Here is a 144179-nt window from a genome sequence, read left to right as displayed (position 1 = left end):
AATACGAAAACACACGTAATTAATATTTTATAGCTCATAAAACTATCCGTTATGAAATGTCAAACAACGCAGCGATAGAAACGAGAGAGCAATCATTTAACTTTTATATAGCAATAAAATAAATTGTGCTGAATATTATAGTTTTGGGTTAATAACTCTTCACTGTGTTCTGCATTATTATGGAACTATTTATATGATATGTGTGCCAAGAACAACTTTAACATTAAAGTAGAAATTGTATCATTGTTTTAAGCTTTTGAATACGAGTAGTTAACTCTTATTATGTATTTTATTATGATTTCGATCGACACATTTGATGGAATTTTATTAATTAAAAAAAAATATTTAAAAAAATTGCCTAAAAGAAACTAAACTTTTTGATATATGACGACCAAATTACCATCGGTTCATAAAAATATCGTAAAACATTGAAACTCAACGCTAGACATGAATGACGTTTACAACTGTCCGTACGGACTTAACTCGTAAACTTAACATAATACAGCACCCAAATTATGCACGTGATTTAATTGGGATCAAACCCGATTACAGAGGATTACATACAGGAAGCTACTGTTAAATAATCTATTTCAGAACAAAAGTATTTATAATTTAAGTAAATTTTCGTTATGGTATTATTTGAACCTGTTAACGTTTGACACAGAAACATTACTAATTTTTTTTTAATAATATAACTACTCGGTATCTCGAAACGAATGGATTATTAACGGCATTTATATAAATAAATTTTATTGGTTTAAAAAAAGATCACTACTCATTAATTGTCATTTAACGATTATTACAACTGAACAGATTTTACTCTTAAAGGAATAATCATACGCCAGAACTGGCAGAAATGCCTATCTTTTCTTAAAAATAGTCTATACTCTTATACCTCTGGAACGCCTTTAACCGAACATAGGTAGGAACCACCTTAGGGAAACTGGCTTTGGAATTAAATAAAAGCAAAAATAGTTCGTTTTAGAGCTATGATGTCACAGACAAATACACGTACAGACATCGACGTCAAACTTACAATAACCCTCTTTTTGCATCGGAGGTTAAAAATACGATACAGCATTTAAAACTGTTAGTAAAACAGAAAACCAAAGATTAAAAGAAATAAACTCATGAAGACACGCAGAGTCAGGGATATATAATAGCGATGTATTCTTCATGTTTCTATAAACACGTCAATTAACCTTAATGTTTGACAATCACACAGAGTATTCCGAACATGTCCGACATTAAAAGGCCGGGTCGATGATACCCGGGGATCCACCGGACGTCGTCTACAACTCTACGGTCATTGAGAGTGGCTCCATGAATAGGAACGGTCGGATTAGTGGTGGCGTTGTAATCATACGAAACTTTTATCACTACAAGAACAAGAGATAACCTCCGATATTTGAACCGTGTTACGTAACGACTCGTTTGTTTATTCTGTATCTGCATATATATAACTACAAAATATGGACCGAAGAACAGAATGCAGCTTCACCCTTAAGGGACGGTTAGGAACCTCTAAAAGAAGGTTAAATCATTAACAAACAATATTTGTTTAATCGACTACGTCCTTATAAATCGTCAACGACAAACATCTCCAAGGCGACCTGAATAACAATATGTTTAGACCACCGACGGTGAGCGCCTTCCAGAATTTAAACTATAATTGTTTTTTGCATCACCCACAGACGCTGGCGTCCTTATAAAGCACCTCGAAAATTTATTATAGCAGGTTTCGGTTCATGACTTGAATTTACATTTTAAAGAGACAACTATTAGAGATGAGTAGTTTTGTATATAATTTTATCATTTGTTTCAATAATTACAAAATTCTTATATTCGTTGAATAGTATTTATTATTATAAACCATAAATTAAAATAATAGAGCTCGATAAAGAAATGATATGTTATTATTAATATATCGTTAAAGGATCGCTTAAACCCCATGTCACATACCTAATCATTCACTATCACGTAAATACTTCGAAGTCGAGCGACGCCACCTAACACACACCATTTCCGGCGACTTGTGCGGTCACCGCATACTACCAACATTATAATATAATTAGGTACATTAAGACGTCGAACAATGTGCACAAAAAGGATAACATTGAATGACATACTAAAACATATATTATACGTAACTTAAATTGTTTTTAAACAACACATAAGGAAACAACCATTTTAATATAAATGCTATACAAAGAACTATCGTTGTCAATTCAGGAACTATTGAGTTTAAATAATTTCAGAAGAGTAAATAGGATTACTATAAAATAAAAAGAGACGCTAATGGTCCATGAAACGAAATCCAATAGCATTAGCTGATCCACACGACGCTTTTCTAACAATAAGACTATATGTATTATTATAAAAAATCTCAAATAAATGCAATAAACAACAAAAATAAAATTACTTCCAAAATTTCGTAAGCCATAATTATAATTCATAAATAATGATATCATACATAGCCAAAAGTATCTAATCAATATATAATTGAAGAACACTTAACCGTATGCTGTCAAACTTTTTGCTCCCCCCAGTCAATACCAAACGAGGCCTTCTTTGTTCGGTACCGTTTATAAAACTGCGCCAAATAACAGGTTATTGATACAAATTACCAGTCTCGATCCCGCGGATCACGAACTAGGACTTTATGAGCCTTAAAAGATCCAGATTGCAGCAGCAATATTACAGGGCTCTGATCCAAGGCTGTTCAAGACAATTGCATTTAGAAAGCTTTATCAAAATGGAGATAGGATCTCGAATATGGATTCAAAAACTATCGAGTCGAAGTATCTAAGGGACAAATACACACATTTTATAATTTGTTGGTATTCTGGTAAGTAGTAGGTAAGATTTGGTACTAACTCAATAATGACTTATCTATCTATAATCTAGTGTATTTTGTCAAAAGGATGAAGATGATTTTGTCATGCAAATCAAAAGGGTCACTGATCAAAACTATAGTTGTCAGATATTGGTTTTAATTAACTGTTTTCACTTTCACCGAGACGACTTCCATTAGACAACGCATAAGTCATGACGAGTCCTGAGAAAGTTAACAAAAACAGAACAAGATAAGCCATCGAGCGTTCTAATTCACTCATTTTAACCACTTAGTCGCTTGACACAGCATCAAACGCACCGCGCCGCTCCCCAGACGTCAATTTACATGACGTATAGATTGGGAACTATAAAGTCAATGAGCTAAGTCCGTTTGCAGTTTTCAGAACCACTTGAGCTGGTATAAGATAATGCGAAGCGGTTTATGTTCTATAGATTTCATTATATATTAACTATACACACAAACATATATTTCGATATAGCTATAGTAATTGTATTGAGTAGCAATCAGAGGTTCCAGGGAAACTACGACACTTACATATATGTATATTATAATAAGAATTACATATAGGTCAGAGTCAGCAACGTCTCCCGTTATATGATATTTTATCCATACATTTATATTTCCCTGGCGATGTTCATTTATTTTTTAATATGTTGCGCGTACGTAACATAGACTATTAACAGTTATATATTCCACTAAATGATCCCGGCTCTATTAAAAATTATCTACCGACTACAAGCGATGTAATTCTTGATACACATCTTGAATCTAAATCTGTTACGAAATCATATAATTATAACAGTGGCAATCCTCAATGTAAAACTTACATGCATACTGTCAAAAGCATCTACAGTCTGTAGATGTATACAAAATTGGGTTTGGTTGTGTAATAAATAAAAAGTTTACAACGAATACTCTCATTAATTCGAAAGACGATAGAGACAAATCCCGGTTCATAACACAACTAAAATGTCGCAATTATTAGTAAACATGCGTTATAAATCATAACTATAAATGTCATCGTAAATTTGTCAGTACATGCTTGTGATGATTGTTTTTATCTCGGTCAATATTTCTTTAGTAATGCCCGCCTACTTTAAGATAAGGAATTAGCAGATAACCCCCATTACTTGGTTCCACTTATCAATTGACACTTTGAATGTAACAAGATTTTTCACCCCATAAATAATGTTTATTTTTCAAGAACAAGTATTATTATCTTGAACAATTATGATAGGTTGATATTAGTATACAGAATACTTAAAATTGTCACATGTAAATAGAACTTATGTACTAATCAACTTCAGATAATTTGAAGTAAATATAGTGTGAAAAGTTATTGTGGTCCTATGTAAATAACAAATAAATTATTATTAAATATTATCGTACGATATTTTTGATTTACAAATAACAAAACCTATTAATGAATATAATTTGTGGGCACTTAACTCGTAAACGTCTTTTAGAGTAGTAAAATTATAATATTTTGCGCACAACTGTTATATATAATTGCTATGTTATGGCGCCTAGCTTTCTCGTAAATACATTTTTATTATACACGTGCAGGTTCAACAATGGCGTGTAACGTATAGCTAAGATTTTCTCAGAACTAGATATTATTGCACTTGACGGATTGACGCACCAGATTTCTCTTTCTATTTTGTTCATCGACGTCTCACAGTTTGCCGTAAACTTACGGGTTCTTATCAAAAAATATGGAATGCTGTAAAAATTTGCAAAAGTGTTTTTCTGCAGCTGACAACAAATGTACAAAGAAAGACTTCTTTCTTCTTTCGAAGATAAGTATGGTTAGATAATCGGATAGATTTGTGAAATCGACAATATCGATTGTATCGTTTTGTAATATGTTTATAACAAAGAATTTAATAAATTGGCAAAAGATTTCTCGATATATAATTATCAACTAACAATAAATTAAAATAACAATAACATTATTAAACAAAGATTTTTCGAATAATTTTTCGTACAAAAAATATTACTTGATTTTAATCCACAGTGTCCTTTAAATTACTTCCCTTGGTTTCAGGCAGCAGAAAACAAAAGGCGGCTGCTAGAAATGATAGTGATGCAAATATTGATGACGGAATCCAAGATGGTGAAATTCGAGCTATAAAAGGGGACGCCATTGCACCCACTTTATTTGTACCCGACGTTATTCCATAAGCCATACTTCTTAGGCAAGTGGGATATAATTCTCCATGATAAACGTATATTACACCAAAGGCGATATAACATGCAGAAAATCCTATGACCCCTAAGGTACTAGTAACCCAATGGTTTTTAGGAGTAAAAATGAGAATAAGCATTGGAACTCCACATGCTACCAGAACACCAATCAGGGTTGCTTTTCTACTGAAGTGTTTTGTCAATAATACCTCAAACACACAGAGTGGAAACTGAAATAAAACAGTATTTAATTATTATTTATAGACGCATATGCATGTATATAAGAAAAAAGCAAAAAAAATATTTTACCTGAAGCAATGCTAACATTACCACGGTCGTGTGAACAGTAGTTCCCAAAAATGTCATGTATTGATATAAACCGAAATAATTAGTACCAACAACGGCCCAAATAAATATTGTGCACCAGGTAACTGTTCCTAGACGTTTCTTAAATAAATCGAAATATGATGCGGATACATCAGTGTTAATTTTTTGAACTATGGCTCCAACACTCTTATTTACTGTGTCTCTGACATGATCTGTTTCTAGTTTATTCCTGCAAAAAAAGACATTACGATATTGTAATTTGTAACATCATTAATACAAAAATTTTATTATTTTCAAAAAATACATTACCATTCAGCAGCCTTCATAATGGTAGAAATTGCTTCTTCTGTTCTCCCGTTACAAACCAGCCATCTTGGAGATTCTGGCAGAGTGAGAACTAGCAACAGAATTATCACGGACACAGAACTGAATCCGAGTGTAAGAGATTTCCATGTAGGAAAATAATAAGCAAATAAGGCTAAAGATAATTCTGACAGACCGTCGGGTAAAGTTATGAGAGCTCCAGCTATTTCTCTATATTTTTTACTGCAAATTTCTATTACGTATGGCACACATACTATAATAGATCCACCAGACGCAATTCCCATAATCAACCTTAGCCCGTTATAGATCCAATAATCTGGAGAAAATGCCGAGGACACCATAGAAATTATGTTGAGAATTGTGGATGACAAAAGAGCGACGCGTCGTCCGAACCTTAAAATGTTAGATGTCTTCGTTACAATGAAATAATATGTTAACGTCAATTAGTACATATTTTTAAAATTAAATACTTTTTTTACCTGTCAGATATCCAACCAAAAAGTGATACTCCGATAACAAGCCCAAACATTATAACAGATTGAGCAAAACTCGCCATCCATTCTCTTTCACAGATCAAATCGAATTCGGTTACAATAGTTTGGTCCATGGAGACGGATTTATACTCATATTTCACACAATTATTATAGCAGACCATTTTTTCAGCTGTTATATTTGTATTTTCTTCGAATTCAATGCAAATAAAATCTGTTATTGGTGTTAGAAACACTATTATTGACATGTTTCCCATACCTATAAATCTAGTTGACGCTGCTACAACGCAAACGTATATTTGCCAGATACCCATTACACCGATAGAATCTTCCAAGTAATCACTTTCATTGTCGTTTTTTCCATTTTCCTTGTTATTATGATTATTACTGTCACGGTTCTTTTTACCCATGTTTTTAATCAAATCATTTAACGAGCTGCTATTTCTTTTATGACTCTCACTCTCAAAGCTAACTAGGTTCTGAGGTTTTAAAACGGAATCAAACAACCTATTAGTGAATATATTATTTTTAATACTACAAAAGAAATTAACATAAAAGAATAATAGTGTTAGCAACGTGTTTGTTATCCAAAAAACCTTGGATATAAATGAATGTAACAAACAAGCAAATTCCTCTGTATTTATTATTAAAAGAAAAACATCATTTTCTTTCACTGTTTCAATGTTACATTATACTACAATCATAAAAAATAATTTTATTACACGATTCTGAATAAGTTTATAATATATATGCACCCGAAATACAAAAACCTCGAGAGTGCTGCACTTTGTTAATGATAGATTGTCGGTTCGTCCTACTACTTGCCCGTTTCCGGTTTAACGTCAGACTCATTTGTAATTTCGTCTCATTTTGAATAATTTTTCTTTATCTTCTTAAAACTGACCATTGCTTACTTAAACAAAAGTGCCATAATATTTTAGTCGTTTAACTAAACCACTGGCAAAAGCATAAGTCAGTTAAATTTGCAGGATGCTATTTAAATTGAATAATTCTATAACATATTTTCGTCGGTATTTGAAACGACTAAGCATTCAGTAAACTGATTCGGTCCCTATATCGTGATGTATGAAGTGCATTCAAAGTCAATCGTCCGCAGCCCGAGCTCGTTACGTAAGGCACGACAGGCAACATGTAATCACACGTCAAAGCCCAACCTGTAATTTGCAGCACTTTTAACCCTCTCAATCAAGTAAACGCCTGCCGGCGATTCGTTTTTGTTTTAACTTAATGTGACTTCATCGCCGACATTTTGCTCCGTCTTCGTGATATCGGATTTTAAATAATGTGCTAAAGAGTTTGATTTAAGAGTGCTGGTTTTACTTTGAAAAAAGAAACGCACGTGGTTTTTACTATACCTTCTTGGTATATTTATGTGTATACACTTTGGTGTGGTACAATTTGTATTTACAAACTGTTTAGATACGGTAGTAACTAAAGCTAAAACAGGTACAAGCAGTGTTAGTAAAGAGCACATAAGTTTCTGTAACCTTGCGATATTATCTATAGGCCCACATTTGTCTTCACAACGTTTTGCCCGGCGGGCAAACCAAGGTAAGGCATTGCCCAGTCATCATTTCCAAGGAGGGAGAAACTAATAACCAGAATTACGCTGCTCGCTGCACTTATCTCTGGATTTATGAGCCCCGCGGGCCTCCTTCGACTGCCTATTATGATCATTTCGTTCTTGTTCGTCATAATTTGTCCAGGAAAATTGAGGTTATCTGATCCCCATGGACCTTGTAACTCTTGTAATAATTATGTTTAATCTGAAGCCTTCCGAAATTTGATAAAATTTTGTGGAATCCTCTTTTTTGACTTTTTATTATGAAAATGCACACTCCAATATCATATAAGAACATTTAAATTCTAAAAAACATTACATGATTCTCATTATGAGATCTAAGACTTTCGCGAGTTTTATTCATTTAAATGTAACTAATATTTTCTTATATATTTTACTAATATTTTATAAATGAAAAATATTAGTTTCATTTCAATTACATGTTTCTATTTCACATCTCCTATTATAAACATGTCGTAACCAGAAGATAACAAATTGTTTCGTTGACAAAATTCAATATTAAAAGCCCAGTATATTTAAACATCAATGACACGAGACTCAATAAAACATACCCACGACATTATAAAAGAGCCAATTTAATTTCCCCATACATCAACAAAACACTTATCATCCCGAACCAATCAGTTGGTTTTTAAAAATTTATTAATTTTTACGACGAAGTATGCGGGATGCGGCTGACGTCTTAGTCGACGATCGTAAATTTTTCAGAAGAGTTTTTAATCAGTCGTGAAACGATTTATAAATTAAACAGGGCCACTGTTATGAAGAAATACTGTGAGATGTGCTTGTTAGTTTCCATTGTATGTTTTTTTATTCGCGGGTTTGATTTCCATTGAATTTTTCTCAAAAAAATGACAAATATTCTCCGACTTGCAAACTTGTCCAGCGTGTTAATTACGCACTAATTTTTAACATGCCATTCACAATAGATTCTTAACTTTAATATATCTCGTAACGTCAAACGGTCTATCATCAGAGTTGATACAATTAAATGTAATAATATACTAAAACGTAATCCAATAACGTTATTAACATAAAAATTCAACAACGGAAACGTGCATCTTAACAAGAAATATAGCAGGAAAGGATCGCTCCGCAAAAAGCTCGCAAATTTCATCATCAATTATCATTATTAGGGAGCGCGGCGACTGCGAGTAATTGAGTTTTATAAATGGCATTTCATAAATACGCGGTGACGTGACGAACGTCGACTCTGGAAATTCATCAATTATAACATATAACGATGTTACGCACATAATATGTGTACATAAATATATATAAGTTCATATCTAATGTCAAAGAAACTCGGAGTATTTTGGATCTTTGATACACTTTACAATATGGCCTCAAGAGATCATTAACACCAATAAAAATAATGTTTGTCGTTGACAAATTTATTTATGATGTAATAAATTTCAATGTATCAGTCGATGTATTAAAAATATATGCATGTCACCAAACACTATTCATTATATACGTTATAAACGAGTGATTCGATAGTCTAGTAACACGAATCAAGCTGTTTTTTTTTTTTGTAATTCAGTGCTCTTATTGCTTTTTTTTTTAATATTTTTTTCACTGTTAAAAACAATACAAAAAAATCTTTATAAAACAGGGTCGTGCTGCTGACGTACTGGCTGTATTACAATCTCGACATCATATTAGATATCGAATTATGGTTTTAAACTACTTGGGCTAAATTATCAAAGAAATTATGAATTCGCAGTAAAAGCAAAACCATAATCTAACGGACAACACAGGATACATTATTTTTGTAACTCTGATCTCTTATAATTAACAACTAACGTCACTAAATGTACGTGCAGCACAGAACAGCAAGACAAACAAAATCCTAAATAAATACGAAAAAATACCGCAATCAATAGAATTAATCAAAAGAAAGTAAACAAAGCAGTGAGATGTCGGCACATACTTCGTAACTATTTAATAATTCTGGATCAGTTCTCCTGCAGTTTTTTTTAAAAACAATAGTGTCGTCTCAATAAAAATGGAACACATCGCTGTATTCTCTATTCGGTTGCAGTACAGAATACACAACTAATATATCAAGAGCCTAAACAATTTACCGCATCCACATCATACGTATCTCCAAGTTTTTATAGTCACTTATCAGTGGTTCCATGTCGAACAATAATCGTTAATATTAATGTCGGTGACAATAACACTTGAATTTACAGCGTTGTAACAGTTAAATGGAAGGACAAGGTGTCTCCGAGGCAGTAAATCGACACACGATAAGCCAGCTGTCATAATTGACAAGTTTATTTGGCGCCGATCATTTCTAATTTTAAATAAGAACAAGGAACATTCGATATAAATAATGAAATATAGTTTTAGTTTATTATTAATAATGTTATATGAATATTTGTTTGTAACGAATTTTAATTTAATCATAACAGTAGCGAGGAACTTATTAACACTTATAAAAGAAATAACGTTATGACAATGAAAAACGGTTTCAAAGGGCGTATTCTTTCAAATTAATTTTTAAGAGGCAACAATTTGTCTTCCCTGTTACAAGATTAAGAGGGCTCTTGAAAAAACCGACAAGAAATATTCGCTTAATAGCTTAACTTTTCATCTGCTAACGAATTAACAAGCTCCGACGAAAATAAGCACTGATTAATAGCTGACATTAATATCAAGGAAAGGTTTATACGCGCCCGTTTTATATTAATGAGGATAGTTCGTTTTAGAATTAGATATACATATGTTTATATATAAATAGAGGTTTGATTATAAGTATCATTAAATATAAATAACAGTTAATTAGAAGACTAACACGAATACGTCGTACAGGGAGCATACTTCATAGTCCAAGTTTGTTAGTCGCGATACGAAGCGTTCCCCGTCCCTCATTCGCCTCCGTTGATACTGTGGTGTATGAATATTTATGAATGAAAACTGTTAACGCTCCGTGTAGTGTGAGGTCGAAAACTCAGACTAAGTGTACATAAGATTCGAGATATGAGAAGTGCCACAAACATTGTATCTCCACGGCCAACCGTTATCCGACAACACCGCCTCTTACTAAACACTGTTTTAATTACGCGCCACAAATTAAATGTGAACGTTCTAATAAATATTGATAGTAACAAGTAATTTATTTGAGGGACGAGGCTCTTTGATAACAGCTTGTTTAATATTTACTTAATGTGCCCAACACGAATATGACGTTTTAGAAAACGATTAAGATATTCTAGTATATGATGAATTTAAACTACTCATTGAGTTGTTTTGACAATTTTATCACAAAAAATTTCATGAGGATATTCAAGAAACGACAGCAAAATGATGTTGAGGTAAGTTGCGTTGACTGGATAGAGATACAAAAGAGCGAAAAGTATGAAGACTAAAAAAAAAATATAACTAACGACGTTAAGTTACATTCAAATAAGTTTAAGGCTCGTTATTATGAAAATAAATTATAATTTAAATAATATACGTCTATTAATCTTAGATAAGTATTTATGACAGTGGTTTCGAAGTATGAGAAAATTTGAGATAAAAGATAACTTCGCCACAGTAATATCTACGAAATGTGGCTATAAATTAGGAATATCGCCTGAGAGAGCGGCCCATTAAACGTGAGTAATGGATCACGACACTGTAAAAAGGCCGTACAGAGGCATCTCATTGCAAACATACCGAATCGTTTTATTTTTTGGTAGGAAACTATAACGTGTACATATAAATGGTTATTATAAATCGACTTTCACTAATATTATGGTTTTATAAGAAAAAATATTTAAAAATTATACGAAATATCAATAAAACAATTAGTGAATACGTCTTAGAAAATGCATTTTATCTTAGTACATATTTTTATATGATAAATGTCTCAATTCTTTCAATAGTCACATTTGCAACGATTCCATCCAGAATAGATAATAAGGTCGCCACTGAACAACAATAAACTGTTTCAAATCCCGTTTGAATATTTCGTTAGAAGTGTAACAGATATAAAAGTTTTTGAATTTAAAAGGCGAATAAATACGTTGTAATTTCCAAACAAATCATGTACTTACTCCGGCCGTTCTGTGTTTCACGCAAAGCCTTAACTTTTATGAAAACTGTCTCCCGCCACAGTATTTCACGTTAAATGGCCTAGCTTTTTGTCGTTAAATTTGTAACTTATCGCTTGTGAAATAAAGTGACAACGGTATCAAAATATTTATGGAAAATATGATTGAAATTAAAATGAAATAAATAGTTTCAAAAATTATTAAAATTATAGGTTTTCGTTCAGAGTGAGCACTCTAACATTACAATCAATCCAATTGCTTACATTTTTGTAATGAGTAAAGTATTGACAGTAAGTAAGTAATACGTCATAAAATACTTATTTGGGTTGAATTTTAATTTTGTTTTCATAAGTAATGTACACATCCCCTAAGCCTTGCCCGTATAGTCTGTGTTCCACAGACACCCTACAGTATAAGGTGGCTTGTATTTTTCCCGAGAAAAATATAATTTATGTCAGCGTTGTATCGTAAAGGGTTAGTTACGACCCTTTTGTGTTCGTTATTACTTTTCTATTAACTCCAGATAAAGGATCACTTTATGTTTTTGATTGCAAATATATTTAAAAATATGGAAAATTATGCATTAAAGACTACTTGTTGTTGTTCAGTGGAGATCTCTTATACTAATGATGAAGATTTAAAATTATGACAATTTCTTTAAACTTAAAATATTTGACAGATATAGTTTTAAATTAGTTATATATTTAGTTATTTTCAAGTAATTTGTTAGTGATGCCTTCTGTCATGATAACTAAAAAAAACATATTTTTTTATAAACCCAGACAATATATATGTAAGAAGATTCTAATTATAAAGTCATAATATAAATCGTAATATTTAGCTTTATGTAGGATTATATAACGAAAAATTTTGCTCAAAACGAGTCAAGTAAAACCCAACAAACCCTTGGATGCGCCACGCTCATTATTCTTATTAAAATATAGATTCTTATGTCATAAATGTCACAACAATTAAGTAGGCGACAAGTTTTCCCTAACTTTATTTGTCGTCATTGTTGTGACAATATTTTATGCATATTATCATTCACAACGACTACACGGACAGAACTCATACAACTTCTCCACAACACATTAGACACACCTCGCCTAGACGACTCATTTACATTTAAATATCACGTATTTGTGCTTCAAAAATAACTTGATATATTCATATTTTCATTGTTGTTGACTCAAATTAATAAAGAAAATGTCATTTTTATTCCCTGGATAAAGTCAGTTCTGGTCTAGATTCATAAGAATTCTTTGTTAGCAAGTCGTGAATATGTAAGAGGGATTTGGATATGCGAGTCAAGAATACATTGCGAGCAGAACTAGCCAGGAATCGGCGGTTAACAATTAGCAACAGAAATAACATTTATGTATATTGTTAATTAAAACGCAAATTGGTCACCACCTCCCTAGACCGCGGTGCAGGGATGGGAACGATATCGATAAAAAATATCGATGATGTTTTGATTGATACACCGTAGTGATAAATTTACCTATTCCGGATTGGTTCAGAACATTTTAAAAATGTAAGTTGAAACCTTAAAAATGACTCAAGCGTTCTCAACTTCGTGGTGCTCAGGTTGTTATGTAAAATACGTTTTATTTCAAAGCATTGCGAATTTGTTTATTACATTAAATTTGAAACTTCATTGCTTCTGCGTTTCCTGCGTATCACCGTTTGAAACAAAAATTATCCAACGCAGAAAACCCTGATCAGAGCGAAAAGAAATGTGAAATCTTACTATCTATTATAAAATAATTTTCAAGAGCTTCTTATTTATATAAACTGTAAATGAATCTCTCTGCTAGCTGTCTGTGTGTCTCTTGTGCGAATGGATTTATTTTTGGGGGGACAGAAGTTTTGAGGGGCAAAAACATGCTTCCAAACTGTCTATCACCACGTCCTTAAGAGAAGAGAAAAATGGGAACAAAGTTGCATGGAAAACTAGTAAATAATTATGAAATATAAACAGAGTTTATACTTTAATGCAGTCATCGATAGTTCTCGGCCCTACAATGTGTACATGCCGACCGCGTATTAACATAACCGCCCGCTAACCTATTTGAATTGCAAAAAATCGCCCTCGAAGCAGTCATCGTGTCTCGCAATTAGTTTCGATTGCCTGTTTCATTTTAGGGTGCTGTTTGAATAATTTCGATGTGTGTCAAATTCTTTTCTATATATAAAATAACGCGATGTTTAAAGCGGTTTAATGTTATAAGTGACACTAGAGAAAGGAGCGTATTCGTTGGAAAAATTCCAAATATGAATCTCATTTCGGAAAGCGTAGTTCATTTGCATGTTAAAGTACTGCACTCTAAAATATCGTTAATTGAAACAACTGCGGAACCACTTAGCACGCCGCCCCTCGCACGCACTCGACCCGTTTTTTTAAATAAACATACACGTTAGCGTTCAAATTAAATTTCATTTAATCAAAATATACAGCACCTTTCATATTTAATAAATCCGACACATGAATAATTAACATTCAATTTAGCTTTACCTATTTCAGAATTATTTTAAATAAAGCGTATTTCTGTTTCATTTTTATTTATTTCAGTGTTGTGGTTATAAAAATCCATTAACATTTTGGGAGTGCCTTGATCGAAGACGTCACAAGATATTAAACCTGATGGAAAGAAGACAAGCTCTATAATCATCTCAAATTGCTACCCACATTTTAAATGTACATTAGAGCTCATTTAATTGAGACTAAATAACATGGCCGGCGTGTAATCGCGTAGTTAATTTGTAACCAGAAATCGCGTGATATGAATTGTTTCTTGTTTGTATTTGGATTATTAAACTCACTTTTTAGGTTACGGTTTAAATGTACATAATATATTACGTAATACGTAATATAAAGTTGGGACGACATTCAATGTAGCGTCAAATATCTCTTTGTGAAACATAGTTGTCGAGCTTAAAGAGATTCAATAGTTGAAGATTAAATTACAGATTGTGTCAAATTTCTTGTACAAAATGTGCAAGACGGACACTCCCACAAACATCGATTGTAAAGATTAGTGACACAATCGATAACAGCCGAAATCGGTCTCATCGTAAAGAAACCAGCTGGCGAAAAATCAGTGTACATACAATATGGATGTTATATACATATCAAAATAAACTAGCCAGTAAGTAACGTAACAGATAAAGAGTAATATTTTCTCTATAACGAAAATAGTGGGGTAATTTAATTAATAAAATCAGAATCGAAAAGCTTAGTTTATGTTGAAATAAGCCAACAAAATATGTTATGATACACATCCACGGACTACACTTGTTATAAAAAGCACGATATTATTAGTCGGGTAAAATTCTAACATCAACAATGTCGTTCTAACAACACTAATCCCTAAAGTACCCTATTCTAAAAGCACCCTATTCAATAGCATTATGTCATTCGACTCCCGTGTTATTCCTCCACGGTTTACCGAACATGACAACACAACTTACATTGTGTTTTTGTTGCGAATATAAGCCATATTTCATTGAACAAATGCTATGAATGTGAAAACAGGATAATCGTAATAAGTATTGACGGTCACTCTACTCCTCGTGGGGTGGATCGAGACAATGCTCTCCTATTGTACAATACATTTCAAATTTTATATCAAATGTATTTCATTTGAAATTTAAAATGTAATTTGAAAATTTCTGATTCAAAGGAACAATTCTGCTATGACGTAACGTACGTTTAAACGACCGTTTAATTTAAATGAAACGATCGTTTAAACAATAAACTAATTTAATAACTCTGTTTATGAAAATAATAAATAAACAATCAAGTACGAAACAATTCCAACGACATACCACGTTAATTTTTAAACGACCGCAGCCGTGGCATGCGAACTCGCTATATTTCTCCAAACAAACTATAAAAAATAAATCAGGCTTATGAAATACTACGATAAAAATCATGGCCCTGAGATTGGAATCGATAAGGAAACAAGCCTATTTATTTAATTGCAACCCTATTCCATACCTCGAATGTACAAGCCGTGTGAAAGTGAACCTTATCCGGTGGAGTTAGGGTTGTATTAGTTTTGTTGTAACGTAAGCTAGCTGTATACTATAATCTCGGATCCGTCCGATGCCGTCAAAAGGCATCTATTCACGCGCGTAATTAGCACTCGACGAGCGACAATACAATTTCTTTGACAATAGAGCGTGTACAGAATGGGAGCCCTTAATCCGTCTTTTATGAAGTCGAGTGTTAAAATACAGAAATGGGTGAGAGATTGTGTTCATAATTATTTTTGCCTGTTTTATAGCTGACGTGCTTATTTTTTTAACATCTGCCGATTATACTGTAGGTATGCCCTTTGTTCTATTTAACTTTAAATAAAATATTTTAACCAGAGTCCCATTAATAATGCCATTTTATCACCAAATTTCTTTTAAGTTCACAAACTCATTTAATTTTCAAATATTTTCTCTTTTAATGCGTACGTATATACAAATAAATTAAAAAAAAACTATAAGTTTGCAGTATAGAATATTTGAGAAGCATTTATCGCTAATAATATCTACAATTTATTAAAATTTCAACAACAGCATAAATTAATTATACAAATATTAATTAATTCTTCATATGCAAATTCATAAAAATTTTGACGCCCAATGTCCTTAAACTCAACGTTAATATATCATACCTATGAAATAGATTACAACTAAATTAGTTCTTGAATGACGTATTCGACATTGTTTCCGCATCACATACCTATCATTGTCCTCCCGAGTCCTGGGGAACAAAGAATAAGAATAACAAAGGAAATCTAATAGTCGTATTATTTATTGATGTGTCTTTTATTGAAAATTATTTTGCAAAATCATAATATCTAATGCTGTTTGCACTTAAAACGTTATCGACAATAATAACGATCCTTGGATTTCTTTCTGAATCACTTTTTTCTACATAAGATACAAACGTATCAAACTCTCAATACCCATAAGGGTCAGAGGTCCATAAATCACGAGGGCCTGTTACTTTCATCCACCTCTTACGCCTTATTTACATTCATACATCACAAACTGCATCTCCTCGGGGGGTGTCGCGTCTTTTTCAGCTCATTAATCTGGTCCTGATCAAATCCCCTGAACCCTTCAGTAATATATCCATTTAAAATCACTCAATTAACCTAGTATAATTTAAAAAAGTTTTCACTTAATCTCGGTGTAGCCAAATATAGTTAATATTATTATAACGTTATTAACATTTCATAACTATTCTACCAAAGATGATGTGTAGGCTTCTTCTGGATCTGTATTTTCGCATATTTGATACTCAAATCATTTAGTCGCAAATAATATCTCCACTTTGCTAGTAACAATGTCTTCTCAGTACACAAACTTACCCGAATTCGTATGGATAATAAGCAGCTCTAGTAATTTTAGTTTTAAGTTGAATTCAAAAGATACTTTTAAACGCGTTTTTTACAATACATTTTACTCAATCCGATCTCCAAACCAAATCTGGTCCGTCACTCATCGCCCTCTCCACGGGCCTGGCTGGTTCATTTACACCTAATCTTCTTCATTCTTCGTGAGATATCAGTTACATAGCAAGATGTAGTACTTTGATGAGGACAAACTCAGATTTCGGTATCCAGAATTCGTCTCCGTGTAGATCCATCTTTCTAACGTACCGCTTGGAATTATCCCACATAGCACTTAATTTTACCTCTCATTCAAGCTTCTCACAAATAGCGTCTATAATATGTTGTAGGTGATGATAAATATTTCTAGTGATATTCTGTCAATGAAAGTCGAAGAAACTGCCAAGCTTATTCCATAAAAAAACTTAGAACCACCGTAGACTACAAGCAATTAAAAGTAATTTTGAAAGCTAAGGAACATGTTGTTTTCTTGTCTAATTACCACATGTATTATTGATCCATAATAACCTTAGTGACGGAGTATATACCACTTATACTCAATTAACAGTACACTTATATTGAATAACATAAGTTGAGAATTTAGAAGTACTTAATACGTGTAGCGCTTTTAATGGTACCTAGTGTTCACGATATACTTACAAAACCGAGGAACAGACATCCAAGTAGAAAATTGCGTCAGACAGGTAATTACACGTATGTAATATGTTATTGTGACAAAGTAATCGATAATGTATAATGAGACAGTAGAAAGCTGGCCCTCGCTCGTCAAGCGAGACATATAATTTTAACATTTCAAAATGAGACGTTTCATTTTGCTCCTGCAATAATAATGTCTTAATTTACTGACGTGGACTTTATACAGTGGTCGCGTCATGAAGTATGCTGTTTGTTAGTTCTGTTATTACCACGGATCTTGTGACGCCCCCTAATGACCTTAAAAAAATACAATAGAATCTAAAGCTACCTTTTTATTTTATATTGACGTGTCCTTTTTCCTTTGGTAGCAACCTTTAGATATGCATGAATTATATTATTAAATTTTAAATAGCAATTTCTTTTTTTTACAAAATTGTGTTATGATTTTATCAGGCGCATGACTTGCTTTATATACAGTACAGGCGTTTAATACGTAAATTTATTTAAATTAGAGAGCTTTATTATACAAGTATGACTTCCTCAAAAGATTTAATGGATGTATGAATCCGATTAAAATATTTTCATCAGGTAATAAAAACATCGGGGTTCAGTGAAATATGAGGTGAGGTCTGAGTCGGGTCGGCCGTTCATCACGCGGGATTTCTGCTTCGACTTGGCCTGTTAATGTGACTTAATGCTGATGCGGATTTTAATTTGAAGGCCGTGAACTGTGCTGTCAGTTATTATTTACCTGGTGATTTTATTTATTTCTTAAAGAAAGACATTATGATTTTTAACAAAAATTAGATATTTCTTCACAATATTCTCACTTGAGATTTCTATATCACAGTTTATTTACATTTATACAAATAATTTAATTCCAATTATTATACTTCTTTTTCACAATAACATTTTTATCATTTAATATCCTTATCAAAATATAAAAAGGTTATGTGCAATAACAGTTCAAAATGTCCCACTTGTATCAAAGAGATAGCAAATATCAATGACGTCAGCGAAGAAAATAAAAACAAATTTCGTCGAAATAAAAAGCTACAAAGCGCCGACCGACTGCATTTAACAGCTCCCCTGAATATTCATAAAGATAAAGTGAATTTATGCGCTCGTAAACTGAGAATGATAAAGAAACTCGTATCATACTGTGGTGACGTTTACTTTTATATTTATATTTTGACAATCAATATCAACTACTGTTGGAACTTAAACACCTTTTGTCCCAAGCTTTAAAAAAAACACCTTTGTATTTGTTTTTTTTTTATGCTACGCCTTCATTTGCACTGAAAATCCTTTGTGTTTAATACCGCGTAGAAATCCTGTTGACAGAATCGACTTTGACGTTCACTGTGTCGGATTAACTGACATTAATGACATATTTCAGGGTTTCGACTTTTGAGGTTGGTAAAATATATTAAAATTTAAGTAGAATTCATTAAAATAAATTCCCATATTGTATGACAATGTATTTTTTTCACATAATCTATCGATATGTGTGAATACTTTCTATATTATTTATAAAATGTTCCCATTAATCCTAGACTGTGTAAATTTAATATGATCGTTTCGATTTTGTCGAAGTATTCATCGATCGGTTAACATAAATCAGCTAGAAGTCGATAGCCAACATAAAGTATGTAAGAGATTAGTACTGTGGAGACGGGAGAGGTGTCAAGTGGGGAATGAATTTGTCAGCCTGTGATTCTTCGCTGGCAATACATCACCCGGCTTTATAACCCGGTGCAATAAATGCGGCGGTCAAATGTTTTCAATACAATTTTAATATTTACCTTAGTAACATATATTTTCACTATTTTATATAATATTAACTTTTTAAGGAAGTTTTGTAATTATATTTACCTATATTGATTAATAATTGTTCTATTCATTAAAAAGTGATAAATAATTTCAAATTTCACAATAATTCCGGTTGCAAGAACTAAGACTATATGAAAAAACTTATCGTCTGTATCACAGAGTTATATGTATTATAATAATTGGTACAAATATATCGCAAGGTTTAAAAAAAAATGTGATAATGGACATGGGCATGGAATATAAATATAGTACCTGCTATACTCATTATCCACTATGTTAGATTACCTCTTTAATATCAATGTGTTTCTTTCAAATTAAAAACGTATACATCAATAAATACTTTCTATATCTATTAAGACAATTAGTTTTGCTGTCTGTTTGAGCCTTATATAAATTAAGGTTCAATTTATAATCTCATGTAATGATTCCATAATAAAATAAGTAACCCGATATCCCCAGACTGTGAACCGAGTCGCACAGTAGCTGGTGCCACGAGATTTATCGCGTGATGTACAACTTCCTTCATAAAATACGCCCGCGGTGCTCGCTACAATGGCTTCTCGGGACAGCTTTATTTTATTTTGGTCGTGCTTACATTTCGCCGCACTTTGAATTACTTTTAAAACATCCTGACTTACCGCAACGATGATTTATTGCTTGTATTTTGACGCATAAATGTTGTTGATGTTTTATTTAGAATGCTATTAATACGTGTCGAGTCTAAAGCAGAAGCTCGAGGTTTCTTTACTGACGATGGACGGACTGTTGAATCACTTCAGCCGTCATAAATTCTGAAGTCGTCGCTTACGTCATTTCCGGGAAATAAAATATATAGGTCGAGGAAATCTCTGAGGAGTCCACATTTTTTCCCGGGAAGTCGTAAATCGAGGAGATAGGATGAAAGGTCGGGCGCCATCCGTCAAGAGGGAAGTAACGTTTGAATGTCGTGTCCCAAAAGACCATTCGATTCGGAAGTGAACTTTGTCCACGGAACCTCTTCAAGAAGACATTGTTTCTTATATCATTTAGGAGATAGTTTTTTTTGTTTGAGTGCTTTTATTGTTTTATCCAAGACACGAACAATGTATGTATTCTTCAAAGTATATCTAGTTGATACGTTGAAGCGTTGGCTGTTTATTGTTTATAGTAACTTTTTTAGGAAAACCCTTTATTGCTGGAATCCATCACTGTATATCACGTGCGACCACGGTCTAATCTCCTGTCCCGCTCGCCGGCAATATATCAGAGGGAGAGGACATTTTTACGAGCTCTTAATCAAGAAATATAGGATGGTACAGCGATTAAGAGAGCCCGATTTACTGCGGTGCTAATGCAGTTCTTTTGATGATTCGGCTATCTTAAGTTGCCTCGGGAACGCTGTTCCACGTACGATACAGAACCATTTCAAATTTACGATCACTCCATCTTCATAAGTTTTACCAATAATAAAGAAAATTAAAGGTTCTGTTAAGATTTACAATAACCCTAAAGTGTAAAGTTCCTTTCTTATCTAAAATTTAACAGGGGAGCATCACAAACAACACTTTTATAACGAAAGGAACTCTTTTCAGATGTCAAAGAACCAAAATCGTTGTTATAACTTGTGACAGTTCGATGTCGTGCCGTCAGTTAGTCTTTATTAAAATTGAAAAGAAAATAAATTTATTTATTAAAAAATTTATAATGATTAGATGGAAGAATGTTATACATTGTTTTAAACTTCAGACATTAAACAGAACGACAAGAATTAAAATGAACAATATTTCCATATCCCAGGCTTGTTCTCAAAATTGCATTTGTATAAAAGGCCAAAGGCTTTTCTTTTGTTACAGGCGCACACGGGTATCGCAATATTCTTAGGTGAGCGTCGGCTTTTATATTTTCAGCTAGTAAATAGTAAACATGTGACAAGTACAGAACACAGACCCTTTATTCTTACTTTGCAATATTTATTTTTAATGGACAACATATTAGTTTAAAAAAGTATTTTAAAGTACGTGCAAATGAATAAAAGTTTCGGTATGTGTACCTATTTTATTTATAATTACTTTCCTTTCGTTCAGGAACACAATATTAGGTATATTATATTCATTTTATAAATTTTCCCAATTACAGTATTTAATATTAAGGAATGATTTTAAAAGATTAAAGATATCAAAAATGCAATTTTGCATTGCAAAGTGGTTATTTTTTCGTTTAAATTGCATAAATGCTAAATTTTCTGTAGAAGTCACAGCGATGTAACACGTAACTGAACATTAGTTTTAGAACTGCTAAATGAATTGTTTAGTATTGTTTTTTTTTTATAAAGCCAATAAGGAATATTAAGCCAATGTCAATTAATTATATTTTGATATAAATCTTAAAACATATTGCGGAAAAAAAAAGTTTTACATTTGACACGAGGCGTAATCAAAAATAATGTTAGTTAATTACATTGAATATAAACAATTCTGTATATTAATTGACTTTATTTCGACAAAAATAATGAAAACTATATGAATGTTAATTTATAGTGAACATATTATAATGTATGTGAGTTTTGATGTGGTGATAATTCATGGGATGGAGTCTATGCCGCTATCAGCCAAAATGTGCCGTTTCGACGCGGTAAGTGCTACAATTTATACAGACTTGAAGAACGATCTAAGTCACCAGATGTTACTGTTCTGAATTTCATCTGTGACGATTTGTGTAACCAAATTTATTCGCTTTAAAGAAAAATTTAAACATAGAATCTTTATTAAAATATACAACAGTGAAAATGTTCGAATGAAATTTTCAAAATTTTTATAAAATATAAAAGTTTGAGGTTTGTATTAGGTTAAAAATTAGTGTTTTTTTACAGAATCTATTATTCTATTCTTGTTTATTAAATTTTGCAGTGCCGAACAAACGAAGAAGGAGTAGTCTTGTGGAAGTTTACTCCATGTTTTGGTTATGTATAGCCATGGACTAATGATCTCCTTTGCAGTCAACGATTATCTCACACACGTGGGTGGTCTCGATATGTTCATGGTAATTAATGAATCTAATCAAGCGCCTGATATCTAATGAAATATACGTCTATGGATGTTCTAACAATTGTGTTTCAATAGGTATAAGCTGTTACGGCTTCAAAATACCTAGTCCGGGGGGCTTAATTTCCTGTATCTAATGTCAATCGTATCGTTAGTTCCTATCATTGCTTTATTGATTTTGCCTTAGAGGTATCACTGGGTGACAGGAGCTATTTATTATATTATAACACACAAGGAAAAGGGCTTTATGAGCGTTAGCTTACCGATCGATACAGAAACGATTTACAGTCCACCTCTCTCAATCGCCTAAATTTTGTAACTTAAACCGCATTATTAGTCACAATATTTCACACGGGCAGACATTTTTATAGGTATTTAGCGAAAGCGTCGCCTCTACGGGCCAATTTGAAAGTTGTTTGCGCGGCCAATTTACGGCTGAAGTTAATTTGAAACGACATGTCCCCGCTTTGTTTATCACCATTATACTTTGCATAATTATATTACTTTAAACACATTATCTCGTTAAATACTTTGTTCAATATTTTTTTAAGAACTAATGACAATGGCCTTTTGGTACTTTTAGCAGGCAAACGAACAACGAGTGCACAGAACGCTATTTGGTACATTTAATCAAAAGAAAAATTATATTTCTTTCAAACAATATCTTAAAAGATAATTAACAAAAAAGAATCCATTATCCGATGAGCTTCAAACGAAATGCATGCCCCCAATTTCCTGATCCAAAATTAAATTAAATTGCTCTCCAGCCGTTTTCATAAGCTCGCGATGCTATTCTAGCTATTCCCAGCGCTCCCCTTCACTCGTATTTTTTGGCGATATCGTATTATGTCCCGAGACATCTGCAACTTAACACCTAACGTCGGAGTAAATTCACAACCAAATAGAGTTCTGCCAAAAAATATTTTTTTTTATATTGTATGCAAAATAAATGCCCGGATGGACTTAGACAGTTAATTCATTTTGATTTCTATTGAAAAATGTTGTACTATTTTCCTTAAATTAATATAACTATACTAAACTAAACTTTTCTGAAACGTAACATCGTAGCAAAAATGTACAAAAATAGTAGATACATTTTTGTACATATTTCTGTAAACTAATATGAATATTTACGTAAAAGTTAATAAGGAATTCCTGTCGTATCTAGCAAGTTTACCAGAGGATCTTTTCTTTCCATCCCAAGGGCGTATCACGTCATTCAGTCTATAATTCTTTTTAAACTCGTGAGTTTCCATTAAAGTGTCAATTTTCTTAAAACATTTCCTATCATTATAGTGTCTTAAGTGAATACCTCTTGACTGGAGTGTAATTGAACTTTATGCGTTATTGAAATAATTAATAATTAATTTAATATTATGTGACAGTAGAAGAAAATTATATCTTAAAGTACAAAAAAAGTCCATCTCCTTTTATGTTTACGAAGCAATGTCCTTAATAGCGTTTGAGGTGACGATAAAAGATAAGAAAACGACACCGGTGACATCGGAGCACGGAAGGCTTTACTACTTCCGGTGACAAGATGGCGCCCATTCAATAAACAAACCAGCTAGGTATAGTCTCGATATACAAATATAAAATTTAACCTCATTATGTTTTATCTGTGTAATTCAGCTTATAATGGGGACACTTACTGGTATAGAAAAGGATGAAATATAAAATATCTTTTAATTTTAAAATTACTGATATAAATTTAAGAGAGCGTTCTCACGATACCTAACTTGTTTTATAATATACATACATAGGATAATAGCTTCTATTTGTATTGGATTTCAAAAAGCTTGTAGCAAAAACGTTTAAAAAAAATAATAAGCTCACGGCCTTCTGGATTTTTCGTTTAATGTTTCCTTCGTCGGCATTCATACCGTTACAAACAAAATGTCCAGTGCGTACTACTTCAGGAAATGGAAAAACGTCATCAAGAATTTGGATACAATAATAAATCTCGATTTGGAATATCAGGTTATGCTTCTATTAATACTTATTTCCGTTCGGAGCTAAATCCCCACTAACCCATACATCATCCCGAACTAATAACCTAGGATACCAAAGCTCACGATCAGCAGTGGTGTGATGCCGTCGAGCGTCTGTCGGGAATGCTCGGCACTTATATCGCTTCTTATAATGACGCTGTCGAATGTTTGCACCAAAATTTACAAATCCAGAAAACTTTGTATATGTCTAATATCGTTGATGCCATCGTTGCTCGGTAAATATTGATTGCTCTAATGATTTTCAGTTTAAAATACGTTTAGACTTTACTCTCAGAGTAACTTTGCAATTACAAAATTTATTGCAACATTTGTCATAAGGGTTGAATTACCCGCCGTGTGTCATCAATGAGAGCAAGTGCCCAATGCATTTAATTAATTTGTTTGAGCAACTGGGACATATTTTCCTGACTTATAAATATACAACCCACAAAAATTACATAGAAGTGTAAACAATACATATATTCAAGTCATCTTGCAATGCTACTACACTTACAAAGCCCTAATTTATGAGCAAATTAATCGCAGGATTCTGGAACTTAAAGAACAATTAAGAAAATTAGAAGGTTCTTGTTACCAGTTCTTAGGTAACAGTTTATTTGACCATAAATTAACGTCCTATGATGTAGAATTTTCGCAATTGTCAAATCAATACAAAAGATCAGAAGACATAGAAACGGCTGTGACTGAAGCGTTACAAAAAGCTAAGAATAAGTCTGAAGAAACAATAGTTAATATAGGTAATACTTTATTGAGCTACTATGACAAATAAATATTTTTATTATAAGAATTGCTTGGATATGTGAGAAATAAATAAGTTGTTGATTATACAGTAGTCGACGAAGGTCACAACGGTTTCACAAAATTTTAATTATATAACGCCTCAATTGAATACATTAATTTCTATGGCCATATCAGACATGTAAATTTTATGTAAAAAATAGATGAACTGGAAAATATTAATTCATGTACGATTATAGACAAAGAAAGACCGAGCGAAAATTTAACAGAAAAGCTGAAATGGTGGGACGCCGGTGAAACGTTGCCTGAGGAAGACCATCAAGGTATAAATATCACGAAAATTTATGAAGTGGCAGAGAAAATATCGGAGGAAAGTTTGGAGAGGAAGAAAATGATTGCTGTAATACAAGCCCATGAAAAGACCAGGTACAAATAGGTAGTCTGTTTAAAATATGTAGTTAATTTATACGTTTAACTACCTAATTAATTGTATATACTCCTTTTGTAGACAAGTAACAAAACTATTTACACAACGGAAGCAAAGACGAGAACTATGGGAGAAAGAATTAAAAGGGATTTTGAACCCTCCTGCAAAAAGAGTTCTGAGAGAAAGAAGTGCGAAGATCATACAAATTGTGATGAGGTGAATTTATCAATAATGAGGTAAACATTTCAATTATGACAGAAGTATTACTTGTTACAGATCATACTTCAAGATTAAGAGAGAAAGACTGAAGCTTTACAAACGAGAAGAACTTTTACAAATGAGATTCTGTGAAAGGCCTAAGAAAGAGTATATTCAAAGAGATAAAGAGGTAAGTCAAAATACACTTTATGATTAAAAGTGCGATGATTTATTTAATATAAACAATTTAAAAAAACTATGCAACGTGTATTGTTTTAAATAAGGCCATGCTTTATAAAATAAACAGATAAAACTAAGAAACTTTGAAACTTATCAAAGATACAAGGAAGAATGGGAAAGGGACTGTGAGGAATATATGAAAGATTTCAAGAAACGACGAGGCGATGAAATTGGTGAAGAATTTAGGGATTGTATCAGAAACTGGTTTGAAAAGTGGTATGATGTATTCATTTTTCTTCTACGACTCATTACGAATCCTAGGAATGAAGTAAAATATAACATTCTAGGTATTACGAAGCAAAGTTTTTCTATGATATTCCGAAGGAGAACCAAGGAGGTACTCTATTAATAATTAAGGAAGAAATCCCAACTCCTTCCGAGTGGTTACAGAAGTATGAAGCTTATTTAGAAGAAAAGAAAGCTAACAAGAATAAAACAGCTCTCCAGGTTCACTGATTATAATAAACAATTTAGACTATGAAAAACAGTTTTTTAGGTGTAATGAATAGTGGTAATGTGTTTTGTCAGCTTAAATATGAAAAGCTAGCAGCCAAAGAAGAGGAAATGATGTTAAAAAGGGAAGAATTAAAGAAAAAGAAATTAGAGGCCGAGTTACTTAAGAAAATTATGAAAAATCCTACCCTACATCCAGGTTACAACTATCCTTTATCGAAAAAGATTAAACATTTATGCGAGGTAAGTTTTAATTAAAGAAATTATTTAATGTTGTACCGGTGTCTTCACTCGTGTGTTGAAATTTCTTAACGAACTGCACTATAATCATAACTATTATTTAGATTTCATGTCGAACTAAGTGCAACATTTTAATTATATTAGGCCGATAGCATTTGCATATTGGAGATACAAATACATAATCAAAGAAACTTTTTTATGCTTCGGAATTAGGAATTGTGTCATTAGTTTTTTACTATTAGGATTTAAAAATTGAACATTTAATCAGAGTCTTGAGAAGTACAACAAAGATTGGTCTGATTTGGATTCTGAAGAAAATATAGATGTAAAAGAAAAATATGTTAAAATTATCAACGAAGATTATTTGTGTATGGTCGCTAAAACAGAAATATGCACTGAATCAGGATCTTACATGAGGTAAGTGAATGCCGATAAAAATGACACTAAGTAACAAATAAATAGATACGAGCAATAATTATAGGGATGAAATAAAAACATTGAAGAAGGCTTTGACCGAAGAATATAAGAACAACGAGGAGATAATGCCAAGTAAAATCCCTGAAAAGAAACATCGCACAAAGAAAACTCGTCAAATAAAAAAACAAACAGCAGATATTAGTGACAAACTTCTTGTAAGCATCAATTTTCGTTCTTTATTTTCGATTAGTTTCTTTTATCCCATGACATCTATTTCAGGATTTAGCTGAAAATAATGTCCTTAAAGAATATCCAAAAACTATTTTCGCCGACTTTTTAGGTGACTTCAATTACGCTGGAGACGATATGAGATGTTCCTTAAGGTAGTATAGGAAAAATTGTGACCTTCATAACACTTATACGGTTTTGAACAACTTCAAGGAAAATTTTTAGATCTCCGCTACCGTTTGGTGGAGAAACTAGAACAATTTGGTGGGAAAGATGCAGAGAAGTTATGCACGGGTTTAGGAAGGTTCTATTAGTGGGACCAAGAGATAGTGGAAAAACAACTTTGGTTCACATTATGGCAACCGAATGCGGTTAGATATACATATTTACTTAAAAACCTACTTTATATAAATTATATGAGACGAAACCTCTTAGCTCCTCCTAGGGCTGCCTTCAAAATACGTTCCAAGAATGAATCGATATTAGTTCTGGACAGGCCCAGGTCTTTTAGTAGGCTGTAAAGAGATTTTGCCATTATACCTCTCGCTCCCATTTCTACTGCGCACAAATCCACGACGAACCTATTTCGATTTCGTCGTTTGTGAGCTCGTTATATTTATTAACCTTGACGGCATGGTCTTTGGTGATGTTTGTTGCCCAAGGAACCGTAAGCTGTACTATCACAACGCGCTTTAAAATTCGCGAATACATAAATATGTCTGGTCTGGAAGCCGACGCACAAATATCCTCTTAGATTTTGTATTGTTTCTCATACGTATTCATAATTATAATCCAATCCGAAGCCGCTTTAAGGATAGAGTAAGGCTTGACGTTTGATTTTAGAGCCCTAGTGCCTTCTCTTACAAAACCTACTTATCGCTAGTTTGTGGTTAATTTCCTTTGCGCTCTGGCTACCGAAAGACTAACCGCTTCACGTATGATTTCCAGAACCCTTTCGTGACGATGCGAGTATTGACCGCTATCCAGGAGTACCTTACATAAAACCAGCAAATGCTTAGCAGTTCCAACTGCCTTTCTACAGATAAAACACATTTTTTCGGTACCTTTACCCCATCTTACTAAATTACTCTGATCTGGGAGAGTCATTTGGAATGCATTGAGATAATTTTTTTGCAATGCTGGCGGCTTAAGTTTGCTGGCTGGCGAATTAAGGTGCACCATGCTAACGGGATGCAAAAGTCTCCTATGTCTAACCAGTCGTTCTACATCTCTTAACTCATTGCATGGATCTTATATTTATCATTCTTGTCTTACCGAATAAAAGATTTCAATATATCCGTATCTTGGGCCTTCTTACTTGATCCTAACCCTACTCTGTTACTTTATGCTTCTGTCATAAACTGCTAAACACCCATCTTCCATCCGATATCAGCTACAATTAACGTCTTTCGTCTGTAGATTTTAAAGGACTGTAAAAGATGCTATTCACGAATACACAATATTCGGTGAACATGAGTATTTTTTTTAAATTTCCTTATTTTAATGACATGTTCTAAATATTACTTTTAAACGAGAAATCAGAACATTTATAACCCCACTAGTCTTGCTGTAGCGGAAAGCCTAAGGCACCGACTTTATTTAATTATTAGATTATTGGAAAGTAAATAAAAAACGTGTTTCTTCATCAACATTAAGTGTTTGGTCGATTTTTGTGCAGATATTTAGAAATTAGAATTTATTATTGGATAGATTAAGTTAGGAAATAATATTTAAGTGCAAACATAGTGTTTGCTTTTTAGTTCCTGTGTTACTATATTCTTTTTTTGTAGTCGGTTCCTTTTTTATTAAATAGATACAATTTTATTGCTTGCTTTACAGTGTAATTATAAAATAAATACCTACATAGGATAGAGTAGCTATTTCAAGTTGGGGAGACCTTCCTTACGTGTATCACGTATGGGAAAAGTCGAGCTCAGGAGCCTGAAATTGACAAAAATGAGCGTCTAGATAAAAGAATATTTATTTAAATCGGTCTAGGAGATTTCCAGAAATCAGGGAACATGTATAAAAAAGATTCAAACAAATTGAGAACCTCATCTTCGTTTGAAGTCAGTTAAGAACCAGATTACGAAATCAGTTTTCCGACAGTGAACGTCAAACCTCCATCTTCGATAATGCCATTACGTAATGAGTATTATTATCCATGCCTCCATATTTTAAGGATTTTCCACTATTTTACTATCGACTCCATAGTCAGGTCTTATTGGAATTATCATGGGACCATCAGGGAAGAAGTAAATAGAAATCGGTTGCCATTGAAGTGACTCGTTCATTTGTCGCACACATACTTATAGCAAATTTTTTGACTTATATAGTTTTCTCATGGTTGCCATTGTCAAAACTGGCCCAATTTAAAATGGACCAATCAGGAAGCATCAGTTTTCAAATTAAAAAAAAAGCATTAAAATAGCTTTACCCTGTCGAAAGTTATTATGTAACAAACATATAAAAAACAAACAAGTTGATAACCTCCTCCTTTTTTGAAGTGGGTTGAAAACATAATAGAAATAAGAATTAATTACAATATAATTTTAATTAGCGACAAATATTAAGTCTAATTAATATCTTTACCTATTTTAAGATGCTGTTTTATACGAGTTGGATCCATTGCAAATCGCCGTAGAGAATCAAACCTCAGAACATTTAAAACAACTTGTTAATGACACAGCAGCCTGCGCTAAAGTTACTCAACCGTCTGTCATACACATGAAAAACATTAACTTGTTATTCTCTTCAAAGGTAACAAAGGTTACTCTTTTCCCATTCAATAACATACTCTAACATTCAAATGTGTGCAATGCAAGCTCCGACTGTCGCGCGACGGTATCGACTTGCCCTTAACACACTTGTATAAAGAGTCACTGAAGCGACATTTGTTTGAATTGAATCATCTGTATTTATTTTAAACATCAAGGTTCCACCGGAATATTCTTACATGAAAATGGATCTTATAAAGCGATATTTTATCCGACAATTGTTCAAGAAAATCCATAAACACGATAATATCACGATAGTTGGTGGGTATTCACAATTTCCTTCCACATATTCTTTATAATAGCGCAAATGAGCTTTTATTGCTCATTTTATAAATATTTTTCTAGGAAGTTGTGTAAATCCCTGGATGACGAGAAGCAAACAAATGTTGAAGAAGTTTAAATCCGTAGTACTACTCCCAGACACGAACTATTCAACCGTACAACTTATCTTGAGAAACTGGGTCTTAAAGTATATCCGTACAAAATATTATTCTGTTACAAATCGTTCTTATATCTGTTTTAATTTCTTTAAATGTTATAATGAGGTACTTGTCGTGTTATCACGTGTTTGTAAATTCATGTATGATATGACATATCGTCTGCTATTTGTTGCTCACTTATTAGATTAAGATCTAAAGAGCCATTAAAATACTATGTGCTGATTAATTACAATACGGTTTTTGATGCGTATTTTTTTAATATTTATAAGAAACCACGTATAAGTATAAGAAACCACATATTAATCTGTAACGTTTCTTGATATTTTTAACTATTTTAATAAATTCCTTATATAATGAATAAGCTCCTGTTTAATGTTAACAATGTCCCTAATTCCAGTAATCGCATCATTCCGTTGAATCTGGATACACACAGTTTAGCCTACGTTCTAAGAGGATATCCCTTTGGTATGCTAATTACAGCTTTAGAAGAATTTCTGACAGCTGAACGAATTATGAAGTAAGAAGGTTATTTATTTTTTATAAAGTTGCCATTTTTAAAGATACCTACATATTGAATAAGGAATATTATCTACATCAATTGAAATGTTTAATTCATTTTGTTCAAAGGATCGCCTGCTTTGGACTGAAATCGACCGAAGTCTACAATTACATCGTTGAAAACTACAGTAACGTTGAATCTGTAATACAATTTAATAATTGTATGGTACATAAACCTAGTAAGCTTTTACTATAGTTATTTCTATCTGGGCATTTTCAGGATTACGATAAGTATAAGAATTGGTACATAAACAATACTTACTGGGGTATTATGGAGAGTAAACATTTGGAGGAACGTTTACAATTTAAAGCTCGGCTCGATGAGTGGAACGAGAAGACGAAGAAAAAAAAGCAACGAAATAAGGCGAAGTAGAATTCTTTATATGTTTAATATTCTCGCAAGGAATTGTCACAATAAAGAAGTTGGATTCACTTGGAAAATTTTAAATTAATGTTTAAAATATATTCTTATATGAGTCTTTATTAAAAGTGTTATAAGTATTTTAGATAAAATATTCCTAGAGTAAACACATGAAACATATATTATTGTATTTTAGATGTCAATCGTGATGGTACCTTGATATATATAGCCGTGCATCGTGTTCGATAAAATATTTTAATGAAAAACGAAGAGTCAAATCTCGATTAAATAGATAAAAACACGTAACAACAAACAGATACGTATTGATAAATATGTATAGCATATTTTACTTCGGGCCATTTGGAAGACCTGTTAAATTAATATTTTTATTTAATTATACTCACACGCATTGAGTTAATAACCTAATTTTTCGAAGTCAGCTTAAAATATATTTAAATAAAGTCCATTAAAACAAAAGCCAAACAAAAAGCGTATATTTGAACAAACAACAAACATTGTCGTCAGCAGATAAGCACGGAACAAAGAAGGGTTTGGAGCTAATCGTGGGTAGGGACGTTTTTGTAATAATTGCATCGCGATGTACCGGCATTGATGACCTCCGCGATAAAATATTATTTGATGGTAGCAGTAATCGCTCATTAGAGATTTTTTTTGCTAATGCGTGTGTTTAGTAAATTAATGTAGATAAGAAGATTTTCCCAGGCAAAATCAACATAAGGTGATTTTACCTCGTATTATGTATCATATATCCAGATGTTCTATGAGAACACAAGATAACTATTACCCGTTCCTATTACCGAAATAGTTTACAATGGTCTAGAGTCCTGTATCAGTGTAATTGACCATGTTTCATCATCATAGATTCTTAGGGAAAAATTCTTCTTCCATACTGAACTGTAATCCTATCTATTCCAGTGAAGGAGACTTTAATGCTAACAACAAAAAAGTCTCCTATCCTGGAGTTGACCCCATTTTGCCAGCGTACCGATATCAAGTCAGAAATATTCACATATGTATGTACATACATAGATGCTTACATGAAACTAAGTTATTCGGATACTCGCGTTTTTATTATTTTATATGTACATGATAGGTATCAGCATTTCGGTTCCTGAACAGCAACAGTCATTACGAGCATAAATTTAAGAATAAATAAATAAATTTCATTTAAAATTTTAGAAATCATTTATATGCTGTTTGAAAGATATCATTTCACTATTTCTGAGTTTTATTTTATACAGACGGACACACATCTGACCGGCGCGGCGTTGGAACAGCCACGATTCATATTTAATGTAATTTTGATCATAAGCTCAAAATTTATTCTAATATATGAGCGTTATTTGAAATGGGTTTCTTTGTTATTATTAGTTTCATAATTTTAACTAATAAAGAGATTTATAAGGTTAAAAGATATCGTAACGGCATAGGTTGCGGAGGTTGCAACATGGAAGCCCATGAATCGGTAAAACAATCTACTCATTGTAGTTATTTCATATAACTTTATCCGTAATTTTAAAAGAAAAATAACAATAGTATAATTGTTTTATTTACTAAGTTTTTTTTTTTAATTCTTCAATGATTGCTGTAGACATTATTGAGCAGTACTCAGTCGGTGAGTTGGTATACTTTAAGCCAAAAATACTGTTATAATAACGCGGTTTGATTGGGATTTTTCTGTTTAATCACCAAGTAATGTTCAATACTTAAACAACGGGGAATGTCATTAAAAGATGGTGTTGCTGACGCTAAAACAAATTAAAGCCCGTGCCTCTAAGTTTTCCGTTCCAGGGAAGGTTGATGGCTTTGGTTTGAAGAAGGCATTAAACAGGAAATATATGATGTTTAATAAAATTTTATTAATTATTTGTGCAGCTTCCGATAGCTCTGCGGTGCTGCTGGTTACTATCTGACGTAGTTAGCGGGGGCGGACGTGATTGAATCTCCAGCGACTTGACGCACACGAGATAATTAAGGAATGATAAATCTTCGGATGACCATCTAAAAATCTGTCTTAATTAACGAAATATGTTAAATATAATACATATTTAAATAGATTTTACCAAAAAAATTAAATTGAAAAAAAGTTCTAAATATCTGCACAAAATCTACTAAACACCTAACGTAGATAAATGAAAAACTATTTTTAATGAATTTCCTCAGGATTCCATAATCAAGTTTTATTGTAATCATCCCGGGAGCATTGTGAAGTCTACCCTTATATATAAATAAATCCGCATCGCTTGTCGTCGGAGTTGCCCCTTCATTTGTCTCACTCATACTTAATGCTAATTTTTGACTTATAGTTTTCTCATGGTTGCCATTGTCAGAACTTACCAAATTGAAATGGAACGAATCGGGACCACCAACTTTCAAATAAGAATTAAAATCGCTCCGCCCAGTCGAAGGTTATTAGATAACAAACAAAAAATAACAGACTAATTAATCTCCTTTTTTGAAGTCGGTTAAAAATAAATATCATTTTTGTCGTAAGTATATATGAAGCCGTGTGAAAAACGATCTGAACTGTTGCATTGAGATTTGAGGCGAATTAGAGACCAAGAAATGCATTGTACTAGTTACTTGGTATTGTATGGAATGAGAAGCATCCATAGACTACAAAGAGCCCAGAGAGTAAAGAGTACTGTCTGATAACTTATCAATGAGTTGTACTCAGTTGTTGTTGATATATCTATTGGGTTCAATTAAAAAATAGTACGATATGGTACATGTAAAGAATTAAATATGAAAAAAAAGATTGTAATTTTTTTGTTCTCTACTAACTTCTCTGTGTAAATCTGGTCTGGATTTCGTTTCCCTTCATTGCACTTAGTGTCGTCTCAAAGATATAAAGCTGTACTTTGTAATACGTCACTAATATTATTTAGTACAGGAACACTGACAATAGATGGCGTGTTCATATAATTATGTTTCTTTAAAAAACCGATAGGTAACATATTTTTTTGTTCTCTAATATGTTGCCTGTTATTTTCCATATAACGAGTAAACGAACATACATTCACATTGATAAACTTCTCGTCACACTAATACATTAGAGCATAAACATTTACTGTATTTAATTCATTATTTAAAAAAATAATTTAGAGCGCCATAAATCCCTTAACATAGTTTTAAGACGTATTTTGCCCTGTCCTATGTATAAATGTAAACAGTAAGAGCAATGAGACGCGTACAGACCTCACAACCAGAATACCATTTTATGTTAATGCTTACTGCCTTTACAAAGTTAAAAATATCGACTATTAGTGTGACGAGAGAAAGTTATGTTATTTAATACAATAACTTACTCAACATAGAATACTGAAAAAAACAGATACAAGAATTAAGAACAGATAACTGGTTTATAAGGAAACAATTATAAGCACGCCATCTATGATCGGTGGAGCTGTACTAGAACAACATTGATATTAGAGGTGACTGTAAGGGCGAGGTAACTAGAGAGGAAATATATAAATAAAAAATATAGAATTGTATTGAAACTATCATTAAAAATATAGAAAAACATGTTCAGGTACTTTGAGTTAAATAAATATTTATTTTGAATTTAAATTTGATACAAAAATATATACTGTACCGTCAACATTAAATTTTAATTTGTTATAGAAAAATAATTTAGGCAACACATTAATTCATCAAACAACGATTTTTCTCACAAATCATACCGAAACGCTAAAATTCTATACTAAAGGTATTGAGAACAAACATTATATTACAAAAAGTATGAATTTGGCAAACACATGACCACATACAGACACAAAGATACACTCAATAGTATGAATCATCGAGTTAACGTCATTTTAAAATCGAGTCAATTATAATAAACCAGTCTTTATTCCAAATTCCATAAACTGGAAATCCTCACTTCTTTTCCTCCAACGTCCCAAACCCGCCCCTCCTCCCGCCTCTACTCCCCCCCTCCAGCTTTAATCAGTACTCCCTCAGCACCCTACACTGTGCGTTACACTTGGACCTCCTCGCATCAGGGCCAGACTGTTGAGTTCCGTCCAGCACCCCGGGTCTGACATACCCGACCACGTTCGCCGCGTGACTTGCAAGGATCTTCTGCTTCTCCTGAGATACTTCTTCACGCCTAGACGGGACGAATTTAATGGGTTACTATAAACAACAGAACTACAAATTATTATTAACAGATGAAAAATATATACAATAACCAGTCAGCGCCATCTGGCGCGGGTCGCGTGTATCTGTCGTATAATCGTTGTAGCTTCTATTTTACCTATGAGCTACATTAATGTATTGCATCAAGCACATTTAGGGATTTTTACATCAATAGATAGACATACAGACATTAATCCATCCATTAAGACTTTCCCGTGCTATATCATAAATTAATTAATTTTTGTCATTAAACTGTTATATAACTAGTTTTGGTACGCGACTTCTCTCCTCGAACTTAGGAATTAAGGTCAGAGAGAAATGTGCAAGTGTATTCAAACAATATATATGTAACCAACCGTCAGCGCCATCTATGATCTTTGTTACGGGACTTCATTCACCACACAACTTATGTCGTTATGTTCGGTGGAATACTAAATGTATGATACCATGAAAATGTTTCCTGTACTGTAACAAGTGAACTGGACAAATTTTTAGCTCTATTGTAATGTTCTAAGTAGTTTTTACGTCGAAACCAACAAACAAGCATATCTCCACATACAATAGAGCTTATTTATAATATAACTAGGATACAACTCAAATCGTACAAACATACCACGCCTTATCACAGTCAAACACTTTCTTAACTCTACTTTCTTCCAACTGTCTCTCCTTCTCTCTCCTTAACTCATTTTCTTTTATTTGTTGTTTTAGTTCCCTTTGATATCTTTCTCTCTTCTCTTTCTCCTTCCGTTCCTTTTCCGCTGCCTTTGCGTCCTCGGCTGCCATTTTCTTTTCAATCTAAAATTTTAATTTTATATGACGACATATTTTTAAGGGTGGGTATGTAATGGTATAGGGTATACAGATAGCATGTATGGATGTTTTTTGTTCTCACACAGGAAATATATTTTTAATAAAACCTTCCAATAAAGTAATTTGATTGTCAGAATGGCATATAGGCTATGATTAATTTCTGAACAATTATAGTGTAGCTTTCAAACGCGATATATATATATGTCGCTGACGATTGTATTCAGCTAGCATTCCTCTCTGTGAATGATGCTAACAAAGAAACGAAATCACTGGCAAAACTAACCAGTATATGTGTTCAAGTGTTCCATGGTACTACAGACGCTATCTACTCACACTCAGTCTAAAATCTCTCTCTCTATCTCTAATCATCTTCTGTTCTCTTTTCTTCTCCGCCATCTGCGTCATCAGCGCCGTCTTCGTCTCCTTCTTCACTCTCTCCAACTTCTCCTTCTCTTCTTTATCATCTTGTACATTCTTCTCCAAATACTCTTGTTCTTGGAGCAGTTTGATTAAATCCTCTCTCTCGAGTCGCGCTGCCTGTTTTGGTTGAAAATTAATTCAATATTTATATCTGTTTATATAAATTATTTTTATAGTTTTCTGTTAAAACCATGTCATAAATGTGTTTTTAAGAAAAACGGTTAAAAACTAGCTGACATGTGAGTATATGGCAATATTTCTTATTGCTTCCTGGTGATGTAGACCTCTTAGAGGATCCAAGACCAAACAATTTTAATCAGCCTTTTAATTTTAAATCCTGTTCTAAATGAATAGGAAAACAGGCAGAGAAAACAAATGTCTCTAACTTAATATATTAAATATTTTAACCTAACAATTCTAAGTTATATATTATCAAAGTATACTAAAATGTAACTTAAATATTAATAATATTTACCTCATCTGCTAGAATTTTATCAGATATTTTCTTATTTAATTCCTCTTTTTCCCTTACTTTTTGTTCTCTTTTTGCTATTCTGAAAATTATATTAAATAATAGAAGCAATAGAGTATAAATATATATATATATATATCTTTAGGACTAAAGGGGGCAAACGAGCAGACGGCCTTCCTGATGGAGGCAGTACCGTCGCCCATGAACATCCGCAAAATAATTTTGCGGATGCGTTGCTACCCTTATTTGGGGAAGATGGAGAAGAAAGGCTGGGAAACAGGAAAGGGAAACCGGCTCTCTCACTCATAGGTCGAAATAAAGCCATTAAAGACTGCTTCACGCTGATCTTCTGTGAGAGGGTGGTACTTCCCCGGTCTAGCCAGCCCATGTTCGAGGTGTAGTAATTTGACCACAGCTAGGCTCTACCACTGTCAGATATATATATAGATATATATATAGATAGATATATATATAGATAGATATATATATATATATATATATAATATTTGTAGTAATTATTACAAAAGTCTACCAACAAAGGAGTTTATTACGTAAGATCCATTGTATAATATATAAATGTCTTACAGGTCAGCACTCCTGTCAGAGGCAGCTCTCCGTTGATTCTCTATCTCTCTTTCTTCTAACACAACCATCTTCTTCTGCTTGTCTTTCCAGGCGTCCCTCGCCTGTTTGAATGTCACCATTTCGTTGCGCATCTTCAACATTTGCTCGTGCTTTTGTTTTAATTCCCTGAAATACAACAGAATTTCATGTTTGATTAAAAAACTACTTGTGGGTGTTATATAATTTAAGAGTTATTTTGTGCAATAAACTAGTTATTGGAATCGCATTTCAATCAAACAAATAAAATAGCCAGCCGTTTCAAGCTACCTTCGACCTATAGTAGTACCCTTTTAACTCTTTCCTAAAATGTTAATAGTTCACTTACATACAAACAGATGATGATAGCATTTATTACAAGTTAAAAATTTATTGTCTGTTTTATACCAAAATATATTTTTTTAAATTCAGTATTATACTTTATTAAATGGGGCATTAGGCAGGTAGCTTGGTAGGCGGGTGGTAGGTAAGATGGTGGTGGAAGTGGTAGATGGTAGAAAGCTGATTGTAGTGATTACATACAAGCACAATGAATAAATAAATTATACTAAATATAAGCACCACACTATGTACTGACCATTTACATAAAACTACAATTTTTTTCGGATGTACTACGAGAATTTTTATTATTTTAAAAACTACGTAACCCCGACGTTTCGGTTACTTTTCAGCAACCGTGATTTTAAAAATAATAAAAAATTCGCGTAGCAAATCCGAAAAAATAGTTTTAATTAAATGACTCACCAAAGTCTTAGATCTTATTAACTGACCATTTATTTAGCAATTTATATAACACATGTTCTTGTCCACAACTCTGTCTCTTTTGTTTTAGATATTATATATAAATAAGTGAATAATGTGTTTAGTACACTAGATATGTGAATCAACTGTCGGCAATACACGCTCTGTTAGATGTGCTCTCATACTGCTTTTAACTTGTATCTCAGCACACATGTCTACACTCCTGATATAATACAATGAAGGAATACAATACAACAATGAAGGAACAAATTATAGAATAGAAGGAACAAATATACATCTTATTCTGATGTTTAACCTGAATAATTGGGAAGTTTTATCTAAATCCCTTCAGTATATTTTATGTAACCAGAAACATGTGTACATTTCCTAATAATACAAGTAATATAGCCATATCTTAATATTTCCCGTCCCATACAGACCTCTGGTCTTCGTCGGCGAGGGTCCTCATGATGTCTTCCAGCATCTTCTTCTCTATCAACATCTCTTCATATTCACACTGCCTCTGACTCTGCCTGTTCACTAACTGTTGTTGCAGTTCCAGACAGTATTTCCTATTCTTTTCCATTTTTGCTCTTTCCTCTAACTCCTTAGCTTCTTTGTCGTTATGTAAAGAATTGTATAAGAATTGATTAGCTTGGTTCTCCTCCGCCTGTACCAAATAAGTGAATATAAGCTACACACTATAGTTCTTTAAAATCTAATGCAACCTCTTTTTGGTGCGAGGAGTAATTAAAAAACCTTAAATTTTATTGATGTGTTAAAAATACTAATATAATATTAAAGAAATTCTTACCTTTTCCTGTAACTTTTTATACTGGTTGTGCAAAATCTGTTGTTGTAAATCTCTACAAACATAGCCAGCTTGTAAATTCTTGATAAGGTTCCTCAAGCTTGGATCCCGTTCCCTAAGATATTGTCTTCTAAGAAGTTTACAAGCTTCTTCTCTTTGAACTTTAGCTATTTCTATGCCTAGCGCAATTTCCTTTTCAGCCCTAGCATTAACAATTGCTGCATGATCTGTTCTCTGTTAAAAATAATATCTTCACAAATATTTAAACAAAGTGATATTTAATTTAATGCAACAACAACTGAAAGGTCAGGATCGTGAAATAGAAGTTATTAATTTTTAACTGCCATGAACAGACTAGTAATATCATGATTTCAAAGATGCAATGGTACAGATAATATCCTCTAAACGAGTCATCACAAATATTAGAACTACTTCAGAAAGTAGAACTTACTTCTTGGAAATCTTTTTCCATTTCCGCTTCTTTTTTAACGAGCGCGATACAACGGCCCATCCTGCCGTCCTCCATACGACTGTTGAGCCATTGTATGTCCAGTGCCCTTTGATACATCTCCAATTCTTTACGACGTGCTTCCACAATCGCATTACGCTGAAGTTCATTTTTTGGTTCCTGTGTATAAAAAAAATTACGATGAATATTGAGAAATGTGGAAACATTTATTTATTTAATAATTTACAAATCTAAGTATTATTACCATGGTTTATAAATTCTATAAAGTATAGAAGGTCTAAAAGAATACTGTTATTACAAGTTATGAAATTAAAAATATTTCAAAAAAAGAACCGGCGCCATTTGGCAACTGTCAAATGTCACATTGCTGTGAATTGTTTTTAAGAAAACTTTTATTTATTTTTATTATCATACCTATTTAAGATTAGATATAAATAATTGAAACAATTTTTTTCTAAATCAAGGTAATTCACAGTTACTTCGTCGTATGCAAAATAAATTTTGAGCTCCATCTAGTGTCGGTATTTCAAACTATATTGTTTAATCTTGTCACTCGCTAAAGCCGAGTCTGCCCGCTAGAGAGACAGTTCAACGTCACGTCTCATGCCAGTATAATTTCGTAGCACTTGGATTTTGACGTGTGACAGTAAATTGCAACCGCACAGTTGCAGTTAGATAGTGTTTCGAAAATAAAGACAGTTGGTAATGAAAAAGTTATAAAATGGCAGAAAGTAAAGGTGCGTTAATAGCGAAATCAGTGCAAAAACATGCCGGACGGGCGAAGGAGAAGGTATTTATGGAATTTACGTATTATAAAATCTTTCGCTGTTCAGATATTTGCGTTCAAAATCTAGGCACAAGTGCTGTGAAAGTGGACTTTATGAAGTGTGCTGGTTTGATATCTATTTACGCTATGTCTGTTTGTGGTCACGACCTGATAACACCTGTTGCTGTTAACCTGTAGCATCTAGACTACTGTACTCCTTGTTTACTCACTCAGCTGTGTAACTATAACGTCCTTTACGTAAATATCTCGTTGCCTAACCGCCGACCTCACCCTGGAGAGATACTCCTAGAGACTATTAATAGGCCTCTCAAGTAATTTTGGATTGAACACTGGCCGGTTAAAACGAAACAATTTTCAAGAATCGTAATAATTAGCTGGCCACATTGAGTGTTACAGTATGAGCATATCTAGGGAAGTGTGCCCAATGTTATAAATAACCCTTTGGTAGCAACAAGCACCAGTCGGAGACAGATAGTGTGCGGTTATTTCTGTTCTCATTTTTATGCAATGTCTTCACGACTGATTCATGAATTTTAAATGAAAACTTAAAATCTTAGAGATGTTTTCACAATCTTAGTCCCAATAAATTGACAAATTTCTCATAATTTATTTTAGTCTGTGAGAATTTCAAATCTGGGTTGGTAGAACATTTTCACCGGGATATTGACCTGTTTTGGCAAAGATCCCATCACACACCACAAAATAATATTATTCATAAAATTTGAAGAACATATTTCTTTGGGCTTAGGATAAATTTGAGATTTAACTGTTATCTTAAATTCTGAAGCTACAAGATTTCTAATTACTATTTAATTCCCAATGAAAATGGTATATAAATCTTATGTTAATTACAAATATATTTTATATAGTTATTTATTTGTACATTTAATAGTCAATGATTACAATTTCAAACACCAGAGAATATCTTCTTTTTAAGCCCCAAGATTTTGTTTGATAAATCCAATACTCATATTAATATATGAAGACTGTAAAATCTGTGTAACACAAAAAATATAATTATTATGTTAGCTTTCTGATTTATTAAAAACTGTTTTTTTTATAGAAAATTTACTTAAAAATTTGCATAAGACATAAAGCCTTATAATTAAATCCTTTTTTAAAAAAAATATTTTAATGTTTTATATGGAATCGCTGTTTCGCCTGAGTCATTTATAGTCTGTTAAAAGCAACATACACCCAAACAATTAAATAAGATAACACGTAACTTAACGTCACTATTACATATTTTTTTTCTATATAAATTTTTCAACAACAATAGCGAACGAATACGGTATACGCGACCGCCGTTATGTCGGATAAAAAACTACATGAAAACCGGGCCAGCATCAGATAGGTTCTTTTGTAGCGCCGACTGTTACAACCTGTACTCTTTGTTATTCATTAGAAGATTATATTGTAATCATATTATATAAATATTCTTACTTTTAGTAAATAAACAAAGCAATGTTTACGACAAACTAAGTAGTCATGACATCATTTTTGATCGTCACAACCTTTTAAGTACTGCAGTCTAATATAGTACGTAGGTAGGTAGCTGTTTATATTTTCAATGTAATATTTCATCATATATTTCTTATTTATGATGAAGAATTCTTGTAAATCTGTTCAAAGACTGAAAAGTCTGAAGTGGTTTTAAAGATTACTATATATATCTACTTACATCACATATCTACGGAGGACATATTACACTTGCTTATATCGAAATACGAGTGTTAATTTGTTGTTTTTTATTGATCCCTAAAAATAATAAAACATAGCTGTACGGAACCTTAACAAACAGTAAGATAATTTAAACCTTAATTCGACAACTGTTATATTAGAAAAATATCGAATCGTATATATATATGAATTGGAAGGAAATAGGTATTTGAAAATTTTAATATTTTTTTCTTGCGGGAATCCGACCCTAAGAATGTCGTCAAAAAATAGATTACATGTTTGTATACGCGAACTAAACATTAGTAAGGAGCTGTTCTAATTAATACACCTCCCTTTTATATTATTTGTACATGTTAATTGTCAATAGTTTTCAGTTAAGGATATTTCTTATTAGGCTGTTGATATAGTAATATATTTATTATCAGAAACTAAATATTTGTATTCAACCATACTTAGCGACATTGTCGGCATATACCGATCAGGTCTTCTAATTATCAAAGTCTTGAAGAGAGTTACGTTTGTATGTTATACGTATTAAAATTATAGTACACTCGTAACTTGGACGGTTGTTTTATAGCACGAAGCATCGTTTGTTTTTCCGAAGTCCTGTCTAATTTTTCAGTAAATTTCATGAAAATCGTGATAATTTTTAACGCTCGACTTTCACAAATAAAGTTAATATATGTATTTTTTATGTCCTCTTCGTTATCTCCATTATTATTTGTATGTAACACACGTCATGAATTTGCGGATATTAATTTTAAAAAATACAAATGGCCTCTAGATCTAATCTATTATAATTTCCTCGTATTTTTTATTATAATGTAAACATTAAATGTAATGGCAACACTGACTACTAGAAAATTACCTAATATAATTAGGTATATTCTGGCAATTGCTAGAATAAACTTTGTACGTGAATGAATTTAAAGTAATTTAGTAGAACTAAACGAAATATGAGTTTATTATAGATTTTTTGTTTAAATTACAATTTTTACGTTTTTCGTAAGTCTTTGCCCGAATTGAAAAAGTAATTCCTTTAATGTCACCATGACATGTGACAAAAAACCCGGCCAAAGCTTATCATGTGTACAATTGAAGGAATGCTTTTCTTGAAAGAGAAATCGTGAGATTAAATATAAAATATTAAATTCCTTATAAAATGTATTTACTATTTACATATCTCTATATATAAAAAAGAAAGTTGTGTTAGTTAAACTCTTTATACCTTAAGAACGGTTGTAGGGATATGGTTGAAAATTGGTGAGGAGATAGTTTAGAACCAGGAGACGGACATAGAATATTTAATTCTGTTCGATCGAGAAAGAAGAAACATTCCAATATTATAGATATTGATGGCTTCTAGGGCGGAATAGAGTTCGCCCGGTCAGCTATACATAAATTACTAATTCCGAAATTAACGCGGACGAAGTCGCGGGCAAAAACTAGTTACATATGTCTAATAACTTTTTTATCGCATATATCTTACTTCACTCACATCCTTGTAATGTAAACCGCGTCGATAAACGTTGGTATGTTTGTATGGTCATTTTTAGCTTTGTTTAGATGACTTTCTATGTCCCCGATGTCTGCGAGACACGACTCACAATGAGCCGAAGTTCCACTAAGGCAATACAAGATAGAGAAATAGACAGACCCATAACAACGTTACACTTGTTAACCTCACATGTTTATGTTAATACACTCAAGGCAATGAGGAACTGGAGCGCAGAATTATATAAAGAAATATATTCATTAGGTACATTCAATTAAGGAATATTTGTATTAGAAAAAAATGTCAAAGATTTCCAACACATCGCTAACAATCTCTTACGTGTGTAAACAGTAAAGAATTCGGAAGTTGTTTGAAAAACATTAATGTGCGATTGATCTAAATCAAGTGTCTTATATGCAACGAGAAATTTGTTTCCGTAATCAATATTGCGAGTTATATTAAGAATTACATAGTATTTCTGCGATAGTAATCCTGCGAATCAAATTATATATATGTATATATATATAATGAAATATGTTACTAATAATGATGATGTTTTGTACACCAGTTTGACCGATTGCATCCTACCAAGCATCTGTTCATTATTCTCATTTGTATTTACTATACATTCTGCATTTCCTTCATAAAAATAATGTATTGCAATATGTTTTCTTATTAGTTGTATGTATGTGTGTAACATGTGTTCCTCAAACAGCGGTCCGCTGTGTGGGTCTTGCCCTTGTGCCCACGTATTGTCCCACGCCGCACCCACTGAGGAACTTTCGTTTAAGCATATCTCTTAATTTTAGAGAGAACTTAAATGTTTTCACACTTCTCGATTAAATTCTTGACTTTATTATACAATTTAAAGACAACACGAAGTGAGTAATGCGTAAAATTGATTAAAGGGCGCGATAGTTGCAATGTTTGCAATGTGTAATATACAGAGACTATCCGTCTCTAGTAACGGGATTACACTGACTTGAAATTCACTAACCATTCTTATTATAATTTAAATATTTTGTTCGCAATTCAATAACTTTTTTCATAAATAAGATAAAGTTTAAATATCTTACAGATTTTATCTGTTCTAATGTTATTTTAAAAATTAATTTACCAAAGCAATATACTGATTTCCTTGAAATATTTTTTTCTCTCTTTTGAAAATTAAACATGTACAAATGGTTAGAAACATAATTAAACTTTTATTATCTATATAGTTGAGATGTATTCTGGCACCGGTCATTTTATGAGTTCAAATTCACTTTAATGGCGTCTGCCATTCGGCCATTGTGACGAACAACGCCAACGCCGAATACGTCAAGAAAACGGGTAAAAATACGTTACATAGGATTAACTGGCAAACTATATATCACAGGCTATTGATATATAAGTAGGTCGGTCTATTATTAAATGTCGAGTCGAGAACTGAATATACGAGTATATTGGACGTCATCTTTTACTCATGAATACTATTTTTTGCTGAATTACTCAATTTTTTTTTAATAAACGAAAGAGTTGAAGGTTATATGTTTACGTCTTTCATATGTTTCCTTAAGAAGGTTTTATATGTCATTATTTTTTAACGATTCTAAACTACTTCATTGTTCAACCGTTGTCTAATCGTGTATGACAATATGTTTTACAACAGAATATGAATCCAAGTCAACTTTGTTATTTTTTATTAAATTATAAGCATCTCGTTATTGGCGAGGCATCTCCAATTATTTTTAATCACCGATCGATCAGACAATACGAAAATATTATAAAAACTTGAAGTATTTCATTTAATTGTCTATGGTGTTTTTTTTTTTCGTTATAATTATTTAATTATAATCACCTATTGTATTAAATATAATAGTTATCTTAATAAAATTATTGCTTTTTTAATTAACTTTTGTCGAATATATTCAGTAAAAACAAACAACGAAAAATAATTTGTATTTCGAGATATTTATTTATACTCATTAGTAAAATTGGATTGTCTGTTTCTAATATTAAATTAGTAGCTTTTCACTATTCACATCAAAAGTTGTTTTTGTAAATTTACTGTCTGTCCATTCTTTTGCCTAACCTATGGAACGGATTTACTAATTTTGATCGGACTTTCACTCGCAGGTAGGTAATGTGATAAGAAGTAAGTTAAAAACGAGGTAAATTCTCCATTAAACCATGTCTTTTAGGCTATTACGTCTTCAACAATAGGAATATTTTCAGATTTTTTTATAATAGAAAGGGCCTTGTTATGGCAGTCCTATCGTTATCGTTATCGTCCAAGTGAAGGGATCTCCGAGAAAACGTAAAAACATCATAAGGATGATAACTCATATCTCAAAGGTTTTTAACTTGCGGGCAAACCCACCATCAACAGCTAGTCTTACTATATAAAATTATTTCTTTAATAATGACCAATTACGTAATTGTGTACAAATATTTTAAACCGTGTAAGTCAAGATGTGAATTAATACTAATAACATGATGCAAAGAAACGCAAAGTAAACTTTATTTTTCCTAACAGATTTTGACATTTACATAAAATATACCTGTTTTATTATGAAAGTGTCCAGAAACATGAATCTCGATGCTAACAAATTTGATATACGCGGTAATAAACATCGTCTGGTTCCGAAGTGGGTCTTTCATGATGGTTTACGCACTTTCATCTCCAGCGATAGTACTTTCTCGTCTGGCCTCTACCTACACCTGTTGAACTGCTGAGAACTGAATACACAGCGCTCTGAATACCTCTACACTCGTCCGAAATGAAGGGTCCCTATTATATACGTAGTAAGAACGTAAAATTATATAAAACAGTTTTAATATATTGAGTGTTTTTTGAACATTGTTCCTAACGTTGAACGTATCTTTAATATCTATATATATTTTGAGTTTGTTTGATTTTTCACTTTACTTTACATCCGTGGATCTTAACCTTGTAACTATTTATCAGATAAGATGAGCGTGACATCTCAATGATGGATCTCCGGTACACCATTCCCAGCAAGTTACGATCGCACATTTGTTCCTACGTCATAGAACATATCGTCGTGGTGAAATTACCTATTCCGCTCTCCGTACAAGGTCGTGCCACAACAATCTTGACTGCAAGCAATTATTGGAGCGACCTGTTATATAACATAGAGTTTAATATCGAATAACGGAATAATGAAAATTCCTGAATCATAATGATTGCGCCCGTTCGATGATAACCTTGTCAGGACTCATTGTAATATATCATTGTAGCAAACGAATTCTTTACAGTTTATAAATTTTTCGTATAAAGCAACGTTTCTCAGAGTTATTTCAGTATATTTGGTCTACGTTACAGTATGTTATGTAATGTTGATGTGGGTCAACGTGTTACATCAAACTACACCACCTCACCGCCTCGTCCAGACGAGCCGATACGTAAATAAAGAAACACACGGGAAGAATAAAACTAACATTGTAACCAGATGGTCATAGTTATTATAACAAGTCACATGTCAATAAACATACAAGAAATTACTTATAAATATAAAACTCGTTATATAAATATGTATTTGATCCCGCAGCGTCTATTGTTATGTATAAAATATAAAAATGTTGGAATGCACTATAGTTATGGACTCAAAGAAAAATGTATAAAGTGTAAATTCATGTGGCTACATCCTTCAGCGACGTCTATAGTTTGCATCACGTGCCAATACAACATACAACTGTTCAAAAACTCTGGATAAATTATACGTCACATGTGATTCTGTCCGAACTGAATTACTGGAGAGTTTTTTCAAAATCGTCTCAGTATTTTCCGTAATGGAATAATTAACATCGACACATGAAAACATTATGACGATGAGTCAATGGGTCTGTAAATCAATCAGGTCAAATTCCTTTTCACTGATAACACTATCGGGCTGTACTCCTGATTTTGTACCATCATTTACATTTCCATCGTTACAATTATATTATATTTATTAGTATTTAAGTTAATTTAAACTAAACTATTATTATCAAATTTATTTGGGAACGAATTCGTTTAATTCCATTCAAAATGGGCAAAAGAAATATTTTATCTATATCTCGTGATAAGAATATTTTAGACAAGTGTTTGTAAATTATCAATACCTTTTGAAAGAGTCTCGTACAAATATTTGTTTGAAATGGTAATTTTTAACTGCAGGTTCTATTGAGGCCTCTTCATTACAAACCGGTATCGAACAACCTCTATGTTTGGAAAAGATCCAAAAGCATCAAGATTTGTCAGGCCTTCGGGTCAATGGCCGGACCCACGCGAATACTTAAAGTAACATACCTTTATATATGCGGATATAGATTTTGATATAATTTTTAATTTGGATAATAATTATATATGAGAAATAAAATTTCAAAAAAAACTTGGGTTAAAATTGTTCGACACAAATAGAGTTTACAAAAGACACGCGAAGAAACGTCTCGTGTATGACGTCTGTTTAAGATGGATTTATTCTTATAGCAAACAACAAATGTTATATTTACCCTAAAAGATACGTAAATAAACGTGATTTATATATTAACAATACTTAAAAAAGACTTTTCAATTGTTAAGTACATAAGTAGAGGCTCCGATTAGTAATAAAAGTTATTAGGAAACAAACATTGTAGTAATTTTTTAAAGAAAAAGCTAATGAAGTCTAATTGTGCTGTATATTAGCGTTTAAATTAATGGTACCGTGAAAATAAAAGTGAAAGTAATCCGACATTGTATCCCACGGCTAATTGGATGACTTACGCCGAGATAGGTGTGTTTAAACTATAGCAATCTGACATCAATTTATGATTGAAATTTTTCAAAATCCGGAAGTTTTATGACGTGTTGTGATCATGGTTAAATAGAACTACGGAAGGGTCGCCGCAGACGCCGCTCACACACAACCGTGGCTGTACATTCAGTTTGGAAGCAAGTCGCAATGTCGACCTAAATACCACGGGATAAGATTGAGAATCGTCGGAAGAATTAATGGAGTTATGTCGTTTGGTAACGTTTTACAATATGGACGGCAGCCAGGCCAGGGATGTGACTATTCCCGTCTGGGAAGCTGGACACTGTATCCGATGTCGAGACAGATTAGAATCGCGACTTTTATATATGATAGAAAATATACACACACCCTGTATATATAAATCTACACACATAAAAATACGCATACATGGACGATCACATGATAAATTATCGATGATTCGTGGCACGTCTAATTCGCGGCTGTATTTAGTTGTGTCAGGAACGTCAGCGTATTAAATTTATTATTGTATTTATGTTAATTCGTTCTGGCTTTGTATTGAATACGCACACACATCGTGGAGTACGTACAAATATTTTTGGAAGACTCAAAAATACTTCCCAACAGGTCTATCGTTATTTCCAAAGTCAAATACAACGGTAATTCGATCTAACCAAACGAGTTTCGTCAGCTGTGTGTGTGTTTGTGCTGCGTTTTGAAATGCATTCTACCTGATTGAGTTTATGGAATCTGGCACATTTCTAGATGAATATCATTACTTTATATATTCACTTTGTGTTCTGAATTTAATTTTTTTTTGTCTAAACTCAGTCCTTTGCTGCTTCTATAACCTAAACGTTCGTACAGTTCTTTAACGTGTGTGATTGTAACGTCATATACTCGTATTGTCACGAGACTGATCGTTACGTAATGTCATCCACTAAACATATTTTTACTTTAAATCCACACATTTCAATGTCATCATATTTAGATTATTTAAATTTTCCACTACGGTTTCAACATTTAATTTGATGGCATTGATCGCATCGTCTCGGTTATAATGCTTAATTGAGTTTTTCAGTTCGTCAAGAGTTCAGCAGAAATCTGTTCATTTCTCATCAAATAAGTTTTTATAAAGCAATTTCATCTTCAATGATCGTTGTTATGCTATTATAGTTAGTTGGCTTTTGTTTTTAAGAGTTTCGATAACAGAAACGTTCAATGTTCCGAAAATAAAATACAATATTTTTAATAGTCATTATGTCACTAACCGTCTCCCAATGAGCGAAACGACCAGCAGTGCTTGAACGAAAACGAAAACAAGGTCGCAATGCCGAATGAATATTCGGGTTATCAGTACTACAGTTATTTAATCCTCTCTTAATATCAATGATCGTCTAGTACCCGTTTGAAATCTCATGAAATAGCCTAACTATTTCATTCTCCTAACATAGACTCACTTACACAAAACATTATTAAGTTACTTGTAGTTTGATGTGTATTATAATTTTATTAGTTAAATTAGTTGAAATTGAATAAAATAATTTGAATCTCGAGTTTTGCGAATAGAAAGAATTGAGGTCAAGAAGCGAGAAGTATGTTTGTAATTATATTTAGATCCGAGCTCGGCTTATCACTAATGAGATTTTTGATGTTTTGTAGTAAATATTATAACAATAGCAGTGTCAAGTGTTTCGTAACAGATTTATCGGATTGAGGAATGCGGTGAGTGAACGTACGGTGAAGTCAAAGGCGTCTCTGACGACAACACGAGCCTCGGCTCACGGGAAATGTCAGTGAAGAACATTTTGAACCACCGCTTGTAATGAATGATTACCATTTAATATGATTAAAGTAATCAAACATCTTCGAGGCTTATTTCTTTTAAGAATAACTCTCGAAACTACTACCTCGTAAAAGTGAGCGAACGGTTCTTATAAAAACTATTACCGTACTAGTGTATTGGTATCAATAACTAGTTTCTCATTGAGGGTACGTCTCTCTATTTCTAAGAAATCGGCGCCTCCTATACAGGTTTCCGGACTGGGTATGCCCATAGCCCGTCCCTTTCCTTTCCTCTCTAGTCTGTTTCCGGCTACTGCTCCTCCTCCTCCTTTTCTCCCCTTCCCCTCTCTTCTCGTCCCCCCTCCCCTCTCCTCCGCCCCTCCCCGCATCAACCTGCTCGTGCGACACACATCTCGTCTTCCGTATGCTTTCTATTTTCGCCGATCTTGGTTCATTTCTCACGTTCTTTTCACATAAATTCGACCTTCAAACTAAAGTCGCATTGTTGTTTTATCTTATTTAATTAATTATTTGTCTGTCTTTTATCATGTTTGTTATTAATTTTAAATATCTTGTTTTAAATAATCAAAGATTTTTTTATCAACATCTATCAAAAACATGCTGCAATGCTAATATTTTATTTTTAGTATTCTGGTTATTTCATATTAGATACATGTTAATGTATAATTATAAACGATGACGATGATTCTTCGTTTATTTAAGAAACAATGTTCGTACGGAAAATCTTCTTTGACCTAGAATAACGCTGACAGACTCGGATACATTAAAATTCATTATACATATGTACTTATATGTAAATCTATTGAGTCAAGTTTAAGGTCAAACAATGACTGACGCGATGTTTTCTAAAAACAAAAAATAACGGTTTTAAAGTAGAGACTTCTCAACACTTTCACTAACAGTTGCATAGTTAAAATTATTTTACTTTTTATTTGATAAATATATTGTAATATGTAATACTATTCATTGCGTGTCCAACTTTCTTTCGTCATTTATGGTAACAATTTACCAAATTTCATGAATGTTAAATTTTTAACGTGTTACGGTCGTTTGGGAGAGTGATATCGGTAACATGAATTGCTTCTGTTGCATTGGTTGCGTGTAATTGTTATCGATTAAAGATATGAGCAAATGATGAAGCAACGTTGCATCACCGTGATGATGATGTAGTAGATAAGTGGAGAAACCAGCGCGATATATTGCATATGATCTTACAAAAGTTTATAATAATTTAAATACAAGGACCGTATTGAAGGAAACAAAAACAGACTGAGGATCTTCGCATTAATGTTATTAGTGTGAAGTATGATATGTATACATATATATATCCAATAAAACATCCCATTTAATATGCATAACGTTATAGTGAATTTATAGTTTTATTTATAGTTATGTAATTTTTTACTTTGATTCCACTCTCGACGTATTTCAATAACATTTTTTTTTTCTTAATTACCAGTTATTAAAACTAAAAGAAATCAATGTTGTGTTATAATTTTTTTATTTTAACGTACTCTGTGTCACTCTCGCGGCTGTGATGAATCTATTGACACCACTCTTATGAAAATACGACCAGCCGTTCAGGCTCTAGGGGTTGCCAAATAAATGTAAATTACATATGTACACTAGAAAAATATTACCCCTTTTTATTTAGCAGTCATAGATAGATATATTTTATCCATTACCATGTTTACTGGCAGATACCATCAAATTTTTTGTTAAAATATTGATCTGTTTTAAAATAATTGAGTTAGAGAAGATTCACTCCATTAAAATAAAGTCATTGAGAAACTCATCACAGATATTGTGTTTGCTGAACAAAGCTTTGGTCCAGCTTTAAATAGAGCCTAAATTTACCCCCTAAATTCTAAATCACAACGCACAGGTTAACTAGAAACTAAAATCTAACGTATGTCATATTTGTAGCAGCAATCTAGCGCCAATATTTGTTAAAACTTTCTGTCACAAAGATAACAATATTAAAATTAAATTAATTGTGTTACTAGTCCATTAAATTGTGGACAAATTCATGTCCAAAAAAAAATACGTAAAATTTATGTATAAAACATATAATATTTGTGCTAAGGCTTATGAGGAATTCTTAACTCTAAGCAAAGTAATTTTCTTTGTCGTACTACACTATTCACTGTAGCGTGTGTGTCGTAACTATTAAGTGCAGGTAAATCGCATTTGTAAGGGTGCAGCGACCTACGTTGGAAACTCGAGGGTTTAAATATCTACATGGAGTCAGGTACTTTGAGTACGTCAGTGTCAATGCCCTCATTCAATAGGTTTTATACATCGAAATCGCTTGTTTTAGGTGTGTCCCGTGACTCTGTTACTTTGACCTCGAATTATGTATTTATTGAATTTGTTATTGTCGTTCACAAACTAAACAGTTAATTATCTCGACAATAGTCCATACATACTTTGTTGTATAGCTCGTCTGTTATCTCGTAGAACATTCAAATATTTATAACAGTTAACACTAAATGGGTCATGGTGATATTCTTAGTTTGCGTGTGACGTTTCAATAGTTTCTCGTGTCGACCTAAATGTTGAATTCTTAAACGATTTTCATATTTTTCAATAATGAGACATTTGGAGCTGTTAATATTTAAAAAAAATTCGTGTCTACTATCACCGTAATCATGACAAGACAATTCAAGAATCGCTTTTGTTTTAATATAAAAAAAATGGTTATGTCTTTTGAGACATTTGTAGGGACTTTATCGTCACACAAGCAACCAAATATTCTTTAAGAAAAATGAAAACTCATGCGAGTGATTATCGTTGTGGAATATGAAAGGTACAGCTTATTCAATAAGTGTTATAAGAGTAATGGATAAATAAAATGGATTAATGACCCGCAAAAAAATATATCAAAATTTTCAGTCATTATTCAAATGTCTGTATCTTTAAAGTTTGGCTTAAATCGTCGTATCGGATCATAAGAAGAGGAATTCGAAGCTTGCTAGTTTCCAATTTCCAAGTAATACGTACTGCTCAACCTTAATGAATATCACAAAAGATTTTTTCCCATCTTATTTCAGTAAAGAGACTAGAGAAAAAAGCTATTTTTATTTATTTTTTTTTGTCTCGAAAAGGCCGTTTCCCGCTGAGCTAACGGACTTTGAATGAAAATGGATATTTCTTTTGTGTCTATCAACGTCTCAAGAACCAATGGAAATCTCATCTGACAGGAAACGTTTATAAGTTGTCTATAAGATTTTTTCGAAACATATTTTTTCCAATTAGGTTTTTATTCGTTGTCAAGTCATACATAACTCAACTTTACTATTTAAGCAGAAAACGTAACTGTACTACTATTTTGTAGACGATATTGGGTTTACATTGACATTATACGAGCATAACATGCGTCGCGCTAAGCTGACTACAATTTAAGCAAAACTAATTAGCGTCGATTGAGCTAAACAAACTTAAAATTCAGTTGTAACATTATACACAAACACAACAGATGCGAATCCAGAAATAAGTAACAAATTGCTCTTCAGAAATTAAATTTCAGTGTTGTAGTTCTCGTAGTACGTCCAACGTCCATCCATTCAAACAAGTCTATTGTGTTATTAATAAAAACTCCTGCATTGTTATCACGTTACACTTGTACACGTCACGTATGCTCCGTTCACGTAATATTTACCTTCATAACTGCTATCTGTTTACAGAACACAATACCGGTTAAACATAATTAGTTGCCGTAACACAAGGTCGAGTCTAGTTAATTTAATGTATAAAATTTTCGTTGTAGACTCTCCCATCTCGAACGACATGTCTCGATAATGCCATTTTTTTTTATTAATATATTTTTTATTATTTATGTCTTCACGACGCCTGGAAAGCTTCAGTTTCAAGTTTGAACATCCACAGCGTCGTATTATTGAGGAAATACTGACATCGGACGTAGTTAAATATTTACTACAAGAAAAATAATGTTTAAACTCTACAGTCTCATGATGACGTAATGAAAATGGTAATAAATTATAATTTTATTCAAATAAAACATACAATATTTTTACGTCGATGACGTCAACCCTCAGATTATACCGACTTCATCTCGCTATAACACATCTTGAATATTTTATTTATAATTTAATTTCATCGTTTCTCAAAACAATTATAATTATTATGTATTTTAACAGAATATATTTATCATTTTGATCGTCATCAGCCGTAAATTAATGTAATTGTGATATATTAATAACTGTACTCGTAAAAAGTGGCGGAATGCCAGGAGATATTCCTTAACAATGCCAATTGAGCAATACTATACTATACAAATATACAGAGCATCAAATAATAATTAACGTTTAATGTAAACCAATCGCTTGACAACACGGGAATAGAATCAAATCAAAGATTTGTTCGACTTGGACAGCTGCCAGTACTGTAAACGACTCGCGAAACTCGCCTATAGCTTCAGATCTGTGAATATTATTGGATTATATTTAATTTTTTTTGCATAACGCTAGTTGACCTTGGCGCATATTTATTCGTTATTTCTCACTAGATTTTCTTTATTATCCATAGCTATAGAAGAGAAATTCCAAAAAACTTCGTAAAAATTCCATAGGACGATTTTCAATAGGAAAATCGTGAATAGAAAAATATCACGTGTTCCGATCATGAAATACAGATGTGGTTAGCGTTTAAATAGATTTGAATACATAAGGACTGGACTGACTATCATTGAGACTGATGGATGTATGTATTGTCAGCTCCACAATGGGACCTGTTGTGTGGAACGAGCTCCGCGCAGAATGTGTTACGTGCTACATGTTCAGTATTCACCAGAAATGAGGCTTACATGAATAAACTCTTAGGTGACTTTTGTACATTCCCAGCAGACTTTCTTATTTTGTGAAGGATTTCGTTTCATTTTAAATTACTAATAGTCATGCGTATATTTCCGCAGCTCTATTTTATCGAAGGTGATCTTACTGAGCGTATCGTTTGTCCGTTGCGTCGTATGCGGTCAGCGTTGCTATATCCTAACAGAAATATCATTGTTATGAAATGAGACTGTACATTGGTCACGTATCGCTACACATTCACAGGCTGCGTGATGTTTGTGTAACTGAAAATAATGCAACCGGTCCCCGTTAAGTTCCACATTAATAGCTACATACTAAACGCTTCACTTATCATCAATTAACACTTTGATGAGCATTATGCAATTTCTGTCGGATAGGTTTTTGTCGGATTACAAATGAACTGTAACAAAGTGGAAAATTAATCGTAATTTTCTTTATGCGTTATTAAATTTTATATAAAATATATTTCAAACAGTTTTACAATTACTTGTACACGAACTTGTCCCTCGATTGTAGTGCATTCATTAAGTTAATTCTATGTTATATCAACATGACTTCTACACGATGTAATATTAGCAGTTACGAGAACAACATAAAAAACATGGCTCAATTCCAGTTCCGTCTAAATCTTCGAAGTTTTCGTCACTGACACAGTACAATAATTCGCTACAAATTATCGTAAATAAAATGCTTGTCTTATAAATGTAATCAGCTTCAGAAGACTTGCTACCGATTATTTTATTAGCATAGAATAATAGAGAATTAATATGCATTTTTATGGGATTTTAATTGTTTCCCGACGATGCTTTTAATATTTCTGTCTATTATACCAGCTGTATCTTAGATTAATGTATCTCTATAATTCAATGAAAACCCATTCAAATTCAGGCATTCTGAAATAATTATCGGCCAACAGTAAGACAGATTTTATACAAATGTAGATATTTTACGTAAATTGATGACCGTAATACATAAGATAATTATTGGCAGGTCACCATTTTTATTATTCATGCACTAAACAGTACGTCTGTAGACCTAGTTGTCTTCTCAAAGCGAAATTGCAATTGCGTGAAGCCTGTATGACTTGAGATTTAATATTTAGAATTAATGATTACCCCGAGCTCTAATCTTATTTAAAATGGCAACTTAGAACAGACTTATCATAAAACAACTTTAATCACTTTACAAAGCTGGGTGCGTTTAAACTATTAGTTACTAATATTTACGTGCCTGATAGCTGTTTGACTCCCATCTTGATAAGGTACTTATGAACAAGAACCTCCAAGAAGTCTTATTTAAACTTAGAATTCAACATCATTCTCTGAACACTATGTATAATGAATTGCAAACATTTAATTAGTTGATCGACCGTTACTAAATCGGTAAGAGTGTTGTGACAATTTGTTCCAGTCGTGTCTCCAAGTTAAGTTTCTATTCAATGGAAAACTACGTCCGGTTTTCTTAAGTGCATGAAGATTTACATGGTTTTTCTAAATTTCTAAAGATCAGACTAATTATATATTCATTATATTGCACGCTACAACTATGAATGTGTGGATTATGTCGTAATAAATTTAATACCTAAATCAATTGAAAAATTAACTTTCATGTTTATAACTAGGCGATAGTCTAAGTGAAATTGTATATAATTCCTACAAAATGCACATTCAATAATTATGTTCAAAAAGTTATTACATATATACAAAATAAAGAAAATTTAACTGTGTGAATGTGTTGTGACAAATTGGTGAGATTCATGAATGTGTCTGTAAACTGACCGCGACAATGTTATTTGTTCCATTTTCACAAGAATAGTAAACGATTTATTTAAGATAACTTTGTATAAGCCTACACCCGGGTCGCAAGTCCCAGGCACTGTTGAAGCTCCTCGCCCTGCAACGCGATGGATCCCCCACCCGCACGGTGAATCTACGGAATGTTGAGAAGTTTCGTCTCGCGATGTTTTTAGGAAATCGGCAGACAGCTTAATTTAATAATCACGCTGTATAATCCTTGTATAACTTATGTTTGTTTCCATATACATACTCTGTTTTCTACCGAATATCCTGTTTTGTGTCGATAATAATATATTTCCTCATATCTTTCGAAACTTTCCGTTTTCAATTTAATTTAAACTTATAATTAATGATAGAGGACGCATTAATTCTTAACTCTTCAATAATTATTTATAATTTGATGCGATTATATTGATCTAAAGTCTATCCTTGTATCATATATGATGTTTGTCAGTTTCTTACGCCATTCAAGTCTATATTCACAGCAAAACGTTCTTAAATTTCAATAGAGTTATTCAAAGTGGAAAGTGAAGTCACGGGAAAAAAATATAACTGTGTTTAATAGTTCGGACGTAACCACTGAAACAATAGCTGCAGTACGAGGCCTCGGTCAAAGACTAATGAAAACGAAAGGAAGCGACGGCGGATGTGACGTCATCGAGGAGATACTCGCCAATATCATGTTACTATACATATATACAGAAATGTTTATTCTTTAAAAGTTAAAATTATTAAAGTGAGTTATGTTGTTTTTCTATTTCTAACGTCCGTCTTTTGTTTCGATATTTTTAGTTTAGAATCTGTTTTTATTCTTACGAAATTGCACTTGTTATTATATATATATATATATATGTGTGTATTATAAAAGTATTAATAGTTGTATAGCACGTGTTGGCTAAGTTACAGGACGGAATATCTGGTCGTTGACACAGCGCCACTAGACTCATGTATTTATCGGATCATGAGCTTACACATGAGACGTTCTGTTTACAATAGCTGTACTTAGCAATAATTATACACGTCGTTACATAATACATTTAATAAATACACTTCCAAGAATATTCTCGTCACCTATGTGTTTATAATAGCGTACTGTATCAGAATAAAAACCTGTATTCGTGTCTTCAAAACACTGATACTGTATATGAAGTAGAGGAGACTCGTTTGCTTTAGTTTTTCCTTACATCACTTCAAATAATACTTCTGTTTCTATTTCGAGCGTTACAACCCAAACTCGAGATGACTTCAAGGTTGTTTTAATGAGGGAAGTTGTTCCAAAGTATGCGACCAATCAAAATTCATTGAAATTACCGCAAACCGAACTACTTTACATTATTGTTATTACAGTATTGTTGTACTCACATGATTATTCTCACTGGAGTTGTCTTCGATAGAATGAAACATAAAAGCAATGCTTCATCGCGAGGTATCAATTGATAAAAATAAGCACGAATAAATGACTGTTTATTTAATTTTTTTATATAATGGAAGATTTTTCAAAAACCCGTACATATTACCACAAGTTTTCAGTCATTAACGTAGATAGGTGGATACAGTTTGTCGTTATTAAGTGGTAGCAACTGTATTGAAATCTCACCACCGGCATCCAAAGAAACTTTCCTTATTTAGAGACGACCATAGGCCCTGATGTGACGATGATCACTATTGTTTTCCGATGATATAAAACTCAATATCTTTCTTTGGATAATTCAGTATCCTAAACCAGTGTCGTTACCCTTTGCGGATGGTTTGTTCAGTTCAAACCGATATGAGTTGTATGTTATATGAATATTAACGAATCGTATAATATGTGACGTCATTATAACTATTGTTGCTTGATTTTGAGGCATTCTCCTTATTCTAAGTACGTTCTTGTCTTGTCTTAAAATAAATTGTAAAGATACATACAACCTTTTTTGTGAATGCTTGATATATTAAATGTTTGCGTGTTCGTAACCTAGATTACAAAACGCGAAGGAACCAGTGGGCAGGGCCGCTAGATATAATGTCAGTACCAAATACAGACGACTTGTTTCTATCTAATGCAAATGAAGATATCACATATTTGCATTACAGAAAGCGTTCTGCCCGCAAGCGACAACTGTGTCAGATTTCAACGTAGCTCACATTTCGTAACTCATAGTTATAATTACATCATTAAGGCTATAATTCTATTCAACTACAGTTGTGACTCGTGATGATTAGCTATAAATATAATAACAGGACGGTACTTTTTGTGTCGTTGTAAACTAAGGTAATATATTAGATTAGAGGATTTATAAAAATTATAGTCAAAGAAAAGTCATAGATATTTTTCACAAGGAGTAATATCGTCTACGATGTTATTAAATCACAAAATAAATATAAAAATCTTAAATTTTATATAAAGTTGATATATAAAAATGGAGTATCTCAGATACATTTATTTCATGAGGCGTCGTTGTAAGATTCTTGTATAAACAAAACCCACTACTTCAAAGGGAACAAAATTATTCTATTGAATAATATTCTAATATATTTTTTGTCTACCAGCTGCTCCAAAATTTGGGCAAAGTGGATCGGACCCTCGACGACATCTTCGAAGAGCATCTCCAGAACTTCAACCGTCAACATCAACAGGCCACGAGGCTGCAGAAGGAATTCAATAATTACATACGATGCATACGAGGTCCGTGTTCACACATAAACAACACACCACCCATACCATATTACACGCCGATCGCCTTACATTGATAACATCTGTCACACCACACGACACACCCTGTATACGGGCACGTCAACATTCAATTTGTATTATGTATCTGTAATAACCTTTTCAATCGATCCGATTATCTTTAATTCTGTACCCAGACATTCTTTTTGGAAGAGACTTGGTATGTCATTGGTATCAATATTGTGTCTGTTTCACCAGCTGTGCAAACTGCATCGAAGTCTCTGATGGAGGCGATCACGGAGGTGTACGAGAGCAGCTGGTCGGGTCACGACCTGCTGTACGTACAGGCACAGAATATGGAGATGCTGTGGCAGGACTTCTCACACAAACTGGGCGACCAGGTCCTCATACCGCTCAACACTTATACCAACCAGTTCCCTGAAGTCAGGGTAAGGAGACGTTATTGACGCGGTGTTTGTGAAAACGCCATAATATAATAATTTCATTGGAATCTTTATTTCATGTAAAAAACATCAATTCGTGTTAATTCCAGAAAAAGATCGAGAAACGTGGCAGGAAGCTGGTGGACTACGACAGTCAGAGACACAGTTTCCAAAATTTGCAAGCGAATGCCGCCAAAAGACGCGACGACGTCAAGGTACAGTGCATAGCAACAGTAATGAAATAACGAACGTTTCTCTTTAAGCGTATTAAGATACCTTAACGCGCTCAGGATATTTCCGATGTCAGCTTGTAGGCAATCATTACTTCAACGTACTTTTATGACTTGAACAATAGACCATTGTGAGTGATGCCCTACTGTGGTCAGATATGTATTTTCATAATAACTGAAGAATTTTTATGGAACCTTTGTATTGAAACTCATTTTCTAGAGATTATTGTTTCCATATAACTTTCACAAAAAAATTATCTTATCACAAAGATATTTATTAATAGTCAGCGTTGTGTTCCTTAATATATATTATTATCGTATTTTATTGTGATGAAGAATCTTTATACGTTGTATTTTCTTAGTTTTTCCTTAACGTGTTTAAGATAACTTTAGCTCTCCTTGCAGTTGGTTTTTTGGTATCATCATTCACTGTATCGAATTTTTTGCATATCAAACGAAATATAAAAGTTGAATATCCTGAACAAGCTAGAAATATTTTTTATGACAAAATAAGCCATTTGTCAAGTAATACGCTTAACTACTTTCACTTACACTTTAACTACTTTCTGTCTAATAAACAGTCATTTGTAAATGAAAATTTATGTCAGTCAATGGATGTAAGGACTTTTTCCAATGAACTTCAAATAAGTCTGCGGAAACCACGAATCTTCAAATAGTTCAAAGGAAATCATTATTAAGTAAATGTCCCTACATGTTCAGATCACTCGTGGCCGCGAACAGCTAGAGGAGGCCAAGCGTACGTACGAGGTGCTGAACTCTGAGCTGCACGACGAGCTGCCCGCGTTGCACGACTCGCGGGTTCTGTTCTACGTCCACAATCTACAGACGCTCTTCAGCGCTGAACAACTCTTCCACGCCGAGTCGTCCAAGGTCAGCAAACCCTCGCACACAGAGCCTTACATACAAATCATTACACTATACGAAAATCAATTAGCATATTGTTCGACAACTTTTCACTCTTTGTTTAAACACCGCTACAAAACGATTTTACACATATAGGTTTATGTATCTGTACTTTTCTTTTTGAGTTTTAAATATTAAGTAATGTTAATGTTGGGAGTCCAAAGGCTCCAACAGAATCTTAATAACGGTCTGTAAGAAAAGAGTTTGAGAATTTCTTGCATAAAGACACGTATCGTACCGATATCTTCATTATGGTACAATTTCGTGGTATTTTTAAATGACGATTCAGTTTGGACCGTGTAAAAAATCAAACAGATGACTGCAAACCAGTTCGTAAACTATAAAGATGTAAAATCATTAGTTTAAAGATATATAAATTGTTTCTTTTCTCATTTGCTCCTTGCAAAAAAAATTTGCAAAACAGACTAACAGCGTGATGTAATAATATATCTGCAGGTGTTCGCCGAGTTGGAGGCGATCACGGATAAGTTGGCGACGGAGAGTCAGAGAGGATCGTACAGGAGCCGACCCGCAGCTAACGGAGCACACGTCGTACAGAGTGAGTACAGGGAGAGGGGTTGGGGGGTGGACTGGTTGGGAGAGGATATCAAGATATCGATTAACTGTTAGTTTCAATATCTTAAATCAAATTAGTGTCAACCACTCCTCCCCACCAGTCTACTTCCCGGAGAATGTATCTTTATCCATTATTTTTTGTCGTAATCTCTTTAAACCTAACCCTAACGCCGAGGTTGTGTTTAGTTGTTTTGTTTGTTTGATGTTATCTCACTAATATATACAATATACATCGATATAGAATCTTATACGACGGACCGAGATCTTTCATTAAACATATTAATATAACGTTTGTCTAAAAAAATACTTTTCGTATTCGAAACTGCGACTCTAACAAGCATGTGTGTGTAGCGCCCTCCCCAGCGTTGAACGGAGACTCGCCACCCGACTCCCCCGAAACCCCCAACACCCCCAAGACCTCCAACACCCCCAGCACTCCAAAGACCTCCAACACCCCCACGCCGGACGCGCCCGCCCGCCGCGAGCACTCGTCGCCCCCGGACTCACCGGCCAAAGCAGTCAACTCGGTCAATTCCGTAAACCCCGTTAACTCTGTTAACTCCGTTAACGCCAACGTTAACGCGAACGAGGACAAGAAGGTCGAAGAACTATATGACATACCCGTCGGTGAGTACAGCCTCTCAGTTGACACACAGCTAAAACCCGTAGGCTTGAGCTATGAAAGTAACTTAGACGTTATATCTGTAATAATGTATCGTAGAATAACTTAAAATGTATAATGAACCGACTCCCCCATGATGTGTGATGCGAGTGACGGAGTGTGACGTAGTCAGTAGGCACCAATAGAATAACATTCTCTCAGGGGCCGAGAACGAGAGCGTCAATAATAACGACGAGGAAAAGAGACAGATAGACAAAGACGAAGAAAAGATTACGGAGAAGAAAGAGACGGATATAGTTAAGACGGACGAAGTGTACGATATCCCTGTCGGTGAGTTGGATTGACGGTTATAGATAAAATACAAGCTAAAGGAATATAGTACACAGTGGGACTGGCGCAGCTCGCGGCGCCCGGCCCGGCACCGGCAGCTCGGGGCTCAGTCTGTCGCATTATATTCCTTTACATGAATGGTGATATGTGTTGCGTTACACGCCTGTACATGTTCGGAAAGCATTATTTTAATCTACCTTGTAACGATTTGGACTAACCCTCCCCGCGAGCGCAGCACATATGGCTATTTACCGTGTGTACGACGGAGCGCCTCTCGCGTATTGCGGGTATTATATATGTGTATGTATTCTGTATCTGTCCCCAGGCCGCCGACCGCGTGTACATGTGTTTGGAATGGCTTGTAACACTAATAGCGGTGCCGCTTGGCTTAGGAATGTTTAACGTTGGTTTGATTAATGGCTTGGAAATATATTTGATTGATCGTACAAGTTATATTCATATTTAAATCTGGTCTTAGAGTTCAGTATTGTATAGTCTCGTCCAAAAGAAGACTTGTCTGATCCAGGGGCGAGCACAGTTTTTTTGGGTGGGGAGAGCAGAATGTATGATGATGTAAATCTTACTTGAATAGTAAGGACTAAGGACTTGACACGAGCACACATAGGACTCCTCTTAAATAATAGGACATATGAAGCATTTTGTTTGGAACTGAGTGTCGGGGAGATGATGATGAGAGGTGACATACAATAAGATAATGAGGTAAAAATAAATATGGTATTAATGGATGGACAGGTAGATGAGAGTCAGCTCGGGTCATAGGATGGTTGTAGTTAAAAAGGTCGGTCTAGTATGATGAGTGGGAGAGATGTATGGGAGTGTCAGATCTAGCGCCGACCCCAGTTAGTTTGGACAAAAGCAAGAGAAAAAATACATCAACAGAGATAATAATTTCTCCATTATTCGTTAGGAAAATCACTTTATAGATTATTACAATTTATTTGCTTGTTTTGAGAAAAGTGATCAAAACAAAATGGCGGAAGTGTTCAATGGACATGCCAGCCAAAACAAAGAGGTCTTTTACATACAACTAACGATACTTTTTTGATGACTTCTTGAACGAATCGGGTCGCAAGCAGCGTTTCCAGGTTTTTAAACACTTATAAATATAGTAATATATATTACCTAACATTTAACATGACGTATTTGGATAGAAAATAAGCATCTAGTAGTTCTGCTTGCGGCCACATTTACTGGAAGGAGGCGCTAGTAGCGACCGATAGAAATAATTTATATTTCTTTTCGATAGATGGGACTTAAATTAAATTATACCTGTCTGTGAAGACTCGTGCTGAGTGAGGTGTTGAGAAAAATATATAAGAAAATAACAAAGTAGATCTAGCTGTTTTGTGGGCAGGATATGAAGTGCTCATTTGCATGTATGTTGTGCACGCCACTGATGCGACCGGGAAAATTCGTTTTTATTTCTAAACTACAAGCTACTGGATCGATGGCAATATCTTCTTCTAGACTTGACTTTAACAATTACAATCCCAAATACAAGCCATATATACAGTATCGGGGGCTCTGAATACAAGTGAGCGAGCCTGTATTGAAGGCCCCCAATGACCTTCCCCCCTCAGGAGCCACGCTGGCGCCGGGCGCGCTGTACCGCGTGAGGGCTACCTACAGGTACACCAGGGAGGACAGCGACGAACTGTCCTTCGACGTCGGAGACATCATACGAGTCGTGGAGTACGACGACCCTGACGAACAGGTGACGGACACACAAAAACACACACAAACACAGGCACACACATACACACACACAGATACACATACACGCGCACATACATAGACACTCAAGAGAACTGACAGAGCGTCTACTAACCGTTTCAGGAGGAGGGCTGGCTGATGGGCATCAAGGAGTCCACCAACGAGAAGGGCATGTTCCCCGCTAACTTCACCAGGCCGATATGAATGTAATGACCACATACTGGCCTCCGACCGTCGTTAATACACATGTCTCTCTCTTTCACAAAGAAAAAGAAAGAGACAACGTCATCATTAACGCGGTCTCGGGTACTGTATACATATGAGCCCGACTCGATAGGGCCGCGCGCAAAGTGTTGCGATCGCGCATAATCGTAACGTCAAACGGAATACTGAACGCGATGTTATCCTCGACTCGTAACACTTTGCGCTCTGTTTATATTAGCGTTAGTTGTTGAGAGTTACTAGATATATATTATTTATTATCTGTATTACAACGAATTTTATTTTTAATATTCTCATATCGCAATACACAAACGTCAAGCAGACGTCAATCCAACGTTTTGATTTTACATATCCGATTAATGAGTTTTCGACTTTTTAATTGTTAATGTTTTTTCGAGAATTTTTATTGTAAAAATAATCATAGTGTAAATTTTGCTCAGTAATGTTTTAAATGAAAGTGACCTTATTACCTTACATTATCTGTGGACGATGTGTAACAGATTACACGTTACTTCCGGTTAGGGATTATACTTAGAGATTAATTATCGTATTTATACAAAATAATAACGCTATATAACACTTATCGATGTTTTTACTGTCATCTCTATAAGCATATGTAATTGTTGCATTTTCTTCTTCAATATGAACATGGTGTGCATTTGATGTGTTTGACTGTTTTATATAATTTATAATACTTTAATGAAATATATAATATTAATTGATACATCACGATTCGTTTTAAATCATTTCTCTAAACCATTGCCGTTCACCGTTCGGATAGTCTTAGTGTATATATAATTATTGAACATAGATTCGTTGACCCCTAATATTGTTAAAGAGTATTATTTAACGTAGCCATAAACGAAGGTATTTAATGATCTTGCTTTGTAGACATCTTTCTACACGTCTTTAACCCGAGCGTGAACCGGTCATAACTTCGTTTTCTATTCGACGTCTCGAATGTGTCAAAAATGGTGCTTTGGATTTATAAATATAATCTGTTCACGTTTAGTAATAAGAGAAATAAAAACTTAACAAATTTTACATCATCCGTAAATTTTTATTATTTACATTGTAACTGATCTAAAGAAATTCAAAGCGATGGAGTCAAAAGCCATTGTTTGATGGATTCAAGTCGGCCAACACTAGGTTTCTATTAAATATATGACGATTCTAACTTGGCTTTTGTCCTCAACAGTGCCATGAAAAGGTCCATAATAGGTGATAATTTATAAGTTTGTTAAGATTTGTACAGTTTTTACAACTGCAAATAAAATGTTTCTCCCTACCATTGTGTTTTATTTCTTATAATCCGATTCTAATTTTGCACTAATTTATACGAAAATATCTATTATAAATTAGTAATATAAAAAGTGAATATATAATTTTTGAATATATATTTTTTTAATTAGTCGTCTGTTATAACATTGAGAATATGACGTTTTAACTAAAATATAGAGGTTAACATTTCTTTGACATCTGTAGCGCGGTTCAATGTCAAAGTCAGTTGAGTACAGGTTGAATGTCAAGAGCGAAAAGTTTGTTTCGTGTTATTAAATTCTCTTTCCGATGATAACGTCTGACAAGTGGGAAGAAGCACAAAAAATGTTTTAGAGTGTACATTTAACGCTTAACGTATAACCCCGCGCAGCGTCCACTTGCACAGGTGAGATCGATTGTCTACAGGTTCGTTGCCCTTTTCAGTCAGTGTTATTGATGTCCTAGATGTGAATTGTTATCGAAAAATAAACAAACTGATTAATAGTGTTCGTTAATATTAAATCGTGTTTGCGAATGGAAGCAAATAACAGAAATATATCACAACTTGTTGAGTGTAAACATACTCTAGTGTAATGAAAACATTATATGTACTTTTAACTCGATCTCAGAATCGACTGTGTGAATTATTTTTGACGTAAGAACTAAATAACGAAGATAATTATAAATTGTTATATACCTTGTTATATTTCAGATTCAAATTCACGACGAGTTTAATCAATAAATATGTAAGTAAATAATATTAATGTTTTTCACAATTCTCCGACTACGACGAGGTGTCTAAAAGTATTGATAATAATTTTTTTTTTTCTAAATACTCTCCCTACATGTCCATCAATATATTTGTTGAAGCTTTTTTTTTCAAAACTAAAACTTTCCTTAGAAAAATCTTTGTCTTTTGATTCACCTTATCTACGGCGTAATCAACGGCGTAATGTGAAAAAAAAATATCCCCGAAAGTTTTTTTTTAAATAATATCTGTGCAGTTAGAGCCTTATTAATGTTTTTTTTTTCATCTAAAGAGGCGTCATAATTCCTAATAATTTTCCCTATGAACTTATACCCCACATTCTGCCAATTCCACAGTAGAGAAGCCTGCTTGGCAGAGAAGGTTTACTTCCATGTACTTGTTTATGTGATGTGGATCACGATATATATGTAGATATATGTATTGGAGATTGGTTACGTCGGAAAAGACGAAAAACGTCACATATTTTCATGACGCTCTCGGACTTTTTAAAACATTACTCTGAAACTGCGACCTTTTCGTATTCTTCTAATAATGATCTTCTTGATCATTCTTCTTCTTCTTGTTCCCTTCACAAGAACTCTTTGAATACTACCATATGATAAATTTGCGCCCTCACTTATACATGGTGTTCAAAACACTTCCGTTTCCTAGTTCTTGCTTCGTGTTCAAGTACAAGACAAAGACTCAGGGCTCTGTTTATCACCAGGAGAGCTGCCTCTGCAACGGTCCCATGTTGTTACATTAAAAATGAATGTATCCTAAGCAAACTGATGAACTTTATTGTTTTCCACTCATCTTGTATAAACATCAAAATCCATTTATATTATGACGAGTACTATAAGTACCTAATTATCATAACTTTTGGATCACCTCTCGTTACGGTTACTAATTTTTCTTCTAAATTAATTAATGCCCGCTTATTAGTCCAGTCATTTAAGCTTAAATTAGGTAAGAATCTCGGAATTCGAGATACCCAGCTGTAAGTCTGTAAATACTTGTATATTGACACCCTAAAAGTTGTCTCAAAACCTACATATGGTAGGGTGTAAGCAACTATTGAATTTCAAGGTCAAAGGTCACAAAAATCGCCTTTTTACGCTTTTTTTTGGAAATATCTCATTTCCTATGGGTTTTTTGCTATTTGTATTTATTATCAATATTATAGAATACAAAATTCTCTACAAATTTTGTTTAAATTTTTTTTTTATACGGTGAACCGTTTTCGAGATAAAGGGCGGAGAGCGCGCGGTCACAGCATCGCTTCAGGTCAACCGGTGCCTTCGGTCGAAAACGCGCCATATATAGTTAATGAACTATCAATAAATCAATGATTATAAATATTTGTAAATTTTTATTAACTATTATATTATATTTTATCATTTTTTTCCTAACTTATTATTTTTATCCAGTATTAATTTATTTAACAACACTTACCTGCCCATGTAATTGCAGAATTGTTAATGAAAATATAGGAATTATATTTGAATTTTAATCTAATTAATATTTATAACTTCTTAGACGATGAAAAAAAAAACAAATAATTTAAATGAAACTAGTATTATTCGGATATATTACGCGGTTTTTATTATTTAAAAACTACATAATCCTAGTTTCATTTAAATGAATAAAACTCGCGAAAATCTTAGATCTCAAAAAAAATATATATTATGAATTAATCTTTTTATTAAAGAATATCATTGAATACATTTATTTTTATTGAAAGTAAAGAAATAGAATAAAGGGTACAAAAACTACAATTTATAATTTTAATCATCTTCTTCCTCTTCATCGTCGTCTTCTGGCTGCTGGTAAATTTCAAACTGGTCTTCATTATCGTCTTCATCGACATTTGTCTCAAGCTCTTCCATGATTTCGGGGTGAAAGGTTCCATCTTCGTTAATGTCGCTCTGATATGGTAGAGCATTGAGACCAGCTTGCCCATTACATTGGCCACAAGATAAAGAGCATTGCAAGCCCACTTTCCTGCATCCGCATCGCGAACCACAGCCACTCTTGCAGTTGCAGAAAATTGTATTTAACAAATCATCTGGAGCAGGTGGTAAAATTGTCATAATAGGCTCCAGAAAATCGTTTCGCATTGCCCAACCCCATACCTGGGGTTCCAAATCATGTCCTAACCAAGTTTGAACTTGATAATATGCACGGTTGAAATGTTGAGGAGCAGCTGCACTTGTTGGTGGAATATTTGAAAGCTGCACAGGTTCATTAAGTTCTGTAGACTTGACGTAATGCATATAACGAAGATGATCGAGACTTTTCACAGATTTCGGAGCATTACAGACTGCCAATAAGGTTTGGGTTCCACTCTCTAATAATCTCTGGGCCGAACAATTTTCTCCCTCAAATGCTGCAGCTAGTTCATCCAAATTTGTCAGTTTCTCAAAAACTTTTAAAAATGATTTTTTTCCCTTTTTAAAAAGCGCAGAAGTTGTGTCACAGCCACTTAATGCGTGCAGAAATAAAATTTAGTAAACGGTTATCAGTATTATTGAAAAGATATAGATTTAATTCATGAAGAAAATGATAAAATATAGTATAATAGTTAATAAAAATTGACAAATATTTATAACCATTGATTTATCGATAGTTCATTAACTATATATGGCGCGTTTTCGACCGGAGGCACCGGTTGACCTGAAGTGATGCTGTGACCGCGGGCTCTCCGCCCTCTATCTCGAAAACGGTTCACCGTATGAAAAAATTTTTTAAACAAAATTTGTAGAGAATTTTGTATTCTACAATATTGATAATAAATACAAATAGCAAAAAACCCATAGGAAATGAGATATTTCCAAAAAAAGCGCAAAAAACCGATTTTAGTGACCTTTGACCTTGAAATTTAATAGTTGCTTACACCCTACCATATGTAGGTTTTGAGACAACGTTTAGGGTGTCAATATACAAGTATTTACAGACTTACAGCTGGGTATCTCGAATTAAGAGGTGAACATACTATAATGACTGGACTATATTAACTTGTTTACTGTCAAGAGATGATTGTAAATTATTTTTTAATTTACGTACTTGAATACCATAATTTCCACTCCGATATTCATCTTACCATATCACGTCTATTTCTATAATATTTTTAAATCGTTTTTATTTATTTCAAACAGGGTATCGTCAATGCATCATCGTCTTCATTTTTGTTCTGTAAGTTTATTTTTTTAATTTTATTTTTTGTTTTATAAGTTCATCGTATACCAAACCAAACACTTAATTTACTAAACTTATGTAATTACTTCATTTTTTTCAATCTGTCTTGTGGTACATCGCTTTATAAAATTATCAACAGATCAAAAATGATATATTACATAAAGAGACTATTGCTGACCTAATTGATTTCAGCGCGTCGTATAAAGGGAGGTCGTTTACTGAAATACGGACGTAATTACGTTAAACGCACAGTAAATTTAATTTAACTTGATTACGGTCGAACGAAATGTAGCAAGGAATAGATACAATTAAAAAATTTAGGAGAAATTAAATTGGAAATGATATTTTTATTCATATTTACCCATAACCCATATACGTATTTAAAAACTCAATTAAAAAATATCCGTGAATTATTTTCTATATTTTCTTTACATTTAAAATTTTAATAACTGCTGTGTATTGTATACAACTAAGTGGGATTAAACCCGTCTATCCTAAGCCGGCTTAAAGCCTGATAGATTTTTAGGCGCTCTGTAAAATATACTGCATTTGGTACAGACGTTTTAGTTTGCCTAATTTTCTGATGGCCGCTCTATTAAAAAACAATTAACGTTTTATTATAATAATTGATTTTATTATATATTAATAGGTACGTTATTCAAATTCATAATATTTTAAATTTGATCACTTTATTCAAGATAAAAAATCTCTGTACCTACTGAATACAGTATGTAGGTACTTTCATTCAATAGTAAAAATATTCTAAGTTTAATTTATTTCAGAATCTTATCATCTAATTATAATAAATATCATTTAAATTAATGTTCTAATTTTATTTTGGCTTTTTTGTCTCACACCTAGTAAATATGGTCACATATTTTTGAATACTTTTCTTATGTGCCAGGAAATGGAATTGTTATATGTATTTTTTATGTTTAAAATATATTTTCGTGATTGCGACCTCGTACTGTGCAAACGCTTGTCCATCACATAATGCTAGCTGGAGCAGTATGAGGTGCGACACGAACGCGTCAACACTCGGTTATATACAAGTTATGTGAACAGTAACGACTGCGACAATTTCATTATTACAAGTAAGTATTGTACCAAAATAATATCTTTGTTATACAGCGATGTCATATTATTTATTTCATACATACCATATTTGTATTAAATAATGCTAGCGGCTTTCATACTAAATCAGGAACAATAGTCTGTCGGTAGAAACATACATATTATATATAATTATCAATAGAAATTATAAGAAATGTTCTGTGAATACTTAAATTATTTTTATATGAAAACGTTCCTCTGTATTATGTTGTTTTAACGTTTTAAAATCTGTGTTGCGAGTTTTTTAAAAGTGGGTGTTAAACGCGGGAAGTTGTCCGTTACTGAACGGGATATAGCAATAATCTGCTACATATATAAAAAGATTCATAACATGTAATTTTCGATAGAAATACTTTAAGAAAACATCCACAACGTAATAAATAATACTGATTTCTACAGACTTGTAAGATGATACGAACTAAAACCAAATATTAATTCGCGTATTCTAAAGAGGGAAAAAATTACTTTAATCCTTAGCTGTTACAAACACTACGAGTAGAATCTAATTCCAGAGAGAAAAAAACTAACACAGCATGCGTTTGTTAATAATTAAATGTAGTAAAGATGACATGCACAGGAATAAACATGAATAAATACATTTATAAAGATACATCTAGAAATAACGCGTTTGTTATTGTGAAAATCTTAGTTACTTTTTGGCAAGATCATATCTACATCTATGTAGCGGACATTGTTATGTTTGTTTTGTTGCTCAGTGTTCAGGATACATACCAAAACTTAAACCTCAACATTAAAAATCTCACGTCAAATGTTAGCGTCATCTAGCCTAGCAAATACCCTAGAAAAGAAACAACACAAACAAAAGACCCAGAGCTCTCACTAAGACTTGTGTAACCAGTAAAGGCTGATCTTTTCTCTCCAACCCGACCACACGACAAAGATCGAAGGCCTCTCGCGAGATAGTGCAAGACCTTTCACCTATTATCGCTGCATGTCACACTAGAGTTGACGAAGATTTAAAAACTGCAAGTTATCAACAGTTTGTCTTGGTTGCAAGCTAACATACAAATTAAATGTTGGCCTCTATCTCTTGAAACGTCAAACTCAGTACATAACTAGAGGAAAGCGGATAAGCAGTCTTATCCCTTAAACCATAAAAAGAGCAAGTTTTAATTAAACACGTAGACGGAACGAGTATTATCTGTAGACACTATTCAGCAGTCATCTAGTACTGGAGCTGTGTAAGGCTTCAGCACGAGAAAAAACATCAAATACTTGGCACGGTAATGCGATTTATGAAAACACGCTTAAAGTAATATTTTCGTTACATTCACACTGGACATTTTAATGTTGAAGGACAATGAATATATATTTTTTTATATAGAGATGCTCATCATCTCGTTCACGAGGAATCCTGTGATAATGTTTGCAAACAGAAGGACAACACTCACTACATACGAATACGTCGCGAACTGTTACGAGTTGAGACTTGATGTTTATTGAATTCATTGTCACAGCTGTGTTAAAATGATAAACTAATAGTGTAATATTTATCTAAAGTATAAAACCGTTTAAGAACATTCGATTGGGTAGTTTCCTGTTCACAATATATTAAAAAGAAACGAAGAAAATTTAGTTTATGTCAGATTCTTAAGGTTCTGTAAACGGTTGTTCCGCTCAATTGAATAAAACGAACACTAGTATGTCAGCCTCAAATTTGTTTGAATTTAGTAATAATTTGACTTAACCGAAATTAACAGAACGGTTTTATATCTTGCGGTAAATAAGTAAATAAAAATATATAGCACAAATATTCACAATATAATGAAAAATAGTGTATTCAAACACATTCCTTCCTTAAGAACCTCAAAGAACGTCGAAGTTTGAACTTTTACCTACATTTTATCGTAATAATTAAAAATCCTTTCATTTACAAAATTTTTGTTCATATTTATATAAATGTATATTTTTAGGGACAACCAAAAATCAGCAGCGACATGTTTATGCAAGTTATGTCTCCCACGAGTAACTATTACCTTAAGAGTAACATTAGCCTTTATTGTATCGCGTTTTGTTTCGTTTTAATGCTAAATCTAGACATATAAATATCAAAGTCCGGCTCTTGATCACATATCCTTAAAAACATGTATTTAAATTTTCTGTCACATATACTTAATTGATTATAAAAAAGAATACAATTATGATAATGAGATCGAAGATTTTCGCGAGTATTCATTTGAATGAAACTAATATTTTTCAAATTTTACGGTTACTTTGCAGCAACCGCGGTCACGGGCAGACGAGATAGTTGCTGAAACGTCAGGAGTATGGAGTTTTTAAAATAATTAAATACGCGTAGTAATGCGAAAAATATTAGTTTCATTTACATTTTTCATGTGAAAAAATCACGTTCGTTTTAATATTATCTAAGCTATACTATTATCAATTTTTTATTTTCATCTTAATTTTTTGAATAGGCTTGTTTGTGATGGTATTTCAAAGAGGCGATCAGTTTGCATCCAAGGCGACACAATATAGGGTAATATTAGTATTTAACATCTCGCACACGTCTGGCTGCAGGTGACCTCAACATCCCACACTCAACCTAATAGAGTGAGCACAGACGATCACGATACTATTATTTTATCTCATACCAAACATTTAACTAATAAAAAAAACTATTATTGTTTTGTATTTAATGTTTTCTTGATTAAACCGATTCGATTTTTATTAAACAAACATGAGATATCAAAAATAGTTGGAGGATTTAGTGATTTAAATAAATATCTTTGGAGGATTTTTACCTTCTCTATAGCAAGAGCAGAATAACTCATTCTGATACACCGACCGAGGTTTGAGGAAGTATGAAATAAATTGAAGCAACGCAAACCGTGTAGTGTACACAGGAACATTGGCGATATTTGCACAGAGAGCTTTGAACATGTAACGCTGACATCATTGTTTGCTGCGACGCGAACACACGCACTTGATAATAGTTTTAATATTACGAGTAAATTGTATATGTTGTTATTGTTACTTAGTTTATTATTGAGTTTAGCATTTAATAATTTTAAAAGGAAAGAAAACAAACGCTCATTCCGTCAAAGTGTCATTTAGATTGTTGGACGTGACAGCAATTACATTAAGTAGCTACCTTAATGAACGTAGCTCTCCGATTATTGAAATGTACAGTAACTATATAGTGATATACATGCACGAAATTAGAATTAATGTTTGTTTACATTTTTTATCTCGTTTCGTTGAACTTAGGGCAACTACACTTATTTGAATGTATTTGAGATAAATTACTATTTTCTATAGGTATCTACTTTGAAGCCACTTTTATGGTCAAGTTTGGTAAAAAAAACTCTTTAAATCCCTATATAATATACTTTAAACATCCAGCTTTATCTGACATCTTCCATTAACCGATAGCTTTACGATTGATTCATTACAAACAATTCAGTACAATTTTAACACAAGCTTTTGACATAGTTTATATATGTACATGTATTACAAATAGGAGTAGGTCAGAATAGATTCTTAAAGAACTCATATGATTTCAGATATCGATAAAAGTCTTCTGATTCCTTCGATTTAAGTATATTGCTATTAAATTATTCACAACCCTTAATACCACGAGTGATTTGATACATATTTTTATTAAGGATAAGGTCAAAGATTTTTTAATGACAGAACACTCGTATTTGCGTTTGCGTTTGCTATTTTGAGAAGCCACACCTGTATCATTCTTATAATTGAATATGGAATTCTATTTTATACTATATTTTTGAGGCTAAAACATGTTTCGGTTTTTTGGTTCAGTACATATTAATGTGGAAGAAGAAATAGTAGACATAGGTTGCAATAATCTGCTGTCTAATAATTGTGATATTATTTTTGTATCTGGATTAATAGCTGTCGTTTTCGCCCTCAGAATGGAGGTAGGAGTTTGGATAGTTGGCGTGTTATTAAGGGTCCTGTGCTTCATCACGGCTCCGTTTTTCTGGCTGCGAACCCGCAAGGAGCAGAGAGTGCCTCCGATCAAGGACCCACTGCTTATGAAAAGCGCGACAAAGTTGGCCGCTGAAATACGTAACGGGGAGGTGAGTTGATAAATAGTCTTAATATTGAGATGCGTTGGTTTAAAAGCTCTAAACGTCAGAAGAGGAGTTAGAAAAATTTTATGACTTTTGTTAGAACCAACAACATCCGAGCCGATGTTCTCACTGAGCTGCGTACCGTGTCACACGAGAGGCCGTTTTTTAATATACGTTTACATTTAATAAAGTTACAAATGCTATACAAGGCTAAATAGAAAAAACAAATTAATGACATTCCGTTGAGTGTGTTATAAGGGCTAGACATCTTAAGCAATAACAAAATTTGGCAAGTCGATCGAAAATGTACTTGGGTAGCTTCTTGTCGTTTATCGTGTACATGTGACGAATAGAGTGCAATGTTATTTAGATAAATAGCAGCTAAATTAACTTCAGCTCTGTGACTTCTTTTTCTTAATGGCCTCCCACAACCCTCCTATATAATCTGCGAGTTTAAATGTCTTTTAAAGGCATTTTTCCTAGAGGTAATTGGTACGACTTGTTTTTTTTTTTCTTTCTGTCATGTTGCTTATTGACGCAGATATTTTAATGAATGCCTCCAATAATCTTGGCTAGAAATCCTTAAACATATCTTGCAACGTACGTCGATAGACTCATAAGTATTTTGAGCGACTGGAGATTTAAAATAAACAGTCGTGCTAACTAGTTACACAGTGATACACAAGGAAACTTAGAATTGAAAGTGTTTATTCAGTGAACATCTCCGCAATACACTTATTTGTGTAGTTTCTCAAAGTTTAACTGAATACGTAATTAACCCCTCCTTTAAAGTGTTTACCAGTTAGGTTGCACTTTTTGTTGGACAGATCTTAATATTTTTAATTGTAAAAAAAATTCTTATCACAATCTTCTCATTGACAGTTGACTAGTGAAAATCTAGTGTCGAGATACGTATTGAGGATACAAGAAGTCAATCCGTACATCAATGCCGTGGTCGAAGATCGTTTCCAAGCCGCTATGGAGGAGGCGAGGGATGTTGATAGGAAGATATCCGAGGCTCGAGGAAGAGGGGACCTGGACAAGTTGGTAGCTGACAAACCATTGCTCGGTGTACCTTTCACTGTTAAGGAAAGTTGCTCACTCGCCGGTAAGTTTTATATTAATTGCTTAATGTTTAATAAAAAAAATTTTTGCTCTCTTCAATGATTCATAACAGCCATTTCTACCCTGGTTTCCTCTGGGCATGTCTACTTTAAACCACATATACTACAGGTATGTCCAACTCCGTGGGTTGCTTGGAGTTTTTGGGTCGTCGGGCGTTAACAGACGGCGGGGGTGTGAGTCGCGTGCGGGCCGCGGGTGGAATCCCCCTGCTGGTGTCAGCGACCCCTGAACTGTGTCTGGGCTGGGAGACGACCAGCTTACTGCGAGGGCACACCAACAACCCCTACGGCCTCGCGAGGACGCCGGGAGGATCTTCAGGAGGGGAGGTGGGAAAGATGATTATTGTCTTTCAAGTTTGTGAGGATGTATGGATGTTTGTTGCGCTTTTAGACAAAATTTGAGATAAAGCTAATATTGATTTGAAGAAACTAATTTACAAACGTTCAGAATAACATTATAATGTCTTACAAACTGTAAAAAGGTTGAGTTATACTTATGATGCGAAGTAGGGGGTAAAGAATATAATCATTTGGGTTGAAAGTCTAGTGTCTTGTTCTAAGTAAAAAAAAAAACGAATGCGAAAATTAATATTCATCAAACAGTAAATTATATGTCTGATTCTTTAGCAGCGCTAACAGATCTTGCCTTTGTAGCAAATACTTTTATTGTCCATCGACTCTTGATGATTGGAATAAGCCAGGAACAATGTGTAGGTCCGCGTGTCACTGTGACTACTCTTCGTCGATCGATTTCTAAATCGATCGGTGTTTGTGTTTGTGTATCAGCCTGTATATAACACACGTTATTCACACATGTTGTATATTCATGACATTTAGAGCTATAAATTAAATACTTTGTCTTTCCTTTAAACAAGTACTCAAAACATCTGGTCCTTTCGGGACTTTCATATCTCAATTAAAGCTAGTCTGGACATGTCACGTGACGTCATATCATATGATATAACATATCCCCGCTCCTCACGAGCTCTCCTTTCTCCAGGCGGCGTTAGTATCGTCGGGAGCGTCTGTCATATCAGTGTCGTCGGACATCGCCGGCTCCATCAGGATACCCGCAGCTTTCTGCGGTCTCTATGGACACAAACCCACGCCAGGTATCACGAGGAAAGCGCACGCACGCACACACGCACGCACGCACGCACACACGCACACACGCACACAGACAGCAATACACCATAATAATAATCAGATCTAACTCTTTCGCGAGTATTCATTCAAATGTAACTAATATTTTCGGATTACTACGCGTTATTTTATTAGTTTATAAATTCCATAGCCCCGAAGTATCGGTCGCGGGGATCGGATACGGATATAAAAATAATAAAATTCCGCGTAATAATCCGAAAATATTAGTTACATTTGAATACACCATAATAATATGTTAACTTTACATATAACAACGAAATATACAATAACTAAAATATAACGTATGATATAAAGTATTAAGTGTTAATACATACATACAGTCTATTGATATAAACCATATTCGCAACAAAACATGTTGTTGACTTCCACACTATGGCGGTGATATAATGCCTCATAATAAGAACTTTTTGAGACCCGCCAGTAAGTGTTACGTAAAAACAAACTATTTGAAGCCACTGTGTATTTTATTCAGAATTTTCCTTGAGATATTTGCAAAAAAACGATCGGCTTATTTGATTAAATGACTCAAGTTAACAAACACTGCTTCATAAATGTTCACAACAATAGTATCGTTTATAGAAAATGACTGTTTATGACGTAATATCCTCTACGTTTTCTTTGTATTTTCCAACTTTATTATTTCCAGGTATAATTCCAATCTCCGGTCACATTCCGACTCTCCAGGACGAGCAATACGCTCGTTTCTTGACCGTGGGTCCCATCACTCGTTACTCCGAGGACCTGCCGCTGATGATGAAGGTGTTGGCGGGGGACAGGGCGCACGAATTGGATCTCGACACGCCAGTCGCCTTACACGAGTTAAAGGTGACCCAGACTCAGTAGACCCAGGGCTACAGGTTTCATCTCAGCTTCGACCACGTTTGCTCTTTCACACACTTTTTATTTAATCTCCTCGTGATTATAAACCGTACCTTAGTCTCATATGTTTGCTGGAGCGCTCGCATCGACCCACATCGAACCACGGAATCACGGGTCTAACTTATTTTGACAGATTTTTTTCATCAACATCCGCGTTACCTCGCTTATAATCAATGACAGTCGATGTATGCAGGGAATCTTCTGTCATTCTTGCTCCGTCGGGACAGTACCTCCATGTATGTCTTCAGGTGTACTTCATGACGGAGGCGTCTCGCTCCGTGGCGTTCTCGCCGGTGGAGCTGAGCATCCAGCGAGCGATCTTGGCGGCCGTGCAGCACCTGCAGAGCCGCGGCGCCACCGTCTGTGAGGTTCGCGTCGGCCGGACTCCTTTGTTCCTATGACACCCGCATCACTTCTTTTATGATAACTCCGCATATCGTTCCGTTACAAAGTAACATCGCTTCTGTATTAAATTTCTTTGACAAAGAAAATGAAGGCAATGAATGTAATGATTTAATTAATATTATATTTTTATCTATTTGTGTTCCGCCTTGAACACAACCCGACCTCCTGCCGCGAGCCGACCCTCAGGGTTGAAGCTCTGTACCTTTTCTCTCCGTTTACTTTCAGGACAAGTTCAACGACTTCGAGGACGCGGTCGAGATGTCGGCGTCGGTGTTCTTCTCGATGAAAGACATTCCCAACATGTTGCAGGACCCGGCCAACCCTAAGGTACGTTTTAAAGGACCTCTGTTGTGGGATGGGTGTCACATAACGTGATGTTGCAGCGCGAGAAGAACCTGATACTTGAAACTTTGAAGACGTTACTCGGCTCGGGGTCGAGGACTTTGCAGGCGCTCGGCTTCGAGGTTCTGAAGAGGAAGAGGCTGTTCGTACCCAAAGAGAAGGTCCCCCACTACATAGAGAGGACTGACAGACTGAGAGAAACGATGGAGGTGAGAGCTCGACTTATACTGGACGCGATAGCTTTACAAACACACCGAACTGAGAATGATTTGAAATTAAAATGAAACACTAACTTATCTGATCGCACGTCCTTGTCCGTGGGCAGCGCGCCCTGGGCTGTTCCGGCGTGTTCCTGTTCCCGAGTCACTCGTGTTCGTGTCACGCCCACGGCGGCGTGTTCGTAAAGGCGGCGGGCGTTGTGTACACGATGCCGTTCAACGCGCTGGGTCTCCCGGCTACGTCGGTCCCGATCCCGGGCCCCGGGCCTCGGCCCGTCGCCGTGCAGGTGGTGGCGGGCCCGGGACAGGATCGGCTCTGCCTGGCGGTCGCCCGGGAGTTGGAGAACAAGTTCGGTGGCTGGACTCCCCCTTAACTAAGCATGTCCCGCGACCTGGCCTCCCCGCTGTACAGACGTCTCTCCCTGTGATCGTATCTGTGTACATCGTATGTGTCTCTACAGTCTCGTCACTTCCCTAGCCACATTCTCTGCTGTGAGTGAGGGTGTCTGCCGTGTATCCTCGTCTCAGTCGCTGTACGTTTATGTAAATACTCGGTTAGCTAATATTTTTGTAAGGTGTTTTACACGGATGTTATACTACTATTCTCCGACGCGCTCTCCGCCCGGACGAGCCGCTGTCACTGAACTGTCTTTTGGAATGTGTTTGTAACATACAATGTTCTTAATAAATAAATGTACTGATGAATATTTGTTTGATCTGCTGACGATTGACCGCTACGAGATATGTGATCAACAGTTAGCATAAGCAAAACTATTTCCAACAGTCTATAACAGATTAAAAAAAATTTGAAGGACAAACAAAAAAGAAAATTCCCTTCGTACGAAGCCGTAACGAGGAAGACTGTGAATGAGTCATAAATAAAACAACACAAAAATAATAAAATATTAAACATCGTTCATATCATTTATTTCCTTCACTTACAGCTATGTATTTATAAAAGACATTTATAACAAAATGATACGCCACACCCACACACCCTCACACCCACACACCCACACATCCACACATCCACACACCCATACACCCACAGACGCTGACGGCGACCGACACACTGTGGACGTTTGTATTCAGATATACAAGAATAAGGATATGAAAAAATATTCACCTACCGCTCTAACTCGCTTAACGTAACGATCACATTTCCCATGAGCACGGAGCGCGCTCACCACGACACGATTTGTACATAATACTACATTAAATGCGTAACTTAAATATAACTAACTTAACTAGTAGGCAGCTAGAGATAGATGTTACTGTCAGTAGGTACGAGGCTTAGAGAAGATCGCGACGAGGGATGAGAATGATGAGGAAAACATTACAACACGCGGAACAGAAAACATTCATACTATAAGTATATCTCATATTAACACGCTATAAGAGTAAGTTACAATCGCATTGGCACCGTTACCGCTAAAGAAAACACGGACAGATCCTTAACACTAAAGAGTATTGTGTGGCCGACACCGACGTGACGGCCGTTGATGTTGATGTGGAGATACGGAGTTCAGTTATTAAGGTGGGGTCGCAAGGGCAATGACCCTTCCACCCAGAAATTGGGCTGCTGCAACATGGTCTGCCACAGAGCGACTTCCTTGCCCGCGCTATCCATCCAGCTAACGCTCTCTCCTCTGTGAACGCCCGTCCCGAGCGACAGCCTCACGGCTCCGAGGAACTCGTTGGACGCGAGCCGGTCCCGGTCCCACAGCGTGAGTTCCAGCGCTCGCTCGCTGAGCGTGGCGGATGTGACGTCATTGTAAGTCAGCTGCGTCCGCCAGACGGGCGCGAGCGTGCGGCGGCAGACGGGCGTCTTCCGCTTGTGCAGTCTTCCTCTCTCGGGCAGGAGGTAGGCCTTGCAGAACACGTCCGCCAGCGACCCGGCCCTGGACGGAACCAGCCCGCGCGCCTCCTTCACCAGCACGTGCAGGGCGCGAGCTTCCGGCTCCAGCTTGAGACCCACGATGAGGTCCCCGCGAGTACCGGCCGCCTCCTCCGGCAGCTCCGACTGGACACAAAGACATTACATCGTTATAGACATCTCGTCGTAGAACCAAAGCTCCTGAGATACAGCACGGACAAGAACTAGTGACGAACCAACGTGAGGAGATATTTTGATAGACGATTGTATATCCTAAGAATCTTTATTGGTAGATCAGTGATAGTGACCTAAAATGTTCTTTAAATAAAAAACAAATCTTCTTCGTATTTTGAAAAATATAACCTTTTAAAATTCTTTAGTAGTTCCTAATGTGAACCTAATTGATGTAGTGACGCAGATCTTTGTAGAACTATATCAACATTATTGACATTAGAACATACTTTTCTCCTGTTACAACATTTTACTGACCAAAATGTGTCCCTCAGAAGATACCGTGATTTGACAGAAATGAGAATCGTGTTCAAACAGTTCGTATATAAGTAAGCAATTCATCTGCTTTGGGGCAAAAATTAATAAATATATTTGTAAAAATTAATTCAGACAGTTCCGCCTAAATTAACCTTAAATTGATTTTAATGTTTTTTTTTTTACGTTTTTGAAGTAATCCTTTTATAACAGAAAAAGGTTCGTCCGAGAGAAATTCACTTGACATATTGTGAGCATCACTCACGCAGCAGCCGTGGCCGAGCGGTTAAGGCGTCTGACTCGAAATCAGATTCCCTCTGGGAGCGTAGGTTCGAATCCTACCGGCTGCGGATTTTTTGGGTGCAAGTCATTTATAGAGAATAGGTTTTGGAGCTAAATGTTATTGCAATCACGATAAAGTTTTACCGTTTAGAACAATGCTAGGTTTTTAAATTTAGGTCTACCAAAAATGTGCAAATAAAGTCTACATCAAGTGTGTCCGTACTCCAGTCCTTATATACGAACTAGTTTTGGGCCGCGACTTCGTCCGCATGAACTTCTGAATTGGGCTTAGAGACACGTGAATAGTTTGTTGAAGCATTAATGTCAGCCGGCCGGCGACACCGTCTGCAGCGAGTGTCGCGTGTTATAAATACGTCTGTAAGGCCTTACTCCCGCGGAAAATACACGAAATCCTGGCATAAATTGAAGCCTATATATTTTTTGGTGCTTAAGCTGCATTGCTGTAATATTTTAACAAAATCAGATAAGTATTTTTTTTTTTGTTATGGATCAAGAAACGTCTATTCATCTTCACAAATTTCGTGCCTATCTGTATGTATGTATGTATGTATGTGTAGTAACTCACCCTCTCGGTGAGCGGGTACCACGCGGGCGAGGGATCGTCGAACAGTCTGCCAGCGAGCGGCAGGGTCACCTCCCCGAGGAAGTCGTTTCTTCCGAACATGTCAGCGTGCCAAGCGCTCAGCCAAAGCGCGCGGCTCGCGAGGGACTCCAGCGGAGCCGTGAACGACAGGGTCTCCTCGAACACGGGGTTCAGTGTGTTCTTCTTTACCTTCGTCTTCCTTTTGCCAGTCTTGGACTTGTCGGGCAACAAGTACACCTGCAAATTAACAGTTATTTGGAATAAATACATCGTTATTGCAAATTAAAAAACCTCAGCAAATCATTTTTAGAGTCTCCAAATAACACTTGCTACAAGAACTGTCTTATTTGAATAAATAATTTAATCCAAATTGTATTTTTGTAATTCTGTTTTTGTAATTTCCGTTATAATAAGAACTTCCAATCCATACCTTAACATAAGGATCCGATCTGTTTTTCTTCTGGTCGATGGGCGCGAGGTCCCTGCATCTCTTGACTCCCACCTCCAGAGCGCCCAGCCGGTAGTTGTACACCAGCGAGAACTGAACTTCCCCTCGCACCGGCACACCGCCGCGTCCTGCCTCTCCCGCACCGGAGTATACTGATGCCATAGACTCAGACCGAGTCTGAAACGAGAGTTTAACATAGAGAACTATGAAGCTGAGACCGATTTTACTTGTAATATTACGGGTTAGGCCAATATGTGCCAAGAAGCATCGTCATCAATAGAAGTCGTGGCTGTAAGGTCTAAGCCGTCATAAAAGTTCCATAAATACACATGTATGGATTGAGTGGGTGATCATCGCCCACCTCAATTGCAACGTAACATTATTTGTCATATAATTTTACATTATACATTTAAATTAACTCACCCTCAGAGGGCGCCAAGCGAAAACAATTCTAAGCCGCCTTCAACACAAACCTAAAGCAGTCGTATTTACAACGTAATGACGTGTAAAAATAATAAATCTATTGACTAATTGCGATCAATCCAGGTCCAGACAATGCGTTAGTTTCGCAAGCGTGATCTCATGTCGGAGCGAAACTGAACTAATGTTATTGTTTACTTCGTTATCTCCTCTCAGCTCGCTACAATGACAACACAACATGCATCACATTCCCACGTAAATATTCACTAACGTGTTGTTTGTAAACGTATCAATTTTACATACACGAGTCGTGTATGTCCATGTCAAAGGAATTAAACAGCGAATGTTTGTCAGAGGCGTATTATTCATTATGTTGGACGTTATTTAGAACCTGTACGAGTATTTCAGTTCATGTCATAACGACACCTCCGAACTGGTTTCGTGGGACTCTCGTGGTCGCCAGTCGTTAGGTGACATTTTTTTTTGTCACAATCAATATCTTTAAATAAATATACCATTACTAATTTGCATACGCGATGCGATAAATTTCTGCCACGACTTTGAAATCGTCCTTGTTACGTTCTATTTCTGCTTGATAATATTGCACCTTGTGTTTTTTTAGCAATTTCCGGAAACATTGAACACTTTTTTTTAAATTCTAAATTCAAAATATTATATAAACTTGTAACCGTACTCGTATATCTAATATAGTCATAATAGTCTTTCCATTTCACTTGTCGTCTTGATCGTGAGACATTATAAGACATCACGTAGAATGAATTACAATATCTACGTCGCAGAGTTGTGACCAAAAGTCATATATTTCCTTACTCGTTTCCGATACATAGAGATTTCTCTCAAGTAAGAGGCGCGACTATATGAGAAACAGGTCACTCAACCACATATGGCATTGAGAGAAACACGCGTACAATATACTGGGGTTAGAATGTCTTATTTGTGTATATTTTTGTATGAGAATGTCCTCTCGATCACAGCATTTCGTTATTTAACAAGTATGTAATAAAATGAACCTTGGATTTGTTTACAGCGAATCCTACTTGTATGCTATTTAATACATATTTAATTTTATTATTTCAATAAAACATTCTGATAGGAAGAAAAATAATAAAAACGAATATATGTGGTATGTTCCGTGTAGCGTTAATAAAAGGTAAGCAAGGTAGATTTTTACGTATCAGTAATTTTCCGCAGTACTAGCATTGATGTTAAATGATTCAAGTAAACGTTTTGCAAAACCCAGTTGTTCAGAGGCATGTCGCAACGCTCCGACAATACCTCCGTCCGCCACAACACCGCGGGCTGGCGGCCTCTCAAACAATACTCCCTCTAACTTTACAGTTATACAAACACACTCCGAGCGAACGATCCGACTTATCAATTCTATAATCTCCAAGCGAAAGGCGTCATTTTGTAAACGGCCTCAGTAGGAATGTCTCATTATTCATAAACAAAGTCGGCCGACCTTTTAAAATATTGAGTTCGTTCAGGTATGAAATGTCGGAGCTAAAAATAAACTCAATTAATTTATCTTTATATTATCTCAGATCTCTGTCGCTATGTTCATTTGATACAGATAGTCGTTTCTTAGAAACGTCGGGCTTTCGAATAAAGATTAGTCTATTAAATTAAATCAGGTTCCATTCAATCAGAGATAAGGATTTGTGAGAAATCGCATATTTCGAATTTAAGGAATAAATATAAACTTCATATTAATAATGTAAGAACTAATTATGGTAAAACAATTCTGTTTGAGGGAGTACAGCTGTCCAACAAACTACCAGACGAAATAAAACTATGTGATAGTATAGGGTTGTTTAAAGTCAAACTAAAAAATCATTTAATATCCTCGCTATAATAAGTTAAGGAAGCCTTTTATATCCAATGGCCCAGATGTTAAAACTATTTTGTTTGCAAATGTATAGAAATGTTCATTGTATCTCATTGTAAGTGAATGTAAAATCTTATGAGAAATAAAGTTCTTTATACCTTAAATGGAGGATCTGTTACAATTAATATTAAATAAAAATATCCCACACATTAACATCGGTCCACATTAAATGTTAAAGAAATAATATTGTACTGTAATTGAAACTACCTAAATGTGTGCAAACATAAGATAGCACTTGTGGATTAATTCACATATAGGACCTAAATTTTCTAGGAACCGAGTGAACGGGTCGGGTTAATACGAAAAAACAGTCAAACGAAGAGAATCTGAGTATCAGACTAGGCTATATCATTTAAATTTATTGTTAACGAATATAAAGAGCGAACATTCCTTAAACGATAAGATCCATTCAAATAAGGTTTAAGGGTTTTAATTCTCTGACAAAGGTCACGAAATTGAAGGTGCGCGGCCTCATTAGCAGTCGACTTAATTTCGAACTGTTAAACAACTTCAATTTTATTTTAATCGTTCTTCGACAAAAAAGGATCTTGAGAGACAGACGGAAGGTCATACGAATAAAATAACAGCAAAGTGATCCTAAAAGGTTTCCCCTTTTTTACTTATCGAAGCACGGAGTCCAATAAAAAATTGCTTAAGTATTTATATTGACCACAAAAAGTGTGAGAGGAAAACTGCTATAAAATATTTGCTATTGAATTTACATTTGAATGGTACACAGTCCTACACTATATGGACAGCTCTCCATGAATACATACCTGGAGACCACTCCTGTTGAGAGGAAACCGTTCCCGGTCCACGTCTCGTTCATGCGGCACAGGCGAATTAGACCGACGGGGTAAAGTAGCATGTCCGGACACACCTTCAGATATGTACATGTCATCTGAAAATATAGTTATATTTTGGGTAAAGAAGTTAAACTAACCATTCTTAACGCTAACTTATAAATAATTTAAATATTAATTAAAGAGGTAGATTAGTGAAATCTCGTGAAACATATTTCGTATTAGACCCAGAAGAAGCAGAAAGTGATGTTTAGAGCCTGATAAAAGTGCAGTCAAAATTTAACGTCATCGATGTTATTTCAAATTAGTCAAGTGTTAAATAGTTAATGCGTGCTCCAATAAGCCAACAACATTTCTGGGTACCATCATTTTCTACTTCGAGCCAATTGTCACGTTTTACGTAGCGATATTTTTTGTTCCGAGTAAGTGAATTATCACACCACTCCAGCGACCGTAGAAACGTGTCCCGACACGTCAAAATGTCGCGAATGAATGACGTTTTCTCACCAGCTCTCAGGGTGCTGCTTCTACTATTTTTTCCAGAGTCACAAAACGTTTCATGGCGGCCACGTTTTATCGTTGAACTGATGATAGAATCACTGTCGTCTCTCTCGTGTTTAAGTAGAAGCTGGGTTGATTTCACAGAATCGTTGTCGATTATCTTTGTGACAGTTACAGTGGGAACAGGTTGCTTTTGGCACGCATCTGTATTTAACGTATAACTACAGCCGAGATGTTCCACCAAAGATGCATTAAGATCATCAGATGGCGAGTCCGGTAATTCTTGAGTGTTTTTTCCGCCACAACAATGACAACACACACCGAACAAACGAGACATAAAGTTGCTTTCCTTACAATCTTCAACAACTTCTGATTTTATAGAATAAACATTAACGGGTTCATATTGGGCAACAGAATGGGATTCACTAACGGCACTGACACTTTCATTATTTTGGAATGAATTGTAACCGGGCGGCGATCTCATTAACGCACTCATTATAACCGAAACAATGCCCTGCTAAAATCACACTAAATTATTTGCTTCGCTATATTTAAATAAATCCCATTTTATCGCATCCTGCGCGGCACCAATGTTTCCTGTTGTGTTTTATATCTCGATTCATTACTCGACCGTGGCTACAGCAAATCTAAATGAACTAATGATGTCCGAACTAGCTTGCTAATTAAAATTAACATTAATAGAACTGATTGTGTGTGCACATGACCATAGCGACCACCATATATTTTGTATTCGTTTATTTTATACGCGTAAATTATAATAATAATATTACTTATCGATTTAAAATATGTTTACGCTATATGTTTTATTATTTTTATGGACATCGACGATAGTAAATATATATATTTTTTTGTCTAATTAGTAGAAAAAACACTTCCTTAGCAAATTTGAGATTAAAAGTAGCGGTCGCTGAACAAGGACGAAAAATGTTGTACTAAAATATTTTCTTTTTACCTTCATAGCGCATTGATCGAGGATCCATAGATAAAGTACTTCTACGTTTTCCTCGAGGACACAAAATTTTCCCCAGAGCATCTGTTGATATAGAGCGGGATTGTGAAAATTTCTTGTGTGAATCATTCGATAAATCAAAATTAACTTCCTTCTTAGGAGACTTTTTGCTCTCCACATTAGCACACAACGCTGCCTCTGATTTACTAATGTTCTTAGAATCATCATTATTTATCTCAGTTGATGACTCTGACAGACTGTACAAGGAAGGGGAGGTCTTCAGTGACAATTTATCCAATCTGTCAGATACTATAGATATTTCGTCGTCAATTTCTTTGCTTTTGGGTGTTGAAGTAATTGGTTGAATTTCTTTTGTCTTCCCACTTTCATCATTGCGTTCAGGTTCTAAGGTTTTTTCGATAGTCTCCTTTTTATCCTTTACATCAGTTTCTTTATTAATATGTACATTACCATCCATTTCATCTCTGTTTGTATTATTTTTACCAGAACTTTGTTTTAATTTGTTTAATGGCGAGTATTTGCTGTTCATGTTTTGTTTCAGGACGGGTAGCTTGGTGCCGACATCGATTTTGGAGTATTTGCGATTTGTTTCTAGTGATACATACAAATCGTCTGTACCTTCCGAACCGTAATTGCTGTCTGTTGAAATATTAGATCCCGTACCTATTGAAAGATCTGAAGATTTACGTTTTAAAATGGACTTCTTTTCAGTGTTAATTTTCAAGGTCGGACTATTAGTCGGTGTTACCGATTTCTTTTCTATACTTCTTTTAAGAACCGGTGTTGTTACATTAGACATAGTTTTCGGAGAAGTTGTTTTGGATGTTTTAGTCAATTCCGTCTTTTTAATTTTAGAAGTAGGTGTTACATCAAGGCCACGATAAGGTCTGGTAACAAGCGAACTTGAATTATCTGTTATTTTCTTTGATAATTGTTTTGTTGAAGGTGTTGAATTACTTGAAATAGTATTTTCTTTAACACTCGCGACATCTTTTTTTGTATTTACAACTTCAACTCTCTTCACGCTAGTTGAAGTCGTTGGTGTTTCTTTTACCGATATTTCTTTGCTGTCAATGACGTCATGATCACAAGTGGTACTGTCTTTACTGAAGGATCTCCTCAATTTATAAAGTGGCGAGTATCTACTGTTCATGTTTTGTTTCAGAACAGGAAGTTTAGTGATAACATTAGTTTTAAGGTTACTACCAAACTCTGCATGTGGTAAATTTAAGCTTGTAGGTTGTTCTAAACAATTTTCCTTCCTTTGTTCAAGTACATCTGTAAATTTTATTTCTTCTGGAAGTTCCGAAGTAACGGATGTTTGCCGTTTTAATACATGTTTCTTTTCTGACGTGACTGCTTTCGAGTTGAGTTCATCGTTGCTCAAAGCAGAATTTTCACTTAAATGTACCGTTACCACCTCTTTTGTTTCTGGTAGCGGGGGCGGAACCTCGAATAACTCTTCTTTTTTAAGAATTGTTATTTCAGATACATCAGGTATCTTTATTTGGTCTGTATCCGTGTCTGCAGTGTCGGAATTAATGGTTATACTTCTTTTTTCCCTTGTTATAGCTACATTGTTATCTTTATCACTTATATTTGGTGATGGGTCGGAAAGGTCAGGAATATCATTTTTAGAATTTATAATTTGTGAATTATTATCAAAATGTTTGTCTTCTGTATCAGCAAATGCCGTTTTATTATCTGTTATTGCTATTTGAACTACATTCTCCACAACATTATTTATTTCTTTATTCAAAATGGACTCATCACAAGGAACCTCATTATCAATGAAAGAAATATTCTCTGTCTCTTTAATGTCTTGTTCCAGTTTGTTTTCTGACGTGACTGCTTTCGAGTTGAGTTCATCGTTGCTCAAAGCAGAATTTTCACTTAAATGAACCGTTACCACCTCTTTTGTTTCTGGTAGCGGGAGCGGAACCTCGGATAACTCTTCTTTTTTAAGAATTGTTATTTCAGATACATCAGGTATCTTTATTTGGTCTGTATCCGTGTCTGCAGTGTCGGAATTAATGGTTATACTTCTTTTTTCCCTTGTTATAGCTACATTGTTATCTTTATCACTTATATTTGGTGATGGGTCGGAAAGGTCATCAATATCATTTTTAGAATTTATAATTTGTGAATTAGTATCAAAATGTTTGTCTTCTGTATCAGCAAATGCCGTTTTATTATCTGTTATTGCTATTTGAACTACATTCTTCACAACATTATTTATTTCTTTATTCGAAGTGGACTCATTACAGGGAACCTCACTATCAATGAAAGGAATACTCTCTGTCTCTTTAATGCCTTGTTCCAAGACCTTCTCATCAATTTCCTTAGTTATCGCGTAATGCGTACTTACTTTTTGCTTTAAGGAAACCGCTTTAGGTTTATTTAATTCAGATGCTAAGAACGAATACACTTTTAATTTCTCTCTATGTATTTCACGCACTTTAGGTAACGTTATCGGTTTTGAGTACACTTCATCCTCCGATTTCACATTAGAATCTTCCGTTGTGAAACAATTCCAACAAGAAACATCATTAGTTCTCACAATAACTTGAGTGTCACTCATATTTATAAATTAAACGACAGTCCAAGTCGCTCGTCCCAAGGAAACTAAAAGTTCTCTGAGACAGCCTGAGTATTAATAAAGTGATTCCGGTCTGATAAATGAAAAAACAAACTAATATAATCGAATTAAATATTCATAACATCAAAATGTTCTAGAACGTGTTATGCAATGTTACAACACATTATTATCTAAAACATTTATTAAGCGATTGTGGTATTAAGAAATTAATATACGTTTTTTAATATGCATTCTTAATAAAAAAAAATAAGTGTAGGATTAAGGTGTAACAGCCATGAAATTTGGACACAGTTTTAACATATACAGATTTAAATTTTATATACTATAATTATTATTAGTATACTTGCAAGTATCCTTGCAAGAAACATGTTCATATAAAACGAGTTTTATTGAATAAATTAATAAATAACATAAAATTACCGTCACCTGTTTAAATAAACATTATTCAAGAGTAATAAAAATAGACATTAAATCTTTTTTTGACCAAAACTTAAAGGGACCTCAGTTTTAATCACATACAAAAACGTATTTTTCAAGGCAGATTATGTTATATAAACTTTTATGTATATTATAGTGTGGCAGTTTAAACAACACAATATGTATATGTGATAATTATATCCTTGATTTAAGAAGCAAGAACGATTTTCTGTAAAGTATTCTTGTCATATAAATATGTATGTACCTAATTTAATGGAAAAAATCACGAAAGCAAGATATATGTCACTGCAAGCGTCAAAGTAGGTTATTAGACCAAATTGGATTTTTGTGTTAAAATCTTACAAATAAATGAGGTTTTCTATAATTATGCATGTGATATTTTTTTGTTTGAATGATGAGATATTAAAGATTACAATAGTAATGACAGTCCAGCCGTGGAGTTGGACAGAAATGAGTCATCGGAGTCTTGTGGGTACAAAGGTCAACACGGGGTTAAAAGTAATAATTAGGGTTGGCGGACGGTTTATTTTAAAGTAAAAATAGATTTTAAATGAAACTAATATTTTTCGGATTATCCCGACTACATTATCCCGACGTTTCGGTTCCTTTTTAGCAACCGTGATCACGGGCAGACGAGATGTAGTATAGTTAATGTAGTTTTAAAATAATAAAATTCGCGTAGTATATCCGAAATATATTAGTTTCATTTAAATGAATATAACTGGCGAAACTCTTAGATCTCATTATACTACATACTCTCGACGTTTCGGTTACTTTGCAGCAACCGTTATCACGGGCAGAGCTGTGGATGTCTGTCAGTCAACTGAGGTAGTATAATCCCAAAAATATTAGTTTTATTTCAATGAATACTCGCGAAAGTCTTAGATCTCAAAATTTGATTTATTTGATAAAAATACATAAATAAAAATTTATGTAATGAAAGAAACAATTATAAAATGTATAATTTATAATAACTTTTCTGCAATTTGGTGTTTACAAATATGATAAGTTTAAAATATCACTTGTTTAAAAGGAACTCACAGATTCGACTCCCGGCTCTTGTTAGTCATTTTTTTAGGAATTTCACTAATGGGCTTATAATAACGACATTATCGTTTCTAAGTGTTGCCTGATTATTTAGTTATTAAACATTTAAAAACATCTGGTCAGCTTTGGATGCAATATTTACGTTTTGTTATACATATTATGAGAACGAAAAATGTATCGCAAAGATAAAGAATCACGGTCGATGTCACAGTTTAAACTAATATATGAAAAACATCTTGTAGGATCACTAACATTTTTGTCAGCTCCTAAAGTGTATTCGTTTGTTTTATAAACTGTGTCAATGACATACATATAACTCACTTAGTATCTATTTAATTACCTTATAGATTTAATATTACGCAATTATTATTTCAAAAGCAAACGATGAAAGAATGATTGTTGCTTTCTGATATTTCCCATAGTTGTCACGTATTTTCACTACCAGAGTTCAGACGAAAACATACCTAATACGATGGAAATAGAGTGTACATTTAAATATAAAGATAATGGTCACAATGTCACTAGTGTACACGTTTGACCGAAATGAAAGAATGTGAGAATGTCATTGCCACATACAAAAATGTAAGACATATGAAATAGATTTGATATTCAGAAAGTTATATACAAATAATACAATGTTATTAAACATTCCGGATATCAAAAAGTATGCTAAATAAGTAAATACTTTTTTAATATTATCTAAGATTAAGATAAATAAGATTTAAGTTATGTTGTTAAACAGGTCAAGCGACTGTAAAACGAATATTTTAAATATGACAGTATCATTATAGGATCATCAATATTTTATACTAATTCATTCGCTTAAAATGACGAGCGTCGTATGTTAAATCTTATAGCAAACAGGATGTTAGTTCGCAATGTCTCGCTAGATGTCGCTACACGGAAAACGATCTCTCAAAGAAATTAAAACCACGCGGTTACTCAACAATTCGTTACTGCAGTAACAATAACAGTATAGTATCCATCCAATACGAGTATAAAACATAAGAACATTGTTTCGTAAAATCTCACAGTAAACAATCAGCTGTAGCCTTCACCTCAAAACTAAAACAATATTGACAGTAAAACATTATGACGTCACGATATTCGACACTCCGGGCATCCACTCGAGTCTCGACTTACATTCTAATTTAATATATCGATTACTTTTATATCGATTTTTAGTACGTTGATGTGTTTTGTAATCGATTTTCTGTGATCCAAGTTCAAATAAGTTGGTAACATGAGTTCATGAACTGGTTTTTGACTACGTCAGTTTAAAATAAACGAATTAATTTACGATGAATTCCTAATGGATTTATCGCATGGGAATAATATATAATGAGAACGAATTATTGTGAAGACTAATAGTATAGATAATCTATTAGTATTCATAACTCTTAAAATAAAATAATTCCACATTGCTGTAAGGTATTTATATATATATTAATTTCTGTATACACGGTTAGTAACCTCATTATTCTTAGCGAAGTCAAGTGGTTCGCTGGAACACATTAAATCATTACTCAATCAGTAAACACGCTTACCAAAAGTTTGTAACGTAACAAGTCACAACATAAATGTTACAAGTCCCTTAATCGATAACCTGTATGAATAATGTGAGCGGATTTATGAATGAAAAACTTTACTATGAAAACTTTGAGTAAGTACATACTGAGTGAAACGCCTTAGATTAATTTTTAATAACTTTTATCTTCGAGTATGAGACGTCATCTAATATTGTTCACGCTACAAAGAACACCGTTTTGTTACAAATTATTTTTTTTTGTTTTATATAAACAGTCATTGCAAAGCCATATTGTTCATGACGTAACAAGATCGCCTTGGGTTACAAGTCTTACAAGTGCTGCTTTATACGTTAAGTACTGTATACACGACGGACGAGCGTAACCTAACTTTATAATTGTAATCTTACAACAATTTTGCAAGTCAAAATATATTGAGGAGTCGATGTGTGAATGAAAACTAAAAACTATTGGTATGCAGTTTGAAGACTCGTGGTAAGGATAAAGATTATGATAAAATGAAATTCGACAGTCGATACAACTTGGGTGTGACCCAAGTACAATTTTGATAACATTTAACAACATGTATAATAAATGTAGTCTGAACATTGCCGACTCGTTTGTACACTTTGTACAACATTATAACGAAAGGGTAAAAGGTGTTCGTGTACAATCGACAACAATACTATGTTGAGCGATGCGTGTATCCAGGAAACGTGGACCCTCGTATAAATATTATACACCCGGAAATTAATTAGTTTTAAAAATAGGTAACGTTATCTCTTTCATCGCCATTGTACTGAACAGAACAGCTAATGGGAGACTGTAGTCATGTGCTCCTGATTGTAAATTTTTTGATATATTGTTACAAGTGCCGCCATCCGTGCAATACTAATGATAGTATACTATAATGCTTACAATTATTTTTGTAACTGATTTTTATTAATTATAATAGTAAACCACTGTGATTTTGTAATGGCAACATTTGTGTATCAACTTGTATTCGAAAACTATGACTAATGGCTTCAGCCATTTTGTAGGACATTACTGGAAGTAACGCTGAACATTGAAAAGCAAATCTGACACTGAACCTAGAAGAAACTAAAATTTGAAATGTATAGCTGAAAGGGTTTACTCTGATATACTATATAATGATTATATGAATTAACTAAATTAAGGCAATAATTTTCAATCTAAACGTACGAATTACAAAAACCAAGATATCTTCTTCAAAAATCACTCTAAACTTATATTTTTCTTAAGTGTACAGACATTCAACATGTTAAATCAGTTTTTGGCAAAACTGATCCTTGTGTGGAACCAGTATAGAGCAAGTCAATGACACAATGCATACTATAAGAACGCTTTCGGTAATAAATCAATGGAGACACAAATTAAAACCATTATAATATGTAAAAATAAAATTTAAATCAACACAAAGAATAATAACTCCGATGTTACATCAACGTTAAGTCAACAGAGAAAGTAATATGTGCGGACATTTCATTTCCCCATCTCTAGAAAGCTGAGTTAAAGAGCAGAGCAGCTCATCACTTCACTGATAAATAAATACCTCTAACATATTGAAAAAACAAAACTACATCTACTGAAGCATGGGTAAAGACCCGGGTTGTTAATTCCCGATATTATCTTAGATATAAAGAATTTTTCTTCTTTATATATAAATATATATACACGTAAAAAAGATGAATTATATGAATTGATATGTAAAATTTTACCAAGTACCGTCACGCGTATTCGAACTCGCAATAGAACGTTTCAACGTCTTCAACTTAAACAATTAACATAATCAATTTATAAGAATATTCGTGTATAAACAACTCGCAACGCGCTGGTCTTAAATTAACGTGAACCATTAATTCTTGAATACCGAGTATAATCTTCTTACTGACTTACAACTTTTAGCTCACAGGTAAAATATATCAGCAGGTAAAACATATCAGCGTGTAAGTCGTTACTCGGTCTCGTTCTGTAATTGTGACTTGGTAGATGTGAGCGTGCGTTATCTCTTCCTTATCAACTCGGGTGAATGGCAGCTGTGTCGTAACATTTTTCCTAAATCTTGTGAAACCGACAGACAATGTTAAAACGAATGTTTTATAACTAATTTAAATATATAATTCTGATTTCTATCACATCTCGAGGAACATTCACATTATTAATTGCTATATATTTTTATAGATTATAAAAAATATATATGTTTTTTTTTTGCAAAACAATAATAAGGTGGGTAATATTTTTATTAAAGCAGAAATAATTTAATACGAAGACTGACCTGTTTAAATTTTATAATATTATAGCTAAGTGTAAATTTCCTATGTTATTGCAGAATGGTATCAAGATGCTTGAGGTAACTTATTGTTAGTCTAGTGCCAAGCACGAACCGGTTTCCTCCCGAGTTCCGTATACAACAAGTTTTTTTAAAAACCGTGCTTTTCTTTGCATTTGTTCTAAAACTATTATAATATTATTATTTTAATATTGTTTAGATCAAAATAAAAACATACGCTTTCGTATACTCTAAATCTTATTTAACAGCATCTGTTTCGAATTTAGACACTTTTATCCCGTCTACCCGAAAATACTCTCATGACAAGTGATCAAAATATAAGCGTCTAAATTCGAGTCAGTTAGGTAAAATTGTTAAACTATTCTCTGACGGATCACGAGTGTGCTCATCCAATAACTGACGTCACTCAACGAGCGGTTGACCTCGAGTCAACTCAAATACAACCTTCCATTTAAACAAGAAAAACTAAAACAATCTGAGCGACGGCATACATTATTTAATACAAAATAAATAGCATTTGTGGATTATTTAAATTACGAATCAACATGAACCTTAGGTGTTACCAAATGTTTATCAACGAACTAATCACTGCGACATTTGGAGCGTACTACGATTGCTGGGCGTTACCACATCGGAATATAAGGCTGTAGTCACGATAACCCAGCGTGTCGTGATTACCATGTTACTTACCGGTTTTAGTGAGATATTCGCCGTCAGTCATAGCATACTAAAGCCTCAAATATAGATACAGATGCTTCGTCCAGATTCCACTTCCGAATTGAAAGGAGATAAGGCTTCAGGTGAGTAAGGATTTAGATTTAAGCATCTTTGACTTAAACGAAGCGTAATAATTTGAATACTTGGCGACTTATAAGGCGGTATCAAACGATAGTACCCCGGCGACACAGTTTCAATACCGTAGGCCTCGCATTACTTTATGTAACGTTTTCATAAAGCGAAAGAAATAATTATAATGCAAATGTATGTAATTAAAACTTTCAACCAAATTGATGTAATCGATTCAAACCGATACAATTTAATGAAGTAATAATGAATGCTTAGTACGCGCTTACACAGGTACACGACACTATCAGTTTAATTGTTTTTTATATACAAAAATACTACCAATGATTTTGGATCGAAAAACCTGTAAACCTCCCGTATTTTGGTACGATTAAAATGTATGTTAAATTTAATAGCGTTACGTAAACGCGTAGTAAGTTAATTCATATTTAACAAGTGTATTAACAGCTCTATAAAACATGAAATGTGAGAAAAAGTCGAGTGAAAGCCGTCTCCGGCGATATCGTTACAATCGCAACACGACTTCAGATTAATTGACTTTATACACAATGCTCTCAGGGCACTTTTATTTTCACCCCTCTCACGGTAACTTACTATGTCTGTTTGACATTCAACTTTATAATTAAGTTACGATTTCGACATACAAGGAGTTACGCGCATAACTTTATAAGCCATTTCCTTTTTTCTTTTCTCCTCGTGAACCCTTCAAAAAAATTACCGACACCTGTTTACAATCCCTTATTATTCCTTTTAGCATACAATACACCGCTAGTCGATTGGAATACTAAAAGTTTCAAAGACCAGATCTATTACACTCGTATTAATTCATTAATAATATGCATACATATGTTACTTTTACTTTTATTAATGTAACATAAACAACACAAAAATAAATTGTAAGAAATTCGAATGATATAATCAAAATCTCACGCCATACAAAAAGTTGTACAAAATATTTATCAAATATTAATTGATGTGGCGTAACTAACGGAAAGGTTAATTAGGCAACCACAGCATAACAAAGCGATTCAATAATCTGACCTTTGTTATTTGGGTCAGACGGATTTGGGTCAGTATTTTGTGCTAAAATACTTGAACAAGTATTAGAGCCAGTCCGCGTATGGTTACACGTTAATTTTACAATTACAGCCTTCTAAAGACATCGGATCCGGGCCGGTGTTGAGTAACTTGTAAGGTGCTAGGCACCGAATGGCGAACGGTGCGCTCGCGCAGATCACTTCTGCTAAACCGGAAACAATGACAGGAAACTGGTATCCGGAATATTTATAAGGTTATTACGTTGAAGTAAATCATGTATCATATACGGCTAATTTTATAATATATGTGAACGGAAACATAGTTTCAAAAAAACACATAATTACCTACCTGAAGTTATGAACGAACAAAAAAAACACTTATATTTTTTAATTATAACATGAACATTATGCTACTAGGAAGGTAGTTCGGTAAACAAGAAACGCATTAGCATTTATGATGCTGCCAAAGGAAAAGTAGCCATTAGGGTGGCCGTACTCGATACACACGATGTATGACGAGTAGCAACTGTTAGTACTACTTCTAACATGGCCGTGAAACGTAGCACCGACGATGTTTATATATGGACAGTCATGAATACAAAACTATTTATATTTATAATAATATACTGTAAAGAATCGTTATAACAAAGGATTTTGTAGTCACGTATATATAAAACGCCACATCTTTTAGAGATCCCATGGAGATGTTATTGGATTTTTTTTCCTCAATGGAAAATGTAACCACAAGCTGTGACCGTTAATTGGCGCGTGGAGAACATTTCGATCTTAAAGTTCGACGACCCGTTGTTAGAAAACTGATGCTTTGATATAAATAGCATGCTGTTTGTAAATATCTGAAGTATTTCATTATAAAGTAATATTGTATAAGCGGGAGTAATTCAATTTTGTACGGATATAAATAAAACATAATTTTGTTAGACTTCATTCTATTCTTGTCTTTAGACGGCAGCTATAGTGGTCTAGCTGAGAAAAATTTCATAAAATTTATCTCAGCAGTGTAGATACTTTTATCTTGATAGTAATAGGACCGATGTTTTTGCGTGTTTCAGTTTAAATACACAATCTTTTCTATATACAATATTAATGATTACTTTATGTAGCTCGTATTGGCTCACTAATTTGTAATTAACGACGTAAATCACACTGAACTAGAATATACGAAAGGAAGTCCGGGTCCTACTAACGCTGTTCTGTCTCGATTATTACGCAATGATTTAAAGACTGGTTGTGAGAAGTGTTTACATATTGGGATTGATCTTGATATTTCTTTTATGTTATATGTTGTCGTATTTACTCTTAATTGTATGTAAGTCAGCTTTCTAAGCGTTGACAGACATTATGAAAGTATACGAGAAATCGCGTCCATAGAAAAGTGCAAGTTCAGCAAGGCCGGGTCAGACTTGACGTGAATTAAGTATAATGACGAGAAAAGTTGTCCACGACACGACTATGTAGATTGAGGTGACGGACATTCAAATCACCTAGTTTTGTGATACATCATTAAAGGCATGAGACACGTTCAACGATAAGAAATCGCGACACGGATTTGATACAATAACTCCTATTTCAATACTATTAGTTGTAAACGTTCCAAACGCAGTATGTTGTAACTCGGCACGACATACGCCCACGAGTCTTATCATATCACAACTGAAACTTTTAAAGTGGCTTAATTTTCTGTAATGGAACCATCGATAAACAGTCGGTTTAATAGTGTGACTGGTCCTCGTATAGCTTTGTGTTATATAACCAGAGAACAGGCTGCGACTTTTTCTCGTGAACCAGTTTCATGAAAATATTGACATTGTTGGTGTATTAAGTGCTAAGTAAATGAGGTCACGCTCGTTACGTATATAAGATGTATCCGATCAGCTCTTTAACATTTATGTTTGAAATCAGACGACGTAATCGTAACGACGACCACACCTATTGAAAAGTTTCCAATGATATAAAGGTTTATATTCGTCGTTAAATAACTTTATCTTTAGTAGAAAGGAATGTTTTTCTATGGATTTCTGAATGATAATGTAACAATGTTAAATATATATATATTTAATATCTTCTTCTTAAAAAGCAATCGTGAGAATAAAATACACAAACATTATGCTCTGAATCAAATAAAATGATTCAAAATTATAAAGAAATTGTCCAGAAATACAACATACACAACTGTTAATTAGGTTACCGATAAAGGCGGATATATACGTGGGTTCATACCTTGGAGGCTTGGTGTGGAGGGCGTGTGTGCGTGAGGTCCAGGCCTTCGTCTCCTCGGCACGTGGAGTCCGGGAGCGGAGGCTGCGCGGGTCGCGGTCCTGAACCCCGGGGCCCGGTAACGAGCGGACTTGACGGGGCCCACCCCCGCGATAGAAGGAAGCCGAGGCAACGAACCTGCGCGTTGTTCTTCCTCCGACTGAATACACGAGATTGTTGGACTTAGACTATGACCTTGCATTAGGTTCGCTGGTTGTGTTATATGTGTTTGTGTTTCATATAACGCCATTCAGTCACGGATATTACATCTTAGATTTTACTCTGATTTATTCAGTATATAATGTAATGTTTCTCACAATGATTTACTTTTCATAATTTTTACCTGCAACGGGCGCGTGCTTGTGTTTATCATCTTATAAGTTTTTTTTAACAGAGAATTCAATATGCACTAAAATTTTCATTAACTAAAATTTATAGTTAAATGCAAAAAAAAATACAACTTTTTTTTGTAAGTGTATTACATTATTTTGTACCTACACTCTGTACTAATAAATCCTTATTTAAATTTAATAAAGTATAAAAGATGAATAAATAAATAAGTATCGAGCAACGCCGTGAGCGAATCCGGTATCAGAGCTTGTATAGCACGACACGTGAACACAACACTCGCCCATTAATACGTCACAACTTACAAAATTCACTTTCAATGTATCGAAACAGCAATCAAGTATTTTTGCACTAATCAATATTCAATATTATTCACTCATTATGTAAAGCGTGCAACACTCGTAATATTAACCTATGTTAAATGTTATTTTTTGTAAATTTTATTATAAAAATTGTTATTATGTAACTGGTTTTATAGTTTTTGCTATGGAAGAAAAAAAAATATTTATTTTATAAGAGGAGGGCGAAGGATTTATTTAAATAATAGTCCACTGTCTATATCTGTTTGTACTTACACGCACTGTTTTTGTTATTTAGTCGTCATATAGCAGTTGTTATCGCTTGACTGATACGATCTGATAAATGAAATTTGTAATATCACATCGACGCGAGATATCAACACGTTTCAACGGTACGGAACCAATAAACTAATTGAGATATTATTATCAGCTGATAGAATTAACATTAAAATCTGCTCTTGTATATAGATAACTTGTTTCTACAAATTGGATTCGCTTTCGATTGATTATGTTTGTGAAAGTGTATGATGCAACGTTTTTATATTAATGGATATCGGGTATGTTACCTCTGCGTCTGGCGCCGAGGCTCTCCTCCGTCCTCTCCACAGCCTGTCTTCGCTCCCGCTGATGGCACCGCAACTTCTGGAATGGGACTTTTGAGCCGCCAGCTCAGCCCCCGCCGGCGAGCGTCGGGCTTCGCCCCCCAATGTGCCCCTGGAATCCGCCGCCAGTAGAGCAGATTCAAAACTTCCTCTCCACGAAAACCTCTCACTGTCACTGGCGACACTCCCGCGACTCGCCGCCGCCTCTAAGATGTCGTGCGAGCGACTCCTGGCTAAAGCTCCGGGCTCGGAGGCGCTGTCTTCGTCGGTGCTGGGTGGCGCCCCCGCTGACACCTCGTGCATCAACGCCACGAGTCTGCCTCCGATGTGCCGCATCACCTTCCCGAACAGAGGCGGCGACCCGTCCCCGGCGCGACCCAAAGTCGCGGCGAGTCTTTGATACGCGCCGACAGCGTCCCGCTCTAAGGACCCCGCCTCACTGTTTCCTCGGTCGAACTCGTCTATTATCTCGCGACAGCTGTCGGATATTTGCTTTCTTAACGCCGATCTGTTGGCGGAGGTGCCTTCGAGATCGGAGCCCGCGTAGTCCGACGAGTCATAAGAGTCGCTCCACGTATCCTCGCTTGATAAGTATTCTACGATTTCCCTGACTTCCTCGTCCCTTATTCCGGGTACAGTTTTCATTAATCTCGTCAACTCGCTCTCGAAATAAAGTAGTTGTGGTGGTTTCGGTGGGCGTGAGCTTTCCGAGTTGGATGAGGCCGGGGTCGACGCCCTGACGTTGGTCGTGTTTATCATTTGTTTGAAAAATTGACGCATTTTTGTCATCATGAGATTAGTTTCCTCGTCGGAGGACCAGTTATTAAAGCTATCTTTACGCGTCAGTGGGCTCGGCGGGGGTCGCGATGACGGCGGACGGTCGATCCTCTCGTCCAGCTCCGGTCGAGCTTCCTCAATGATTTCCTCCAACTCTGTTTTAGGTTCATGAGATCTGGGGAAATCTACGCCGTTGTCGCCGTTCTTTAACAAATCATCACAACTACCGACGAAACCGCTATCTCTACTCGTTTGTTTTTTAGATTCCGACAGTTCGGAACCTAGAGGTGGGAATTCTACTCTCGGTGTCAGTCTGCCGTCTTCGCCTTCAGACACGGATCTCGTGTCATCCCTGGTCTCTTCAGGGAATTCCACGGACTGTCGCCGTTCGTCAGCGGGCGAGCCGCGCGACTTTTTACTTTGTTTTTTCCTCTTAACTTCACCCGTCATGTCGAGCCTTTCGAGAGATTCGTGACGATCCTCTGTCTCGGTGCTCGATCCGTCCGATATTTCCTGAGTGTCTTGAGAGGGTTCATCGCCCGCCAGTAAGTTGTCCAACGAAGACGAATGTGATCTGGGGGCGCCCCGAGCCCGAACCAATCTTTTTCGTCTCTGTTCGGGACTCTGTTTCCCCTCACTGTCACTGCCGACGCTTCCTGATCCATCAGAATCACGTCTCTCTTGATTGAAACCCATAAAGCCAGAGAGAAAGTATTTCTCTAATCGAGAGGACACAAGCTCATCACTATCACCACTTTTCCTACTGGTCTGTTGTTCCATGTCCACAGTCGACTCACCACCTTCACTGCACACGCTGGACGTCTCGGACACTTGTTCTTCATCCTCGCGAGTGGTCGTTCCGTCACCTAGCCCGAAGAAAAAGTACTTCTCCAATTCGGTAGCCGATATAGGTCTAGTCTTTTTAACGGTTTTCTCCGTCTCACTCTCTTCGCAGCTCTCTTCGACGATCGTATGTAGGGTGAAGTCCAAGGAGCGCCGGCAATACGCGAAATCGGCTCGAGTGGGCAAAGTGGCTTCATCCCCCGACTCCGAGTCCGACGGTGATGTAGCGTCATCGTGGCTGACGTCCTCGACCCACGAGTCGTCGTCCGCGAGCCCCTCCTCGAGACACACGACCGCCGAGAGAGTGTCTGCGTTGCTAACGACAGTCACTCCACCCGAAGGTTGCTGAGCCTCGTCGTCGGACCGCTCGCTCCCGTGAAGCCCGGCCACGCTCGGGTCCGGCTCGCTCTGAGAGTTAGTGTGGTGCACTATAATGTCACGCATGAGCCGCGTCGTGTCGGACGTGACGACGGAGACGCGGTCGTGCGTTATCATAACGCGGCTCGTGAATCGCGCGAGGTCCGCGTCGGTCGACGGCGGGCGGCTGACTGTGTCGGCGTCAGGTGCGCCGGCGCTCCCCTCCGCGCCGCCCGTCCCCTGCGTTTTCTCCTCCCCCTGGTCTCCCATTAATTCTTTCTTCAACAACTCACTGAGCGTGCGTTCGATACCTTTGAACAGGTCTATTTTATCTGCGGGAGCTGACGATAAGGTTCGCAAACTCGTTTCCTCACTTCCGAGTTCGGGTGAAGGTGATAGTTTTCTCAATTCCACTGACTGTGTTTGGTTTGTGTTTGAACTCTCGTCGTCGTAAGGCTTGTCGGACTCGACGGACACGGACACTTTAATATTATAATCGGAGCTGAAGGAGTTGTCCAAGGAGTCGCACTCTATGTTATCGGAGGCACCACTACTTCGGTTATTCTCCACGTTACTCGCATAATTTAAACTATTTTCGCGTTCATCACTGACCGTATTAAAGCTATTGAACTTCTCACTAATTTCACTCTGTAGCATGTTGTCGTCACAGAACGTCATAATACTATCATTTTTAGCTACACTTTCACCACCATCGTCACTGTTATTGCATAAGGAAATCATAGGATATTTCTCCGTATAATTCACGGCTTCCAAAACAACGATGTTCTCATCATCGCGCGGGCGTCGATTAGACTCGGGTTCGTGGTCGTCGTGTTGCGCGGCGAGTTCCGCCGCTATGATCTCCAGGCTGTCGGACTTCTTGTCGAAGGAGTCGTCGCAGTCGATGCCGCTGCTGTCTGCGTCCTCGTCCGAGGAGGAGTCCGCGGGGTTGACGACGAATACTCGTGAGAACTGTCCGCCTCCCCCGGAGTCGTCGGAGTCCTCGTCGCTGGTGGCGGGCTCGTCCGGGGCGCCGCTGTGAAGGTCGTAGCTGCGGCGCTCCGCCCCCGCCTCGGAGTCGCTCGAGTTGGACTCGTCCGAGGAGGGGAACGCGTTCTCCGCCAGCAGGTGCTCCGGCATCGTCTCCGCTTCGGACATCACGGACACAGAGTCCTCGGCGATCACCTTTATCTCGTCCGACGGCTCGGGTCCGACTGCTCGCTCGATACACTTATCATCCTTATCCTTATCGGCGGACGCCTGTATCGCCTTATCCGTCTTATCGACGGTCATTTCTAGTTTGTTCCGAGCGGTGGCGGCGGCGGTGACCACCGCGGCCGTCGTGAGGCGAGCGAGGGTCGCCGCATCGATAGGGAAGCCGGGGTACGTACTCCAGGCGGGGGTCGGCGGAGGGGGGAAGGCGAGGAGAGCGGGCCACAACGACGCCGGCACTGGCACAGGGACAGGAACGGGCACCGGCACTAGGCGGGGCTCGGCGCCGCACGAGCAGGTGGGGGGGTGGTGTGTGGTGACAGGGGGAGGCGGCGCAGGCGGCGGCGGAGCGCCCGGCTCGAAGTAGTCCCAGTCGCAGTCGTCGGGCGCGGGAGGGGCGGCAGACGAGGCGGTGGAAGCCGAGTCCTCGGTGTCGTCCCGACCAGACGAGTCCGAGCTGAGGAACACGAGCCGGTAGTCCTCGGGACGCATGCGACCGGCCTCAGCTTCAATCACTTCACCTTCGCCGTTGATACAAGAATCTGGAATCGGAAAGCAGGCTTTTAATATGGAAAATTAAGTGGCTAACGCTCGTAGAAATAGCAATCATAATAAAGTAGACGAGAAACATAAAAATATAACATTGCTATAAAAATATATGAGGCGCTAATTTTTATAGCTTCGAATACAATATTTGGTACAAATATTTAAAAAAAATCTAGAAAATACCATGCTAATTGTTATAAAATTGTTTTCCTAGACCTACTATATTATGATGGGATTAAACGACACTCAGATAATCGTCATGGTAGCATGCTTTCATAGCCAACGATGCAGTGGAAAGCACTAAGATGGCGCGTGAGCCGAAAGCGAGTTGAGAGATAAACAGATCTTAGACATGAATATAATAAGTATATAAATACAAATACTAGGTAAGTACTAGTTTTTCATTGACTGCACGGCACTGTGGTAAAGCATTTTCTTAAGTTAAAGCTACATCTACACTTAAAATCCGAGAAAGGAACATTTCTAATCTTTGCATAGTTACTAAACTCCAACTCATTAAAGCAGACTTATAATTTATTTGCTTGCTAATGAATCAATTATAACGCCATAGAGTAATTCAATTTGGTCAATGCGTAATAGTTAATGTAGACATTTTTCAATGGGTCATTAAAGAAAATGCTCGCATATAATTAATATCTGAAGAACGTAATAACATTACGTAATAACCAATTTATTAATGTTACATATATAATATAAGACGCAAATAAAACCTTCAATACACTACCTTAATTTAACGACGAGAATTTAATTTAAAAGGTTAGTGTAATTACGCAGCATTAGCGGACGTGAATAGACTTATCAAATAGGGAGACTTGTGACGTCAATGATCCTTAATAAAGATAGTTTGAATGTATTATACACACCATGTACATAGAATATGTTGTATAAGAAAATATAATACATTGTAAAAAAATATACATATTTAATAGTGCATTTTATATTGTACAATATACCATCATGTGAGTTTATAAATTATATTTTTGTACAAATGCAAGTCATTATTTGTACACGTGTACAAACTGTAATAAACATCGGACGATATAACGTAATGCGATATAAATAGTGTTACATAAATTATGCAAAGATGATTCTTTTTTTTGGTTGATTTTGAAAGAAAGTTCACGAGCAATTATAATAATGACAGTTTGTTACTATCGCTCGATTATGAGTGCATAACAACGAAAGTTCGGACGTTGGCGCTCGTCCAAGGTTGGCGTGGGCTGGCAGAACCTTGGAGCAGCCAACGAGGTGGTACCTCACGTTCAATAGGATTGTATTAGTAAAAACTACTTTCAATTACAAATAACCAATATATTAGAATAACGAAACATGTCAGGTATAAAAAAAAGTATTCTCTTCCCAAAATCCGAAACTATAAAGGTAAAATGTTTCAAAATGTACTTTTATTTTTTGTTTATTTATATAAAAAAGTGTAATATCTAAGAGGAAAAACTATACAGTTAATTAAAGATCACTCGCTTCATTAACAGATAGTAAAATAAAATATCATAATAAAATAATAAAGAAACATGAAGAAGAAATAATAAAAAATTCTAATTAATGATTTCTTAGAACAAAATTATGTCTTGAACCGGCGCTGCCTGATGGGGAGGACAAGGCATAAAGGGTGTAGGGGGCGGTGAGAGATACAGAAAATAATAGGCGGCGTGTAGAAACCTGGTCTTGATCTGTAATTTCATTTAGATAGGATAAGTTATAGTGGATTTTCAGTACGCGAAAGAATGGGGACGCTAAAAAATAATTTATTCTCAGAGTGGGCGGTAGAAAAAATAAGATTTTGTACCCCTGTCTTAAAAATGTTAATAAGAAGAAAAATAAGTTGAAGGAAAATGGAGAATCATAATTATTTAATATTTTAAAACTAATTGGACAAAACTTAGGGTAAAATATTAAATTATATATTCTCAGAATCATGAAAGGTTTATAAAAAAAGGTACATGTGTAGTCGCCTCCTTCAAAATTACACCGAAATCGTAACCTTCTTTTAAGTTTGATATAAAAATATACGTAATTATCATTGAAGTCGAATATTATGAAAATCGACAAATATTTATTCGTCCAAAGAATTCTGTGTTAAATAATATTTCCATCTGTGAACCAACCGTTTGTTAAATTCGTAACTAAAGAGATGCCATCAAAGGTTTTTGCTAAAATTAATACGATTATAACATAACTCATCAAGTAAATACAAAGATAACTAATTAGTCAGTCATTAAGACTTTCTAGCTCTGTATCAGTAGTAAACAGTAGTGAACGCTCTGATTGATCTGATCTTTCTATCTCGACGATCAGTTTCCACAACACGGCTTATTAGTTATTAGTGACACGCATGTTTAGACGAGCACTAACGACCAGATACAATACAATCTGCGACTAACGATTTTATGTTAGGCTTAAGTTCTCTAAACCACACACGCTCGTCGGGTTTAAGTCGCAACACTACTGATCTCTTTGTATCCTAGTAACGAAACCGTGGGAGTGAGCTCGTCTTACACGTGACAGTCCATGCCGAATTGATTCAGATCGTAGATCCATCACAAATCTTTAAATTACTTCAAATAGATATTATATTTAAAAAAAAATATCTTCAATTTACACATGGAATACTCGTCGGAAATATAGACTTCCTATCAAAGTTAATTTATTTTAAAATTAAAGCAAATTATATCTTATTTCGTGTTTTGGAAGTTTAGTTCTATGTATTACTTCAATGTTAGAGGCGGTCGAACAATGAATGACAAAGTAATGCTATAAGCTTCCACGTTGATTTACTTCCCGGAAACGTGAAGTAGAGCGAGCCGCGGCTCCGAGCTGATCCGCTTACAGCTTAAGGCTTCTCTTTCTAAGTCCACATCGAGCCGCTGCTGACTCCCTTCAGGCGCTTTAAAATTCACTTATCCAATTACTAGATATTCAATACTCACCGGCGAGGCTTCTCAGGACACAGCGATGTTTCAAATCTATAGTATATCAATATCACAGTTTATCGCACGAGTTTAAACTCACTGTTATTAAATAAGCGTTATTTCGTGTTTTTGTGAACTCACAACCGGTCAGGTTGTATTGCGCGTGCACAGGACTGTGCTCGCTGAGCGAGGGAGGCGGCCGACTGTGCCGTCTAGTGATGGCCGTACTACTATCGATATTAACTTAATAGTACAGAGATTAAGTTTAAGTTTAATTAACTTGTGTTAATAGTACAGAGATTAACACAAGTTTCCTTGGATATAGTAAAAGCCTACACCTACATATATAAATAAGGTCGATATGTGTTAAGATTTATGACTGAAAATACTAAAAACTTGCAGTGTTGAGTGTGATGCAAACTTGTGGTATTATAATACAATGTGGACTTCATAAGGCTTCATAGTGAATGGACAAAACAGAGCCTGATGGAAGGAAATGTATGAAAGGTCAAATGAGTTACGTTCAACCATTTACATAATGTATTGGCAGTTTGACATTTAATATGCTGACACTAACCTGATGATTGGACATACCAAACAGGTTTTATATGAAGGTAATTTCTATAAGTCATATATTTTTTAATATAATTTTCCCGCGTATATGTCATTGTATATCGAATGTAACAAACAAAACAATCGTTTAATATCGACAACACGTTTCCCAGCACCAGTCGTGAGTCACCGTCTCCACAAACAACGGAACACGTCGAATAGTTAAACGTCGTAAGCACCACAAAAAACTATTTGGCTCTGACTCTGAACCGAGGCCCGCTTAAAAAAATACTAACGAATGATACTTGAGACGTTTTAGAGTCGGGCGTGACGCGAACAATGAACTTGTACTGGCAAACTAAACCAGCCCGCGCTCAAACCTGCACTAGAGATTTGCTTCGGTGTTGCTCGTTTGCTACGCGTGTGTGTGTGTGTGTACGCCCGCCCACGCACACATAACTGTAACGTTACTAAATGTTACATTAAATGAAAGTCAACTTTGTCTCAAAGAACATTCATCTATATAAGACGAATATTGTACTGGAAGTAAATAGAACCTTGTTGCTTTAAGGGACTCACAAACAGTGTGTGTCACTAACATACCTGTCTGAGGGAAATGTTATTAACACTCAACGAGATAAGGCGCTATTGACTTACATGTTATAAAATTAAAACTTCTTTAAATAGTCATCATTATGGAATGTGCTTTTAAGGGAAAAATATTACTGAATACGGAGATGTGTTCCTCTGTTAAAGATATCTGTATAAAAGACATCAACGCTCCCACTGACGCAACTAACATTTAAAATATTTGATATATATAACATTATTGTCTTCATTAGTATTAAAATACACACAAACATTATCACATAAAACAAAGTGATCTCAAATCACACAGAAAAAATATTTTATTTCTTATATTTATTTCTTGTTGCTTACGTAACTATATTTAAGTGACCGTGACGTTGATAAAAAACGTTAGCTCAGACATTTTAGCTATTATTTAACATACTATATATATGTTTACTGTATAAGTGAATGTTTATATAAATTTAAATCATGTCGTGGCCTACTCTCAGTTCGTCCCACGACGCAGCCTACAGGATATGACACTTCCTCTCCGTATAAAGATAAACGAGTATCACCTGCATCCTAACCACGCGTTTACACAAACTAAACACTGACAGTTTAGAGTTTATTACACAACGGTTCACACTCATTTGGTAAAGGTTTATTAATGAATAACCAGAAAAACATTGTATTTAGAGTGACGTTGCGAACTTGTGGTAAGGAAAATACGCAGTTTATATGACATCAATAATATTTAAACTAAATAAATGTTTATTAAGAAAAAGTAATATATATAATATAACAAAGGAATCACTTTGATGTCTCTTATATGTATCATTAATTTTAACTAGATGGCAGCACTATACTTTATTAGTTCGTTTATAAGACTTATACGGTCTATGCTCCTGTATGTATTGCCCTTCAAAAATAAAGTGTTTATCCAAATACTGAATTTGGGTGTATTAATTAATTCCGAGCACAATACAAATTATACCTAGCAATGTTATCGTGAAATGACAAGTCCAAGTCCAAATATGAACCTATATTTTATAGAACGTTTGTTAACAGTTGGTGGCTAAAGGGAAGCGGGGTGATATTGTTTTTACTTTGTTTTAAACAAAGTTAACGCAAAAAGTATGACAAATATTGATCACTCACAAGGATGTTGGTTGTAAAATGTAAGGAGCGACGTATTAAATCATTAGCTCACTCCGAGTAAGGGCATCCATAATGTATGGGAAACACGTTTGGTATTCAATTATACGTAATACAGTATTTAATCCATTGATACGACACTTCAAATGAAACACACACTACTCGTAAACAAACAATTATCCATAAAAAATATTTTATAGAGGGATTTTTTGGCGTCGATTTGAAAGAATTTCTTTGAAAATAAAAATCAGAAATTGCTTGTAAAAGAATTCAGTTGTATAGTAATCACATTATATAAATAAAAATTTAGTATAATATAATGAATAATCTCGAAAATTATTTTATTATTGTCAAGGAAGCTTGTATTTAAATAAATGATTGAACGCAGCGACATCTAGCGAATGTATTTCGTACGAAGCCGAGTACATTGTAATAAAGAACTTCTTCGTAAGCTGAATAGATGGCGTGCATTAGACACTTAAATTTTAATTTAAAATAAAAACAAACTAATTTTAACAAACAATATTATTCTAGTTTTGCTTTTTCTTACAACTAAATTTAAAAAAAAATTAATAACCTAGGACGTCGCTAGATGGCACTTTCAATAATAAAATTAAAATTCAGTGTCAAAAGTATTATGAATCTTGTAAACACTATATATAGAACTCAATTTTATTTAAAAAAATGTTGTTAAAATATTTATCGATAAACAAAAACATTTGAGTTACGGAGATGTAACAATGAAGTAGATTTTGTACACATTAGTGAATAATTCGAACGTCTTAAAACTTAATTCATTCCCAATACACTCGCGTCACCGTGAGGAATGCATTTTATATGTTGATTAGACAGAATTCTCATTATAATACACTTATATAACCGGGAGGTATTATTTTAATTGTTATTAAAGCAGTACTAAGACCTAGCACTGAATCTTGTTGTGATAAATTATTAAAATCATTAATAGTTTAAAATAATACGAAGCAAGAAAACCTTTGTTTTGTAAAACAGATAAAAACACATCTCAACGAAAATACATTATTATACATTTTTAGTAACAAAAAAAACAGCAAGGATTTTACAAAAAAACAAAAAAAACAAAATGGCCGTCTAGTTTTACAATGAATGACGTCAATGATTTTAAGTGACAAGTATGAAAAAAATAAATATTTAAATTACGTAATGAGAATACAAGCGAATAATGTTATGTTGTGAATGTTTGTGCAGATAATTTTTAGCTTGCATTTATCAAGCGAGATTTTAAATATAATGAACATTAATTACATAGGTCGTTAATCTCTATCGGTGATTTAGAAAACACGAGCCTTTTGAAGTGGTCGCGTAAACCGTTTTATGATGTAAAGTTATAACTATCGTGAAATATTTCTTGGTTCGAGCTAGTAAATATTATGGAGTGTGGACTCGAACGCGATTATCGTATCTGATAACACAATAGGTATATACAAGGCTCTGTTTTGACGGTTCACTTGTAAGTGATTTTGAATAATACACACACCTAGCTTGATAAAAAATATGTAGTCAGTAAACGAGTCTACAAAATACGGTATCGTTAAATGAGAATCATAAAACACTGAGAATTTAAATAAATTAAACACAGCCAAAGACACTAAGACCCCGATTAATTCCTGTTTCTCGGAATACACGACCGGTTGTGGAGCGGGGGTCGCTACATGAGAATTCACAAAAATAAAACGTACTATATACATCTTGTTATCTCGTTTAAAATTATCATAATATCTACATATATATATATATATAACATTTTTTACGATTATGGTCTGTGTATGATACGGCTTATCTCTGAATCTGTTGGAAATGTCACTAGCAGATAGCTAAAGTAAAAAGATTTAACATAGGTCAAATTTACTTTATATTTCTTTATATTACTTTAACTAAAATGAATTATATAATTTAACGCGAATGTCGAATTCGCGGCCGCATCTAGTGTGTAATGAAATTAAAAATATGATTCGAATATAAAGATAAATGAGATTGTATTGTATCAATTCTCAGCGGGGTCGTACGTTATTTACATATGAAGAGGCAAATACTCACCGAGGTTAGAGGAGGTTTTTCGCCTACGAGCTGCTTTCTTGACGGCGATGGAGACGAGCGAGTCCATGTCGCTGGCGGAGTCCCAGCGAGGGCGGTGAGGGACAATCTTGGGGGCTTTGATGTCGTCCTCGGTGTCTCTGTCGGAACTGGTCGGCGGTATGTTAGACTCGTCGCTCTCGGTAGGACCCTTCGGATCGGTGGTCAAATCTAGAGACACTTCGAAATCACTTCCAGGTATAGGATATGTCGGCAGCGCGGCTTTTTTGTGCCTATTTTTCAAGGAGCCCTCTGAGAGCGACCTCTTGCCGTTCATTTTGTCGTTCTTCACATCCCCTCGGACACATCTAAGGTCTGACGGTGACAGTGACTTCTTCCTGGAGCTCCTTCTCTTCAGATTTCTCTTCTGTCGGCCGGCGTCCCTGGCGGCCTGCATTGTGACATTGGCCCGATCTATAAACGTCACACGCTATGTAAACGTCGCATGAAAACACAATTATCATACATAATAATGAGGTTACTGTAATGTTTCTTTCAGAGGACAAGTTACGTTCTATAAATAAGGTATAAATTTTTCTTAAACAAATCGTCCCGTCTCTATAATCCGCGCGACCTTTACTCTCCCGCGTATCGCCAACTTTTTGTTGGCCACAATCATGTTATTCTCGATCCATATTAAAAAAGCATACCTTTCGAAATGAACCGCAACCGCAGAATATGAAATGTAATCTACACTACATCATGTAGTAATTTCACTGAACAAACAAGCTATGCTATCCGACGTCAGAACAGCGCACGTCGAGTCTACGGTTTCACTAACACAGCACTATTACTACTTATATTGAATGTGAGCATGTTATTGTGTGTCCGTCTGTCAGCGCGTCCGCACTCCTCGGCCCTCCGATACAAACTGGCTGTGTATGAAATAACAGTATCAGCAGTTGACACGCTGAGGAGACATTGTAGATACGTTCATAGATATATAGATGTGTTTAGATGAAAAAACTAATCCAGTTAAACGTGCCACCATAACGTTTACAGATAATATATATATATATATATATATATATATATATATATATATATATATATATATATACTAATCTTAGATACGAGTTGAACACACAACTTGGTTTAATTGTAGAGTGATTTCAGTGAATTTTTCTATATAATTATAAAGTTTATTAAAAAATTATAAGGAAAATATATTTTATACATTTGAATTGTTTATTAGTGATGACTATGACTATTAACGCGGCCGTCTACACCCAACACCGCCTGGCGCCTGCTAACGGATTTCGCAATAAATTCAATATAAAAAAAAACATCGGATCACGAATTGTATAACAGAGACGAAATTAATGAGTTATTGTACTATTTAATATATTTTATATTATATACCTGTGATAACGAGAAATAAATTATAAATATATCTGTTATAAGGAATTTAAATGTCGTAATTCCGAAGCAATGGTTCGTATTGTAGCTACTGTTTCTATGCTGTTTGTGGTGAATTTAATTTTGACGAAATTAATTATAGATATATGTATAACTGAACGTGTCATATAATTAGTAAGTTACGGAAGGTAGTGATAACGGTGACGTGATGCAACGAAGGTACTACCTTAGGTTATAACGTTCCCATGAAAGTATGGGGTGGTTGTGTGTGTGTGTGTGTGTGTGTTTTTGCTTATGTATGTATGTGATCGTTTATGCCTTTGTTGTAGGTTATCTTGTGTTTGGTTTGGTGACACCTTAAACTTGGCACAACTTCCAAGAAACTGCCTCGGTAACTACACACCATAATACATAAGTATGTATATGACGATTTTTTTAGAAATAAAAATAATTTTATTCTCTTATAGTGAATAATAATATAGGAAAAATCAATTTGTTTATATTACAAGTTGAAAATTTCGAGATGAAATTGTTAAATGATGGATAAAATTCTCAAACAGAGCGTGATTAGCATGGGAGAGTGATGTTAAATAAGAGGACATTAGCTAGTAAATTCACCCTGAAATTAATATATATATGTGTGTTTGTGTGTGTGTGTGTGTGTGTGTGTATAAACAGGTCTCCCAGTGGTAGACATGATCGGCAAGTTACAAGCATAAATTATGTCGTATTTATTGAGGAAACGCAAGCTATTAAAAATTACCTTCGAACTGTAATTATGGGACAGTCGTAAGCGATCTATTGAGTGTGCGCCGTCCCTGGCCCGCCACGATTACACGATATTAGACACTAAAACTGACCAACATGTTATTAGTCAGGACCGAGGATCGATTGCTATGAACTGTACTCTCAGACAATATCACTCTTTAAACTACATACGAATAGTTTCTAGGTTTTTCATTTGTAAAGCCTTAACGAAGTTGCTAAACACACACTATTCCAGGAATGCCTATATTCCTGATTAAGATCCGGTTATCAGTGGGCTTAGAACAGGTTTACATTGTCACACTTTATACGAAGCGTTTGCCGTTTCTAACCCAGGAACCGAAGTCGATACTATCATGGATTAAGATTTATGAATGAAATACTAGAAACTCTACGTTTGACGATACAATTAGTAAGGTAAGGAATAATTACTGCGTTACTGGTATCGAACAAAGACCTTTGTTTCACATGAAACAGTTAACCCAAAGGAATCCTATTTTATAAGTGATTTTATTATGTATTATTATTATTTTATCAGAGAGGTGGCTAATGAGCAGACGGCCTACTCGATGGGCAGTAGTAACCGTCGCTCATAGACATCCACAACAAGTCTTATGTTGTGGATGCGTTGCCAAGCTTGGTTATTGTGAAAGAGGGAGGGGTGGGAATAAGGAAATGACAGGAAAAGGTAGGAACAGGAAAAGGGCTCTCCCACTCATCGGACGAATCCAAGTCATTAAAGGCCACTTCACACCGATCTTCTGAGAAGATGGTACTTCCCGGTCGAGCCAGCCCATGTCCGAGCTATTGTAATTTAACACAGCTAGGCTGTACCACCTTAAGAACTATGTTAAAAAACATCATGATTAATGAAGGATGCAATATAAGTAATACGATCAACTTTCACAATATTTGTTATTATATAGCCGGTGTAAGTTACTTTTTACTCAACAGGTTGAGTAATTAGCATGTTATGAAAATTATCAATTACTTGTTTACTCGGGGCTGGCGACATTTTGTACTTAGAAATCGGAGCGGCTTTAGGTACGGATAAAGCTACAGCAACTAGCTCAAAACGTTGCTCAGTTATGAAGAGTAATGTGGGGGTAGTTTTATAATTTAACTCATATAATTAGTTTCACGAAAATTTTTGTTGCAGAAAATAGCGTAAGTTACTCACGCGTCTTTAACATTTAAAGATAAGTTTATTTTAGTTTCTTTCTAAGAATGCATATTAGAAGTTAATAATGTTAAACGTGTGACTGGAATTGTGAACACTAACTGTATTTGACAAAACTATCATTAAACTGTAGTGAGTAAAGAAGCTTTAGAAAGAAAAACAATCAAATTTGCATACAAACAACGCAACCTTGAATGCAATGTTAAAAAAACAAAAAACTACTTAACGGATGAACTACCGTCTGATACTGTGGTTTAAGTGAAAAGAGATCAGCCTTAGCGGTTTCTAAGCGTCGGCAAGATTTTAAACATACTTATAGCATTTATTTACAAAAAAATACATTAACAAAATACATTTCTATCGTTATTACAATCATTTACCTCGCTCGACCTATCGGATACGTTGCATTTAAGCCACGTACATTAATATTATACTTGTAATCCAGCAACCAAAATGTCTCAAAGGTTGTAAATAAGGAAATGTTGATCGCACCAGTGTATGCAATACATTAATTAGTATTAACACGAGGACGTCACCACCAACATAATGTTATAGGTACAATTTCACTCGACCATCTCTTGGTTCTTCTGCCTCGTCCAATTCTCTCTCTACATACACTACTACTATACTGTAACAATGCCGATAACGAGAACAAATCATAGTTTAAAATTTGAATGAACACTGAAATTAGGAAAACATTTTCTAACTGAAATAACGGTACAGTTTAACGTTAGGATTGCTTTTGAAACAAAACTTCTTATATTGTAAGCATGACCTACAAAATTTAAAAGTTTAATGTATATATGTATATATATATATATATATATATATATATAGAGAGAGAGAGAGAGAGAGAGAGATTTGCTATATGGAGGTTTAACGAATATCGCACCTTTCAAATATTTTATCAAAGCATACCAAGTTCTGTCCATATAAGGTGGGTGTAGCTAAACAATTTGTTATCAGAGTTTAATAAAATAATATCTGGGTCGTAAGTATTGGTAAGAAATCTGTAACCAGTTTGTATTACGTGTGATGTGAGACACGAAAATCGATTTGAGAAATGTTTTAGAAATCATCCGTCGAACGAGATGAAACGCAATCTCCTATTAAGAAGTGCTTAATTGCATGTTTATAATAATGTAATGTATGACAGGATGTCTGTTACCCAACAACGCATTAGCGGTGTAGACACATCTGGGACAAGCAGACAAGAAACAGGCAGCGAGAAGTACTTTAGAGTCGAGACAAGAAAAATATTACCTCACGACAGTACACGTTATTAGCTAAATGGGTCAGATAAGCTATTAAATTGTACTATGTATTACTTGATAATGACTTACCTTCAGCCCCTTAAAGCAGAACTTTACAAATAAATTCCTTTACAAATAAAACCTTTCAAATTTTGAAAATAATTATATGACTAGAAATGTCGGTTAAGTCACACTTTAAGTAGAAAAAACCTTACTAAGTATAATTAATGGTAAATATTGTTCGGAAAGAAAAAAAAACATTTATAACTCAAAATCTAAGTGGATATAACAAGAAGTCAGTGAGTGTTAATCGTGAGAGTAAATTGAAGCGTCTTTACGTTTGTACTACAACAGAGAAGTTGCTATTCAATAGTATAATGTTATATCATCATTAAGTGCTTCAATCTATATAATTTGTTCTTTCATTAGAAAGACAGTTTTTCCCTCGCCATTGAAGGTCTTAACGAACTGTGACGATCGCTCTTAATGTCTGAGACGAATGACGTAGAACGGTTGATATTTTTTATAATATGACCTCATCAGACCTCAGTGACTATCACGCTGTATGCACTTCACTTGAAATTGTTTCCTGTAAATACTAAACGCCTAACGATTCCTCATCATTGCAAAAAATGTACAAATAAACATGTTCATTTTTACTGTTTTAAGTCTTGTGTTTATGAATTAAAATATCCCCTTCAACACAGATCACTCGCAGCCTTCATTATGATCGCGCTCATGAAAATGTACATAAATTATATTCATTATAATCATGTGTGTATGTATATATGTTCCCACACAATTTCATAACTCATCAATAGTTAGATTGTCATAGTATACAGTCGTTATGCACAATCAAAGCCGGTCACGCTTCAAACAACATGAAGCTCGTATCTCCGAGCAGCCGACAAATAGCGAAATTCAATATGACGTTTATCAGTCGATATTACACGGAGGAATTATATTACAGAGCTGTTTTAATAGGAAAACATTAAGTATGTTGCTGCTAAAAACACATTCTTCTCATGATCTGGGTAAAGATGCGTGACGTCCTTGTATGTTTTGCGAAATCTCAGTCTATTGGAACGAGAAATTAGTTTGAAATATACGAAGGAACATTGATGGATAAAATGAGTCAGGACACGGTAGCTTACGAGATACGAATCCTGTTCGTGTAAAAGAATTTTTCTTTGTATTTCCTATTTGAATTTTAATTTATTTATTTCATATTTTCTCTGTGTGTTGAAGATGACTCTGATGGTTAGATGAGTATGATGTCAGCCAGCCTTAGCGACCTCACCTTCATGAGACACTCGCCCACACTGTTCTCTGGTTTGACAGCTCACAGACACGCCGCCTCTCTCCAGATATGAAGGTTATATGACCCTGAGAGTCATGCTGGTTATATACATATATAGATATACCTACACATACAGTATGCTGACATGATACATTTCGTGTTTTCCATACAAATGATCAGTTTTAATGAAGGATTTAAAAAAAAAATATCAGTAAGAGGTTCATTATATTTATTTAAACTACGTATTAAAACTAAAAGTTTTTTTTTTCAGATTATTTTTGGTTTCTATACATGAGATCTAATGTTATACTATTTCTCAGCCAGCTGTTACAAATAAACATCACTAAGCAACTTAATAAAAGTCTACGGTCTTACAACTTTAACAAACCCATGTGTAAATATTAAAGTAGGTAAAGTAAAGGTAAAGCTTTGTGACTTACCAACGATCATTATATAAGACCTGTTTTTCATTAAGAATCTTAACATTAAACTTTATCATAAAATACAAACTTTATTTATTTATTAGTACATAGACCCGCCATTTGAAAGGACTCGCTCTGTCGTATCTTAGTAAACTTCCTTCGAGCGCTACCTTAAACAACCTGTTTCAAAATAACCAGAGTCGTTTGAAATGCTTTCTCTTTTGCATTGCAATGTTTCTCTATTGTTATACTACGGACATAATGAAAATAACAGTCATCGACCGAACGTAGAATTTAAAATGATTTAAATTTTATATAATACTACCTACAATTAATAGTAAATTATGGGTTGTCAGAAGTTTTTATTAATAGTATATGTTATATGAGAATTAATTATGTATATTAATTGTTTTTTATGTAGATATTTGTCATATATAGTGTGGTAATTATCGGTAAACGCATGTAACTAGTGAGGATGTCAGACGGGACAGTAGACACATATTTGGTGTTTGATATACAGAAGTGGTCCGTTTATAAAAAAAATAACATCCTGTCATTTATATATTGAATTCACTTTAGGTAGACCCAGTTACTCTTATTGACTCATTTTTTGCTTTTTTTTTATCACTATACTATATAAAGTTAGTCCTAGCGACAAAATCATCGCTTAAGATGGATACTTTGTAGGCTGACAACCAATACGGATAATGTTAACAATTTTTTCTTATATGTGTTCGGAATGAGAATAATCATTTGTAATGTATTAGAGGAGGTTGATTTTTTTCGGTATTCAAAGAAAATAAGGCTATTTTTTGTATGAATAACATCGTAAGCCCTCAAAGCTTAGGTGTGATTTGAGCTATGTTTATCAATTATATAATAAGTTTATCTACGTTTGGGTTCCTCTGATAGGATATGAAAAAGTCTGTTGTCATAGTGAGCGAGTGAGGGAAGAAGCCACGTCTGTCTTCTGTAAGGGGATGTTACTCACCAGGTCGGGCACGGAACATGGAAGCCATCGAAGGACCTGGATATGACTTGTGTATACCACGAATGAATTGACGAGAGGACGCATCCGACCTTAGATTACAGTTATTAGAATTAATTTGGTGTATGGATCATAAGTTGACCTTAATGTGTGACCTTATCTTTTGTGTCTTCACACCTCTCATCAGACGCTACATAGTACGCTATAGTCATTGTTCATAGCAAGCGTTATCCCACCATGGTTTTAGCGAACATAATATTTGAAATTTATCAAAAGGAACTTTAACCGTATTTTTTATAGAGGAGAAACTCTGTATAGTAATATATAATAATTATAGGACCACGAACACGTTATGTAAAGATTTTTTCGTCTTAGTTCATATAAAACATCTCAATGAATCGTGCATTAAAATTAATGTGGGGCTGGGTATCATTCACCTTTGAAACCACAGAGAAATCTGCGAGCTACATGTAGATGAAAAATTAGAATTAAGTTTTTCACAAATCCTTGTGTTTGATTTAAAATTTAATAGTACTTGAGAGGGTCGGTGTACATTAACCATGGAATATACTAAGATTTTTTATTTAGTATATTGAAACTTTTATTTAATACATAAGATTAAGAATACGTATCCGTTCCTAACAAGTCTCACACAGCACTAAATATTGTTTAACCTACACTATTAGAACGGCGTATCCCTATTATACAGTCATGGAAAATGCACCCGACATGTAACATGAAAAAGGGCGACATTTCCTTGAACTATTGTTAGTGCAATGAAAATGTTAGTATGCGAGCCGATTTGTAGAAGTAACGGAACATACCGGTCGGCTATCTATAGACAGATTTAATGATATTATATTAGATGGCTCACATAGAAAATTATATCTACAAAATATAAAAAAAACGCCAAAAGAGATATTTTAAAGTAAAGTTGATATAAGTACAATAAATTTAATAAATGGAGTCTAGAATCTGGTGAAAGTTTTTAAGACCGATATAAAAAAAAAATTGTCCGCGTTTTTTTTTATAATATTAGGGTCAAATGTAGTTATGAATATTGTTTGTAAATTATAATGTTCGCAATACGTGATCTACCAACAGTATTGTGGGCTCCTCTACATATGACTTTGCATGTCGCTAAACAAGTTATATGGCACAACATGAGAGCCTACTTTAATGTGGTCTACATTCGTCTTTAAAAAGCTCGTTGTATTTAACATTCAGTACTATCAAAGATTACTAATGTATTCGATATTGATAGAATTAAATTAGCAGTATTAATGTTATATACACCTAGATATGTGAAATATTAAAATGCTTTCTGGGAAACCGTTAAATATCGTAGGGATGTATGAAAAATACGGTGATTAAATTTATTAGATGATAATTATCAAAGATTGGTTGAGATGCGAATGTTTTAACTTTCCAGTGTGTGATCCACTGTCGGCTCGTGTCGTGTTGTGTGATCTCCATATGTGATTTCTCTCCGCGTGTTAATCTCCGAGCGTTCAATCAAATTCACATCACAGAAAGTATATCGTTATAATTACAAGGTATACTTCATTTAGGAAATTATACCCAATTTAGCAATTTTATAAAATTATTACTCTATGTACACAGTTAGACAAACTAAACTTTAATTAACGTTTTCTCAGTCAACTTCATAATTCTATTTGCTGTCGTATTCTTAATAATATTCCTTATGTATTAATGAATGTAGTAATTTTATGTTATAGCGATTTTCCGTGTTGATCAGTCGCTATACTGAGCCCTGAGGTCAACGTCCTCACTCCTGTGAGCGGCATACGAATTGTACTATATGGAGGTTGTGTAAATGTGTAATTATGTTATATTGTACAAAATGAATAAAAAATTTACTTCATTTTAATGAATAATTGATTATTGTAGTAAAATTTTAAGGCATTTCATTGTACGCATTTATGCTTTCAATATAAATTCCTATATCGAGCTTGTTACTGTCATTATCAATCGTTTAATGTTTTGTTTCAAAGATAATTTATTATGAAAAATTATTTTTCTTAAGAACATAGGCACTGGTTTAGTTTCTCAGGATTTTAGAAAAGTAAAAAATTCGTTTTTTATATGAAAGAATAAAACGAATTTCCTTATTGTTATTATTTATAACATGTGCGACGCTTCCTGGCTTTCGTTGCCTGCTAAAATATAATTTGTCGGAGAACACGTGTACATCAATGTCAATATCTACTATTATTGTCTTTATAAGTAAACATATTAACTTAAACTATACTTGTAAGGATGTATGTCTGTCACTGCATAAGCGACCCGTCCTGATCCATCTCTATGCTTATCCCAAGTTTGCACAGCCACTATATACGCGGCGTTATCAGTTTATCATTCTTAAATCTTGGCAGACAGTATTGATGTGGGATATTGAATAAGAAACGGGAAACGCTTCGTATAACGTGTGACAATGACTCGTGCTAAGCACACTGATCAGATCTTAAACAGAGATACAGGCTTTTACTGTAATACTGCATTTACCTTTTACGTCTTCATTCTACGTATCAACTTATAGAATGATGTTCATGTAGTCTATTAGTAGTTAAAAAATATATTGAGATTGAATGGACATAAAATTTATTATATATATATATATAATATAAGTTAGTGACGTCACTAAGTGAAGAACAAGTAATATGTAAAACAATTATAATAATAACGTAAAGGAATTATACGAAAACGATAAACTTGGAACCAAGTAAAAAAAAGATAGCGATTAGAGAGAGATAGGATTGCAAAATAACATCAGATTTGTATACGAGCTTTTAAATGTTATAAGAAACAACTAGAATACTCGTATACTATAAGTTAATATGTTAGTAGTAACTGTCATCGACGTCCGCGTCGTTTCGTCTAACGGTTCCTGTGAGCCAGTCGCCGGACGACAACGGAAACAGATTACATTTAAGGAATGGACACCGGCTTAATGTTGTACATTATACTTCTAGAAATGATTTCATGTTGTATGTTATTGAAATTAATTTTTATTCCTGTATATGTTGATGATGATATAGATATATGAATAAGTTATTTTGGTTCTACTTTTTCTAGTTTTCACGTAAAGCAGATTTATAATTTCCCATCCAATATTATATGCATCATTTCCTCACAACAGCAATCTGTAGGTTAAAGTTAGTGATTGCTAATAAGTTTTTTCCGATACACGATGTGTCATCGTTGAATCACCGTACCTACTGCTTTAGGATGAGACTCTGTTAAAGGTATACTTCAACGGTAACGGTTAAGCCTTGTAAATCGATATATTCATTGATAAATTTAAACTTACACCGATTCCTTAGATATAATAATAATATTATATATAAATAATATTACACAATCCGTTATAATGATATCAGCGATGCCTATTTCGTGATTCTGTTTGTTGAGCAATCTGCTTCCATGACTATTTAATACGAACGCGTGAATAAACAGATTTAACGGAGATTGGTACTATTGGATAATGCATCACGAGTTGAAGCTCTTATTGGAGTAACGATTTTGTAACAATCAGACAAACATACACACTTATACTATAAGGTACATGTAACAAACGGACATTTCAACCTCGGGTGCTTTCATTGTGGGAATTAATTTCGTATGTACATATGTATGTTACTCAATTGTTAAGACATCACAGATTCGAGACGAAATTTCGTAAGTTTATTAAAATTCATAAAGAAACCGCAGATTAAGCATGTCACAAAAATACTATCAGACAATATTCTTTCATTTTAATCTGTTTTAATTGGACCGTTTGTGTTTTTTTTTTTTGTTATTTTTATTCATAAAGACATTACTCAAAAATATTGTATTCAAAATACTGAACCTGGTATGCTTACGAAAGCGTTTTAAGTTGAGACATCATTAATAATATGTTTGGAGATTCCACGGATCCACCGTGCCGGCGCCGGGTCCATCGCGTTGCAGGAGGAGGAACCTCAACAGGGACTTGCGACCCAGGTGTAGGATTAGGGGGGCAATATCTGACGCGTGTTAACCGTTCACCTCCACCGTCCAAGCTCCTCTTTCTACCTGACCCAATTTGAAACGAACCTACTAGGGCTGCCTTCGAACTACATTCTAAGAATGAATTGATGTTAGTTCTGGAAGGAGCCAAGTTTTAGCTGTTATACCTCATGCTCTCACTTCTGCCGTACAAATTTTGCTACGAACCTATTTCTATAACTTAAGTAAGAAATATATTCATTATAGATATAGCTTACTCATAATATTCATAGCGATCTAAGAAGCAGAATCCTAAGAACATTCGCAGCAAAAGTGGCAAAACTTTCTTTGAAATCAGATTCGAATACACTACAAAGATCTTTTACACGGAACCACAAAGCTTACTAGAGTTCTTCGCTATATTTAACAATTATTGATATCGGGCAAACATCTAATTTGTAAAACGACTCAGCGGAAATAAACCACCATTATTCATATAGTATTTTTTTTACACGTAGTTTTAGAAAAATAGGACGAAAAAGACTATGGTATTCGAGTGAGTAATACTTGGTATGGACACCTTAATGTATGTGTACATAGTAGGTAGGGAAATACAATTCTTTTTATAATTCAAAACTTAAAGCTACGTCGAACAGGTGTATGTAAAAATTACGACATTTGATTTGTGTTTTATATTGCCTGCAATCGCATAAAAAATACGTATTTTCAAAGTAATATGAAGTAATTCCCTACAAAAGAGTGCTATGGTTTACAAGACTAACAAAAAAATTACATTCAAATTAAAAACTTCTTTCACAGAGTCGGTTAAACATTCACGATTGATATTCTGAGAAACCCTTCAAACACGAACAGACTTTTAATTAGGCAATACATTAATGCTTGATAAGCTAAAGAAATACGAGTGAGGTTTATTGCTTACATTAAATAAGATTTTTTTATTTATTTGTATTAGGAAGAGATCGCTTGGCATAATATTTTATTAATTAAGAGTCGAGTAACATATTGTAAATCCTTGATAAAAGTCTTAGCAAACAAAAAGTTGTCCAGTCTTTGTCTTAGAAACTAGAATAACTTGATTAGTAGCAATTAATTGACAACTATTTGCTATAAATTGGCTCTGCGTAGTTCATATATATTCAGCAATAACTTTTATTACATAAATCGTTGAGAATAACAAATATTTTATTTGTAAATTAAATATAGAAAATACTAACTTTAGTGAATGAATAAACTTAGTTTGTTCTCACCTATATTGTTCTCAGAAAAATATTAAAGAATCACTTCCAAGTAAACAGTCAGGGGTCTATCACATGTGAATACGAACTGGCTTCTAAATCAATTCCACACTTCGATATTATAACAGTGTCACATCACATACACGAATAAACTAATTAAATATGTTTTAATTGTTTTCTAATAATATAAAGTTCGTTCGATCGTTTCGTGTCATTCAACCGGCGAGTGTCGAGTCGAGTCTTTACCTGAGCTGTCGGTCGCCGAAGTCTCCGTATGAATTCTCCAATCAACGAACATAAACGTGTGTGGGAGTGAGATAGAAACAAGACGAGCGCCAAACGTCTGTTGCACAGATATTTTTTGAATTGTAGAGATTTATATAAATATTTTATATTTCATTTGATAATAATTATTTCATAGAAAAAAAAGGTATCTTTAATAATAAAGCGATTTGAAAACAAATACATATATTACATTTTTAAGCTACAAGTGTTATTTATTGAATTATTAATATGTTAAGTCAAATATTAAAGATGCTCATATTTTGTACTTAACAAAGTTAGATTTTTTTTTTATTTTCCAACACTTACAATAATTTATTATATTTAAGATTTTATAGACACTATTTTTATTTAATTACAAAATTATTTTAATGTGGTAGTGCCATCTGATATCAACCTTAATAACCCTATGTTAAACTGCTCTCTTGTAATTAAACTTCTCTAGAAAATTATTGAATTGATAGAGTAGAAGAAACAAATTCAATTGGAATGTTTTAAGTTTCTGATGGTTATCTGCTGTTTATTTTAATTAACTAAGATCTTCATATTTGGCCTCTAGAAACAATAATGATTGTAGAGGACGATTCCTTTTAAAAAGAAAAGAACATCACCAACAATATATTCACGAGACAACGCTGTCATGTATAGCTTTGAATATTTCCAGAAGAGAATCATCTACTCCAACTGCTGTTCTAAGGTCACCGAAGCTGGATACGTAAAAAACTTATGCTGCATAGGGTTCTAGGCATCACACTTTCCACAAATTACGAGAGCTTCTCTACCCGTCATTTCGGGTTGAAGTTTGACACCACCTGCACCAGTTCATAGAATAACACGGTATGCTGATACATTAGCTAGTCCATTCAAAGAGTTTTTGAAGGTTTAGTGGTATATATATGCTGCAGGGCAGAATGGTCCAAGAAGTTTGCTTCACTGGCCTCCCAATAGTCAATAGAAAGTCCAATAAGTTGGCTAGACACCCACCAATGGCTGCCTCACCAACTGTGGATAATCCCAGGTTTGCTCCATAGTTCCGGTTAGTGACAAATGAGACACCCGGTTGTGAACACTAGGGTTGAGGATTAAGGCGTTCCTGCAGTCTCCAGATCCTTTCGGTCAGAGTACAACTTACTAATATTTCTATCAGAATTTCAATCTCTTACCTTTATACTCCTAGAAATCTCGCTTTTTCAATAAAGAGCAAGAACTTTCTGAGTCAGTCATGAGCACATGTTTAATAGTCAGGCTTTTGGTATGTTATAGGCTTTACTTTAGAGAGCTAAAGCTCGATACTTGCTTTCTCACGCGTACAGCAAGGATTTAAACAGTTAATCTACTTCTGTGTTACATTTACCATGTAGAGGTTTTAAGAAAATCGCACACACACATCTCTACTTCCCATCCGTTGGGAAAATTGTATGTCTCCAACCACCTTTAAGATAATATTCAACATGTAACTCTCAAACCTCTTCTGATTATATAATTAGTCATGGTCTTGATCCTTATTTGACTCTTCCATCGTCACATTCTTCAACTTTTGTTTGGAGATCATCAATTTTCACAAGATGCGTTACGTCGCGAGTACCGCCATGTCTAGGCACGTGCAAGATATGTTATGATCGTCGAATCTGATTTAGAAGATATTCATCATTAGTAATCAGAAAGAGAGAGAGAGATAGAAAGTCAAAGTAGTGCCTAAAATCGTTTGAAAGTAAACATCCAATTTTTGATTTCGTAGGTGTAAAATATAACAATAAATAAAAAAGAAAAACGTAAAAGAAAAATGTATTTATTTTTTACAAAAATAATAATTAAGTTAAATTCGAATGTCAATATGTAATGTGGGTTTAAAGTAGACAAAACAATTTTCATTTTGGGATATCGATTCTACTGAGACTCTACCCCCATGAACTCGATAAAGAAGCTTTACAGCTAACATTCCTGGATGTCACATAGTTTAGTCGTAGGGAAATTTAATACTTAACTTAAAAGCTACAAACAAATAACCATAACGCAAGCCTTCTTAGACTACTTCACTTAAATACTTAAAAGAGCCACAATGTGCGCCACAAGGATGTCAGGCATGGAGTCTTGAAGACAAGAAGACCAACAACATATCAACAACACTGTCTTGATGTCAATTGAATATTCTAAAATCTCAATAAAAGAATTACTTCACGTTATTATTTGCGAATCATTTTAAAAGTATCTATATATCTTAGACAATTAAGTTTAATTTATCTGAGAGTTTCTTTATAATAAAATGCTGTAATTATGTTTAATGTTTTTGCTTCTTCATTCTATCACACAAAACCAGTTAATTCCTTTCTCTTAGAGACCTGTATGTGTTCTTTACTCTTTGAGAAGCGACCTTAATCACTATACTAATACCACTAGGAAGATAACATAATTACACTTTTAAAATTGTCCTTTATGAAATTGAATGAAGACATCCACAGTGTTCCTGAGGCCTTCATCATTGGAAGTGTTATTCTATTACTACAAACTATATTTTTACTATGTAACCAATTTCAAAGACGTTACAAGACTTCCTCGACGTAAAACCAGTTACCGTTCGTATAGCAGAAATACCACTACACTAATTTTAGTACTACATATAAAACTTACATGATAACCACATTATTTTACATTTCCATTTAATAGTAATTTAAAATCGCGCTTAAAAAAATTTAAGGTAAATATATAACGACGATAAATAATATCATATGTAAAAATCATAGCTGAAGTTACGAATAAGTGTATCCGACTACTGGTTTCGTTCCTTGATATGCATGTGATTGAATTCCAGATCAATTTAGATGGCCAATATAGGGTCAACAGCGAAACCACTCCCAAAATTTAACCTGAATAATTTTGACACCGGACTAATACTCTTGTGTACCTCGTGTAAACCTACCCTTATATCTCTGTGTACCCCTTATACCTGTGTGTTCAATTTCTTAAGTAAAAATATTTGGTATTTGGTCAATAATACAGTCCACTGGCATTGTAGATTTATTGAGAAAAAAACATCGATAGGAATTTTTCTTGAATACAACCATTGCTATAAGTCATTTGATATTATTTAAAAAAATCAACCTACATAAGGAATATGTCATTGACCTTAAGATTTAGTAAATCGCACTATACATTGACAATTATAAAACGATATAAGAAAAAAAATTATTCTCGTAATCTGTTATGAATACTAAGAAAAATTGTTGAGATGCTCTTAACACAAAATGAATGTGGACATTCAAACAATTAAACTTCAGGGAGCGTAGTGCATGCTAAATGTATTAATTAAAAGAAAAAATATACAAAGAGCAATCATTTATATTCTTGAGGAAAATTAATTCTTAATTTTAAAACATGATTATTAGTATAAAATGTTTTCCTACACATTATTTAGCATTAGATCCACACACTCATTAAGTTTATTTAAAATGGAAGTCTTATCACCAACTGTTTTATCTCTAGGTACCGCAACCAATCAGTATCGTGTGTTATGGTAACATTATTAAGCTAATGTCAAGACTGTTCAATGTCGAGTGGTCGCCAAATGTCACAATAGTGTTGTACTATTATTATTCATATTAAAATTTATAGTTGTTTTCTGAAAGTCGTTTGCAGACATTTAAAGCAGAATCAGCCACACTAAAGTAATAACCTAAATAACAGAGCATTTAGTGAAAAAATAAAGATATATTTTAATATATTTTGAGGTCAATGCATCTTAGAAAGGTCAATGATTTTCTACATATTCGTCTCAAAGTTAAAAGACAAATACGTCCTCAATAATAAAATCTTATTTTTGTTTCCTAGTTATGCCATGATGTTTGAATGATTTGTGGAAACCAACAACTTTCAGTATTGTAGTAAGTTCAGGGGATATTACAGACACAACATCTAAAACTAATTAGCATATATGTTTATTACTTCATTTCTACTTTTTTATACTACCAAATGTTTATAGCACCATTGTAAATATTTTTTTCTGATATACGACGTCACTATGAATTAATCTACAGTGCACCTGCAGTGGTAGCACTTGTGTTATCTGTAAATGAGAGAAGCTTAGGAAATATTCTTATGTATACGTATATATAAGTATGACATCAGTCATCACACTTATACTATACTGTCTCTCAGTTGCCTTATAAATGGCAATGCGCACAAAACTAAAGCTGAGATCGAAACGATTCAGGAAGAACGAACAAATAACTTCACACGAGTTAAATTAAAAATAACTATATCTTAGCTTCCAATGCTGCAATAAAATGCGTCATAAATATTACTTTTCACTGCTCTCTAAATAAGTTCTCCTGTCGGCCGTTCTGGAACGGCGATGCAAATAGGTTAGAATAATAATTAAAAAATACATCTATTTATATAATTCTGCATATTGGTTTGGTCCGTTTTTTTCAAGGGGTTACTGGTTTATATATTTTTTTGAAAACTTAAACCTCAACCCCTATTAATTAGCATATGACATTATGAGACGAAACCTCTTAGCATTCAGCGGATTCACCGTGCGGATGTCAGGACCATCGCGTTGCAGGGAGAGGATCTTCAACAGTGCCTGGGACTTGCGACCCAGGTGTAGGTTTAAGGGGCCCCTGTCTAACGTGCATTAAAAGCTCACCTCCACTGTCCAAGCTCCTCTCCCTACCTAACCAAATTTGAAAAGAACTTACTAGGGCTGCCTTCGAAGAACGTTCCAAGAATGAATTGATGTGAATTCTGGACACGCCCAAGTCTTTTAGTAGGTTGTAGAGAGATTTAGCAGTTATACCTCTCGCTCCCACTTCTACCGCGTATAAATCCACGACGAACCTATTTCGAGTGAGTTCGTTTGTGAGCTCGTAATATTTGTTGACCTTGATGGTATGGTCTTTGGGGATGTTGGTTTCCCAAGGAACCGTAAGCTCTATCATCACAGCGTGCTTTAAAATTCTAGAATACATAAATATGTCTGGTCTGGAGGCCGATGCACAAATATCCTCAGGGATTGTGTATTGTTTTTCATACGTAGGTATCCATCATTACAATCCAATATATTTTATATCGAATTAATAATAGTAAAGTTGCAAAGTTCGTCCATTTGCAAGAGCGTATCTTTTAATACAAGGGCACAGGCATTCAATTGTCTCTGATTATTTCAAAAAATCGTATATTGAATGTACAAATAACGACTAATGAGTAAAACTAAAGTTAGAAATCTTTTTGCTGATTTGAATAAAAAAAACGTCAAATCAAATAGACATATAGTAATACGCTTAACTACCATGATGTACTATCGTCACACTACACACGGAGAGTTTACAGTTTTCCGTTTATAAATCTTCGAACAGTATTATCGTAGGTTATAGTATGAGTAACGGCAAACGTTTCGTGAGGAGTGTGACGACAGAAACCTCTGCTAATTACTATGTTGTATTGTGAAAATATTTTTCATAGATTACCACAAACACATCAAGGGTTCATGGACACAAAACCTGTATGATATGTACAATGTCTCTGTAGATATAAGTTTTTGTTTCGTAGTATCGAGCAGTGTCACAACTCACCTCAATACTAACCCTCCAACATTCACATAGCTCGTGAAACAAATCCGAAAATAAAAGTCATTGCTTAATATTTTTTTAGATTCATTTTATTTTCAATAACATAAAAATGTTATGTGTTTTTTTTTTCCCATTTTATACATTTTGAAATTAATTTCATCAACCAGATTATTAAAATGTTTTAAATTGAAGTTATTCTACGGTAGGTTCAGCCGGTTCCTTAACTCCTCTCTCATTCACTTATTTCCAAATGCTCCTCGTGTCGCAGTCCACATCGGTTCCGTACAATGCTCAACAAAACATCTCGTAACGTGCCACTCTATTGGATGAATCCTTTGCCTCGATTCTTGTCTTCGGCGTACGTGATATGCTACTATATTTTTTATTATATTTAAATTTTATAAAAACAAACGTCGTTTACCCTACGGAGGTAAAATTGTAGAAAATTTTTTATTAATTGGTCTCACAAAAATCGACGTGATTCATCCAAAGGCGACAATCTACCATAAATAGCACTAGCTAAGTGGAATTGAAGGTCCCTTAAAAGTATGTATTTTAAAGTTAAAAAGCCGTGGTCAACTAGACCCGGGACTCCGCGACGCTCTTCCCTACGTGGAGTAATTGACCACCGCCTCGTACAAAGCTAACATGTTACCGTCTCCGTAACAGTCGACTAACACTAAGGACGCGTCCACGCAGCAAGTGAACGTTAACAAAACATTATATTTTTTACAAAAAGTTAGTGAAGAGATTACATACAGTCCATCAACGGATCATCGATTGAAGCGATGCTTAACTCGAGTGACTCAGACGGACGGCCCCGCGAGGTCAGATCGCGGGAACATTAAATATGCCACAGCACGTGGCGACCGCCGGCTGTGCTCTACAAGGCGTCGAAGGACTGTCTGACGGGAACTTAATTCCATTTAGGTTCATCGGAAGCGTTGATGTTCGGCTTCGTGCAGGTCTGTGGAACAGCTAACTCCGTCACAGAAACCCGAAGAAAGAAAACCGTTCATTTGAAAATACGTGAAACAAGATGTCGTCAATGCGATGCTCATCGCGGTGTTCGCGCGAGGTATCAACAATCCGTATAAACTATGATTTAAACAACTAGTGATAATAATCTGAAGCTATCGTTATTGCTCTGGTTGGGTCGCGGGCGGCGAGACTAGCGGCGAACGGTCAGGATGAGCACACATTGAGAGAGACTACTGATATACAAACAACCTGGAATTTATGTATGAGAGCGCGCGGAGTGCGGCCTCGTGTGCTGGGTGGTGGCTGTATGTGATGGCCGTGTTGATGTCACGCTATTATTTCTTTAATAAATTTCACTAGAAACGGTGACGCGAGCCCGCGCCGCACTCCGCGCCTGCGTCGGCTGGCGTTCGTAACTTCTATGTACATGTAAAACCATGTGTAGATTTTAATTTAGTAATAGGTACTACGCTAAGACTGGCCGTCGTATAAGTATCTGCCATGTTTTCCTAGTTATAACTAGATCATATAATATACTTAGCTAGATTCTTATTTACAAATAATACAGTTCATTAATCTTTTTTTATAGAAATCAAAATATATTTGTATCATTCTTCGTTTCACATAACGCAAAATAATTTAACAGAGGTCGCGTTCGCGCACACGCCTCGTCCGCTCGGACGGCGAGTCCGTGGGACGACCCGTTGCCGACGTATCACCCCAGAAGCGAGTCATCTATATCTTACGATTTAAAAATGCAGAACTTGCGAAGACGTCGAGGAATATTAAACATTATTAGGCAATTGAACGATATAGTTCACTCGCTTTAATAGGAACTATAAGATCCGCCCCCCCCGCGGACCCCGGCGACCCCGCCGACCTCTATATGTACAGGCGGCCGCGACTCGCGGTCGTAACAAATATCAATAAAATAAACTCTCTCATTATTTACAATCGGCAGCCGCACACGGGCCGCGGACACGGGACGGTCGGTGTCCAACCCGCGTCCGCGTGTGAGCGCGCGTGCGGCCGACATTAACTATATATAACATTAAAAGGCCGCGTTGCATCAACGTGGTGGCGGAGGAACTAAGCTAGTATCACAATCGTGCCGCGGGCGGCGGCTCACTCGAACAGAGCGAGGAGGTCGTCGGAGGACGGCGCGCGCGGCGCCAGGCTGCCCGCGGACGACGACGACGACGGCGGAGTGGCCAGCAGCTCGCCCAGCGCCGGCGCCTCCAGGTACGACAGCAGCTCCATGGGGTCCACGCTGGTCTCCGGCAACAGCTGGGGGCACACACGCACCATACATACCACCGAAGTAATGAGGACGTAAACCCGTGCTATGGGTATTATATCAAAGGCAAGACTCAGTGGTCCTAAGGTCATTCTAGTCTCGTATACTGTATAAGGCACGGTGGCTGAGACTCACATTCAAGTTGTCGGTGCCCTCTCCGTCGATGACCGCTGCGGGGTCGAAGTTCAGGTCGGCCGGGATGTCGACGTCCGTGAGGGGGTGCCGGTCCACCGAGGGGGGCCCCGTGTGACTGGAGCCCGGGGTCGCTCCTCCGCCCGGGGTGTGAGCGGACCCCGGCGTGTGGGGGGTGTGGGGTGTGTGGGGCATCTGTTACAATAATTAAACATATAGTCTAAGGCTGTGAGGACGATAACCAGATATCGATCGTCGATAGGAATTTAAACATATCAGCAATTCAAAGTTCACTCATTGTGTGTTTAGCTGGCTATAGGCAGCAAGCGACCCTCGCATCAACAAGTCACGTGTCTCCTACCTGTTCGTTGAGGGTCTTCTCCATGGCGTTCAAGGGGTCGAGCGAGTTAACGCTGTCGTTGAGGTGTGCGAGCGGTCCGTTGCCGGCGAACTCGTTGCTGTTGGGTCCGCTGTTGATGCCGAAGTCGTAGTTGTTGTTGCTGGAGCCCGAGTTCCTGTTCTGTCCTCCCTGGTTGTATGAGATCATGGACCCGCTGGCGATGGTGTTCATGTCGGGCGGCAGGTAGGGCGACAGAGCCTGGGTCATGTCCCAGTTGTTCATGGTGGGCATGTTCATGGAGCCCGGGGACACCGCTTTGCTTCTCTTCCCACTGTTGTCGTTGCTGTCGTCTTCTTGCTGCAATTCAAACCGTAGTTAATATCGGAAACGGGAAAACGTTACACGCGCCGTGTGGAGTCACCGCGTACCTTGATGCCGGGGTTGGCGGATATCTTGGTAGCTTTCCAGTTGGCCCCGCTGTCGATGGTCACTTCGTCGACGTCAGACGTGTTCAAGGTGTTCAGGATGCCCCACATGTACTGATCCACTTCTAACCCTTCCAGCTGAGCTGGCTTACTGTAGATTGATATTATCGTTAATATAACTGCGCGTGTTTCATATGTAACGAACAAGCGGCGTCGGACACTTACTTGCAGACCGGACATCGCCACGAGCCCCTCTCGCAGTTTAGTTGCAGATACGACTCTAAGTCGAAGCACTGTATGTGTTTACACTCGTGGCCCCGGGCCGGGAGGGTGATCTTCTTGAAGGTTATCGGACATTTCAACGACACTTTAAGCGCCGTCTGTTCCACGCCGTCCCTGTCGCTGGGCGCGCTCGAGCTGTTGTTCTGAGCCGGCGACTGGTTGAAGTTCATCTTGATCTTAGCGATACAGTGGTCGGCCGTCAGCAGCCGCTTCCTCAGCAATCCTTGCAGCACGCTCCTCACACTCGGCCGGTGGACTAATTGTAATACGAAGAGGTGCGACTGGAAGCAACATTGACATGGTTAGTTTCAACTCTATCATTCTGCTCGTGCTCGTAGTTCGCGAGTGGTAACTTACACAGCAGCAGGCGGAGACGGTGATCTGTATGGTGTTCCGCCCGGGCTGGCAGACCTCCTTCAGGTACAGCGGTTTGTGTGACGTCTTGTTCTCTCCTCGGTCGATGACGAGCGGCGTGGCGTTCACGGACACCTGCACGCTCGCCGGCCAGTTGGTGTTCATCTGTCTGTCTTCGTGATGAAAGCACTTGAGCTGCAGCTCCAGATCAGATCTGGTAAGAAATGTCATTAAAGTTAGTATTTTGTATTGGGACATTTTAAACAGGTTCCGTGTACTCGATCTCGATATTCACCTCCATATTAATGTTGAATGTACCGTAGGCTTTAATTGGAATACGTGATTGCTAACTGCTAAATTATGTTCTAATCTAAAAGGTGGTAATATGATACCATCTCTTACGGGGAATGTTAACCGGAGCTCGTCATCTGGAATCAGAGAATGATCACTGTTAGAAACATTTACAATAGAATATACATTAGCGGGAAGTGTATACATTTCTCAAGAGTTATTGACTTACTCTGCATGCCCATCGGTGGTTTGAGCTCGTTAAAGTGAGGTTTGACGTCAGCGTTGGGGCTGATGTAGGGCGGCATACTACTGGCCGGCGTCAGAGGAGGCGTCGGGTTACCGGGGACCGGACTGTGCTGGTAGCTCATGTTAGATCTCATGGCCACTTCCTGCGCGAACTGTCCGCCGTACTGCGCTCCATACTGGCCGTTACCGGCCTGATGCTGTGGGAATTGATTAGGAACTCCTCCGTTAAAATACTGTCCCTGGTTAGAGTACGGCGGAGTCGATTGTCTCATGGTGCCTCTCATACCCGATCCGAAGTTCCCACTGGCTCCGAGCGGCTGCTGCGGCGGATACTGACTCTGGAAGCCCGGCCGTCCGCCGTAACCCGTCTGGTACTGGGCGGGAGCCGGGCCGAAGCCGGGTTGGCCGCCCATGTATTGGGTCTTTCGGGAACCCATAATCATCGTCCCCGAGGGGTATGGCGTGTGCCGCCTCTGATACCCCGGGCCCATCTTCGCGGAGTTCCCCATCTGCCCCGGTCCCATCTGAGAGGAGATCATATTCGCGTGCATCCCCATGTTGGCCATCTGAGCCATGGGGTTCATGCCGGTCATGGCGTTCCCCATCTGTCCCATGCCGGTCATTCCGTTCATCCCGCCGTTGCCACCCATCCCCATTCCCGTCATCGCGGGATTGTGGCTGCGTTGTTGACCGTAGCCATTCATCGCACTGTACTGGGGATTTCCCATCGTCATGTTGTTTTGCATCTGGAATGTGGAAATTTTATGTTGATATTAGGGTTTTCGTAAATTTAGATTACCGATTGCTGGGGTTGCTAGTAATCTGAGTGTGATGTTGGAAGGAAGTTGTACTAAACATTTGTAGAGGTGCGTCTTCTGGCCTCTGGTTACCTGTGAGAAGGGCTGCGAGTCCTGCATCGCGGCCGTGGTGGCCGCGGCGACCATCGCGGCGGTGGCGCCGAACTGCGCGTTCTCGCCTCCGCCGCTCATCGCGCCCGCTCCGCCGGGGCACCCATAGCCGCTGTACCAATAAACACACATTACTACTGGACACCTCCAAGACCTGGCCGACATATGTTATGTTTATAAACCTCCGCCTTGGTCTTTACTGTGCGGGTTCCTTTCGCCGCATCGAAACTAATCATGTAATGAAAATCATATAGAAATATAGTTTATCATAGTTTACTGTATTTATAATTCTCGTTTGTTATTTGCGTCTGAAAAGTGATTGTTATTTTTATGACCGTCGGTGGTTCGTGCTAAAACGATTTCACCGATTATGCAAAATAAATTCTCGTTAAGTTTGTTTCACGTAGGACCAGCGACTAGTTTCTATTATATCAAGAGCGGCCTCGCCTCGCAAACTATTACATTTAACATTCATCACGTTAACGCATCGATTAATAACGTACCTACTCGGATTCGATATTCGACTTAAATTTTATCAGCGCAAGATCTTCTTTTATGTGTACAGAGATTTTATTATTTTATGAACAATGAGAGAAAAAAATCAATATGGTCGTAGCATAAAGAGCGAGGCGTTGTTACCCCTGTGTTTCACTCGGGATGTGTTTCATTTTTTGTGTGGCGCCGGAGTGGGAGAACGTTTCATGTGAACTGCTTTTGGGGCGAATTCCCGAGCCCTGAGCCTCCCCGGAGCCCTTCCTAATAATTCCCATTCGACAAATGGCCGACAAACACTCGCACGGGTTCATTGTTACTCGCGCTCCTGTAGTAGTGCAACAATGTGGACTATTGTGATTCCGTCTATTTTTTTATGAATACAAACTCACACAAAAACAATATGGGAACTAATTTTGTTTGTTAGCTTGCTGACAGATGTAGGGCCCAAAACAGAAATTATACTCAAAAAACAATTGACTCATTACAAATCATTATTTCTAAATAAAACCGCTGCGGATCCGACGCTTCGATTAGTTTACATAAGTTATAACTTTGATATCGGATTGGCACTTAAGTATTGTTGTAAATAAATAGCTTAACAGATACTTAGTGCCGTCGGCAGCCAATAAACATGCGAGTCAACAGCGCTCATCGCATCTCATCTCGACACAATACATCCACACTGCAGATGATTTACAAGGGTCCTTCCTTAGGTAAACTCGAGCCGAGCTACACGTCTTTTTATAGATACGTCTGAGACTTTTTCCTTTTGCCGAACAGAACTCGACCGACAAAAAATCAAAAGTGTTCTGCATCCTGATAGTTTTTTTCGTACGAAGGTACCACATCCGAATAATCACTTACGCTCTGCTCAAAATATTTGGGGTCTTGAAAGGGAACGGTCGGTTTTGGCATTTCTTTTGATCATTTTCGTGGAATATTTTTTTACAGAACACCTCATCGAGTACCGACATACTGATACTCCGTCATTGTCTTAAGTTCGACCGCTGACTTTCTAAATATATTTATATGGCTACGACTGTTTTTTATTGGACGTGTTAATTTATTTCGAAATCCAAACAGTTCACCGCCGCCGCCTGCAACCGTTCGTGATCCAGAATCTTTGATCTTCCTGAGCGGGTAAGGGCCAGTGTTTAGTGTGATATAAATCAATTTGTGAATGACTATGATTCTATTCCGAGAGGCTGGAAGGTGTTTGGCATACTATTGAGAGATGGGCGAGTAACGTGTAGGTATTTTGATACATAGGCTGCAGTTAATTTTAGATTGTTGCGCAGACGTGGTGAATTCTTAGCTAATTGGCACTAGTGACAATCACGTGCTAGATCGATATCTTAAAAATTACTCCGTTTTATTTAATAAAGAATCTGAAACATCAGAGGTTTTTAACTACCGGTTAGCATCGACCGTGAAGTATATGACAACACGTAACGACACTTCGTCGCTTGTCAACAGATTGTGTTCGATGTACGATACGATATTAAATAAGGTATTAATAATTACGAGCCTCGTATAGATGACAATCGCGTGAAGCCGTGTTCACCCCCGGTGAGTCGACAGTTGGTCGCCCTCATTAAAACGCCACTTCAAATTGTGGCTCGGCTCGCGCAGCGCCGCCATAATACTAGTGACGTTACAACAGATACGAACAGTTTCAACCTTTTTATATCGAACGTGTCGGTGTAAATAAGGACACTGAAGTCTTGCTTCCGGAGAGACTATCATGGGAAGTATAAAATGTCTCGTGGGCGCTGTTCGCTCATATACTGTTTGGAAGCTTTAATTGAAATCCGCTCCTAGTGCGAGCGGCTCGATGTCAACGCCATATCAATATATCAATAAATCGATTATTTTTTGTTTGCGAAAACCAAGCGAGTTCCGATAGCGATGTTTAACGTGACTATTGTCGTATGTCGTATCTTAGTGTCGATGACGGCAGGCTATATGCGAATTGTTTTCTATGTTGTAGTCGTTGACGCGAATAGTTATATTAGAGTCGGTCTGATCGATTTTTATCTCATTGTTGTCAATTGACGGTCGGGTCGGGAGAGCGAATGAATCATGCTTCAAGGAGCAAATTCCGGGGGTTAGGATGGAGGCGACCTTCTGGGGAGACACACAATGAACGGGAAGGGTGGCCGGTCGCTTAGGGTAAGTGGGCTCGCAGCGCGCAGCCCGCTCACTTCTAACATTCTTTACTACACTGCAATCATTGTTTGTTTTCATGTTTGGATTAATTCGCACGTTGATCACTTTGAACCGGTTCAATTACAGTATGTCTCCTCTTATAATAAGTGACTGACGCATGTTAATTTAATAGTTATAGAGTTCTTAAACCATGAAGCGAAGTCAGATCTTAGAGCCTGTGTTCCGCACCGTCCGCCCCCGGTACAGTCGGACGCTCGTTAGTTTCCCACGGTTACTTAACTGTATTTAGTTATTATTAATACATGATTGTCACCAATACTTCTGACTAAATACCAACAACTATTATTATTAGAAAGTTCCTTAGCTTTTAGTCGATCTGTTATGCGCTATACTTATGCCCTCGATTAAGACCGTAGCATTATCCGTTGTTACTTTTAGAGTAATAAAATTTGTATTTTTTAAGCCAAAAAAAAAAGTTGCCAGAATTAAAAATAATAATGGGAAGCGGTCCGTTGAATGCTTAACGGCTCTCTGTAGCAACTAAATTTTTTATAAAGTAAATCGTTCGATCCGTTTCCATCGGTTACATAAAAATGATAACCGATATGTAAAGGCAGTAAAATTGTTTTAATGAGCCTTCAACTATTCGATGCGCTCAGTGTGTTAATGTATTGTTTGTTTGTGTTTATTGTAAGAGCTAAAGTGCAGTCACCGCTTGCATTCCCAGCGCGCGTCTGTGTGAGTGAGCCGCTACGCGAGTGTGCGTGCGCGGCTGTGTGTGTGTGCGCGCGCTCTCTGCGCGTGTGTGTGTTATTTGTGCGTGTGTGTGTGCAGGGTGCCGAAAGCGTTTGTGCGTGTGAATGAAGCACATTTTCATTTCTTTCATTATAATTGCAGCGATGTGCATAGCGCTTCACGTCGTTACATTTTGTATTGTTTAAGGAACTCTTAGATTACTATTAGAGGATCTAAATTAAATTAGATTACGCTTTAATATAAAACAATTAATTTATGATATTTACTCTTTTTAACTTTCATATTTGTTTTATTTTCTCGAGCTATTACATTCGTGTAACACGTTATTATCGATAAGACAAAAACAGACTCCGGTTTTAGTCGAAATGTAAACAAACTTGTTCCGGATAAGATAGTACTAAGATGGAACCGTCTCCATCTCGTTCATAGTGACAGCAACACCTTGAACATCTGTAATCGCTCTATTGATACCCGTTATTTGCAGACCGTGTTTATTTACGTGTACGTGACTATGAACGTAGCGCGAAATTAATATTTACGAAGGTTCAAATCGATTATCATTATAAGATACGTAAAATGAAACAGAAGAGTTTTCATAGAGGTCACCTGTCAGATAATCTAATCAATAAACAGATTAAAAAAAACCGCGTACTTGACATATATAATGCTAGTGTTCTGTCGATTCACTCATTATACACAAGGCTGAAAGTTTTCTCTCGTCCGTCGTTGAATGTCGACGTATCGTCGGTGGTTGGAGGCAGTGTACTGTACTTACCTTGGCGCGTTTCCTCTGTGTCCTATGTTATGTTGGTGATGTCTGTCAGAGTAACCGTAGCCCTGTCCCGGGTAGCCAGTCGTGTTAGCCGTGTACGCCGTCCTGTCGTCTGAACGCACCCCCTGAAACACGATGCATGTCTCTGTCATCAGGATCGCCGAGAACAAAAAATATTTTGTTACTTTTTGTTCATTCTATTCGCTCTTAGTTGTGTCCGCAGATTGTTTGTGCTTCGTTTTCAGACTGAAGTCGTAACGTCAACAACAGTCAACATCCGAAACGTTCATCGTGGCGCGTCCACCAAATAATAAGTCGCGAATTTTACTTCTAGAACTAATACACTCACAAATTGTAACTTTTAATATTTTTTGCTAAATAAGAATATTTTTCTTTTATGTCTTTCGTTATCTTTTTTCCATCTACGATGAACGTTTCGAACTTTGCCATTTCTCTTCAATCAGCTGTACCAAATCTCATCGTAGTAAATTATTACAATGGCCTTTTTTATTTATTTTTTGATGAAATTAATTCAATCAGTTTTTGTTCATATTCAAGATGCAAATTTTTTTCTGTTCACACTGTTTTTATTTTACACACCTCGGTAACTAACACAAATCCACTCTGTAAACTCGATAAGTCACTGGCATTTATTTTGTCGCAAAATCCACACTCTAAATCACCGTGAAAAAAATCCAAATGGTAACACTAAGCAATCCTTCGTGTATTAGGAAGTGCACTGTTTCGTTCTCAATATCGAATCGTCACCACACCATCAATCCAACCGTAACATCCAAATCCAACGTGTAATGTGGCACACGATCCACGATCCGCGCTCGTCACTACGGATCCCGTAATTGCTAATAATCGTTATCGTTCACAAACGAGCCCGACAGTCGACAGTCGACTTCAACATGACAGACGTGCAGCGCGAGTGCCGACGGCGACATCACTACGGTCCACCGTCCGGCGACCGCTCCAACCACCGTCAAAGGTAACACTGGCTGGCGGCTGGCGGCCGGCGGCTGGCGGCTGGCGGACCTCTCCCCCCTCCCTTCCCCCAACCGCCCCGCGCGGCGTTGCCAGCTCGCCGCGATAAAGTGGCGCACCCCCGCTCGCACCCCTCCTCCACCCCGCCCGCCACCGCCGCCGCTCCTCGCTCGCCCTCCGTACGACCACGTCGCGGCATTCGGCCCTCGGCGGTGCTCGGGTCTTGTCGTCCCGTTACCGCTCGCTCCGTACCCCCTTCCCCTCTCCCGCCACGCTCGCTCGCTCAACATTTCGTTTCACGTAACGGTGTTCAATCGAGCGCGGGCCGCGGCGCGGAGACTATGACGGTCGCAGTCATCTCATGGAATGTTATTTACGATGCGACCGTTTTCATTTCTGTTCGCACTCGATCTGAATTATATGATATCATATGTATATGACCTATGTATGGCATGTATTCTAGGCATATAGTACGTTCGCCGTATGTATTCTCCTGAACTCCTCGCGGCCGCTCCGTCCGCGCCGAGCGGCCGCCTCAGTGCGACTGCGTCGTATAGTATAATGTATGTGTATAAACAATGGTCATGTTCTGTGTCGGCTACCTGCGCTCTGTTCGTGTCTACAGAGGACAAGTGACTCCTCGGTCGTCCAGCGCTGTCCTTGCCTCGTTCTCCTTATAATCTGCACACATCTGTATACTTACAGCCATTTGAGTCGTACATCGTTCGAACGTTTTGTTTCGAGTCGCACCATTGCTTAGTTGAGAATCATTTTCGTCATTGTCGCAGCGGCATATTATACTAGTAAACTTTCCCGTCTGCTAACGATGTAAAAGGCGATAGTGAATAATGTGATCACGCTATAGATTTCCTTATTTAATATACGTTATAATTTCGTCCGGCAAGTTGTCGGCCACTGGCCACTGGAAAGTCAGGAAAGCGATGCGCTTGTCCGCGTTCCGATGCGCGCATAATACACTCGTACGCAAAGCGGTTCATCACCTACTTCATATAATTTATTAAATATTATTTTATTTCTCTTATAAAAATTCTTACACTTTATTATGCTATATTTTTATGGTAATTTGAATTTGAATAATAATAATGATATAGTTTTCGTATGTTTCATTCAAAAATATATTTAGATACCTTTTATAACCAGCCATAAACAAATCAGTGACGTCATGAATATCTGTCGCGTGTTAATTAATGGAGACGCTGGTGTCATCGTAAACAATGCTTATAGGTTATCGAAACATCGAGATATTATTCGAAATTGGGCTACAGGTGGAGTTCGATGGGTACTTGCAGCATTCTGGATTACTCGGCTATTAGACGTGATTGTTGGTGAAAAGTAAATAAATAAAGAGCTAAATAAAATAATACGGTTTTATATGAATTTTTATATTTCGCTTATTATAATTTATTTTTATCATTAAATGAATGAGTGATAACAGACACTTGTGAGTGAGCGGGTGACGTCATAACTATTGTTTCATCAGAGTACGCTAGTTGTAGCCGACGGTTTTTCCCGCGGATAAAATTATTGTACAAGAACGCGTTATCTGCTAATAACAAAATATGTCAGCGAAATTGTATAACAAAATAACATTTAAATGCTCATAGAAATAAATAGCCCTTAACTTAAAATGTGTATTTAATTCTAAAAATAATGTAGTGTCTGAAATGTAATCACAGTTTTGTTTAAATAAGTATGACCAATTGCTTTATATCGATTGATGTCCGAAGCATCATAATAGCATCTATGTTGTCTAATAGTTGTATCTATGATAATTGCTTAATTTAAACCAAAAACACAAGATCAGTCGCGTGTCAACTGCTGTAGCACGTCTTGTTACAACACGAACAGCTCCCTTAAACATCGACTTCTAGATAAGTTTGTGTTGTTTTAATTTGTAAAGAAAGTAAGCGATTGTTTACGATCCCGGCTTCCCTGACTCATTGTCCCAGCAGGTTGACTCGTTAACTTACGACGAATACCTTTTGTTCGTCCACTCCTAGCCGAATCGATGTTCTCGCTAGAGTTTTACCTGGCCATTATTATTTTAATTTCTCAGTACGTATGATAATTTATTAGAACGTGTGTAATTCTGAACAGCGTTAAAATCTTATCAGTCGAGATAACGATGTGACGTAGTATTAGTCTGATAGTAACTTGGTCATATAAAAGCACGTAATACCTACTGTTGTAACAAATATTATCACTGTAATATTAATAATAAATTATATATACATATAATATTTCTGATATATTAAGATTCAGCAGCTTCCTGTATATATCTTGTTATGTAATTTTACGTTCAATTTAAATCCATCTTGATAATATTAAAATGTATTTATTTAATAGAATAGATCTACAATTGTATTTTTATAATTGAATATTTAGTTTTATAACGTGAAACTCAAAAAAAAACAGGACAATATGTTTAGATAAACCACTCGTTCAAAGCACTAACATTTGTATGAATATTATATATAAGTGATAAGGTGTAACGTTTTCGACATAGGCTTTGTATGTTTTAAATAATATTTTTCCTCAATTAATATTTAATACCCGTTTATATTTAACGAGTGCTCTTTGTTGCGCGTGAGACGTAACAGTCGAAATCGATATGCTTAGTACATGTTTGTATCGTCACTTGCGGAGCGTTTCCCGTTCATTCAATAAACAACGTTAAAACGACCGCGAAGGTTAGAGTGTAGACGGTTAACGCCTCGTTTATAGTTTGGCAATGCGAATAGTAAGAATGCCGGTGCCACGTACAATCAGGATTGACTTATGATATTACTGATGTTAAAGTATTAAATATTATTTTATATTTGTAAAGTTACGAGTGATATCTATTTGATTTCTTAATAAATATAATCGTAACTCACGGTACTTGTCGGCGCTGTAACGTCTTGTATAGCATGAGTGTACAGCAATCCCCCTTATCGATATTCTATTTTGATGACATTAAGTTTTT

At 35.4% G+C, this 144179-nt stretch overlaps 7 protein-coding genes, 2 long non-coding RNA genes and 1 other non-coding gene across 18 annotated transcripts in view; 5 read left to right on the top strand and 5 right to left on the bottom strand.

Annotated features, from left to right (window-relative positions):
* Positions 1-4257: 4257 nt before the first annotated feature.
* On the bottom strand, positions 4258-6638 carry LOC116767016 (solute carrier family 22 member 13-like). The gene is made up of 4 exons (XM_032657158.2): positions 6175-6638; positions 5681-6088; positions 5354-5600; positions 4258-5274 (listed from the first exon to the last, which is right to left on the bottom strand). The coding sequence occupies exons 1-4, from the start codon at positions 6594-6596 to the stop codon at positions 4864-4866; spliced, it is 1488 nt and encodes a 495-aa protein (XP_032513049.2). The 5' UTR covers positions 6597-6638; the 3' UTR covers positions 4258-4863.
* A 17958-nt stretch (positions 6639-24596) lies between these two features.
* On the top strand, positions 24597-31898 carry LOC116767015 (IQ and AAA domain-containing protein 1-like). The gene is made up of 19 exons (XM_061521712.1): positions 24597-24718; positions 24799-24965; positions 25276-25487; positions 25728-25914; positions 25997-26131; positions 26192-26303; positions 26421-26569; positions 26641-26800; positions 26882-27049; positions 27315-27463; positions 27528-27678; positions 27743-27846; positions 27917-28062; positions 30294-30451; positions 30627-30729; positions 30814-30937; positions 31306-31425; positions 31536-31608; positions 31687-31898. The coding sequence occupies exons 1-19, from the start codon at positions 24635-24637 to the stop codon at positions 31837-31839; spliced, it is 2655 nt and encodes an 884-aa protein (XP_061377696.1). The 5' UTR covers positions 24597-24634; the 3' UTR covers positions 31840-31898.
* Positions 31899-35381: 3483 nt separating this feature from the next.
* On the bottom strand, positions 35382-40686 carry LOC116767066 (meiosis-specific nuclear structural protein 1-like). The gene is made up of 9 exons (XM_032657220.2): positions 40580-40686; positions 40318-40494; positions 39870-40100; positions 39496-39725; positions 38279-38443; positions 37697-37775; positions 37135-37338; positions 36602-36786; positions 35382-35959 (listed from the first exon to the last, which is right to left on the bottom strand). Exons 1-9 carry the CDS (start codon positions 40580-40582, stop codon positions 35797-35799), a joined length of 1437 nt encoding a protein of 478 aa, XP_032513111.2. The 5' UTR covers positions 40583-40686; the 3' UTR covers positions 35382-35796.
* A 226-nt stretch (positions 40687-40912) lies between these two features.
* On the top strand, positions 40913-66492 carry LOC116766657 (myc box-dependent-interacting protein 1). 4 transcript variants are annotated; one of them, XM_061521482.1, is made up of 10 exons: positions 40913-41125; positions 60003-60138; positions 60382-60572; positions 60677-60781; positions 61517-61687; positions 62177-62279; positions 62648-62923; positions 63120-63248; positions 64805-64983; positions 65106-66492. In XM_061521482.1, the coding sequence occupies exons 1-10, from the start codon at positions 41057-41059 to the stop codon at positions 65184-65186; spliced, it is 1440 nt and encodes a 479-aa protein (XP_061377466.1). In that variant the 5' UTR covers positions 40913-41056; the 3' UTR covers positions 65187-66492. The 4 variants fall into 4 exon arrangements, with proteins under 4 accessions (XP_061377466.1, XP_061377467.1, XP_061377469.1 ...); XM_061521483.1 differs by having other exon boundaries at positions 40914-41125; positions 64850-64983; XM_061521485.1 differs by lacking the exon at positions 62648-62923 and having other exon boundaries at positions 40914-41125; positions 64850-64983.
* A 250-nt stretch (positions 66493-66742) lies between these two features.
* On the top strand, positions 66743-80421 carry LOC116766790 (fatty-acid amide hydrolase 2-A-like). Of its 3 annotated transcripts, XM_032656889.2 has the most exons (12): positions 66743-66870; positions 67177-67210; positions 70371-70407; positions 75422-75590; positions 76467-76692; positions 76818-77035; positions 77709-77820; positions 78519-78697; positions 79000-79119; positions 79382-79483; positions 79540-79707; positions 79824-80421. In XM_032656889.2, exons 4-12 carry the CDS (start codon positions 75423-75425, stop codon positions 80088-80090), a joined length of 1560 nt encoding a protein of 519 aa, XP_032512780.2. In that variant the 5' UTR covers positions 66743-66870; positions 67177-67210; positions 70371-70407; position 75422; the 3' UTR covers positions 80091-80421. The 3 variants fall into 3 exon arrangements, with proteins under 3 accessions (XP_032512780.2, XP_032512781.2, XP_061377582.1); XM_032656890.2 differs by lacking the exons at positions 66743-66870; positions 67177-67210; positions 70371-70407 and adding an exon at positions 71368-71504; XM_061521598.1 differs by lacking the exons at positions 66743-66870; positions 67177-67210; positions 70371-70407; positions 75422-75590 and adding an exon at positions 76249-76390.
* A 190-nt stretch (positions 80422-80611) lies between these two features.
* On the bottom strand, positions 80612-125152 carry LOC116766788 (uncharacterized). 3 transcript variants are annotated; one of them, XM_032656886.2, is made up of 8 exons: positions 124919-125152; positions 112358-112807; positions 101286-105052; positions 100037-100232; positions 86518-86642; positions 83395-83589; positions 82947-83201; positions 80612-81739 (listed from the first exon to the last, which is right to left on the bottom strand). In XM_032656886.2, exons 2-8 carry the CDS (start codon positions 112788-112790, stop codon positions 81242-81244), a joined length of 5469 nt encoding a protein of 1822 aa, XP_032512777.2. In that variant the 5' UTR covers positions 112791-112807; positions 124919-125152; the 3' UTR covers positions 80612-81241. The 3 variants fall into 3 exon arrangements, with proteins under 3 accessions (XP_032512777.2, XP_032512776.2, XP_032512778.2); XM_032656885.2 differs by lacking the exon at positions 124919-125152 and adding an exon at positions 113044-113260; XM_032656887.2 differs by lacking the exons at positions 112358-112807; positions 124919-125152 and adding an exon at positions 108023-108181.
* On the top strand, positions 82347-82428 carry Trnas-cga (transfer RNA serine (anticodon CGA)). The gene has a single exon. It is a non-coding gene; the product is annotated as a tRNA-Ser (tRNA).
* LOC133318952 (uncharacterized) lies at positions 106462-107625 on the bottom strand. Its single transcript, XR_009752677.1, has 2 exons — positions 107201-107625; positions 106462-106765 (listed from the first exon to the last, which is right to left on the bottom strand). It is a non-coding gene; the product is annotated as an uncharacterized LOC133318952 (long non-coding RNA).
* A 5670-nt stretch (positions 125153-130822) lies between the features above and the next one.
* On the bottom strand, positions 130823-141218 carry LOC116767095 (zinc finger MIZ domain-containing protein 1). Of its 2 annotated transcripts, none has more exons than XM_061521468.1 (11): positions 140804-141218; positions 140207-140348; positions 135994-136123; positions 135087-135849; positions 134862-134994; positions 134570-134780; positions 134156-134493; positions 133934-134081; positions 133527-133862; positions 133169-133360; positions 130823-133023 (listed from the first exon to the last, which is right to left on the bottom strand). In XM_061521468.1, the coding sequence occupies exons 3-11, from the start codon at positions 136090-136092 to the stop codon at positions 132862-132864; spliced, it is 2382 nt and encodes a 793-aa protein (XP_061377452.1). In that variant the 5' UTR covers positions 136093-136123; positions 140207-140348; positions 140804-141218; the 3' UTR covers positions 130823-132861. The 2 variants fall into 2 exon arrangements, with proteins under 2 accessions (XP_061377452.1, XP_061377451.1); XM_061521467.1 differs by having other exon boundaries at positions 140207-140328.
* Positions 141219-143712: 2494 nt separating this feature from the next.
* Positions 143713-144179, top strand: part of LOC133318992 (uncharacterized) — a 5782-nt gene continuing 5315 nt past the window's right edge. Inside the window, exon 1 of the long non-coding RNA XR_009752708.1 lies at positions 143713-144179. This exon is cut by the window's right edge and continues 302 nt beyond it. This is a non-coding gene — a long non-coding RNA (uncharacterized LOC133318992).

This window comes from Danaus plexippus, chromosome 10, assembly GCF_018135715.1.
Source record: "Danaus plexippus chromosome 10, MEX_DaPlex, whole genome shotgun sequence".
Taxonomy (NCBI): Eukaryota; Metazoa; Arthropoda; class Insecta; order Lepidoptera; family Nymphalidae; genus Danaus; species Danaus plexippus.
Note: the sequence above shows the minus strand (reverse complement) of the source record. Positions and strands in the feature narration are given on the sequence as shown.

Bases quoted from the DNA above. Each gene is read 5' to 3' on its own strand.
- LOC116766790 (XM_032656889.2), top strand. From the start codon at position 75,423: ATGGAGGTAGGAGTTTGGATAGTTGGCGTGTTATTAAGGGTCCTGTGC. The intron at 76,693-76,817 runs GTAAGTTTTATA...CATATACTACAG, and splicing joins GGAAAGTTGCTCACTCGCCG to GTATGTCCAACTCCGTGGGT. The intron at 79,120-79,381 runs GTTCGCGTCGGC...GTTTACTTTCAG, and splicing joins GCGGCGCCACCGTCTGTGAG to GACAAGTTCAACGACTTCGA.
- LOC116766657 (XM_061521482.1), top strand. From the start codon at position 41,057: ATGGCAGAAAGTAAAGGTGCGTTAATAGCGAAATCAGTGCAAAAACAT. The intron at 41,126-60,002 runs GTATTTATGGAA...TTTGTCTACCAG, and splicing joins CCGGACGGGCGAAGGAGAAG to CTGCTCCAAAATTTGGGCAA. The intron at 61,688-62,176 runs GTCAGCAAACCC...ATATATCTGCAG, and splicing joins TCCACGCCGAGTCGTCCAAG to GTGTTCGCCGAGTTGGAGGC.
- LOC116767016 (XM_032657158.2), bottom strand. From the start codon at position 6,596: ATGGGTAAAAAGAACCGTGACAGTAATAATCATAATAACAAGGAAAAT. The intron at 5,601-5,680 runs GTAATGTATTTT...CTTTTTTTGCAG, and splicing joins ATTATGAAGGCTGCTGAATG to GAATAAACTAGAAACAGATC. The intron at 5,275-5,353 runs GTAAAATATTTT...GTTTTATTTCAG, and splicing joins TAATGTTAGCATTGCTTCAG to TTTCCACTCTGTGTGTTTGA.
- LOC116767066 (XM_032657220.2), bottom strand. The intron at 37,776-38,278 runs GTAAGACATTTA...TATAATTTTCAG, and splicing joins TCTGACAGGAGTGCTGACCT to AATAGCAAAAAGAGAACAAA. The intron at 35,960-36,601 runs GTATGTTTGTAC...CGTCCCGTCTAG, and splicing joins TTTGACTGTGATAAGGCGTG to GCGTGAAGAAGTATCTCAGG.
- LOC116766788 (XM_032656886.2), bottom strand. From the start codon at position 112,790: ATGCAGGCCGCCAGGGACGCCGGCCGACAGAAGAGAAATCTGAAGAGA. The intron at 86,643-100,036 runs GTATGAACCCAC...CTATATTTTCAG, and splicing joins CTCCACACCAAGCCTCCAAG to ATGACATGTACATATCTGAA. The intron at 83,202-83,394 runs GTATGGATTGGA...GTTAATTTGCAG, and splicing joins GATCGGATCCTTATGTTAAG to GTGTACTTGTTGCCCGACAA.
- LOC116767015 (XM_061521712.1), top strand. From the start codon at position 24,635: ATGTCCAGTGCGTACTACTTCAGGAAATGGAAAAACGTCATCAAGAAT. The intron at 24,966-25,275 runs GTAAATATTGAT...AATTAATCGCAG, and splicing joins GTTGATGCCATCGTTGCTCG to GATTCTGGAACTTAAAGAAC. The intron at 25,488-25,727 runs GTAATACTTTAT...GTACGATTATAG, and splicing joins AGAAACAATAGTTAATATAG to ACAAAGAAAGACCGAGCGAA.
- LOC116767095 (XM_061521468.1), bottom strand. From the start codon at position 136,092: ATGAGCGGCGGAGGCGAGAACGCGCAGTTCGGCGCCACCGCCGCGATG. The intron at 134,082-134,155 runs GTAAGTGTCCGA...ATCAATCTACAG, and splicing joins TGGCGATGTCCGGTCTGCAA to TAAGCCAGCTCAGCTGGAAG. The intron at 133,361-133,526 runs GTAGGAGACACG...TTATTGTAACAG, and splicing joins AGAAGACCCTCAACGAACAG to ATGCCCCACACACCCCACAC.